Below are 144,179 nucleotides of genomic sequence, written 5' to 3'. Positions count from 1 at the left end.
TAGAGCGCCTATTTGAAACCTTTTCAAAGTAATTGAGCAAGAAAACTCAAATGATGGGGATTTCACAATGAAGTGGTTGATTTTTAACGGCTTAAAGGAAATTGTCCAACAACTAGACTTTCTGTGTGAAGGGTTCGCAACTCCAACTTTACAACTGGTTTTTAAGAGAAAATATTACTGTTTTACACACGAGGATTGCTTAACTGAAAGAAATTGATCATTGCGTCTTTTTCAGGCATTGTGACAATATTTTCTGCGAACAGCATTTCAGGGTCTTTGCTATCTTGATGTACGTAATAAGCACAAGGACTGCCAATTTTGAACAAATTTTGGACCAAAACTTTGTTGAATTTGTATGGTGAAGAAAAATTTGTAAGGAGAGGTGAAAAAATTGTATATCAGGGTAACCATAGCCTGAGTGTGCACTGTATTGGATGAATGCCTGTAAGCAGAAATAGAAGTTGTGAATTCAAATTAAGTTTACAGCAACCTTTTCAAGCTTAAAACTTTACCGCTATAACTTGACAGATAGGAAGACAGACAGGCAGACATTGACATTTATATAAAGGTTAGTAAAAAATAGCCACACACTGGGCTGATGTCATAGCTGACATCAGTCTAGTGTTTTGTTAACTGACTTAAGCACTACTTAAGTATATTCCGGCTCGTTGAGTGTAATGATAATCCTATGTGCATTTCATTAATTCTTTCACTGCCACAAAAATTCTGGCCAAATGTTATTCTGCTCAAATTAATTCATACAGATTTTAAAAAAATCAACGTATTGTTAGTATTTAAGCAATATCTCGAGAATCAAAACAGATATCGTTTTACTGTAAAATGTATCTTATTCAAAATTAACTTTTCTACAAGATAAGTATAAAATGGTTTAGTGTATCTCAATCTCGCACGCTTTCTCGAAATCTCTGACGCTTTCTTTGCGTTGATTCAAAGCGATGTGTTTCTTATTGCTATATGGTTATTGATCTGGTTTTACCATTTTGAAAAAAAAATTGGAATTGGAATTGTTGAGCAAAAAATAACTTTTATTGGCTGCACGTGATTGGCAACAAGGTTGTTTCATTAGAAAAAAAAATTGATTGGTCTAGCTAATGCCTGGGCTTTGTAATGAAAATAAAACTAAAACCCTTTAAAATGAACACAAAGGTTTTAAGCCAGTCAAAAAATTGAAAAAGGTGACAGGGTTGGAGATAGATTGCACTTTTTTTCAAGAGAAACAAACACAAACATGCTCACAAACCAAGCAAACCAACATGATCACAAACATTACCGAAAATCCAATACATCGGCTTACGGTGGCGAAAGAAATAAGGCTCTGTTCATATATTTGTCATAACTTTATCCTGCTGTTGCATAAGGCTTCAGATATAAAGTTGTAATGGGTGCCTCTCCTGGTTTTTCTTCCATCATTGAAGACCCATTTGAATGACTCTCTCTATATTTTTTACTCCTTTTTTATGCCAATAAGATTATTGTTCAGTATCAATGTATATGTTTTGTATATTTGAAGGCACAAAGGTGTTAACTTCTGTGTACTTCAGTTGGGTTTGAATGACATTATCTCATCAGGTAAGTCTAGTATTGGTAAGATTTAGGAGCATGTGCATCGTTGCGTACCGTGGAATGGTTCAGCAGCAATCACAATGTACATATTTCCTTACTGTTTGGCTTCCTTGCTATAATATTACAAATTGCAACTGATATACTTTGGTATGGATATGATAATCTTTTCCAAATGCATAAGAAAAATGTTTAAAGTTAGGCGGTTTAATTCTCAGTTGATTGTCTATTCAGTTGTTGAAAGTGGTTTCTGCTGAATGACGGTTTGATAATTTTTATATTTTTCGTAGCATTGTGGTTATATTTATCATGTGTGTGGTTCACTTGTTATATTGCTTCACGCCTCGTCATGCGGTAAATCCTTGAGCACAGTTTTTCCGTTTGGATGGCTGTGCTTGCATCGCTTTTTCTCTACCTTGTCATTCATTATGACTGTCTTCTCATGTAGGTGCTTCTGCACAAGGCACTACTGATGCTCTAATTATGAAGGACAAAAGATTTGGATCGCTGCACTCATTTCAATATTTGTCTCAGCTATAAAACAAAACTATTGCAGCTGATGATCATCTGCAACTCTGGTCTTCTATATTTCTGGCAGCAATACACGTGCACTACCATACAACATCGCATTGCATTAATTGTTTGCTAGCTGGAGCTGTTCCTCTTCTTTCCATTTGCTGCGGTAAGTTTTGTGTAGTTGTACAGTGCACCCGGAGTTACGATTATCCTGATATACGGCTTATTTGCCTTATGATGTTGAACTTAATGTTTTTTTACCAGAAATACAACTTTTTTGTGCTATACAACATCAACCAAAGTTTCTCTCAAAATTTAATTTTTGCAGTTGTTGTGTTGAATACGTCAAAGTAACAAAAAAGCTGAGATACTTTTTGCCAAAATGTCTCCCACAAAGAAAGAGATAGATGCCTGTCCCCCTATTTTCCTTCTCTCCTCTCATTCCCCTCTCACACCATTTCCTCTTCCCCTTCACTCCCTCCCTTTCCCCTCCCCCTCCTCCTCCTTCCCTTCACACCCTTGCCCTCATCCCCTCCCCTTCCCCCCTCTTCTTCCACCTCCCCCTCATCCTCCCCGTCCCTTTCTTCATCTATCCCTCCTCTCCTCTTCCTCCTTTATCCCCTCTTCCCCTCCTCGCCTTCCTCTCCCTCCTCCCTTTCCTTCCTCTTCCCCCTAATTCCACCTCCTCCCCATCCTACCACCTCCTCTCCTTCTTCTCGTCTGATTGGACTGGTCACCAATACTTAAGCCAAGTACTGACTCAATACTAATTTCTGGCAACCATTTAGAGTTTCACACGTTTTTCCATTTTAAATCTTCATCAGTGTGACTATCAGGGGAAAAACCAGGATTATTCTCATTTAAACCTCAAACGACTGTTCCGTGACATAACTTATGTGTGTTTAAATTTATATCTTTTGCATGAAAATAGCATAATACTACAGAACGCAGTATACTACCACATGACCTACTTGCGAGGTAGAAATCTTCACCTCTGTTGTCATCTGCTGTGCAACAGTTAGCTCAACGTTTGTCTTTGGCTTCATTGGCTTGCCGCCATACTTATGACATCTGGGCAAACTAAAGAGCAGTGAGTAGATGGTAGACTTTCAGTAGCTGATTGCTATTCAATGCAACATCATTCATATTATTCTTTGATCACTTGTCAGAAATTCACTCACGTCAAAGCAATCAATAGATTGTGTAGCTACGATTGTGCTTGTCTTCATTTGCTACGGTTTTTACAACATCTGAAGAAATGGGCAACCTACATCAACATGTGTGTGTTCCTACCAAACATAGTTGCAAGGAATATCACTGGACTGCTAGTAATGTTCCTTGCAATTATGTTTGGCATGGCTCAAGAGTTGTACGTACATATACCAGAAAGCATCTCTGTACAAAGGTAGACTTACACAGACCTTGAGAAAGTTTTTACAGTTGCGTTTGAATTCAGTAGGGTGTAGAGGGAAGTAATAGTAAGATGTTGCACCATTATTAAGCTCAACATTTCTAGAGTATTTGCTACATTTTGGCAACAATGTGTGTAACTTTCCTAAAATTGATCCTATCAGAAAATGGCTAGCTTAGTAGTTATAGATTTTATAGTGGCAAGGTATTGAAAATTTTTCTCACCATTTCTCATAATCTCATACATTATATTCTCTCTAAGCATAGTCACTCAACGCAATATTGGACACTGTGTTAACAACATTTTAAGGAATGAGTCCTTGCTCAGGCAGTGCAGTGACTACTCTCAGTTTTAAATTTTTTGTGATGAAATCCAGGTGTACCAAAAACAGCACAAGTCTTAAATCATTGCTTAGAAAATTTCCATCAACATGTAGGCTATTTATGTATGTGGAGGTCTGGTAAAGCTCTTTTTTTCAGCAAAATATAGAAAAGCGGATGAATGCGCAACCGCTAAAGCTACCACATATAACGGATCATATGTGTTACAATTCAAATGATCCTTTGATAAAATAGACACAGCTGCTAAGAATATAATGGTCTTTACTGGGCTGAGGCCAATTTTCATTGGTCAATATATTTGTCAAAATAATACATTAGTTAACGTTCAACAGATGCCAATAACTGAAGGTCATTTGCACGCAATTTACGAATTTTTTAAAGCTGGCCATCAACCATGCTACTTCAAACTTCAAGTAGTACCACTGGTGCAAATGGTATGAGTGGTGTGCGTTGTACTTGTGTGTGACTGTGTGCTTGTTTGTTTTGATTTGCCCATCTGTTGTTCAGTGGCTATGTTTGTTTTAGTGATGACTAATGTTTGTTGAATTATGCTTTCGGTGCATTGCTTGGCTTAACACATCATCTACTTGAAAAGGTGCCACATTTCGTGTTACCCGACTAGTTTATGATGGTATTAAGAGATAGTTTAGATATCATTAGTTGCATGTCTTGTCCAGATGTATTTTGGAATTAAACTTTTGAAAAAAAGGATTTTCTTTTCGAAAAAAAAAATTGTTAGGATGATTTTTTTAAATAGCAAATAACAGTTAGTTTTTTTGTTGTTGTAAAATTCAGATGCTAGTTACTATTTGACAACTATGGAAAACTTGAGGTGGGATATTTTAAATGGATATGCTGTGATTTTTACTGATTAACTCCAAAATGTTTTCTTGTTTTGAGCCAAAACACTATTTTTGTGCTAGTTTATTGATAAAAGTTTGCACATATACACAACAATTTGCATGCGGTTTCCGTGTGCTCTGCTTTGTTTGGCTTTAATGGCATCAATATATATGGGAAAACTGCCCGTTCTCCCTGTGTCCGGTTGCTCTTTTTAGAGCTGCTAATGCTAGGCCGGTTGTTTTTTTGGCTGGGCCAGTTTTATTTTCCCTTTCCTAAGTTCAGCCTAGCAATTTCCTTTCAACTCGTTATTGCTGAGCTGGCCCTTTGCCAAACGATTAGGGCAGAAATAAGCTAGGCTGGCAGGCGTTCGGCTGAGCAGGGGACCAAAATGGGTGCAAAAGTGAAGTTCTTCACAATATCATGAAAATTTAGGAGACATCAGTTGCATGGATGCTCTTAAAATTATCTATGTGCAGTGTTGTTGGAGGCCGACTCTGACTTTTTGGTTTTTGCTCCTTGGCTGACTGGCTCTGGCTCGCTGTCATTCTGTATTGAGAAGAGAGGTGATCACCAATTAGTGTATTAGCGGTTTTTGTAGTCTTTGAGATAAGACAGAGTATCGTGTGATGCAAGTAGAGCTTCGAGGAGACTTCGACTTTGTAAGAAAAAAGTTTATTTGGAAATGGTGGAATTGAGTTTACTGTTGCTATCATTCTTTATGGTTATAGATGAAGGCTCTTTATGGGTGGATTTTAGCTATAAGGTATGGTCAAAGTGCATTCTAGGCATTAAAAATGTGTAGCAATTTGCCCTAACTGACTCGTTTGAGGCGGTAGCTGTTAGTTGAGTTATTTTTGTGAATTATGTGAATTGAATGTTTTGTGCGAAAATATTTAGGAATGGACCTCTAGTTTATTTTAGTAGCTGCGCTCTTTTGCAAGAAGATGAAGGTAATAGAAGGGTAGAGAGACTAGATGATACCGATGTACTGTAGATAAAATGGTAATGATAGTGGTAAAGTTGAAGTAAATAGCTTCTAATGACAACATAATTGTTACTGCAACAGTTGAAACCAAATTAAAAGCTGCTTGGCATGCTGTTTTGCCTTTTAGATATGTATACGCTAACCATTTAGCCGACCAGTTTATTTTTAGTTTCCTCTTGTGTGTGCAAAATAATTTTAATTAAATGGTTATGTTTTGTGCTGGCTATTTTACTCCTAACTTATAAATTGTTGGTTTGATCTTTATCAGCAATTTATATAAAAGAATTTAGCTTGATAAACTATTATGTTGGCCAAAATTTTGGGACTTTTTTGGCTGCATAGGAAATTATGCAGACTTATGCATGTGTAGTTAAAATGTTTTTTTTTGCAAATGGCAATTATAGACAAGATTATTGCTGAAAAATACAACCGTATTCTTTCTTAAAATATATCATTTATTAGACTGCTTTACCTAGACATACACACAAAAGTTGTGCAAATACATTCACATTTGCAACTACATACAATAACAAAAAAGTTAATAGTTTAGTTATAAAACTTAGGTACCACGTCAGAATGAAACATGAACCAATTAACAATATATTTTTCTTCAGTCAAGCGCAAGAAATTTGACCAAATTTGTCATAGGAAAAAAGTTCTGAAAATATTAAGTTTTGCTCCATACAACTCATAAAATATTGTGAGCTCAACTTACTGATTTCAGCTGTGGTAGAAACAAGTTGTGTATACACTATGCGAAAGTATTTCTTTTGACACAAAGGGTAGCAGTGAACTTATTTTCAATGCAGCTCTTTTGCAGTAGTGTTACCATAGCTGAATTGTTTCCAAACTTAGCAACCTGCTTGCAGTGGCAGTATTAAATTCATACCATTGAATACTGAACACCCCCACTAACAATACTCAAACAGTGAGATACATGGCATTGGCAGATAAATGATTTCGTGAACAAAACACTAAATTTTCACTTAGATTTAAAAATTTCCTTTTTTAACTGCGAATTTGTGAACAAAATCTCAATTTTTTATTGAAGAACTGCATTTGCTTTGTGATTGATGGTTCATTCAATTCACCATTGAACCATGGAGTAAGTGAGCTTAATATTTTCTCACCTTAGTTTCTTTCCATGATATGCTATTTCTTGCAGCTTGAGAATCACTTGATTGATGTGTTGGCTCACTATTTGTATGAATCAACAATAAGAGTTGTTGTGATGACTTCAATTACCAAATATCCTTGCATATAAGCTGATTTTGCAAACTTTAAAAAAAGAAGTACGAACTCAGGGAATTTATAGAAATTCACATGTAAGCCAACCCTCTAAATCGTAACGTGTCGTACGTACCTACTAATGCAAAAATTTGGGTAGAAGAAGCAACATTTGCAGGCTTAGTTTTAAAAGTTTCATATTGATGAGTAGTTTTATAGTTTGCCTATTGTGCATCGATTTAATCTAAAAGAAACAATGGTCTGTTTGCTTTGAGCCAATAGAGAACATGTTGGCTTATCCTACAGAGCTTAGTTTTGTTTTATAAAAGCTACTTTTCCTGCGCCATGATTACACACTTTACCTTTATTTAGATTTTACAAATACTAGATCAATGAACATCTGATGAGTATCTATTGGGCATTAGTAGTAGTGACCATGAGTATTCATTTTTAAACCATTAAAACCTTGGCCGTCCTTGTCATGGTGTGATAGTATCCCTCGGCGATTTGACCAACGGTGAGAAGTTTGGAAATTTTTTAATTAACATATCTAAATATGCTCATAATGGTAATTAGTAAAGCGCAAGTAAGATGTTGAGCAACTCATAACTAATGCGAAAAAATTGAAAAAAAGTGTTTCTTAGTTCTACAGGCTCAAACTGTAATAATTTTTACGGGTTTAGAAAAAACTAAAAATGTTAACAATAGTATTGTACTCACCAAGCATATGTTCATCTTTGTTTTATGACACAAAACTATCTAAAAAATTATATTTAGTATCATATAATTTTTCATCATCATCACAATTATCGTTGACATATCAACAATCGTGTCACATCGAATTTGTTAGCGATATCATCCTTCTTAAAATGTTGCTATGATAAAGGAAATACATGAAAATCTTCGAAAAGTGTTAAAAATAGAAGGAGAATGTCTGGTCTAACACCCTGTGCAAAAATTAATTTGATCAATTACTTGGAAAAAGAAGTTATAAATAGAGTCATGCGAATGGCGTGTTGTGGCCGTAAAAGTTTCTGACACACTTTAAGTGATGGCGTAATGCTGGATGTTAGGGTTCAAATGTCATCACAGTAATGTTATTGCCAACGGCTACTAAACAGTTGCAATAATATCGGTAACTCATGTTAGTCGACACACTCAACTTTTTGACCATGTTAGCAAATTTTCAAGTGGACAAAAAATGCTAACTCATTCTGCAACATACATTTTTTTTTTGGCCTTTTTATTGCATCAGATGACATAAAATTTCATGTGAACTAATTTGTTCAAATGTTATGACAATATTTGCTCCAGTGTCAAGTATTAATCTTTATCAAACACTTAATTAGCTCAGTAAACAAAATTACTGTTAGCAAACTAGTGTGTTGGTTCCTGCGACCAACACGTAGAGGCGACTAGGTCGGCTTACTCTACCGGTCAGCAATCACCCTTACAGGGGCTGTGTGCTGGTTTGCGTGACCAACACGCAGAGGCGACTAGGTCGGCTTACTCCACCGGTCAACATTAACCACCTCTTACAAGGGATTCCACCAAAGAAGTTTTATACTAGGTCGACAAGGTCGACCGGAGGTCGACGAGGTCGACAGGGTCGACAGGGGTCGACAGTGTTTTTATGAGTCTATCCCCACAGCACAGTCCATAGACCAGGTCTTTGGAGATAGCTATATGCCGGGGTGGTTCTGGTATCGCTTAAGGTAGCAGAAAGAGTATGATTCAATTGCACTGCATGTATTGAACAACTACAAAGGGCCGAGACCCTGCCTTATGTACATGAAATTATGCAAATTAGATGATAAGACCAGCCTCTCTTAGGGGCGTGGCTAACAAAAGAAAGAAAGGGAACATAACTTCGGATAGAAACTGTACAAGAGGGGATGGAAATCTTGTGTTCCACCACACACGCCGCCCCTATAGACGGCAATCGGCTATAACAACAACAAAAAAAAACAAACAAAAAGATAAAATAAAATAATAAAAAAAAGAACACAAACTAGCTAGAATATACTACAAGATAAAATATGTGTAAATAATGGTTTCTAGGAATAGTCAATGTTTCACCGGAATCTGTATCGTAAGCTTTCACTTAGTCGACATCTGGTTAGCCAGCTCTTCCAGGCGGCGAGCCGTTCGTCTGAGGCTGGAAAGCCTCCTCTCGGAGGGCGTCTACCGTGGCACGGGGTCGACTTTGGATGCTTCCCACCGTCGTTAGCGACTTCCTGGGAGCAGGTATGGGCTTCCCTTTCTTGAGCAAACTCCACTTCCGATCTACCCGCTTTTCCTTCGGGGGAGAGGAAAAAGGTGCCTGTGGTCCTCTCCTCACAGGGGGCTTTATCTTAACCGGACCATGAGGCATAGGCTTCTCGAAGGCCGGTGGATTGATTAATTCGACCCTCCTTATCCATGCAGGGTAACTGGCACGGTCGACCTCGTAGATCCTGATACCCCCTCCGCCGTGATTTTTCCGGTTCTCCAGACCCTTCATTCTCGATTGGTGTTTGGCTATCGTATCTCTTGAAGTAGAATTTCTTCCACATTTGCAGAAGAACCTCGTGAAGTGTTGTGAGATATGAATCTGACGCCTTCGGGGGGTGGAAAAAGACTGATGGCATAAAGGGCAGTGGGCACCGTCTTCCTCACACAGCTTCATTATTTTTCCTGTCGTCTCCTCCGAGACCCACTTGGTCGGTATTCGAGAACTCGGAGAAAAATCTTCCTTTGTCGAGTCGGAGTCTATACCGTCCAACGTCTCATTGGGAGCAGGGTGCAGCTCTAACGGAATTACCAGCTCTGACAGCAAGGGTAGAGCTCCGGTAATTGAGGAAGCTTCCTTGATGGTGTCTCTAATCACTTCCATGGCTGGAGGGTGTAAGTGTGCGTGTGCGTGCGTGTCGAGCTGGTAACAAACAGTGAGAGGGCTTTCTTTACTTTCCAAAATGGTTGCCCTTCGGCCTTGACCCCTTCTGGCCTCTCCTGATTGAACAGTACTTGTGTCGTAATCTGCTAGATACGCAGGGGGCTTTCTTATTCGTTGGGGCAGCGTGGTGTTTCCGGTCCCAGTGGTACTAGCCTGGACTCCTTCATTCCCCGTAGCTCTTGCTTCTTCGGTCGCCAATTCGCAGCCAGTGTCGAGGCCAGCCCTCGAGTCAGAGCCGTGTTCACTTGGAGAGACCAAAAAGTCTTCGCTGGGGAGCCGAGGTAGTTCCAATCTTCCTGGGGATTGTGGTATTGGTAAATCTATTAATCGACTAGGCAGAAGTGATTCGGAAATAACAGCATCTGGATTACCGTTTTTCTGTGATACTCGTCTCCGGGGATAGCCTCTCATGTTGGGACGTCGGGCAGGTTCGACTTCAGTTGGGGCTCGACCTTGTTGCACAGGGCTAGGGCGACAGAGCCTTAATCTTTCTTCGGCCTGAGTGGATTGCTGCCCATATCTTTCTACTTCGTACGTATGATTTTCGTGACTCCTTAGTACGCGATAGGGCCCCACATACTTGGCCGCTAATTTCGGATTTTCCCCTTTTCTTCGCCGCTTGCTTAGCAACCATACGAGGTCACCCTCATTGAACAGCAGAGGCTCTCTCACATCGGTTGATACAATTTCCTTCTGTCTATCTCGGAGGAGAGTATGAGCTTGTATCAACCGGTCGTGAACAGTCTGGACATACTCGTGTGTGCTCGTAAATGACTCCAACCTATTTCCATGCAGCAATTGGTCAGGAAGACGAAGCTCTCGACCCAACATCAAATAATTGGGTGTTTCCTTAGTGGCGGAGTGCGGTAGCCCTCGCAGCGTCTGCATGATCTGTGGCAATAGTTGATCCCAGTCCTCTTGTCCTCAGCAGTAAAAGTGCTCGTAGGGAGTCACCCAATACTCGATTGTTTCTTTCAACCACACCATTTCCTTTGGGGTGGTACGGAGTGGTCCTAGATTTTTCGACTCCCCACAAGTCACATAGCTCTTGAAGCAAAGAGGACTCGAATTGGCTCCCCTGGTCGGTGTGGATAATTTCGGGCAGACCGAAGTAACTGAATACTCTTTCATCCAAGACTTGGGCCACCGTTGGAGCTGTAGCGTCAGGGATAGCTAAGGCATCCGACCACCGAGTGAAATGGTCAGTGAGTACCAATACCCAGCTATTTCCTCGAGGTGTCTGAGGTAGGGGTCCCACTAAATCTACTGCTAGACGTTGCCATGGCCTCCCAGCGTACAACCGTTGTCGATTCCCGGAGGTCCGGGCCTTTCCCGTCTTAGCCCGCTGGCAAACTTCACAGGAGAGAACTGCCCTCCTAATATCTCCAGTCATGCCCGGCCAGTACCAATCCAACTGGACGCGCTTCAGGGTCCTTTCCACACGGCAGTGAGTTTGTTCGTGGGCCTTCCACAGGATCTCCTGTCGCAGAGTCTGGGGGCACACCACCACCACCCTTTCTCGCCCATTCTGAATGAGATGAAGGGTCAATACACCTGATTCGTCAATCTGGAGCTGATGGAACATCCGGGCAAACCGCTGCAACTCGGAGCTGCCTACTTGCAATACTACCTCTTCGACTCTTTTCCGGTTCCTGATGGCCTGGTAAATTATCCCTAGGTCGGTAGCGGGTCTCTGTTGCAATGCTCGTACTTCATCTAGTGAGGTTTGTACTACTGTCAACAATTCTGGGACCTTTGGGGCAGCTGGCGGTGAGAGATCTAAACTTGTGGCTCTAGCGTCTGATCGTACTGTAACTCGGTCAGTCTCCACAACGAGTCCTGGCTCACCTGCCACCTTGATGGCACGTAACCGAGGGTTTTGAGACTTTCTGAGGGGGTTGTCCAACACTCTGGGTAACCCAGCACCGCATGGCAGCCGTACTGGAACTAGGCTGGCTGGTGTGGGAGTCGGGAGGCTGGGCCCTGATGTATGTCTGCTGCTGGGTAGTCGAGGCCATTCGTCTTCGTCCAACTGGTGGGCGCTAGGACTGGGTCCTCCTGTACCTCTTGGTGGCTGTACTGGAGCTTGGTCCACTGGTACGGTAGTTTCCCAATTAGTCCCTGGGGGTACTAGAGAGTCACACACTTGTGACCTAGTTGGCCCCCAATCCCGCTTCTCAATGGCAGCACACTGCCGGCAGTCAATGCACCGTTGTCGACTCAACCCATCGGCGTTACCGTGCTTAACGCCTTTTCGATGGATGATTCGATACTTGTGCTCGGCTAGGCTCTCCAGCCACCGGGCCACCTGGCAATAGGGTTCCTTTCTCCGGTGCAGCCAAACCAAGGAGGCATGATCTGTCCGGATGGTAAACTCTCTGCCATATAAGTATGGCCGGAAATGTCGGACAGCTAGCACGACTGCCAGCAGCTCTCTTCTCGTCACGCAGTAGTTGCATTCGGCGTGGGAGAGGGTCTTGCTATAGTAGGCTATAGGTCGCTCCTTGCCTTGCTGGACCTGGGATAACACAGCTCCGGTCCCTACGCTACTAGCATCAGTATCGAGTACGTAGGGTAAAGAGGGATCAGGATATGCCAGTACTGGAGCGTGCGTCAGTGGCCACTTGAGCTTAAGGAAAGCTTTCTGTTCATCTTCTCCCCACTTCCAGGGGACCCCCTCGCTTGTCAACAGGGTGAGAGGTTTGGCGATCGAGGCGTAGTCAGGTACGTATCGGTGGTTGTACCCAGTGGTACCCAAGTATGATCTTAATTGAGTCACATCCTGTGGTGCTGCCCATTCACTGATGGCCTGAATCTTCTCAGGGTCGGTAGCCACTCCAGTGTCGCTGACTATGTGGCCCAGGTACTTGACTTGGGTCTGGAACAGACTGCATTTAGAGGGCTTCAATTTTAATCCTGCTTGCCTCAATCGTTCCAACACCTCTGCCAGCCTAGCTACATGACTAGAGAAGTCTGCCGACATGACGATGATGTCGTCTAGGTATAGCAGCAAAGTTTTCCAGTGTAGCCCTTGGAGGACGCGTTCCATTAGCCGCTGGAAGGTAGCCAGAGCGGAGGTCAGCCCAAAGGGGAGCACCTTCCATCTCCATAATCCACTGCGTGTGGTGAATGCTGACCGTTCCTGGGCCTCAGCAGAGAGAGGTACCTGCCAATACCGGCTCATCATATCCAGGGTACTGAAAAACTTGCTGCCGGACAAGGAATCTAAACTCTCGTCGATCCGGGGAAGGGGGTAGGCGTCCTGGCGAGTGACACTATTGAGCTTTCTATAGTCCACACATAGTCGCCACGCCCCGTCCTTCTTCCTCACCAAGACCACCGGAGAGCTCCAGGCCCCGTGAGCGGGCTCAATCATGCCTTGTTTCTCAAGAGCCGAAACCTGTCGCTCGATTTCGGCTTCTTTCTCATGTCCTACTCAATATGGGGGTTGACGGGTCGGTTGTGCCTCTGGGAGAAGGGGGATTTCATGTTGTACCAGGGTGGTACGCCCCACGTCTTCGGTTCCTTGGCTGAACACATCCGCATAACGAACCAAAAAGTCTTCCATCCTTCTGTGCTCGGTAGGGGACGAGCAATGCAGCGCCGCTTGTTGGAGCAAGTCCTTCATGTGGGGAGGGGGGCACGCCTGAAAGAGAAGGGGGATGTTCCTTAGGAGTCTCGACATCCTCCTTTGCTGTCCAGGGAACCCCTATTTCGTCCGGCCCTACTCCAGTGTATTGTCCCACAATCGTTCCTGCCGTCTCGCGGACTGGATGGTCAGTAGGATTCATTCAGCGGATGGCCACTCTCCCCTTTTTACCGGGTTGATGTAGGCTGGCGGCCACCATATAACTGCTTCTTACTCCTTCGATTAGTCCTACTGGCTGATAGGATGAGGACGTGAGACGCCCAGCAACTAGGACCTTGGCTCGAGGGGAAGCGTTGTGGCTCGCATTATCTGAACTCCACTTGTCAGGGGTCGACCCTCTCTGTCAGTGCAAGTCAATTTCTGCCCATTTAACACCAACGTGGGTTGCTGAAAATTAATTTCACAGTGGTGGTCGACCAAGATCGGCATGCCAAGGATGGCATCCTCCTTCAGGGCACACACCACTAGAGATACAGTGACTTGGACACTCCTGACTCTGACTGGGAGAGTGATGAGTCCGTGAAATTGCAGCTGTGTACCATCTGCCATCCGCCCATAGTCTTCTCGAACCTCTAATCGGCTCTTGACATCCTTGGGTAAACGCTCAAAAACATGCTGTCCCAACAGATTAGACGTGCATCCGGTGTCCACGAGAAACTGGATGGGCTGCCCTCCGATGCGACCTGGCAAGAAATAGCTGCTATTATGTGGCTTCCACAATTCATCTCCATGAGTTCGTCCAGCTTCGCTCATTCTCTGGGGGCCTTTTTTGGAAGGCCGAGACGGCTTTGGCCAGACGTATGTTTCTTCCTTTGTTTCTGAGGGTGGGAGACCTGCACACTCAGGTAAGGGCTGATACTGGTTATGCAAGGGGACCGGTGGCGACCAAGGGGGGAGCCTGTGTCGCCCAGTCCGTCGCGGCCGTTGCCACTGGTCTTGCATTGGTATAGTAGATCCACAGTCAGCACTTCCTCCTACTGCTGTGGATGGGAACCGTTTCCTGACCTCGTGGCTTGAGGTGGTTGTCTTTGGATAGCTTGAGGGCACCGGCGCTGTACATGCCCTGTCTGGCCGCAGCCCCAACAGTTAGGTTCCTTTTTCTCTGCTCCTCGTCGCCCCAATCGGTTTCCTTCTTTTAGTCCATCTGTTAGCCCTTTTATAGCCAGTAGGACATCATTCAGGGTGACTGATGGGGGATACGCGTGGATGGGGGCGACTGTAGCAGGGGTAGTCTTCTCCTTCTCCACTGTCATTACTAGGGGTCGAGCACCAGGCCGAGGAAGAGTGGGCTGAATTTGCAGGAACTCATTCCCTGCCTGCACCGCTTCCTCTAAGCTCTGGGCTCTTACTGCCAAAATATGGCGTTGGAGGTGCGTGTTTCCTAGAGTCAGGGAAAACGCATCCATGACCATGTTAGCTTAGTAGGAGTCCGGAAGGTCAGCGTATGCTATCTTCACTAGACGCTCCATCTCCGTCGCGTGTTCTTGGAGGCTAGTCTTTGGCTCCCTCTTGAGGTGGAGCCTACTCTTAGCCTCTCTCGGGGAGAGCCCGTACTTTGTGCGTAAGGCCGAGAAGATGGAGGCGGGTGAATCTTCTCGACTGCAACCTCTGGCACCCTCTTTCAATGTCTCAGGCAGGTGGAGGAGAGTGGCCTTCTCATTCCACTCATTAGCTTCTGCAACCTCTTCGAACTGGGAGATGAATAGTTCCACATCTTCACTCCCATCGAATTTCGGTGGCTTGAAGCTAGCCTCCCTCCTAGGCATTTGTAAGGCTCTAGTAATAGCCTCTGTCATCTGACCAATCTGGTCGACCTGTTGTAGCTCTGCCTCAGCCAGATGTCTGGTAGCATTCCGTCGGCTGCTTGGCATGGTTACAAAGGTTGTCTTAGAAGTCTGTTTTACAGCAGTCTAATCCCACTGCTGCCACCAGTGTGTTGGTTCCTGCGACCAACACGTAGAGGCGACTAGGTCGGCTTACTCTACCGGTCAGCATTCACCCTTCACAGGGGCTGTGTGCTGGTTTCCCGTGACCAACACGCAGAGGCGACTAGGTCGGCTTACTCCACCGGTCAACATTAACCACCTCACACAAGGGATTGCACCAAAGAGGTTTTATACTAGGTCGACAAGGTCGACCGAAGGTCGACGAGGTCGACAGGGTTGACAGGGGTCGACAGTGTTTTTATGAGTCTATCCCCACAGCACAGTCCATAGACCAGGTCTTTGGAGATAGCTATATGCCGGGGTGGTTCTGGTATCGCTTAAGGTAGCAGAAAGAGTATGATTCAATTGCACTGCATGTATTGAACAACTACAAAGGGCCGAGACCCTGCCTTATGTACATGAAATTATGCAAATTAGATGATAAGACCAGCCTCTTTTAGGGGCGAGGCTAACAAAAGAAAGAAAGGGAACATAACTCCGGATAAAAACTGTACAAGAGGGGATGGAAATCTTGTGTTCCACCACACTAGATGGTGTTAGAGTCGACCATTATTAAAGAACAGTGTAAAACATTAGCTCTATGTAATGGATGAATCAAACATTTCTGTGGTAAAATCTTTCTAACGGCATGTGACATACATAAAATGCTAGCGATCATGCAATTGACCAACCGTGACTGTGATTGCAGTCATAGTTAAGCTGGACAAAAAAGGCTAGATGCACCAGTTCTGTAGCATCCCCTATTAATGACTCTTCACATGTGACTTTTCTTCATGTATAGGCCATCACTACCGTACAAAACAAACTGTTAGTAAAAAGCCACTACATGCATGCTGAGCGTTGTTTGAGTGGTACTTACTAAAAATAAGATTGCTTATTGTCATTTTCTTTGCTTTTAATCAGAGTTATGCTAGTATAGGCCACACCCTTACATTTGTTAAAAAATTGCATTCAAGATACTGGTTATGTTCTAAGAGGTTTGATAGTTTGCTATTGACCTCACAGGCACTCTATAAATAGTGCTCTATAACTCATGGAAACAGTTTTTTTTTTCATTTGTGAGGGCTATAAGATGTAAAGCTCAGTAGTGATAAATTATGTAATGCGTGATAAAAAACAGTGTTAGATGGAAGAATCAATTTAAGTGAAGACATGAAGTGTTCACTGCTACTACTAGTGTTCAAGACAGGTCCTTTCTGATTGATGCTAGAAACAGACTAAAGGTACAGCCACGCGTGCCAATTTTTTGTTGGTTCTAACGAGAATCACGAAATGAATGAAAAACAGAATTTTTTGGCCAAAGTTCACAGAATTATTAGAGCTGTGCATGTACACCAAAATGGTCAACAAAAAGCTTTTAATTGACTAAGCAAACTATTAGCGAGCACGATTCTAGAAGATTTTGCAATTTATATAGTCTGAGGCGCTTAACGCGACTCGCAAGAAAAGTGCTAACGCATTTTGCCATGGTAAATACAATGAAACTGACTTGATTGCGTTTACGATAGCAACTATTTCTACAACTGAACTTTTGCTGCAAAACGAATGTTATTATTAAAAAAGAAATGATTTTAGCCATAGTGTTCAAACAATAAATAACCACCAATAGCGCAATCTAAGCAGTCGCATCTTAAGCACTATGTTGAACTGTACTAGTATTTTTGTTGTGTGTCATAATACGTGTCTTAGACTATACCGATTGTGAAAGCTGCTAAAATCATGTGCACTGTTAATTTGTTTAACCAATTAAAAGCGTTTCACCGAGGATTTTGATTTGCATAAACAGCTCTGACATTTCTGTGATTTTCGGCTGACTAATTTTGTGTTTTCCATTCATTTTGCGATTTCGGTCAGAACCAATGAAAAAATCAGCACCTAAAGGAATTGACAGGTTCTGATGCAAGCAAATAACTTTGTATTAAAATGTTCAAGATTTACATCTACAAATATGATTAGCTGAATCAGCAAATTGCTCATAACTTGAGTAAAATTTGGTGTATTTCTACTCATGTTTACTTTGCTATTTACTCATTATCTGCTAAAAGGCGATAGGCCACTGTAATAGAAATTACTGTGAAATAGAAACTACCTTTTTTTGGGCCTTCCCAGATAAAAACTACTTGTGAAGGAATTTTGTTTTGTTCAAAGACTGAAAAGTAATTTTATTATTATTGGTTTGTATTGACAAGGTTTTACTTTTCTCGATTCTGACTCAGTTTATGGTTCATAATAACGGTAATTTCACAAAATGTCATAGGAACGCACAATTCACTAGCAATTTTCATCAGTTCTTTTCATTTTTCTAGACAGGTCTATTTTGCAGAAAAAAAGCATCATGTAAAATGTTTGACATGTCTTAAAGTGAAACAAAAATATGGCTTTACTATAAATAGTGGAAATGGTGTTTCTCTTACAGTCCTCCACGAGGGTTTGACGTTACGGTAAAATAGCTTTTGATGAAACTAAAACTTGTGACAGTAAACTCGGTATATCCAGACTCAGAAACCTGCACAAATAGATCAATTTTAAGTGCTTTTAAATGATTGCATTGCTATTTATTTCCTGTGCCTTGCCAACTCACCTGATGATCTCTGATTACTAACTCGATTACCAGGGTACAATAGCGCCCTATGGGTATGCCAATTGATTTTTCTAGTGCAGCGAAAGATATCGATATTCTTAGGGTTAACTACGAGATGTCTGTTGCTCTGATCAAATTTGAGAATTTGCACCGACTAAACCCTTTACGCTATATAGAGTTCTTTATGTTGCACAAAGCAAAAACTTTACATAAATTTGTTATGTGCTATCTACGTAATTGGAGGTATATGTTATAGAGGTGCCTGATTACTGTTACAATTTTAGTTATCAAATAATATTTGGAGATTGTGCACAGCATTGCTCCATCCACAAAGCATAGTAGTTAGTAATATTACCTCAATACTGAAGTCAGCGAACTTACATATTCACCATGCCCCATTGTGTGATTCTCAAAAAAATATACGAAGAGCTCAGATCAGGAAAAACTTGCTTAAAAGTGGCTACTCATAAAGATCCATTTGCGATGTCAACTATTGCATCTCATATAACTGCAACAATATCACTGAGCACTTAAGTTACTTTGTTACCAACCTATCTATTATTATGCAACTTTTTAAATGAAGTGTTTTACGTGTTTGGGGTGTATATCATATGTTTTAATCTGTGGTAGCTTTTTTAGAACAAGGTTCTATGATTTAAGGTAAACTTGGATGTCGTTTATGTCACTGTTTCTATTCTTTCATGTTGCTCTAACACAAGGTCTATGTTTGTGCTGGTAGCAGGCTCCTTTATACTTTAGGTAAAATTGTCCTGAATGGTTGATTATAAATAATATTTCTGCAAGTTGATCTAGAGTAGTGGTAGTAAAAAATTTCTAAAGGTGAGCTGAGTTAATTTACCTAAAACTCTTGTGTATAACCCACACTTATTAGCTCGATTTTTTTGGATTTTAATGGTTTGATATGCAACTTATACATGCAGTTGTAAAATGCTAGCTCTAAACCTCTCACTACATTCAACGTTAATGTACTGTTGCACGGGAAGTCTAGGGTTACATACAATACGACAGCATTAATATAACTATAAAAAATAAGCAAATCATTAAAAATTTAAACAAGTCTTTAATAAAATAAATGTACACAATTTAACTTAACTACGCAAATTTAATAAAGCTAAAATAGTTCATTCAACAAAAAAAATTGCTAAAACATGTCCAGTACTTGTACTGATTTAATGAGTTGGCTAACAATGGCTATTGTCAGGTGACATTATCAGCAATGGATGTCATTAGTTAGGTGGCTTTTCAGTAATATGAAAACTGTGGTCACATTTCGGTTGATAGTTTCCAAAGCCAGTTTTTTTAAAATCAATTTAAAAGCAGCGACAAATTTCACATTTCTCAATGACATACATTACACAATGTGCTTGCTTATTTGGAACAGTGCCCTTTCAGTATCCTATTAAACACAATTTGATATGTCTAAAAGTTGCTAAAAACATTTTCAAACTACCTGAAAGAAACACAATGATCGATCTTTTTAGTTCAGAAATTCTCAAGTGAAAAAAAGTAATCTTTTTCCTTTATACCAGTAGCAAAGTTAGAGATGTGACTCATTTAAACAGGAGGTCATTGATGAGGCATCTTCTCTTAAGCTGCTAACAAAAACCCACTTATTAAGAAGTAACCAGAGTATTTTTTAAAACCACATCTTGTGGAATTAGCATAAAAATAGTTTTCATCAGGTTGGTTAAAGCGGCTAGTAAAAACGGAGATATAAACTAACTGATACAAAAACTAGTCGATAAAAGTTCCGTTATAAAAAGTTGAAATTCTAAAATTGTTACAAATACATACTAAAACTTAGCTTTAAGTGTGTGAGTTTAGTAAGCTAAACTTACTTGAAGTGAATTCAAAGTTTATGTTATGCTTACGTCTGTCTTGAAGGTAACCACTCTATACAGTGCGTTGTACTGCACATAACACATTGTAGCAATACATTTTAATGCAGATCGTAACCGATAAACACACTGAATATACTAAAGCTCCTGTGGGTAAGTGTGAATACTAAGGTTAACATACTGCTTTGCTACTCATCTTTAAAATGTACATCACTTGTACAGAATTCAAATGAGTTTCACCGAGGGATTTACACATTATATAATTACTATAGTTTTTATAGCAACAGCATACAATTTTTTCCATATGATGCCAACCCTGGAGAGGATTAAAATCGTGTCTTGAGAGTGCCTTGTACTGGTTTATTGGGGAGTAATATGCTTAAGAAAGATCATATTCCTCTAAAAACAACCTTTAAAATTTGAGATGCAGTTTATAAAGAGTGGCAACATATAAATTATGACTTAAAGTTAATAATTATTGACACCATTATTGTACCTGATAAATGTGTTAAGCCTTTTCATAGCTGAATAAATTGGCACACTTGAGTCAAGTTATAGCTGATCGTATTTGTATGACTGTAATGTCAGTCTCATATCTGTCGAGTTCTTAACGCACAAACCACACCCTTGTCACTGATTAATAGGCTATGACAGCTCATGTCTATACAGCTCAACCAGTCACCTATTAAATATTTAATTTGATATTTAAATTCACATTTGAGAACATCTGTAATTATGAGAATTGTGAGTGTGCTTTTTACTGGAGCTTTAGACTAATGTAGCTACATTATTTATAATATTTTGTTTTCATCATAGCTGCCCTCTTACTATAGTTAAACAAGACCTAATAAACACTATTTCTCAAAATGTTGACAGAGTTCATTTAGTTTTATCTAGTTATTATAGTTATAATGAACTAAGTTTAGCACCACACAGTGCACTGTAGCATGGGACTCAATCTTGATTCTGTGGTCTGTTACTGTACTCAATAAAAATATATGTTGCATCATATTGAAAGAACTTTTTAAAACATGCGTAAAAACCACCAAGGCTAAACTGTGAACTTAATCAACTTTACTAAATACAATATTCCCTGCTTCCCAAAATCCTCGAAGTTTCATTATACATATCCCAATTAACCAGCTGCGCTATTACAGTGTTTATTATTCCGGAATCTTCTTCATCATTATTCAAGTTAAACTTACCAGCTGGTTGCAGCTCACCACTTTTGCCTACTTTCTTGGAAGTACTAAAAATAGAGCTTGGTTATCCCTTAGGCCACACATTCACAATCCATCAGCTTACTGTGCCATAAATTTTAAGTTTCTGTGCTTAACTTATTGTGCCATAACTTGTGCCATAACACCTGCTGCATGTAGTTTAAACTGAGCCTTATACGCATGTCGCTTTACCAATGCTTTAGTTGTTTTTAGAAACATAAAGAACAATTAGCAGCCCACCTCTGCTGCACAGTTAACAAGAGTTTTCCGGTTCTAGCAATCGTTTTCGCTTATCAAATGTTGGTAAAATAGTGCAATGTTTATCAACCATTTCTTTGTAAATATTTGCTCATATTACAAATAACTTATCATGAGCAGTTGGAGAGAGCCCTTCAGAGATGATCACCTTGCTTGTGGCAATTGATACAAATTTTAATTCCTGCCAAACCAATTAATACCGTAAATGTGATATGTTAGCTCTTTAGCTAAAGTTTAACATAACCTTTCACCTTATTCTAAATAGTTCTCCAAACAGAGAAACATAAAAGTATTTCTTTTATGATTTGTTTAAGTAATCGTAAATTTAGAAACTCTATCAATATTTTAAACCTAAAAACAACTTTTCAATTTTTATCACTCCTTTAGAGTTAGAGCTTTGTATATTGTTGTTCTCTTATCAAATTGGTGTGCCTAAAGGCCTGCATACACACTAGTGTTGGGCCGGTATTTGATTATCTGCTCTTACCGATACCGAGAGATTCTCGGTATCCGAGGAAACCAATCATTTTTGGTGACAGCTAGTTATTCGCAGCCGGTTTGATATGATTGGTATTTATCCATAAAAGCCTATTGGTAAATGGTTATCCAGATGGATTTTTAAAACGCCTCTTTGATGAACATGCTAATCTCAGCACACATTGGCGAACAAATTCAACGAAAATTTCTACGCTTACCGTATCTACTATTATATTATGTTACATTGATAATGCCACCAGCCTCAAAGGTTTGGGAGTTCTCCACAGATCGGAAGATGTATAAAGACTCTAACGGGACTGGACTCTAATTGGACTGGGTATAATTATGTGATTACATTACCTGATTACAATATGTGATAGTAAGATTTCTGTAAACTGTTTCAGTATATTTAACAAAGAGAGCCCCTTGCAATTATTTATCTGTTCTTTATTATACATAACGTTTGTATCAATAACTATATTTTTTAATAGAATAAACAATAAAAACATCTATCACGAAAATTATATTTCCATCTTTCTTTTCTTTTTTGGCTTTTTAAAACAAGGAGTCTCTTTGCCGTAACAATATTCTGCTGACTAAAGAATGTTTTTTGCACAGGCTACTTTTCGCACAACGACAAAGTTGTTCGAGACAGTTATGGTTTAAAGTTTAAACCATTAAACTTTAAACTATTTAAAGCTTAAACACACACTGAAGACCATATACCGAATGATAATACCGAACTTTCTTAGTTGGCAAAGGATACTGAAGATGGTAAATATCGAGGATACCGATAGCGGGAAATCAATGAAAAAGCACAAGGATATTCAATCTGGCACTAAATTAGATACCGGCCCAACACTAACACACACACACAGTACACCCATGTTTTTATGCTAGCACGATTAGTAGTTTCTCATACCCATAAATAACCATTAGCAGCCCAACTCTGCTCATAGTTAACAAGGGGTTTCTGGTTTCAGCAATCATTTTCACTTATTAAGTTAGTTGTCCACAGCAAGCTTTTAAGTTACTGTTAGTAACTATATTTACTAAGATTAACATACTACTTTGTTACTAAGTTTTAATATGTGCAGTATTTATATGAAAGTTAGATTATTTTTACCAGAATATGTTTTCATTATATAATTACTATGGTTTGTATGCGATTTTACCGATTTAATAACCTTTGTAAAATTTTTCACAACATAATGCCAACCTAGGAATGGATTAAACACATATTCTATGGGTGCCCTGTAATCAAGTTTGTTTTATTTAGAAACTAGCTGCATTAACTGTGTTCGGGAACAGATTTACGCAAAGCAATAGTTTTATTGAGAGTTGTCTTTCATACTGTAAAACAACTCCAAATATGCAATCTATTGAAATTTTTGTGCTGATCTGACTGCATACACATATGCAGTTGTATATGTCAATAATGTTGGAGACCAATGGAAATATGCGATGTGTTTTACAGCTAGTCTACAATGCATCAGTATCGAACCACTCAAATCGGAATTGTCCTAATTTTGTACAAATAACTGATAATGAAATTGACATTGCTAGGCAAACTGACATTCTTCAAACTGGCTGTATTGAAAAGTTTTACATATTTTAAGAAATTCTAGAAAATATTTTCCTATTGCACTGCTTAGCTATCACCAGCATTTATTGAATTGAGACTTCTACATGCTTGAAACACTAATCATGACTCACCAGTTCTTCGTCTATAGCCTGTGTTTTGACATGGTATATACAAACTGTGCAGCAGTAATGTGGTCGTGTTGATGAAATTTATTATCAATAAAATCTACTATATAAACTACACATATGGCCTCTCGCCTTTTCAACGTAAGGCATTACATCTGGAGCATTTTTGGACATTCGTTCCATAGAAAAATTCGGCCCTATACTACGTTGCAGGACTGTAGTCAAGTGCAAAGTTCTCTGTTCATACACAGTGCCTGGTAGCAGCTGCTGTAGTTAGTGCATCTCGCTGTTGTCGCCGTTTCATCTGCTCAGAAAATTCAGCTCAGCGAGCAGCTGTTGTAGCTAGTGCATCATGTTCTTGTTGCCGCTGCATCTGCTCGGAGGTTTCTGCACGTCTGAGCGATGTAGTGGCTGCTCTGAGCCGTTTGAGTCGCTGCTGGGTCGGTTCAGTAGTCTCTGCATTTCTAGCGGCTGCAGCATCTATTCTGGCCTGCTCTCGATGTACCTGTGTTTGTTAAGCGATTTCTGCTCTTTTAGCAGCTGTTATTCTGTTTCGTTGTAGTCGTAGCTGTGTTTGCGCTGCAATTTCTGCATTTCTAGTAGATGCAGTAGCAGTTCCGCTTCGTTGCGGGCGTAGCTGCGTTTGCTCTGCTGTTTCTGCTCGTCTAGCTGCTGCTTTGCGAATTCGGTCCCTTTCTCTACGGGAATCAATCTGTTCTTGCGTTTGAGCAGTAGGCTTTTTGAAAGGCATTGCACTGCTTCAAGCATTTCTAAAATTGAATGAGATTGTGTGCTTTTTTTAAATATACACTGCTCGCTTTATTCTCACCGTCGCCTTTCGCAACGCTCGAAGTGCCCGAGCAAGTTCTGTAGTAGCTGTAGATCTGTAGTACTTGTAGCTGGAAAGAAAAGTAAAAGTAACTCAGCTGTGGAAGGAAATGCACATGTTTACTATCACAAACAGTGGCAAATCCAACTTTTTTAACCCTTTCACTGAAGTAGGCTCATTTATGCGTTTTCTATGGTCGACCGCCATAGACGCAATATTTGCGACTTTCCCAGCAATTGCTAACAACTGAATTTTATTATTCGTTGATAACATAACCAACGATCTTTAAGACTTTTTAGTAGTGAAAGTGTTGTCCAAAGAATTCTTTATAAAATTAGCCTAAAATTTAACTTTAAATCTTCGTTTGAGAATTTCCAACTTAAAAACGGAGATTTTATGTGCGAGTTCATTAAATGCGTCCGAGTTGAAAAACAAATAACTACTTATGTTGGTGATACTATAGCCATTTCAGATTTTTGTGATTACACAGATAATTAAAATGCACAAGTATTAATAGATACAATGAATTTTTTGCATAGCAGTGCTTGTTAACATGTTGGCAAAATCTACTATATAACCAAAACAAACGTTATAGATGGAGTTTCAAATTGAAAAATTATCATGAAGCAATATCGGCAAAATAGCTAGCAGTAGGCCAATAGCTAAGTTTGTACATGGACGCAAGTGAAAAAGTTATGCAGTGGAACTATGGCAATTCATAGGCAATACAACATTGAATAAGACGTAGGCCTACTGACCTTTTCGATGTAGAAATTTAGTAGGTAAAACGCAGTAGCAGTACCCGTGCAAGTTCTGTTGTAGCTGTGGTACTCGTAGCTGGAAAAATAAGTAAATACCTTATTATTATTGAAATTATAGCCATATCAAATTTTTGTGATTGCACAGATAATTAAAATGCACAAAGTACAGACACAACAATTTTTTGTATAACAGTGCTTGTTAACATGTTGGCAAAATGAAGTATATAACCAAAACAAACGTTCTAGATCGAGATTGAAATTGAAAAAATAATGTATACATATTAAGCAATATCGGCAAAATGGCTGGCAGTAGGCTGATAGCTAAATTTGTACTCGGACGCGAGTGAAAGGGTTATGTAGTGGAAGTGTGGCAGTTCATATACAATACAACATTGATTATGAAATACTTACCTTTTTTATGTAGAAATTTAGTAGGAGAGAACTGCGTTTTCCAGTGACCGCAAGAAGCCAACGTTTGTGCGACCTTCTCGATACGCGATGGCAGTAAAAATTATTTGCATGTAAATTACTACTCATTAATTTATTTTATTTAATGATTTAAATTAAATAAAATAAAGAGGCACGCTCTAACCGAAGGTGACGTGATTTTGTGTAAAACCGATGAATAGGTAGGTTATGTATAGATGCATGTATTAATCATCGATTCCCGTTAACGCGCCCTAGATACCTAGTAGCGGGTAATAGTCCGAAAAGTACGGTACTATGTAAGGCGGACAATCAATTACACACACTCACACCAACACACAACGATTGCCGTTTATATAGTAGATAATGGCTTTTTGTTTTTAATATTCTCTATAGCAATTTAAATACTGTAACTATGCTAAGTTTGATAAACTATGTATTTTGAGATCACTCCATCTAGCCAACAAAAATCTTACATCAAGCTTACTTTGATGGGCCAAGTCTATCTGTCGAGGTAAGTGTAGTCATATGCACAATAAGTACAAAATTGGTTTGATATACTTTTAGACTGTAAATAAAACTCATGAACAGTGATATTGAATGAACTCTTTTCACAAGGTCATCCAGGCGAGGTAGTTGTTTTTTTGTTATTTTCTCAGTTCGATATTCATATACACGTATACCCTACACTGTTTATGTGCTAACCAATTCCTTGCGCTAATTTGTTAAGGAATGTGACTTGCAAATATTCAAAGTTACACTTGATTGATTAGAGGTGCTATCAGTGCATGACACATAAATACAGAGGTTACCTAAGATACAAAATTGATCATGCATAACTTTTTATCTAGGCTTGTCATGGTCATCTAGACTCATGATAGTAAAAATGGTTTCTTTAAATCTAAGTGGGCTAATATCTTCTTTATTGTACCTAATAATTGTTCTACGTCATCCCATGGCTGAAGAGATTAATTTACTCAAGACAAGTTGAGGCCAATCTTGCCTGTAAGGCTATAGGGACAGCTTGGACCTGTCTCGTTATTATTTATTTTGACTAGGACTTATGTACTGAAATTAAAGCTTGCTTTCTATCTCTAAAATTAGCTTAGGCATTTTTGTGGCAGACTCAAATACAGCATCTGGCTTCTCGGACCACAGTTTTGTTTAGCAAGAATGATGTTCTTGTCGATCAGATGACTGAGGAACGTGACCTCTTTTTGCTAAACAAACAGTTATTCTTGTTAAATATGATTCAAGATTCATCTGGCCATTGATGCACGATTACCACTCTTTTGAAGTTAGAACCCAAACAATCTGTTTCTCAAAATATTAGCAATCATACAAGGTATGCGCAATACCCCTGACAATATATTTTGCACTTCCTTCTCCAAAAACTTTGGTGCAGAACTTACTCCTAAGGAAATACATTTGCAGATCTATTTTTCACCAGGTGTATAAAACTTGCTATCATTTAAGTCTGTGCCCTTAATTCCATTTGACGATATAGTTGATGCTCGCTATATGATTTCAATATTTTTAGCGTTGGCATATTGAATCAAAAATGTTTAAGAGAAATGTATAGAAACCCATAGCGAGTATTTAATTGAAATGCCTCTGGTGAAACACGTCCAATTTCAGTATACATGAGGTACATATTGAAAATAGGTAACAAAACAGAATGTCAACTTTAGTAACTATAGTTACCAAAAGTAACTTCAGGGTATTTAGAGGTTATGATCTACCATAGCAGGTAACAGAACAATATACTATGTGCAGCATGTACCGTAAAAAGTTCTTACCTTTGAGACAGACGTATAACATAGCGTTTAGCTCACAAAACACCTCCTTAAAGCTGAGTTTCAGTGTGGAATTTACTAAACTAAACTTCAACTTTGTCATTGTCTTAATGTCTGCCATCTCTATGTTACTAGTTTCTTTTTTACTCTACTTTGCAACTTCACTCGTCTTTGTTGTTTGTACAAATTCAGCACACCAAGTGTCACTTTTTAGTTTCGACATAAACTTTTATTGATATCGTCTGGTTAAATAATGTCTTATGGTGGGAACAAGGAAATTTCCTATGGTGAGAACCAATAAACCTGGTATTCTACATCACAAGGCGTAAAATTCATCCAATAGAGACATCGCAACCCGAGGGCGTACTGTATCTTCTATTGACATCTAACATAATGTAGTTGGTATAATTGTGAAAACCTGTACGAATTTAAAAACTTAAAAAAATAAATACAGGAGTATTATACCCATCAAGCACACGTTCGTCATCATTTTATGACTCAAAATAGTCTTGAAAGTTATAGCAAGTATCAAAAAGTTCTTCATGCGCCTCATTATTATCCTTGGCCTTCAAAAAACAAGTCATATTGATTTGTTTGTGATGTTCTTCTAATAAAATTTTTTGTTATACCTAAGTAATTAGATAAAGATAATTGAAAACAGTTAAAATGGAGGTGAAAATTTCTGGTTTAAAGCTCTGTGCAAAAATCATTTTCATTGCCTTACACTGTTACTAATTTTACTACGGACAAAACTTGTTTTCTAATGCCAAAGTTTCATGGTCTTTTCTTTAAAACTTTAAAAGGATACCATCAGCATGGTTAACAAGGGTAATTAGCCAATACGCTTTTACTCATAATAGTTCCTTGTATAAACTGTTAGGACACTATGGTGTATAAAGAGTGCCTTTATTTGGCACTCTCCTCCGCCTGAAAAAAGAATGCCGAATAGAGACAAAATTGGGATCACTTAGCCTGTAAAAGGGGTAAATTAGTCTTTACATAATTCTTCTAGTTCATTAAAAAATGCAGAGCAAACCTCTATTGAATGTTGCCTCTAACGAATCACCACTACAGTGAAAGGCTTTAAAATAGAGCGCTATGTTGTTCAAATAAATTTTCAAAATGGTGTGTGATAGCACAATTTTGCATAGTCTAGATTGTAACATCAGTGTATAACATCTGTGTATAACATAGTGTATAACATTGTGTCAGGCCTTTTTATAGACCGAGAATAGATTATGCGAATCATTTTCAGCATAAAGTTTTTGATGAGGTTTTGTTAAGAGGGGTTTGTTTGTATTGAGCGCTTGTGTTCTCAATTATTGATGGCAATAACAGTAAACTTGTGGAACAGGAGCCTGGAAAAGAGTGCTAATAAATATACTGAAATATGAATCTCAACAACAGATAAACTATTTCTATGTACTCTATACTATTGCATCAGAGTTAGCTTATAACGAGTAGTTGCGGCAATTCACTCTATTAATCTACCTTGAAACTGTTCTTTATTGCAGAAATCCAAATTTGTTGAGGTGCAAACACACTGGGTTTCAGTAGTATGATATTGTGCACTGGTCGAGTTGATGCGTAGCAATAATACCAGACTTGCTCAATCAGAGATTTATCCCACACAATGTGTATTTCGATGGGTTGTTTTAACCCATTATTAACTTTTTGGCAGCTGGTCGATGGTCACCAATTTTCAAAAGAAAAATGTTACTAGCTTTTTACGATTAATACATTATCAAATAAGCAATAAACAGTTCATAGAATTAATAAGGGCAAACCTAGTCCTGTACTATAAAGCACACATGAATAAATAAACTATCCTGTTTAAGGACAACAATGTAGCCACTTTGCATGCATTCAAAAAGTTTTAATGCTAGAAGCCACAACTTTTTTATGTATTTTTTCAGTGTGAAATTAGTGAAAGTGATAGTGGCTGAGCAAAACCATGAGATGTTTACATCACTGCATTATAATTTTATTGTTAACTGTGGAGAAGTTTGTTATGCATAATGTTACCGGCTATTTACAAGCTTGCTTGCATTAAAGGTTGCTGGTGAACTGCCTAAGTGTGTTTGGGCACACACCAGAGAATACAGCCATATCTTCGCCCTTCTTATGAGACCTGCAATAAAATCAATTCCTTGTTATTGCTATTCAGTGTCATACTTTATTAGCAGAGTTCTAGGTTGTAGGCCAATGGCGAAATAGCTTTTTGACTTCCTACTCCTTCCAGCTTTTAACATAATATGCTTATAGTGATTGTAGGAAGATCCCACCCTTCACATGCAAATCTGAACTGTTCATCACCTCATTGTGAACCAATGCAGGTGTGATAGTAAACAGATTATTGCTACATTGTGAAATAATAATGTTCATGGAACACAATGAAATATTTACACATTTGCATGTTATAGTACTAACCCTGAAATAATGTAAACTTCCGTGACATTTGAGCATTTTCAATCCGTAGCCAGAGCTAAATAATCCAACCATGAAGATTTTTTTACAATCGAAGCGTCTGTAAACTAAAACCTTTTACTATAAGTAGTTTGCATCCTGCAGTTCAATGAAATGAAAAAAAGGTATGCCAAATTATTTTTGCTGCGAATTTCACATGTAGCCATTGTTTGCATTTGTAATGTTTACCGAAGATAGATTGCTCGAATTGTTTGCATGTAATTTATTTAGCATGAATTATTTGTAAGATTTGTTGTAGCTATGGCAAGCAAAGTACCTGACTCAGACTCATCTGATGATTCTGAGAACACCGAAGAGAATTTGTTCGGTATGACCTGTTCTATAGCATTATTGGTTTTGCTTTAAAACATCTGTGTATCTAACTATATCAACAAAATACTGTGAAACTGAGTTGGTGTCTAGACCAATCTGAGGCAAAAAGAATCCCAATAAAATTAAAAAACCGAAGCCTGTAGCCAAACAAAATTTATAATTCACACTTTGGTTTTTTTTCTGTTTTTAGGGTTTGATAAGTTGGTGAGTTAATAAATTTTAATGTCAACCCTCATTTAAGACTCGGTATAAAATCTAAATTTAAAAGAAAACCATTAAAAGACAATTTTTAAAACAAAAATTTGGCATATCTAAAAGTTCGTTTATTATTTAATTATTTAAATTATGAACATTTTTTTTACTTTTTAATGTCTTACTTTTATCTATAGAGTTGACACGCACTATAGATAAAAGCAAGAATGAGAAACGTGAACCTCCACAGGAGCCTCAGCCTGATGGCAAGTAGCAATGTTTAGCCGCTGTGGCTAGTTTGCATAGGTTTAACGATTAGATTATCTAGCTGACGTATACATTAGGCTATAACATTATTAGGTGGTTACCTCTACCGTGCTTACTGTGAAACCTCTATTTGAACTCTACCTTGATTTGAATGCCCATTGTAATAGAACAGCACTCTTGGATAAGGGTTGAATGATACAATGTCACGCCTGCAATTGAACCCAACCCTAGTTGACAGCCACTTAAAAAAATATTGTTTGATTTTTTGTGAATCAAGAAAAGGAAATTATCATTAAAAAACTATCCACACCAAATTGTGTAATATTGGTAATAGTTGTACGAATGGTAATACTGACTCAGCTGCATCAAAAACAATTTTTGTGTGGTTGCTGTAGTGGTCACAAAATCTTTTGTGGTGGTGGTGTACCTGAAAATGTGGATCATCACAATCAATAGAGCTACTTCTGATTTGAAGTCACTCAGGTCTACATCTAATTTATTGTCTTAAGGTTAAACTATCATATGGTTTACAATCTTACCTGGAAACGCTAAATTGATTTGATGAGCAATTAGAATACGTTTCAGAAACACTGCGCAATTTAATTAAGTTTGTTATAGATTATCGAAGTCCGTCTTTCAACTCAAAAACTTTGTAATTTTCTTGAAAACCATGAAAGCGACACATTTGGAATAGTTAGTAACTGTATCTGGCTAATGTCTCACTTACAACACTTCAATGTAAACGAAAAATGTTTTGGAAAAGCGCTGAGACCGAAGGCATTCATGTCAATTTAGTCGAAAGCAAGTGCAAAATGTAGGCAACATTAGCATTGCTTTGCCTGAAAACTAATAAAACTATCTTTCAAAGATTTTGATGAGCCAGCCAAAAATACAGTGCTACCCACTATTTGGAAATGATTTCTAACAAAATTCAACTATAGAGTGAGGGTTGAAACCCCGGCTCCATGGAACTAATATAATTATTTTAATTTAGAGTTATCAGTAAAGCTTTTTGGATGATTAGAGTAGCCATCTGATTTTGTAGGAGATCATTGAGCAGCTACATATGGCTAGCCAACATACTCTACATTGTAGATAGTCATTTTAAACTAAGTTTTAGCAGTGAAACACTTAATTTACGACTCAAACATTAGCCAATAATCAAAAGGTTGGTATTCAGCACAGCTGTAGTGCTTTTGTTAGGCCGGTAAGAGTGAAGTCATCAATATATCACAGGGTGTAACAGTTATATAGTTTAGTTTATCAATATATTGTGCTTTGGAATACTGTGAATCATCAGAATAACCAAATTAGACTGTACACTGCCTATCGGGAGCAGCTTCAGTACGCTCATTTAATTGTTCCTTCTTTTGCGCGACACAGCTTACAGTTGCAATTCTAAATATACTCCTTCGTACACAACTCTACAAAAATATTGATATCAATTCCATGATTTAAATTGAATGTAATCAACTTTAGGACTAAATATATTTACATGAGTTACAACATTTGAGACAAGCAGAACAAACTATCTGAACCAAATTCACTGTAGTCATTCATGCATCAGTGCGGGTGACAATGTGATCTTTGACTTGCCATCATTACCGATATTATTACTAGGACAAATTAATTGACTTAGATCATGGAGAATGACATGCTTCAATATAAGACAACAACGTTCTAGTTTTTTGCTCTGATTGAGATCATAATAATTGAATTAAAATTTGTGAACAAACGGTGCAAGCCGTGAAGGAACGGCTGGTACGCTCGCTTATGATCAAAAAGCCAGTAGTTGGAATTCCACCGATATTATTGGTGGCTTTAGGAAGGACATGTACATCAATGAATCAACTTTTGCGCGAATGTCATTTTAGCACCAACTATGACCAACATTCTCACGACTTGTGCTTTGCCATCTCACGAGCACTTGGTGCATTTCAATCTATACCAAGGTGAAAGCTTGTATGGGCGATGACCTCTACCATGAAAACTCTAATGAAAATGTGGAGGCTAGTTTAAAATTGTGCTTTTCATTGGCAATGGATATAAAACAAGCAATGTACATACATTGTTAGCATTTTTTTAGTGTGCCATAACATCATTGGATAAAAATGAGTCTCTCATTAATACGCCATGTTAAATTTATGATATTACGTTCATCTATCGACAATTCAAGAAATTTATCAGAATAGTTTCACCATAGTTGAGATGTATGTTCTAATAAGGCTATTGGGTTATTGACCCATTTCTTTAGTAGGAAGCAAATAAGGAAGACAAAATTCATTTTTAAGTTGATAGTTTGGTTTTTATGTGAGTTATAATCCAAAATGTTCTATTGTTAGATCTATAGAGGGTGATTGTATGATGACCCTTTTTAAGTTTCACCAATTTCTTCAATATTATTCAGTGCTCACATTATGTTCAAGCATTTTTTTAAACAAAATTGCTTTAACTTTTTAGTCGCAAAGCTGTACTTTTAGAAAGTTGAAAAATTATTTAGAATGACTTGATTACATTGTTGACAATAATCAAATGTAGGAATAGCTGTGTTTTTTATAACTTCATGCAAATTTGTTAATACATACATTTGTTAATTTGATTATTGATGCACTGTTTAACTATCAACACAATAAGTTATAACTTTGTAAGATTTTCTTGTGTGTTTTGAAATTTGAGATAGAATTTTGCGAAGTAGGAAACTGTTCCTCTTGAAAATTAACTTAAACCCTCTAAAACCATTATAATTAAATATTATTAAGCAATTTTATCAAACGTTTGACCAGGAATTCAACAGTAAGATTGTAAGGTAGAAATAATTTTTGAATCAAAGCCATCAGTAATTTATGTTTCCGCATTATAGTAAAATAATTCACCAAGTTTAAAGTTTCTTCTAGTTACTCAAATGCATATTTGATGATGAATACAAATCTATCTGTTCACTGAAGTAATCCTAGTTTTTCAAATCCTCATTTCTACACGGTACAATTTATAAAACAACAAGTGACGATAGCAAAGTTGGTGGTTTTTATTAAAATTACTACTTGGTTTTTCTTAAAATTCGAGTCTTTATGGGGAACATTATGATAAGTTAGCATTTTCATGCATATAAAATTGCGCAGAATAACGAGAACAGTTAAACACTAGCACATGGATTAGTTGTATGCACAATTCTAACCAACCTGGTTTCATAAAGGCTATAGTAAAGCATTCCAGTCTATGCTATAATCAGCTGTCAATCAATGTAAGCATTATTATATTGCTATTAAATTATTAAAAGTTATATAAAACTGTACTACTTATTATTTCTTGCTTAGGTCTAGTTATTATACTAGCTATACTATTTCTTAATTTTTTGATTAGATCTTACAAACCTAGCAAACGCAGAAGCATCAATTATGTCCCTCAGTAAAACTGATCATTTTGTAAAATGTTTGCAATTCGATAATAAAATGCATAATTTAATATAAACTTAATTTTTAGTTAGCAGCAATTAAACAAATAATTGTATAATAGGAGATCAAAACAGTTTAATCGAAACTCTACTTAGATAGGAATCAATTATGCAAAAAATCAACATTCGCATGAAAAATTCAAACAATAATTACCATATCACATCTGTAATACTTTGGCGTGAAGAAAATAAATGCTTTTACTTGTGTGCGTAGAATTATATTTTTTCTTCATTTTGTTTTATATAAGAGTTCAGTCTTCTCTAAGTTTAATCAAAAACATACCATCAGTGTTTAACTGCTGTCATTTAGTGTGCTGAATCATGTAAACGCAATTTTTTTGTCAGCATGTCAAGCTCTAACACCTTCACAGATCGGCGCAACTCGTGGAGAAGACAACCCTTTGGTAAACATTTCAGTAAGACTTCACGACAGCTTTATTAAAGGTAAAATAGCCCTTGGTCACTAAAGGGCAGCTTGTTTTTGATTTCAAGGTCATCATCCCATTTTGATTATTTTGTGATTCATACTTTCATGAATGCAAATGTACTACAGAGGATCCTCGAGATATGATTACCCTGTTATACAATTTTTTTGCCTTGCGAAGTGAATCAAGAGGATTTTTGCACCTCACCATAACATCTTATTTCACCATAAAAATTCAACTAAATTTTCTTCCGGTTTCAATTTTGGCAGTCGGTGTGCTTATTATATACATGTACGTCAAAATAACAAAGACGCCACAATAATGTTTGCTGAATCTTTTTGCTATCCTGAAAAATACATAATGACCAATTTCTCTCAGCTCAGCATTCCTCGAGGAAAATTTTGCGAAAAGCTCATAAGAGAGCTTATAATAATTTTTAGCTTTATAATCATATCTACTACAAACTTATTTATCATGCATACATGCATACAACTACAGATAATAATATCAAATTTGTTAGCTATAGAATCAGATATTTATAAAATTGTTAGATGAAGTGGGAAAACATAATTTCCTTGACAGCCAAGTTTGGAGATAATAATAGATACAAGGAGAGCGCTCGTATTGTTAATATTGTCTAGGAATATGGCCATAATCATTTAAAAAATGCAAACGCCATTATTAAATAGTCATTCTTGTGCACATTCATCGAAGAAAAACTACAACTTTATCTGAATCCTTTTTACAACCATTAGCTAGCTAGCAATTGTATGCATTGTACAAGCATTTAAATTGCACCAGCAAGCAGCATAATCTTCAATAAGTGATCAAGTAGGCAATCTTCTGCATTGCACCCATTGGATTTGCTTTCTTCAAGCACTTTTGAACCAGCAGTTAAACTGTGTCTTTTTGGCGTTTTGCTTGTTAGGACCCAAAAGTGGTAAAAGTTATCTTTTAAAACCAGTAGCAAAATTGCAGTGTCAATCCCTTCCAACAGAAGGTTTAAACAACTTTATTTTGCCTGCTAATAAAAATCCATTTCATTACGTAATAAACTTATTTCAAGGGTACAGTAGCATAATTAGCATTGATACATTTTTGGCGTCTTCTCTTCTCTACTTGCTACATGTACCAGCTCAAACCACGTCACTTCAAAAGGTACAGCATATTGAAGACGTTTTTGATTTCAATTGCCATTAAATCAAATGGGTAAGAGGCCACTTTTGAGAACCGCATCGCTTGGCCTTTACTGTAAAACATTTGTCAAATTAAATTGACAAATGTTTTAATAAAGTTGGCTAAAAGCTATAGTGAAAACGAAACCATACACTGATAGGTGATACATTTTTGTGATAAAAAGTAGAAGACAGGTAAAATATTTGTATAGTATATGCTGAAAGTTAGCTTTAATTGTATGTGTTTATTAAGCTAAATGGATATAAGGTGATTACAAAGTTTATGTTATACATTCATTTGTCATAAAGGTAAGAACTTCCTATTCTATGTACTGTACAGAGCTACCATAATGCTACATTTTAATGCAGCTCATAACCAATAAATACACTATATACACTAAAGTTGCTGCAGGTAACTATTAAGTTACTAAGGTCAACGTACTATTTTGTTACTAATATTTGATATGCGCTATACTTATATAAATTTTTGATGATTTTTACCAGGGAATGTTTGCAATATATAATTAGTATTGTTTCTATAACCATGAGTACACTATTTTTGCTTTACGACGCGATCGTAGTCCGAGGGTGCCCTGTTTTGTGAAAGGGCACTTGTTTATATTTATATTGAAGATGGCACTGCCTGATTTCTTCTATACAACTGTGCACTTGCACAAATCAATTGATTAATTTTTAACATAAAATGGTCTCCAAATCATGGAGTACACCAATATCATTTTAAATGTATTCGATGTAAATGTCTAACTGAGTCCAGTACCAACTCCCTTCTCTACAATTGGAGTTTGCATTTGTATCATAAAAATGGCAGATGCTGGCTGACTTGGCTGAATGGCAAAAATTAGAGACGCAAAATATGAGTCATAGAACTTCCTTTCTTTAATTAATCATTTGAACTTCAGCCATTCATGTCAAGGTGGGTCAGTATACCTTAGCAATTTTTTCCAATAATCACAAGTTTTTAAACTACATGTATAATTGAATAGATCTAAATATTGTCATAATACAACGATATTTGATAAAACACTGGCAAAAAGGTCCTGCAACCGACAGCAAAAGCACAAAAAGGAAATCAAGTGCTCAGCGGTTCTTCGAACTAAAACCATAAAAATTCATATGATTTTAAAAACATGTAAATTTTTTTACAGTAGCAATATATCTATGGGGCATACGTTCATCATTGTTCATGAATTGAAATAATCTGGAAAATTGCAATTAATGCCATATAATTTTCCATCTGCATTGCGATCATTCATGACCTACCAACAAACGAGTCGTTTCAACTTTTTGTGTGTGATATCGTTCCTATAAAAATTTCTATCATAACAAAGGAAGTAGATTGAAATATTTAAAAATGATTAACAATATAACTGAAATTTCTGGTTTAATGCGCTGTGAAAGAATTGAGTTTATTGTTATTTATATCAAACAGAGCCATATAAATGCAATGATTCTGGCCGATAAGGTTTTTGACACACCTTATCCAAAAACTGGTTGTTAGGTTTCAAAGAGTTAAAAAAAGAAGTCAAATTAAACAGATATGACTAACTAAAATCCTAAATAGTAGTTATACATATTTGTCAGATCAAGCAAGTGTTAGGTACATAAAAATATAAACTAGTCAGACACTATTGCAATATTACTGCATTAAATACATACTTTACAATGACATTATAGCCTTAGTGTTTAGCACTGGCAACTTTAAAAAAATTTAGTTGAATAGTTACCCGGGTCACGACTTGAACTTATATACATAGTAAGATGATAATATTGGTTGCAATCATTTACTGCCAAATTTTACATTTATTTTAAGTAATCTCATGCTTATTAGTTAGCTTTGATGTTACCATATATTCACAGAGCTCTATTCCAGATCTTTAACACTAAAATAGAATATACATGTACTATTTGAAAAACTCAATGTAGTGACTAATCATCACTCTGCATTTTGCAGAATATGATTCAACTAATCTTGTGAGCAATATACAAGAGGAAGAAGATGTTTTCGGACCTTATATTAACAACACATTGGATGAACTTTGTTTGACTGAAGGTGAGAAATAGGTAATTGTATTTATTTGTAGGACCCCTTTTGCAAGGACACTAAATGGCTCCACTTTTTTGTGTTTCTACTGTCAATATAAACTTTTCTCACTATCATCTATTTGTTGTTTATTGGCTAAGCAGCTCATTAATCACTGTGATAAGAGATACAGTGGTGAGTAATGTCACAGTATTAGTCTCAGTACTCTCCCAAACAAAACAGTGTAGAGAATATAGTTATGTCAGTCATACAGAACCGAAGGAGATTAATTCCATCAAAGTAGGCCTACTGATCAATCCTACTGACTGTGATTAGTCAAAGAAAATAAAAAACAAAAAAAAAGAGATTTTGGTCCAGGCTAAAGTTTACCTTTTTTCTTTGCAGATAACATCATACAAACAAGCAAAAAAAATCTTTTTGAAGATCAACTTTGTTTTCAACTCCAAGAGGTCCCTTTACAGTGCTTTGAAGATCTTAAACAGTATGTTTTGCTCAGTGATATTGTTTTAACAGTTTTATCTTGTTATTAGTCTGATTTTAATAGAAGAGAATGTTGAAGAGGTATTAAAACAAAAATGTCTTATTTTTATTGTTTATTTCATAAAATTCTAATCAAGCATGTCTTTTAGTTGAACATTAAGAAATATGGAACTATTTCTAAAATTAGACTACTATGAAAAGCAAAATTTCATGAATGTTTAAAGCAATTGCAAGGTATAAAAATGCATACAATAAATGAAGATGAATTGAAGCTTTGTTTACACTGCTTTTACAAGAAGTAGGGAGACGTTATCACTTCTAAGTGTTATTTATTGCCTAGGGGTTAAAACTCATCATTGAATTTATTTTTATGATAAATTGAAAAAATGTAAAATTTATGTTTTAGAATAAAGGTCCGACATGGTATTCAGCATATGTTTGTTTCTTCCGCCCCTGGTCAAATCGTCTATGTCTGTGGAGAAAATATCGAAAGAGTCTGTTGTGTGATTCAAAATGTCTTTTCAGAATACGGACTTGAAACCACGAAAAAAAACCTTGTATTTCCTCAAGGTATTCCATACATCTCATGGCTAGCTCACCTTCACAAGATTTTTGCAGACTCTTCAAGTGGTGTTGTTCAAAAAGAAGCTGAATGTGAGCTAATCACAACAGCTCAAGAGAAACTATCTGATGGAAGCCAGCTTGATATAAAGAATACCATTGTTCCAGCACACTTTTTGCACAGCGACAAAGATAAAAGCAATCAGCCACTAGCTTCAATAAACCTTGTTGAACCTGCCTCTCAGCAATTCATCGGCAACCTTTTTGAAGAGGAAACTCAACCTTGCACTTTTCAGGCTACTCCAATCGTCAAGTACAGAATCACCGCAGAAATCCAAAGTGATGAACAAGGCCACTCGCGTATGAATTACATTGCAGCTCAGAAGTTTGAGTCAAAACCTATTGTGAAGTCACTGCCTATTCCGAATCAATCATTCATCAACTTCCTCGCTCGTAGGCAATCTGTAGTGATGATTGGAGGTCATGTGGGACAAATCGTTCCTTCGCCCGATGTTATAGGAAATGATTGCTGGGTTTTGGGCCCTCACTTGGCCTTTGTGGTTCTTTCTACCGGAGCCAACCAAACACCAAGGTCGGTAAATGGAGCTGAAATGATATTAGCTTAAAACCAATATCAAGTTAATCATGTAAGTGTCAGACTTGTTAATTTTCACTTTAACATTTGGTACTAAATTTACAGATACTAAAACGTTCCAACTAATTAAACTAAAACAGGGAAAAATTGAAATCGTTTCTGAAATTAGTTCTGAAAGTAGGTAACTAACTGTGAGATTACGCTTACCTTGTAGAAACCACTGGCATGTGATACAATTCTTAGCAATTTAATAATCTTGAATAAAACTCTATTCTTTGTACTCTTAATTTTGCAATCAGCTTTGATTCTTTTCAAACATTTTAGTGGCTAAACTTTAGTTTTCTTACTAAATAACGTACTCGCACAATTTTGCGAGTAGTTTGACAGTTTCAAAAAGTTTGGTTTTTTTAAATTAATAGTTTCCAAACTTTAGAAGTCAGTTGTCTGTGAGCGGATCTGTAAAAAACGGAACCGCTGTTGTGTAACAAAGGTATAACATATTTTGTAAAAGTTAATTTGGTCAGTACTAACTTGCTGTAGAAATTATTCAACTACAGAAGATAGTCTTAATATAACAGAGCATCATATAATCAAACAGCCAATTATATAGCATCATATTTAGATTTACTAGCTGCTATCATTGAATACAATGATGGTCATCAATAACTGACAGCTGAAAATGCATCCGTCAATAACTGAAAGATACTATCTTCAATAGGTCTTAAAATACAACTTGTCAAAAACTGATAAGATGCATTTTCATATCTAAAAAGAAACTTAGTTTAATAGAAAAAATGTAAGTATACTGCGGAGCTCTCATACCAATATAATCTTCACGTGGCTTTCCTCAATGTATACTTTTCTAAAAAGATAATTTTCCTCAAGTTGCTGTTGCAAAACAACTGTTATTAGAAAATTGAGTATACATAATAAGTTTTACTCAGGGAGAACCAAATTGTTACCTGTCACTCAGCAATAGATAATGCAACAATAGGTCTAAAAGATTTTAGAGGCTGTTTCATATTTAATGCAATGATCTTTGCCAAAAACTTTAGTGTTTTACGACATCCATACCTGAGACCTTTTCAGATAAACATACACTTGCTTTCAAATGGAAAAGGAATTGTTTATAAAGATATATAGCTATCAGCATGATAATCACTGTAGTCATGTCTAGGTATTAATTCCAAAAATATTGTTTATATATTTTGGAACTTCTGGTGCTGAAAATACAAGTGACCAAAAAATAATAACAGCTTCAAAAGCTTATTACTGGAAACTTTTGTTTGGTGCACACATGAAGCACTACTTAACTTTTTACTACATCTTCCACTGCACCTCTGCATGACTCCACTTCTCTGCATCACTCATACATGTGCATGCACTCTTTATGGAACTTTGCTCACACTCGCACTTGGGTTTGAAATCATTTTGATACCTGCACTTCCATCTTGCATTCATCCAACGTTGCCAAATGGATATTCATGTGCTAATTAGTGTATCAAATTTCAATTATATTTTAAGGTTTGAAGAGGGTGACTGCGGAAAGATTTTACACATTCAAAACAAAGAGGGCTGTTGGATGCCAATTGCTATGTTGGTAGGGAAATACACAATAGAAATACCAGAATATGTATCAAACATTTATATTGCAATCATTTTGAGTGAAGCGCTGAATGAGATAGAGAGAGACTTTGGAAATGTCATCTCTGATATCCAGCTTCATCCAACATCTTCGCTCTATGCTGGTATGGGGAAAATTCTTATCAAGTTTTTGTAACGTTCAATGGGTCAAATAATGCTATAAATTTTAATTACTGCATTGTGTAGTAAATACCGTCATGTGTGTCAAGTGGTGCTTTGCATATTACAATGTTCTTTGTGGGTATGTTGTTTGTTAAGTACTACCTACCCTCCAATACTGGGTTAGCTATGTAAAGTGCTACATGTCTGCGTCAATTTCTCTTCCTATCAAATAGCAGCTGACTGATATAATGACCATTACATTATAAACTAAAATTTGGGTAACAGTAATTAATAAGCCGGCTTGCTCATTAATTAAACCTGGCCCGGAAACAGGAACATCAATGAAATGATTGATCAAACTACTGTCGACTTACTATATAAGATAAAGGGCTGAAAGTCTCATGTGAGAAACTCGCATTTGGTTTACCTAATTACATGTATGAAAACTGTTTGTTTGTAAAATAAATACTTTCCAAAAATTATGCAGAGCCAAAACAAGATAAGTTTTTAAACTGATATGATCCAAAGACTATTTTAACGTTTCTGTGACATTTGTGGAATAGTTTTGTTAAACTTGCTGAATCTTTTAGTTTTGGGTATTTTATAAGATTTTAAGTTAGCTTATGGTTATAGGCAATCATGTTTCATTACAATCCATGACTATAATTATCCTCACTTTTACAATTAAGCAAAAGTTACTTGTTGCACAGCATCACTGTACGTATATATGATTTACTAGGTTTGGCATAAATACTTATTTCTGTATAGGTAAAGGAACTAAGCAGAATTTTGAGGAAATACTGTGCATATCAAGTGAAGCTGAGTTCAGAGATGTGAAGGAAAGGTAACAACTTACTGTGAAATATTTATTTTAACGCAATGGCCCTCTATCTTTCAACCATTCTCTCATAATGACGTTTTGTTAAAGGTTATGTTCAAATCCAAAGTGGTGTTGTACTTTTCAAGTGGCTCGTCAGCATTTTGGTAAGCTAAATTTATCTCTTCTTTCGTTCAAAGTAAATATTGCCTATATTTTGCAAGCACCTTCAAATGTAGCAACAATAACCCATACGGGTGCAATCAATCTGCAAAAAATACCTCGAAAGTGTTGTAAATTTTTGAAGCGGAGAAGTATCTCTATGAGTTATTTTTACTTTGCATTTAACCTACATAGATGTTACAGTATATCCCATAGATCCCATTTACATAGATGTTACAGTATATCCCGCATTTCAGGCTATGGGAGGTTTAGATACTCTATTCATTTTTGTTATGTTCCTGTATGAATAATAACACAAGATGTGGTTTATTCACTCTCATAGTATATATTGCACTGTTGCCTTCCAGACCTAGTTTATATAAGCCTCAGCTATGGCTATCTAATAAATAGCTAAACAAAAGCATTACTTGTATTAGAATATTTTAGCTATATTAGAATAGATAGCGCAAATTTAGCTTGACTTAAGCTTTATGATGGCAATCTAACACCTCCTCACTAGTCTGGAGATGATATGAACAGACGAAACGTTACGGATAAAATTGTGTTTGCTGTCTCCTTCTAGATGACCTACGTGGATTATGTGGTCCATAATCACTGTGTAGAGGATGTCTAGGATTTGGTCTCTTTGGTTGACGCACTGGTTCTTCGGGAGGTACCGGAATAGGTAGCCTGTCACTATTTTTATCTGATGTTTGAAATATATCTCCAGGGTGTAGGTCTTCTTCTGTGCTAAATCTAGGTTGTAGTTGTTCTACATGTCTCCTCCATGTGGGTCCGCGTGGCCATACTCTAACATTAACACTTCGCTGGCCATAGACTTTAGTCACTAATGCTGGAACCCATCGAGGCTGATTAGATCTTTTAGGGCCACAGTATAACGCATAGCATGGATCTCCAACTTGATAGCTGTGAATCTTGTTTACTGTGTCATTCAGAAGCTGTGTATTTTTAGATTGTTTTCCTTGAGCCGAATGGGCTGGTGATGGAATAATTGTGTCAATTTTGCATCGGATTTGCCTTCCATGTAGCAGTTGGCTTGGTGAATATCCAGTCTCTAAAGGTGTTCTTCTATAATGCATCAAGAATTCTAATAATGCTGCATTAGGTGGTAGAGTAGACTTTTTCAAAGCTTGTTTAAATGATTGCACCATTCTCTCAGCAGCTCCATTTGTTGCAGGATGATAAGGAGCTCCTGATAAATGTGTAATTCCTCTTTCTTTGCACCACTGTTGAAACTCTTCTGATTTAAAGGTAGTAGCATTGTCTGTAACTAATGTGTGTGGATAGCCAAAGTGTGAAAAATCTTGTTCTAAAAGATCAGTAGTTGATTTTGTCGATGTAGAACTGGTCCTGTGTATGCAAGGATATTTAGTGTAAGCATCCGTGAGAACTAGCCAGTTACTTCCCATAAAGTTGACAGCATGATCTAAGTGTAAACGACTCCATGGTTTCTCTGGTAGCATCCACGGATGTACAGGATACTTTGAAGGTAGTCTCTGATTTTCAGCACACGATATACACAACTTGCTTGTCTCTGCAATGTCAGCATCCATTCTAGGCCAGTATACCGCTGTGCGTGCTAGCTGCTTCATCCTTTGTATCCCAAAATGTCCGAGATGCAATATCTTCAGTACTTCTTTTTGTAAGCTGGTAGGAATTACTACTCTGTTTCCATAGAGTAGACAACCATTACACACCGATAGTGAGTTTTCTAACTTTCTAAATTCTTTGATTTCAGAAGTAGCTGGAGTTGCTTCCTCTCGATGTGGCCATCCTTCTGTTGTATATCTCATGACTGTAGAGATAAAAATGTCTTTAGAAGATTCCTTGACTATTACTCCTGGATCTGTAGGGTTAAGTTGAGCTCCAATAGTTTTAATAGTGCAAATAATGTCTACGTCAGCATTGTCTTCCTCTCTGTCAAACTCAACATCTGGTCCAACAGGTAGCCGACTAAGAGCATCTGCATTCCCATGTTTGTTAGTCTTTCTATATTCAATTTCATATTCATATTGACTGAGTAAGAGAGCCCATCTTGCTAATCGGTTAGCAGCAAGTGCAGGAGTTCCTTTGTTAGGTGCAAACATAGATGTCAATGCTCGATGGTCCGTGATGATGGTGAATTTTCTGCCATAGAGAAATTGGTGAAACTTCTTCAACGCAAATATGATAGCTAGTGCCTCTTTTTGAATCTGACCATATTTTCTTTGGGTCGCTGTCAATGTTTTAGAAGCATGCATAATAGGTCTCTCACTATTATCCTCATATCTGTGAAATAAGACAGCTCCAATTCCTTTTTCGGAAGCATCACATGCTATTCCTATAGGCAGCTTTGAGTTGAAATGTGTAAGAACTGTGTCAGCAGTCAGCAGTTGTTTTAGCTGAAGAAAACAGGTTTCCTGTTCTGCACTCCACTTCCACTGCACATTTTTTTCTAGTTAGCTGGTGTAATGGTTCTGTAATCGTTGATAGGTTAGGTAGGAATTTGCTGTAGAACTGTACTGATCCAAGGAATGAACGTAAACTGTTTATGTTAGTTGGGGCAGGCATCTGTTTAACAGCATCTGCTTTTAGTCCTTTAGAAATTCCTTTTGCTGAAAGGTTATGACCAAGATATTCTACCGAGGGTTGAGCAAAATGGCATTTTTCTTTACGACATCGTAAACCTTTCTCATTCAGTCTTGCAAGTAGTTGTCGCAAATTCTGTAAATGACTTGTAGCATCAGTACCACTAACCAGTATATCATCTAAATATACAGCTACCCCTGGTAGATCAGCTGTCAATTGTTCCATTATCTCCTGAAAATATCCAGGTGCTGAACTGATTCCAAACGGAAGTCTCATCTGTAGTAGTACTCCTTTTTGTGTGCTAAGAGCAAGCTTTTTCTGACTGTTTGGTCCCAGGGGGATTTGGTTGTATGCATCAGCTAGATCAATTTTAGTATATCCGTATCCTCCTCCTAACTTGTTCATCAGGTCTTCGGGTAGAGGTATAGGCTGTCGGTGAGTCTCTAATTGTGGATTGACTGTTTGTGAGTAGTCTCCACATACTCTGATCGATCTTTGATGACTGTTGGAAAGTTGCGCTTTCCTGACCGGAACTACAGGCATACCATATTGATTAAACTGTACTGGTTTCCAGATTCCTCTTTGAATTCCAGTTTTGTAGGCTAGATTTAATTCATCTTGAATAGCAAATGGAACAGGTCGAGGTTTGTGAAACACTGGTTTTGCATCTGCCTTGAATTTCATTTCTAGCTCGTAATCCTTTAAACAGCCTAGATCGTTGTTAAATAGATCAGGAAATTCATTGCAGAGTTGCTCGCAAGATTGTTGTAGACTTTTGTCAGCCGTTTCCTGGTCTACTAATTTACAAGTCGTAGTAGTTTGTTGGCTGAGCAGGTTGTCTATTGATATCCCCAATAGTTTGATTGCTCCTCGTCCTATCAGGTTGAGATTTGGAACCCGGCTAACTACAAAGTTCAAAGCAATAGGATTTCCCTTTACGGTTTTAGTATTCAGCTGGCACTGTCCAATTACTTCAATAGGGTGTTTTGAAGCAGATTCGTAGTTTGTCGTTGTTGTAGAGAGTACAGGTTTTCCAAGTTTACACCAGACTTCCTCAGTAATGAAGTTGTCACAGGCTCCTGTATCTAACTCCATCTCGATGATCTGCTCTTCTATCTCAATACTCTTTTGAAGTTGTTCCATATGTATTCTTCGAATAGTTTTAAGCTGTTGTTTTGGTATAGATTTCTGTGCTATAGGCCTTTTATTAGTAGTTGCTTTTCTTTTTCGGCAGGCAACTCTTCGATGTCCTAACTTCTGGCAAAAATTACATGTAGCAGATCTGTGTGGACATTCCTTAGCAGTATGTGTAGTTTTATTGCATCTGTAGCAATTGAAAGTTGTCTGTCTTGCTTCTTTGTAGTCTGAAGTTCCTGGTGGTGTCTTAGTTCTATGATCTGGTTGTACCATGTTAACTTTTTGTTGCTCTCCATATACGGTTTCTTTGGCTATCTTGGCTGCGTCCTCCGTTTCTGTCGCAATTTCAATAGCTCTTTTAAAAGATAGCTCAGTTTCTTTTACTTTGAACAGTGCTTTGAGAACTGCTTCATTATTTACTGAGCAGACAAACCGTGTTCTCATAGCTTCATCTAATGGATCATCAATATTAGAAAAGTCACATGTGGTCGCTTCCTGTCTAATTCTATTCGCTAATTCATGAATAGTTTCTCCAGGTTTCCTTTTCATAGTACTCCAGAATTTATAACGCTCGCGTACTAAAAATCGTGTGGGATCATATTGTTCTTTTAAGAAATTATTTATTTCTTCCATGGTAACTTCCTTTATAAGTTTTGGGGTCTCCAGTTGGCTAGCCATGTTGCTGATCTGTTTGTAAAGAACAGGTGACTGATTAATTAAGAACACGTTAGCTTTCCTCTCCTCAGGTATAGAGTGAGCTGCTACAAAAGTGTCATATCGATTCATGTAATCAGTCAATAGTTCGGTAGCTGGATCATACTCTGAAAACTTGGGTAAGGCTGCCGATGGTGCTAGCTTCGCTGCTGTCTCGGTTTGACCTTTCACCAGTAGTTCCATGAGTTTCCTATTTTCTTCCAGATAAGCTTGTTGTTGTTCTTGATGAGCTTTTTGTTGCTCCTCCATCTTTAGGTTTTGAGCCGTAATGACTTCGATTAACTTATCCACTTCCGAAGACATACTTGTATATACTGAGAATGCTGTATAGGTTCCGGGTTATATTCTTGTAAGAATATCAGTTGTACTGCTCAAGAATATCCCGTCCTTGTCGCCAATAACTTCTGTTATGTTCCTGTATGAATAATAACACAAGATGTGGTTTATTCACTCTCATAGTATGTATTGCATTAACATGTAGAGACAACAAGGAAAGTATAACAGTAATAAATGTTACCTGTATGAATAATAACACAAGATGTGGTTTATTCACTCTCATAGTATATATTGCACTGTTGCCTTCCAGACCTAGTTTATATAAGCCTCAGCTATGGCTATCTAATAAATAGCTAAACAAAAGCATTACTTGTATTAGAATATTTTAGCTATATTAGAATAGATAGCGCAAATTTAGCTTGACTTAAGCTTTATGATGGCAATCTAACAATTTTCAAATATGAAAGCATATTTTCGTTTTGTAACTATGTATAAAAAATGTAGTTTGATGTAGTTGCTACAGTTTGCAGCAAAACTAGCTGTTGGTGTTCAATAGAAAATAGGTGTTGATGCATTGAAAGCCGAATTCAGATAATAGCAGTGATGCTATAAATAATATCTTTTAAAGCTGCGAAATTATAAGTTGTATAATAATAATCCATTAATTGCTACAACTATTAATAGAGTGCAGCCTCAGGATACAATTTCATTTTATTCCACAATTGGCATCATGTGGCGAAAGATTGTATGAAGAGGTATAGAAATCATAGTAATTATTATGCAAAGATCCGCTGGTAAAAATCACCAAAGATTTATACAAGTACTGTACATATTTAAAATTAGTAGCAGAGTAGTATGTTTACCTTAGTTACCATAATTACATACATCGACTTTTTTATACTTTGTGTATTTATTTTTTTTATCTGCATTAAAATTTAATGTTGCAATTTTAAATGTGCAGTAAATACTGTATGGCATTTTTACCTTTAACACAAAAACGTGTATAATATAAACTCTGATAATATAATATGTGCACATATAAATTTTCTTTAACTCATTCTCAACCAACTAACTTTCATGTGATCTATATTAAATACCAGTCATTTCTCAGAAAAATGTTATAATTCAAGTTGCCACTACAATAAACTGACTTGAAATAAGTTATCTAATCAATTTTCAAAATAGCCAGTCAAGCTTCCTTTTTCACATGGTATAAAATTCCGATAGAGACCTTTTATTACTTATATGTAGGCCTATACATTTGTCGCAGAGAAAGTAGTGATAGAAAATTTCTGATTTTTGAAGACCTGAACTTGCTGAAACAAAGTTAGAATTTCCCAATAAAAATGCTAAAAATATAAGTTGTTTGGCTAAAATTATTGTTTTGTTACATAAAAAACGTTATAAATAATATTTTTGTAAATAAAGTTAGTCAAGAACGTAAAAAGCATAAAACTTATTTAAAAAATTGCTCGTGAGTACCAGCCTCCAAATCAAGACATAGCAAACATACCTGCCGATATATCTCAAATACACTGATATGAACATGTTTCAAATAATAAAACTCTTTTTCAATATCTCCGTTCTTGACTTTTCAGACTTTATACACAGCTCTAAGAATCAATATGATCCTATCCAAAATGAACGAAAACTTTAGGGTTACTACGGCTGACTGCCTAAAATTTCACTTTTATTCAAACATAACTATTCAAATTTGCAAAATTAAAAGTTGATAAAAACTTTAAAACGTTAAAAATAATGTCTTAATTTGATTTATGCAGTCTTTCACTGTCTTACTACTTTTTAATGTGTGTAGTTACTTCTCGAGTTTAATGAAATTGATCACAAACGATAAAATTTTAAATCTCCTTGACAATTTTTGATTTAGATAGACGTCGGTATGGGGTTAGGATTTTGGCTATAACTTTTACCAGAGATGCCATTGAAGCACATTTGTAAGTGTTTTTGATTGGCCAGGACTTTTTCTTTAAAACTAATCAAACCATTTTTTCTCTAACTTAATTATAACTGTACATGGAATGAGTAAATTTCTAAGGCGTGATAACGAGCTTTGGTAGCCTAGCTACAATATAAACTTGCAAGTTAACACACGATGGCTAAAAATGGGTTAACACTTTCAAGTCTGGTTGCTTTAGTACAATCCTCCCCTAATGGCTGGCCACTTTTGAGGTTTTCCATTTATATAATATGTTTATCGCAATACTAGTAAACCTGTGTATGATCATACCATTGTGGAGCTGAAAACGTGAGCTCGCGAATTTTACTAAATAAGAGTTTATTCTGCTGTATCTAATCTATGTAACCTCAGGATTAAGAATGCCTTTTCAAACCAAAAATGATATTTTTCGTAAACAGAGTACAAGGAAATGCTTATTGAAGTAAATACTTTGATTGTCTTTTATGTACTTTTATTTATATCTGACATGACATATTATTATTTTGTGTTGGGCCTTTGATAAGGCAAAAAACAGTCAACAAATAATAGTCTATTTTAGAATCGCTCTCGCTCATTTCTGGTTCTTGGTCAACATCATCATTTATAGGCATATCACTATCTGAATTGGATCTACCACCGACTCTCCTCGCTAATAAATTATTGTAATCTAAGGCAATTGTAATGGTTCTTTAGCTATTCTTCATAAATGTATGAATAGCCCACTGCTTGCTTCTGACATCAGTCAGTTGGGCCCTCAATCCCCCTACGCTCCAGCCCTTCAATCCCACCACACCCAACTCTTCCTATCCCCCACACCCTACCCTTCCTTTCCCCAACAGAGAGGAGGAGTGGGAAATATTTGCATGTAGAACATAAACTACCCTACTTTACAACCAAATACTACTTACAAGGAGCTTTAGAACTAGTCTAGTAATCTACTACTATTAGCCAGTAGTCACTTACATATACAATAATAGTTTGGCCAAAGTAACTAATTATAAAATATGTGAGTGAGACCAATGATTGGACTAACAATATAAGTTAAAATCATCAGGAGTCTATCAATGAGTGAGTCCATTCATCAAGTCATTCCTTGACAAACGAAATAAAGTGAAACTGCACTGACATCTTTTACTCACCCATGGTGTGATTTTCATTTACTGTGACTAATTCTGAGAGTAATTCCAATTTTACTCATTTTTTCATCATCAGATTTACTTATATCTACTTCACTATCACTGTCATTTACCAACTCATCAACATTTGCAGTTATTTCTTTGATGTAGACAAATTCCTAGCCAAATTTTCAAAGATTTAATAAAACTTGACAAAGTTACTATTCTGACACAGCCTGAGGTTTTTTCAAATATTTCCAGTTTTTTTTAACATAATAGCAAGATAGTAGCAAGATTTTTTTGTACACAAAGCTTAAACTGAGCGCTAGCAGGATATCAGCAATACTAACAGATCTGAGGTCAATAACTAGTCCATGAACTAACTTGACCGAGGTCGAATTATTTCGATGTCAGCCACTTGGAGAGGGCAACTCGAATCGAAATAATTCAATATCAGTCTTGAAAGTGTTCAATAAGTATTGCTTACTGAGCACACAACTAAAGCAAAAATTTACTACGTATTTTGAATTATATCTCTGAATTGATATTTTTTATCACCAAAATTTTATCCTCTTTAAATTTCAAGCTCCATGTTCACCATAAAATTTAGCAGACCAAAATAAATAAAAAAATCCGAGCAATGCGATTCTTGAAGAGGTTATGTTCAATAGCTCAATAACAAAATTTCTGTTAAATTGTTAAAAAATTGTCTGAACACTGACATTCTGTTTAAAGGGATTGTAGCTTGGACTTAGCTGCTAATTTTAATTGAGAAATATTAATTTTGGAAAAGTTTATTACACACAAGAAATGCTGAACTGAGAAACATCAGTCATTGTGTCCTTTTCAATCATTTCAAAAATGTTTCTGGCTAAGACCGTTTTAGCATGTTTGTTATTTTGATGTAATAAGCACAATAAATGCCAAATTCAAACTTGAGCAAAAATTTTATTAAAATCAGATGGTGAAAAAAGATTCGAATTCCGAGGTTAAAAAATCGTCATTTTCCTGTTCACCAGGTAAAAAAGTTGTATAACAGACTAATCGTGATCTGAATAATTGTGCACTGTGTTCAAGAACAAGTGATATGAACAAACCAAATTTTAAATATTTGCATAAACAAGAGTTAACACCTTTGAAACAAAAATATGTGCATCATTTGCTCAGCAGATTGCAATCTGATTGTTGATTTTGTATGAAATCATAGTATCTTCTTGCTGCTCAATATTTTCAGTGCTCGCTGACCTCAACTGTTTTTTTGCGATGCTGAACTAGTTGAGACTAAGGTTCAAACAATTTTTTAGCAAAACGAAACTTGCACGGGTCGATTTTAAAGCAAATCTGTGCAGAAATAATGATAAACTTTTAGCACAAGTCGCAGTCAAATAGTGGTAAAGTTTCCATTGCCATTTTAAACCGTCTTTTCATACATCAAAATATTAAGACCGCATTAAACAAGAAATTATTGTTAATTTAGGGTGATGATTATTATTTTTATGGTTTTTTTGTCAAGTTCTAAAGAAGAGCTGTAAGCTTTGGAGTCAAAAATAGACTTTAATGCAAACAGAAACCACAAAAGAATCAATTGTTATTGATGTAACTGAGTCATTACTAGTGCTTTGTATTATTGTGAGTTTGTAATTATCAAAGAAAGCCAAAGTGCAGGTCAAGAAAGATGGTGCTTAATTAAAAGGTGGCACTCTATTTTTCTACCCTTTTTCCCATAGTGCTAGTCAAATTAATGGGTCATTCAAATTAATCTGGAGTTTTAATAGAGGTTGTCCGGTATGTAAGATGTTCCTTGAGAATGTTGGTACAAAATAAGAATTGAAGACTACGTGGGAGAGAGTGGTTTCTATGTTAAGCCAATTTATTGTTAATTCCAGGCTAAGTCGCGAAAAACTAGTGTAACTGTAAAAGTTTTCTGCTGTTAACATGTCTCTTATACCCTTGTGCATTTATACACTGTGCATGAGAAACTTAGAAAAGTTTTTATAAATAAAAAGCAGCTTGTTGTAATTTTTTTCTTTCTGAAAACTCAGATGTGCATTAGTATAATTGTGATATTACATGATTCCATGGCCCTGCCCCTAATGTGCACAGGCGATTATAGTGTTGACATTAAAGATCACCATTTATCCGAGTGTCTAATTTGCTGAACAGATCTTGTTCCTTTGCCCTTAGCTTATCAATGCATCACATTCTTTCATTTTAAAAAATCATCACCTCCTAATGAGTCAGAATCTTTATTGGTCAACTAAAGATCAGTGTCATAGCTGAGTTCAAGTAATTTTTATGATGCATGGTTGTTCCTATTAGAATACACAGCATCACCACCTTATTAAAAACTATTGGATCTCATTAGTGAGTTTCCACATCCTTTATGAACATTAGGATAATTGTAAAGTGGGAATACGTTCGTCGCAATACTCGGCATGAACACAAAATTTTGCAATAATAACTTACGCCAAATTTGAGGCTACTTTCGAAAATATTCACTGCTTGGAAATTTTGGTTTAATCCTGCTTGTGTAGAGTTGTTACAACTGAGTCACTATGGTTTGTTACAGATTTGTGTTACTTACCAATCTGAAAGAGTTGAAAGTCAAGGATACCAAATTGGATAACAGTGATGTTAAAGCTTTGGAGAAACTTACATCACTAGAGAGGCTCACACTACAAAAATGTAGTTTTCAAAGAATCAGGTCAGGTTGTGTAAAGGAAAAGATAAGCAGTCAATTGTTTGATAGAAAATTATTTCAAAAAGTTTACTAAAAAGACTGGTTTCACATCTGCCATTGATTAAGGGTTATTTTTCCTCCAAATCATGTTTTTAGTTTTTACTTCAGAAAATTTGCAACTAGTTTTTAGTATTTCAAACTCTTCTTAAAGCGCATAAATTACATAATTTTATATTGTATATTTTAATACATCAGAGTCTTGGCTTTCGAATGAGCTATTGTTTGCCATGGTGAGACAGACATTGGTTGGTATTTATAGGATTTCCCCAGAGCTCTTCTGGAAAAAAGTTTACCGGCATAGTCTCGGAAATTGTGACGTCACAATTCTCATATTCGTTGTTGTGTGCTCTTACCGCTTATTTATCAGCTACGATAATGACTATATTGACGATAATGACGCTAGTGGCAGGCGAAGGTAGGACAACTCCAGAGAACGAATGAAGATGACAAAGGAATCAGTGTCATTAGTTCTCCATTTACATGTTATTTCTATGATGAGTACCTCAGACTCCAAAAATCATACTATATTTTCCCGATGATATTATGCACTAGCTCTTTATCTTAACGTGATGGTGACAACTGAGACTAATTAATTTCAAGCATTGCGGGATCTCGCAAAAATGCGATTGACATTTAGTCCTAGGGCCACGCAACCGCAGGTCATAATTTAATCGATGGGATTTTATAACCTTTATCAACGACATTACATTTATTGAAGCATAATTAGTTAACCCAAAACATGTGTTTGTATTGGTCGGGCGTTAGCACGATTGCGGGAATTGTTGATTATCTAGACTCTTAGTTTATTATTAGCGCTCTCCGGATTTAACAGCACCGATTGCCACAGAAAAACGCAGCCTTAATGGCAGCGAAAGAGATCGACAACCTAAGGCTAAATAAGAATTATGACGTCACATTTTGAGTACCTGAACCAAGTGCTTTTTTTGCAGGATGTACTTTTGACACCCCGTTTTTCATAGTAATATTATTATTTGTGTATTGAATATAGGCTCATTCAAAAGCCAAGACTCTGATGTTTTGAAATATTTAATAAAAAAATTATGTAATTTATGTGCTTTAACAGTTTTATTTTAAAATACTGCTACTTTTAGCTAATGTAGCAGTTGTCTTAACTCCAAAAATAATTTCATCAATAATGTTTGGGAATTATATAGGAGGGATAAACCCATTAACCTTTTCCTATAAGCTTTTCAGCATTGGAAAAACATAAAATAGATTTATTGTACTAACATAAAGAAATAACAAAATATATCACTCTAAAAATTCATGTTAATATAAAATGAAACTAAAACAATACTTCAAGTGTCTAAACCTGCTACTGGAAAGGGTCGTTTATTTATTTTTGTAATGAAAAGGCTAAGAAAATACTGTATCATTCTTAAATTGAACGCCGCTACTATTTACTTATTTGAACCCATAATTGAAAGTGATCAATGGAAAAGTGTTCACAAATTCTTAGTTGAAAAGTGCTACTAAAAAGGAAATAATAACATTATGGTGATTATATTATTATGTTAAACAGTTCCAGTAATATTAACCATGCTTATCATTACCAAAAAACTAATTTGTGTTTGTTGTGGTGGTTGCGATAGTTTTCTTGACTGTGTACCTGGGAAGATCAGTTATAACAATTGCCAAATCTAGATCTTAATTCGAAGTTGGTCTAAATTAAATCCATTAAATTAAGTTTTTCTATGACGAGGATGAGAATCTGACATAATGACTTTAAAACAGTCTGATGAACAATGAGAATAATCTTCAAGATTAATGTACAACATTTGTGTAACAGCAGTGATTGCTATGGCGTATTAAACCCGATTTAATAAATTCTGAGCTTTACATTTATTCTTCAAAATTTTGAAAACAACACCAAGGATATAATTAATAACTGTATCTGACTATTTCTGGTCTAAATTATTTTATGGTATAATACAATTCTTACGCTCAATCAATGGATAGAAATTGTCATATTAGGGTTAAAGTGTAGACACCTTCATCTGTCCTGTCTCAGCTAAACCTAAATATCTTCTAAAAATATTGCACTGTTTTTTTTTTATTTTACACTCCTATTAATAGACTCATGTAGTATTCTTGTTATACCTGTGTTAGATACTAGCATAGATTCGTAGTGAATATATTTTCATTGTTCAATACAGTTTGATACTTTGACATGAATGAGAAACATTTTAGAAAAATTTCTGAGGTCAGTGGCATTAATTTCACAGTGCAAAAAGGAAAAAGCAAAATATAGGCAACATTAGCATTAAAAGATTATCAAGTAAAACGGCTATCTACATTTTCCCAAGTTCTGATGAGCTAATCAAAATATACTGCCCACTCTCGACTTGATCATCGCCTTGAATAAAAATTCTCTCTTGAGAAAGGTTGTAAAAGACCAAAAGAACGTGATTAAATAAAGATTTCATAGTAATTTAAAACACTAACCCACGTGTTTCATCTATCTAACACTGTTTCACGAAAAGCATGAACACAACCAACATTGGCACAATAACTAACATTCAATTTGACTCAGCGGATGCTGGATTTATTTTTAATAGTTTTATGTATTGCACAAACACACGCACACACGCAAACACACACACACACCCATGCACACACGCACACACGCACACACGCACACACGCACACACGCACACATGCAGATGCACACACAGACGCACACGCAGACGCGTGCACAGGCTCACATGCAAAAGCATGCGGAGAAGCACTGACACAGAAATACAAACGGAAACCCACACTGAAGAGCTCGCAGAGACATACGAGGACACGCACGCAGAGATGCATGCGGAGATGCACGCAAAGACGTACGCGGAAACACCCGCGAAGACACATGCATAGAAACCCACAAGCTAGAACGCGCAAGCACACACACCAGCACAAGCACAGTTGCATACACGCATACATACAAACATAAACGTATACTTATGCATGTACACATACCCATACACATACCCATACCCATACCCATACCCATACCCATACCCATACCCATACCCATACCCATACCCATACCCATACCCATACCCATACCCAACCCATACCCATACCCATACCCATACCCATACCCATACCCATACCCATACCCATACCCATACCCATACCCATACCCATACCCATACCCATACCCATACCAATACCCATACCCATACCCATACCCATACCCATACCCATACCCATACCCATACCCATAACCATACCCATACCCATAACATACCCATACACATACACATACACATACACATACACATACACATACACATACACATACACATACAGATACACATACTCATACCCATACCCATACCCATACTCATACCCATCCCCATACCCATACCCATACCCATACCCATACACATACTCATACACATACACATACACACATACACACATACACACATACACACATACACACATACACACATACACACATACACACATACACACATACACACATACACACATACACACATACACACAGACACACATACACACATACACACACATAAAACCACATACACCCATACACACATACGCACATACACACATACGTAAATACACATACACACACACTTACACACACACTTACACACATACACAGATACAGACATACACACAAACATACCCATAGACCCACATATACTCACATAAACACATTTATACACCCACACGGGCAGACACACAGGCAGACACATGGGCAGACACACACCCACACGAACAGACAGACAGACACACGGGCAGATACACACACATAGGCAGACACACACATACTGTTTCGTTACTAAATTTTTAAATGACTTGTATTAACATAAAATTTTGATAATTTTTGGCAAATAGTGTTCCCCAATACATACTTATTATAGGTTTCTTTATCCGTCAACAAGAGGTTTTTGGCTCACGATCTCAACACTGGAATTAAAATGTTATGGTGAAAATCCACTGCTCTATGATTTTTAAACACTAACATCATACTGTATCACCGCTCCTAATTATGTTAAAACTAGCGTTACTAGATTAAAATGCTTGTTAACAATACTTTATTTGTAACAAAAGCTGTTTGTTTTACTTATAAAATATTTTGGATTCCACCCCATTTATAATATTATATAGAGAAAAAAATGATGAAAATAAAACATACTTCCGAACCTAATACCATTGTCAGTTCATTAGCAGAAAAACCTTAATAAACATAACTTAACAACTTTAACTTAATAAAAATCTCACCCATATCCATACATCAATATTTGGAGGTGTAGCCGCAAATAAATTGTACCGAATTCATTTATGACCGACTCACACCTCGTCAATTTTCTATAGTGATTTTCCTAACAGTTACGTGTTATGAGAAGAATAATAAAAAGTCTTTACATGGATTACTCTGCCCTGATTGAATAAAGTTAGTAATATTATAGTTACAAATGACCTTTTGTTACAGATTTGATTCACTGACCAATCTGAAAGAACTGTATATCAGTTCGGATAAACTGGATTCTGATTTACTTATTTGTATGGATAAGCTGATGTCATTAGAAAAGCTGACTTTGCATTCTTGTGGCCTGACAAAACTTCCATTCAGGTCAGTATCTATATGAACTCTGTAGAATGACTTGCTAGGGTTCAAAGTTTGCTTACTTATCGGCGAAGTTTTTTCTTATGAGAAACTTGTATACAATTTGTTGAAGATTTTTTTTCGAAGTCTGTCAATTGTTGTAAATTTATAGTATATACATAGTATAACATCTTATATATCTAAAACATAAAAACCCTAAAATAGGCCATTTGGTTTTTGATGTATGTACAATTTTGCCAAATATCATTGGAATGCAAATTTATGCCGCAAAATGACTACATTATAGCCATAAGAATCTAACAAACACATACAAAAACGCAGCATGATGTGACATATTATGGTTACTGAGTTGAAAGTATATATTACACAGCTTGAAAGTATATATTACACAGCTTTGGCATTTTACATACTTCATAGCTCTCAGTTTGTTTTTTCTCAGTCATATTGTGGTCAGTCATAACTACGAAATCACAGACTGACTCTTTGCATTTTTCTGCTTTTTAACTTTTACCCAAATACAATGACTTATGTTTGGCAATAACATTAAAATTTTAAAAATGGATGATGTTTTTCTTGAATGCCTATTTGAAATAGCATATGCTAGCAGCAGCAGTTGCATATGATGCCTGTTAGCCTACATAGTTATTGTAGTATTTCATACTTATACAACTTTAACTAAAAAAATTTATTGCTCAGTTGATGTGCAGATATCATCACCATAAGTGTCTGGAAGGTAAGAACTCACTACGGTGCATTCTGCATATAGTACATTATAGTGTTGCAAATAATTGCAGATCATGAACACTAATGAAACTAGATACACTACGGTTACTGTAGCAAACCGTAGTTACTAAGGTCAACATAATAGAATGAACAATCTGAATATTCTTTAAGACTAATGCATGACATGTGATAGCAGCTATTGGTAAAAAAGCCACTTTTAACTTGAAAGCTTGATGTATTTTTTTTAATTATAGCGAATTCATCAAAATAATTAATACAGTGCAACCTCAGGATACGAATACTCCGATATACAATTTTTTCACCCTGTGAGGTAGAACACAATGATTTTTTACCTCCCCATTTGATTCTTATTTCACCATACGACTTCAGCAAAAGTTTCAGCAAAGAGTTCAAATTTGGCACTTCATGTACATATTACGTACATAAAAATAGCAAAGACCCTAAAATGCTATTCAGTGAAAACTTTTTCGCAATGCTTGAAAGTGACACAGTGAGCAATGTTTTTCATCTCAACAATTATCATGCGTAAAACCATAGTCTTTTCCTTTTAAAACCATTACCAAAATTAGAGTAGCAATTTCTTCAAACAAATACATGGTCAGACAACTTGCCTTGAGCTGCTAAAGAAAATCCAATTTATTACAAAAACAGCATCCGTCAGAATCTTTGCCAAATTATGTTGAAAAGGTTTTAATAAGATTGAATAAAATCATATTAAAAATAAAGCCAAAACTACTAGGTGATACAATTTTAGTAATTCAAAATTGAAGTTCAGTAAATTTGTTAACAATGTAAAATAAAACTTAGTTTTAAGTGTCTGATTAGTAAGTTAAACTTATTTGAAGGAAACTAAAAGTTTATGTTATACGTACATCACTCTTGAAGGTAAAAATTATCTACGGTACATACTGCCCATAGCACACTGCAACCTTACAGTTTCATGCAAATCATTACCAATAAATACACTAAGTATACTAAAGTTACTTTAGGTAACTATAGTTTCTCAGGTAAACATACTATTTTATTACTTACTTTTAATATACACAGTAATTGTATAAAATTTTGATGATTTTCAGCAGGAGATGCTCGCATTATGTAAATTTGATGGCTTCTATACCCCGCCATCAAATTTTTTTACCATGTGATACCAACCCGGAAATGGATTAAAATCATCCTGAGGGTGTACTGTACACCATATATGTTTATGACAAATAACATCAACACATATCTAATGATGCTTTACTCAAAGTGGTTTCTTGTTTAACTTGATATGATACTTTGACTTAAAATGAAAAACAGTTGAACAGAAGTGCGGAGGTCAAGAATAAAGGCAAGATTAGGATAGCTTATTCACAGCAGGCTTAATTAGTTTGTTCAACAATTCGATGAGGTAGTCTAAATATAAAACAACACCCTCTATTTGAACGTCATCTCTAATAAAGCTTCACTCTAGAGGAGGGGTTGAAAATACTGAATCTACATTAGATGTTCAAATAGTGGTTTTACAGTAATTTGAAGCAAAAATACATGCATTCAATCTACGAGCATTATTTTACTAAGATAGTGATAGAAAGCACGAACATAGCTAAACATAGCCAAATAGTAAACATTAAATTTAACTCAGCTTGTGCATGTTTCATTAGTTTTATATATCACATATCTTACACGTAGTTCAAAAATTTACTTGTTCGATTTGACAAACAGGGTATCACTAGGCAGGTGAGAGAAATAAATCAGCTCACCAAAAATTACGCCACTCACAACTTATAATTTTTGATGTTATATGTAGAACACAAGTAGGTTAACTCTTTCGCTACCACAAGTGATATAATACAGCCGGCAAAAAGGTTGTGTCAGAAAAGTGGCAATGTAGGATTTTAGTAAGCTTCACAGATTAAAATTATTTGTGTATGTTTAGCCAATATAAAATATGCCTACAGCCCACCCTGACTTTTTTATTTCCTTTGTTTAGGTCATTTTATTGCAATATCTTATGAGTAATGACTATGTCAGATGCATTAAAGCTGAAAATGGTTCAACAATGTTAAATCTATAAACTCTGGGTACTTTTTATTGACTATAAGGACCGCTGAAGAGTGATTATTTTGTTTTTATCCGTAATAATTTTGACGAATCATTTGTCCCGGACATGCTCATGATTATAGTGAAAATGACAAAAATGAATTTTCTAAGCTCAATTTTTTCATAACTGGGGTGTCTTCATGGTATCAGCTTTGTAAGTTGCCAAATTATACCTTTGTCAAATGTTAGGTTTTAAAAAATATGTAGCTATGTTCTGCTAAAAAAATTTGGTAGCAAGAAAGTTAGAACAATTGTTAGAAACCTTTATTTCTGACCAGCTTGACATAAATAGTGAGTGATATAAAAAGTGAAGCAATGGAAAATAATCGACTTCAGGCTGAAAACAATGTTTGTTATTTGACTTGTGCAGTTTATTAAAACTTTGAGGTTTCGTCAGTTGAGCTGAAAAGAAACTGAAAAATTACTGTTTAAGCTTTTTCAAATCTTTTTCATAAATATCAAAGCTTGTTTACAGCTGTGAAGCTGTAAAAAAATGCTGCTTGAAAGTCCACCCACTTTTATAATGACTTTGTATTGAACAATGGAAAATCAAGAAAACATAATAATTAAGTTTTGATTACATGTTGTTTTTGTAAAAATGAGTTTTACTTCATCATTTTGTCACAGTTTTTGCACTCTATCAAGTAATCTACGGTACTGTCTCTATTGCTATTTGGCAACATAACTCATTTTTTTTATCTTTTGTTGTTCAAAAATTCAGTTTTCTTCATTCTGGGTATAAATTGATCAATATGATGTGATCCTTGGTTTTTATTGAATAAAAGCTATATATATGCCTGGTTTAATGGTCGACCTGTAGAACCAAAGAACAGAATACATAGTATTCTCAAAAGATTATTCGCTTCGACATGCAACACAAAATTACCTTGAAAGCAGAAGTTGAAGTTATTAGATAATATTGAATCGTTTGTTACAGCCTTGCTTCATTGCCCAGCTTGAAAGAGCTGAACCTATCTTACAGTAGAATAGACTCTGCTGGTCCTGTTGTCATCGAAAATCTGGATTTCTTGGAAAAACTTGACATGCGCAATTGCAACCTCTCCAAATCGCCACTCAGGTAGGTGTGAAATAGTATCACTAAAACATTTGCAAGACTTTGTCGTGTTTATCAACATTACTGTTTTGGTTTCGTTTTGAACCTTTTGGCATGGTCCTGAATGCTTAAATTCAACACTTCTAAATATTAGGTTAGATTGCTGGATGAATAATTAGCCTGTACTGCACTGAAACTGACTTTATTGTAGTAAGAGACAAGTCCCTGCGTAACAAACCTATGTCTGCCTATGCGGTTTCACTTTGTAATAGACATTATTAAAATCAGTTTATCTGTTTGTAAATACGCGTTACAGCAACTCATTGTTGAGGTAATTAAGTGCAATAGACTCCATACTACGGTTTTAGGGTCAAAAATTTGTTTTAGTGGTCATATGCAAGCCGTTCATGTGGCTAAAAACTTCTCTTTGTTTAGGCAAAAATAAAATATGCATTTAGTAAGCATGTGCAAACAGTTTTTTTAGCTGAAAGTTTCTCTTTGTTCACACAAAAAGTATGAATTCTCAATGGCTAAGCGTAAAAGTTTTGCTCAGCTAAAAATTGTTTGAATCTTAATATCAACTAGTTCAGCAGTGCAAACAAAGTTGAGATCACAAGATATGGATTGCATTCAAACAAAAGCGATAGTCAGAATGCAACAAACCGAGCAATCAGTACGACACTTTTCCTCTTTATTTCTTCATTTGTTATAAGTATTGTTCATTTATGTAATATTTTTTTGAATTTATAGTTAGATTACACGGTAGGTTATTACTATTGTTTATAAATTGTACTTATAAACTAACTTATATATAAATCATTTTCTATTGCACCACAAAAACCGTTTCTGGCTCTAAACTCTAGCAAGCAAGAGTTTGGAGCTCGATAACCTTTTGTGCAATTTTATTGAATATAGTTATACATTTAAAGTGAAAACATGACTACAAATTGAAAATAATGAGCCATTTTTCCGTTTCACTTGTTTTTTGCTAAAACAATCATTCCAGATGTGTCCCTGGCCTTTGCAAACCTGACACTAGAGGGGTTATGGTCAGGTCAATCTGTTTGCAACTGCTGGACCCACTTCGTCATTTGCTGCACCAGAGATGCAAGCCAGTTGATGATCTGGTTTTGCCATTTTGCTACCTGTTTGGCAAGCCTGTTTTATGCACTGGACAATAATTTACCGGCATACCCCAGACAGTATCTAGAAAAAACCTGCATTAGCCTGAACTGTGTCGGTCATTGTAGGGGTGGTATGGGCATTAACTATGTAATACAACTTATGTTTAGACGATGGTAATAAGATGTCTGCTCTTGAACAGTTTGACAAAAATACACTGTCCACAATTAATAATGTGGTGTTGATATTATGAACAGAACATCAAAGCATAGTAACTAAGTCGCAACCAGTCAATCATTAAAATAATAATCAATAGAAAAACAATAAAACCAAAATTGTTTATTACTGCTGAGTTTACTTTAAAAAAAGTTTTCAAACCTCTCTTTTTCAAGACTTTTTCCGCTTGCATAAATTATGCTTGCACTTCAATTTATTGTTAATATGTTGAGCATGAAAATACATTAAAATTTATTTTTGCTATTTCTTTAATTAACTATTAGTCATCATATTTTTAGGTAGTGTATAACATGTAACTATGGGTTTCCAATTTGTTTTCCTAAACAACCTAAAGTGTGTATCATTTAAATTTTGACCTATAAAACTAACTTACAGAATACATTTTTTTTCTTTAGAAGTATTTGGATCAGAATGCAAAAATCAAATTTGTGTTAAAATTTTATTGTTTATAACCATATGTCACAGATTTTTGACACTGTCCACCCTTAGGTGTGCCATTGTCAGAAAAAAACTCTGATAGTTGCATTGTCATTAAAATTTGAGTTCAATTTAAAATTTTAACATGCATAGTTGCAAATTATCTAAATAATCACTCAAGCAGGTGTAAAACTTTATTCAAAATTACGTGTTTTGTATTATTTTGCTGTATTTGTGACCTTCTCCGTATGAATCTGGCAATAAAAATTTGAATTCAATCGAAAAAATTGACACGCATAGTTACAACTTCTTCAAATGATCAGTCAGGTAGATGTAAAAATTTGGTCAAAATCCCTTGTTGTAAGATTTGCTTATATTCGTATTCAAATTTATTTGTATGAATTTTTTCATTCTACTCCTTTAGGCTCAGCTGTTATGAAAACTTAGTCACGCAAGCAATGTTTCACCAACGTAATGAGGGAGAGCATAAACACAACTTAACCTAGCAGAATAATTAACATTAACATGAACATAAAGTTAAAATGATTCATCAGTCTTGTGTATCACTTATTTTATAATTCGACCATGTACTTGTTCAATTTGAGAAGCAGGGCAGGTGATAGAAAACATAAACACAACCCACCCAAAATCACGACACTCACAATTCTTAAAAGTTTGATGTGATATATTTAATTTTAGCTGAAAGAACTTTGGTAAATTGTTCATCTTGAACATGATCCCGGTTGCTGCAAAACTGACCAAAAAACTGTCTGAGTTAGACTTATAACACAGTCGTGGCATTTTCATAGCATCTGCTTTATATGACAAATGATACAGTCCCTTTTTCATTATATGATTTTAACATATACATGTATGTAATTGGGTCCCACTAAAAGAATGAATTTGCTATCAAAAGAGTTAAGGCAATCATTAGATAACTCTACTACTGTCCAGCTGGTTCTAACCCGTGATGAACTTCATTGTGAATATGTTACATGAGCAGTTTTTCAAAATGTTGAAGCGTTTTCATTGTACATTAAATAAGCTGTAAAAATGAGCCATAGGAAATCAACAAAGCACAACTATTAAGTATTGATTACTTGTAATCTTTGTGAAATTAAATTTATCGTCAGCTTTTTGTAAAAGTTTTGGCTTTCTGCCAACTCTGCATTTACACTGCCGCATTTCTATGGTAATTTGGCAGCGAAACTCATTTTCTTTGATATCTACTACTTCGATCATTCATTTTTAATAATTCTAGATTTAAAACTCCAAATAGGACATGGTTATTGGTACACCATAGGTGATTAATCAATATACGCATGGTTAGACTGTTGACCTACCAAACCAAATAACAGAATATGTTGTATTTTTGAGAAAGTACATGTATTTGTTCAAATGTAGAACCACTAACTTGGATACTAGAGTTGGAAGTGATTGGATAATTTTAGAACTTTCCATTACAGACTTGCTTCCCTGACCAGCTTGAAAGAGCTGAACCTCTCTCAAAATAAATTTAATTCTGTTACTCCTGTCGTCATGAAGAAATTGGGTTCACTGGAGAAACTCAACATGGAGTTTTGCACGTTTGCTAAATCCCAAGTCAGGTAAGACTGAAATAGTATGCCAAAGAAAAGTTATACAACACTTTGCCTTAGTGATAAAATCTATTGTATTAATTACTTCTTTTGATTTCTGGTTTTGAATGTTTAAATTCAAAACTTGTGAATAGGAAAACAGTTTTTTTTATAAAACTGTAGCCTGTACTGCAATGTAACTGACTCTATTGTAGTAAGAGTCTTGTTCCGGCATTAAAAACCTATGTGAGGCCGTGTGATTTTGCTTTGTGATGCACATTTTAAAAATCACTGGTTCATCGGTTTGTAAATATGTGTTACAACAACTTATTATTGGCATTAGTTAGTTACAATAAACTATCTACTATTTTCTCAAAGATAAAATCTGTCCTAAGCACACATGCGCAAGATGCGTATGTGGCTGAAAGTTTATCTTCATCTATGCGACAATTATGCATTGGCAAAGGGTATGCATAAAGATTTTGCTCGGCTAAAAAAATTGTTTGAATGGTAATATCAACTAGTTCTAATATCAACTAGTTCAAAAGTGTAAAAATAGCTAATGTCAGAAGATATGGGTTGCATTCAAACACAATCAACAATCAGAATGCAACGACCAAGCAATTGATAGAACATTTTGATTCAAAAGTAGGTAATTCTTTTTCTTCATTTCTCATGAGTAGTGTTTTTTATGTTATTTGTTTCCCAATATACATTTGGGTCACAGATTATGTTATTATTATATAGCTTAAAAATTGCATTTAGAAAGTAAATTGGATGTAACTATTTTTCATTGCACAAGAAAAGCCAGCTTTCACTCCAAACTCTAGCAAACATATCAATGGGTGAAATCGGCTTCTACACAATATTATCAAATATATTTATAAAGTGAAAATATGCCTACAAATTTACAATAATGAACAGTTTTTCCTAGTTTGGTTGTTTCTTGCAAAGACAGTTTTTTGGATGTGGCACTGGCCTTCACAAACCTGAACTTTAAAGGGTTAGTGTCATGTCATAATTTTCGCAACTGCTGAACCTGCTTCATCAGCTGTGCAGCAGGGATGCTCGCCAGTTGAGAAGACAATTTTGCAAAATTGCCAATTTTTTGGCAAAACCTTTCTCTACGGCTCGAACACAAATCCGCGGGCATTCCTAAACCATATTTTGAGAAAATCTGTGTCAGCCTGAATTGCGTCGGTCAGTGCGGGCTGCAGTATGGGCAGTAACTATCTAATGTACCTTATATTTAGATTGTTCTAAAAACATCTACTCATTACCAGTTTGACAAAAAGTCGTTTTTCATAATCAATAATGCTAGTGGATATAATCAAAAGAACAGCAAGACATAGTAACTATCAGCATCTCCTTTTCAGGACGTTTTTGTCTTGCATAACCTACGCTTTCACTTCAATGTCTTGTTATTAAATTGAAGGCTAAATATAATTTTTTGATAATTTTAGTTACTTTGTAGATTAATTATTAGTCATTGTATTTTCACATTATTGTCTAACATGCAACTATGGGCTTTGAATTGGTTTGACCGTACAATTTAAAATGTGTATTATTGGAATTTTGACCCATAAAAGTGACTTACATAATACATTTGCTCCTTTAAAAACATTTGGATGTGCATGCTACATTCAAACTTATTTAAAATTATAATTTTGTATAACCATATATGTTAGAATAATGACACTGAACCTCCTCAAGCAGGCCATTGTGGTAAAAAGGACACAAGTACTTGTCATTAATTATATGGGTTCAATGAAAAAACTTGACATGCGTAGTTGCAAATTATTCAAATGATCAACCATGCAGGTAAAAGCATATACATATAAAATATAAATAAATGTATACATATATACATATACAATGCAGGTAGCCATATGTAATGTTTCATTCACATATATTTTTTGGTATTTTATTTTCAGTCAGATTTCTTAGAGAAAAAGTGGTGAAAGTAATGAGACAAGGTACAAGATAATGAGCTTACTTTGTGGTTTTATTGAATAAAAGCTCAACTAAGGTAATAGAAAATAGTTCACTCTAGATTTTAATTAAAAATTTGATAGCTAGCAAAGGTCCAAAAACTTTTGCATTAACACCGCTTCTATGATTTCATTCCTATCTAATGACTGAAAGCAAATAGAAGTCGGGTTAAGTCTGAAAATATTTCTATTATCAAATTTTAGTTAACTTTAAAAGCAAAAGTTGGGTGGTTATATGAAAGCAATAAATCTATTAACCTCTTTTTGATAAGCTTTTTCAGCATTGGAAAAACTAAAATTAGATGAAGTGTACTACATGTAATATAAGTAAATAGCAAACTAAACTCTTATAAATTTTCTTGGTAATTCATAATGAAATAAAAACAATGCTTAACGTGTCTAGATCTACAACTGAACAAGTAATTTTATTCATTTTTGTAATGCAATGGAGTTACTAGCCCGTTGATGGAGAATATTTCACTCTGAATTTTAATTACCTCATAACCTGTGTTTAAATGCGATATTTATCTGATGAACGCCTTTATCTGAATGCCACCTCTAATATGACGCCACAGAGAAGGGTAACAAAATACAGTGCCATCCTTTAAGTGAAGGACATTGCCATTTGACTTCCTTGATCTTTGTGAACCCACAATAAAATTTGGTCTGTGAATTAGAGTCTAAAAATTGGTAATGTTTCACTAGTGTTACATCTCTAAACTTCAGGTAATTTCTAATGATTAAAAAAACCACTAAAGAGCAATTATTTAGTTTTTAGCTGTAATAATTTTGAGGAATCTTTCGTCTCGAACAAGTTCATTGTTGCAGAAAAATTGACCAAAAAACTGCCTTAGCTCATTTGTGTCATAGTTGTGATGTGTACACGGCAACTTTGTAATATGACAAAGTATTCAAATTTATTCAAGAGTTAGATTTTTAAAAATATGGAATTTTGTCCCGCTTAGATTTAATTTGATAGCAAAAAACTGAGGTAATCATTATAAACTTTTATTCCTGACCAGCTTGACCTAAAAAGTAAGCAATTGGAAAATTGGAAATATTGGAAATATTTGACTCCATGTTGAAAGTAAGTTTTAATATGCGACTTATGCAGTTTATTAAAACTTTGATGTTTTGTTAGTTGAGCTCAAAAATTTCTAAAAAATTTTTAAAGTTTTTTTTAAGCTATCAAAGCTGTCTTATGGCTGTGAAGCTGAAAAAAATATTGCTTGAAAAGGCAACCACTCCCGTGTTAATTTTCTATTGAACAATAGAAAATAAACAAAATATAATTATTAAGTTTTGATGATATGTAGTCTTTGTAAAATTAAATTTTATCTCATATTTCTGTCACAGTTGCTGCCCCTGCCAAGTCTGCATTTACGGTACTACCTCTATTGTAATTTGGCAACATAACTAATTTTCCTTTGCTGTCTAATTATTCAGTTTCTTGTTTGTTCTACATGTAGATATACAATTGTCAACATGATGTGATTATTGGTTACTATTGAGTGATAACTCTATATAAGCCTAGTTGAATGATTGACCTGTAGAACAAAAAACATAGCTCATTGTATTGTCATGGAAATATTTGCTTCAACATGCAACAACTAACCTTTAATGGAAAGGTTGAATTCATTGGATAACTTTAACCTTTGGTTACAGACTTGCTTCACTGCCCAGCTTGAAAGAGCTAAACCTCTCTCACAGTACAATGGATTCTGCTCGTCTTGTTTTCCTCAAAACTCTGCATTCCCTAGAGAAACTTGACATGCGCTACTGCAGCTTCTCTAAATCGCCACTCAGGTAGGTGTAAAATAGTATTGCAAAATACTTTCGCAAGATTTTGTTGCGTTTTTGAACATTACTGTGTTAGTTTCTGCTTTAACTTTTTTTAATAATCCTGGATTTTCAAATTCAAAAGCTGTTAATAGGAAGTTAGATTGCTCGAAAAAAACACTTAGTCTGTACTGCACCGTAACCAACCACATTGCGTTACGAGACTTGTCCCAGCGTAACAACATTTTCGGCTTTCTGAAAACTCTACATTTACGCTAGCTGGTGTCTATTGTAAACTGGGAATATAACTCATTTTCTTTGATATTTGTTTATTTGTCTACTTTGTTAATTCATTTCATTCATTCTAGGTTTAAAATGCTCAGTATAACAAGATTATAGATTTACACTGAGAGGTTAGCCTGTTCACCTGTAAAACCAAACAACACAATATGTGGTATGCTTGTGGAATTAGTTGCTTCAACGTAAAACAAGTAACTTTGAAAGCAAAGTTTGAAGTTGTTGGATAAATTTTGAACTTGATGTTACAGACTTGTCTCACTGGCCAGCTTGAAAGAGCTGAATCTCTCCTACAGTAAAATAGATTCTGCTAGCCCTGTGGTCATTGAAAGTATAGATTCGCTAGAGAAAATTAACATGGAGTCTTGCGAGTACGATAAACTCCAACTCAGGTAAGACTAAAATAGTATCCTTAAGAACTCACACAAGACTTTCCCCGTTTATGAAAATTATTGTATGAGTTTCTTCATTTAACCTTCTTGCATGGATCTGAGTTTTTAAATTCAAGACGGGTTAATAAACAACCAGGATGCTTTTTAAACAATTAGCCTGTGTACCACACTGCAACCGACTCTATCATAGTAAAAAACTTGTTCCGACCTAGCAAACCTATGTGAGGCCGAGTGGGTTCACTTTGTGATGAACATTTTAAAAATCATTTTAACAGTTTGTAAATTTGTGTTACATCAACTAATTATTGCCATCAATAACTTTTTGTTTTTAATATATATTTTGGTCACAGGACAGGTTATTATTGTTATATAGCTTACGAATTGCACTTATAAATTAATTTACATATAACTAATTTTTTATTGCACAAAGAAAGCCAGTTTTGGCCTTAACCTCTAGCAAAGATATTAATGGCGGCAATGGGCTTTTATGTAGTCTTATTCAATATAGTTATAACAAAAATTGGACTACAAATTTCAAATGCTGAACCATTTTCCCAGTTTGGTTGTTTCTTGCTAAGACAGCTTTTTTTGGATGTGCCGCTGCCCTTCAAAAACCTGACTCTAAAAAGCTTCAAGGCCATGTGGTTGTTTTTGCAACCGCTGAACCTGCTTCAACAGCTGTACAGCAGGGATGCTAGTCAGTTAAAAAGATCATTTTGCAATATTGCCACTCTTTTGGCAAGATCTTTCTATATTGACCAAACAAAAGTTTGCTGGCTTTTTCTTGGCCACATCTGGGAAAAATCTGTGTCAGCCTAAAGAGCATTGGTCAGGGCAGGGGTTGGTTTGGATAGTAACTATCTAATGTAACTTGTATTTAGGTTCATGTAAAAACGTCTAAGCACAACCAGTTTGACTAAAAGTCATTTTCCATAATAAATAAGGTGATGTTTATATTATCAACAGAACATCAAAACATAGTAACTAAGCCCCAACTAGTCATTCATTAAAAATAATAACATGACTAACAGAAAAGCAATAAAACCAAATTGTAAAATTATTTCTGAGTTTTCTTAGATAATTTACTCAAACAGATTGTTTCACAACATATCTTTGTCAGAAGTTTTTCTATTTGTGCATCTTAAGCTCGCTCCTCAATGATTTGTTTTTAATTTTGAAATTGAAATATAATTCAAACTAACTTTGTTACTTCATTGATTAATTATTAGTCATTGTGTTTTTATGTTACTGTATAATGTGTAACTATGGGCTTCCCATTGGTTTGACCATACAGTGCCAAGTATGTTTGATTACAGAATACTTACAGAATACAAATGTAATTTTAGTAATATTTAGATCAGCATGGAAAAGTCTACTTCGTGTTAACATTTTTTTTGTTTATAACCATATGTTACAGATTTATGACACTGTCTACCCTTAAGTGTTCCGTTGCAGGAGAGAGAACACCGATAGTTGTATTGTCATTAAAAATTTTAGTTCGATTAAAAATGTTGACATGCATATTTGCTAATTATCTGAATTATTACTCAAGCGGATACAAAACTTCATTCAAAATGACTTTTTGTATTATTTGGTTCCATTTGTGACCTTCTCCGTATCATTTTTTCAGGAAAGAAATAAAAAATTTAGGTGTAAAAATAAAGAACTTGGCATCGTAGTTACATTTTATTCATATGATCAAACAGAGAGATTTAAAATTTTATTCAAAATCCTTTGTTGTAATTTTTAAGTATATTCTAAGTTTCTTTGTATGAGTTTTTTCTTTAGACTGCTTTGATCAGCTGATATGAAAATTTATGCACACCCAACTGATGTTTCACCAGTGTAATGAGGGAAAGAATATACACAGCAAAACCTAGCCCAATAGTTAACATTAAACTTAACATTAAGTTAAAATGGTTTATCAGTTTCATGTATGACATACCTTATAATTAGACAATGTACTTGTTCAATTTGACGAGCAGAACTTTGCTAGGCGAGTGATAGAAACATAAACACAACCCACCCAAAATCACGACACTTACATTTCCTAAAATTTTGATGTGAAATATTTATTTTTAGCTGAAACAACTTTTATGAATGGTTAATCTCAGTCATGCTTTTGGTTGTAGCAAAAATGACTAAAAGACTGTCTGAGTTGGACCTGTAGCACAGTCGTGGCATTTTTATGGCATTGGATTTATATGACAACTTATACATACCCTCTATAAACATTTCATTTTAACATATATGTAATTAGGTTTCATTAAAATAATGAATTTGCAATCAAAAGAGTTAAGGCAATCGTTATAAACCTCTACTCCTGTCCAGCTGGCTCTAACCCATGCTGAACCTCACTGGTAATATGCCACATGTGCAACTTTCAAAATGTTGAAGTTTTGTTATGGTACATGAAAGAAACTGTGAAAAGTAGTGATATAAAATCAACAAAACATAATTATCATATTTTGATTATTTGCGGTCATTGTGAAATTAGATTTTATCTCATTTTTAGACAACGTTTTGACCTTTTGCCAACTGTGCGTTTACACTGCCATGTCTCTATTGTAATCTGGCAATAAAACTCATTTTCTTCAATATTTACTGCCTCGCTGATTCGTTTTTCTTAATTCTAGATTTAAAATGCTGAATATAACATGATTATTATTTTACACTGAGTGCTTACTCAATATACACATGGTTAGACTGCTGACTTGTAAAACCAAATAAAAGAATATTTTGTATTCTCGTGAAATAAATTATTTTAATGTGGAACCAGTAACTTGGATTGCAGAGTTTTAAGTCATTAGATAATTTTAGGACCTTCCATTACAGATTCGCTTCACTGGCCAGCTTAAAAGAACTGACTCTCTCTCACAATAAATTCGATCCTGTTAGCCCTGCTGTCATGAGAAATATTGGTTCACTGGAAAAACTCAACATGGAGTTTTGCAAATTTGCTAACTCTAAAGTAAGGTAAGACTGAAATAGTATCCCAAAGAAAACTTATACAAGACTTTGCCTTGTTGATGAAAATCATCGTATGGGTTTCTTCTTTTGATCACATTGTACTGTTTCGAATGTTTAAATTTAATTCGCACAAATAGAAAACTGTTTTTTTAGAATTAATCAGCCTGTCCTGCAGTGTAACCAAATCTATCGAAGCAAGAAACATCTCCGACATGGCAAACCTATGTGAGGCTGTGTGGTTTTGCTTTGTGATGCACCTCTCTAAAATCACTTTTTTGGTTGGTAATTTTATGTTACAACTCATTATTGGTGTTAGTAGTACAATAAACTCTGTACTACTTTTTCTGCAATAAAAACAGTTCTTAGTACGCACATGCAAAATGTTTGTGTGGCCGAAAGTTTCTCTTCATATTCATGAAAATTTTATATAGTTACAATAAACTCTCTACTACTTTTTCTGCGATAAAAACAGTGCTTAGTACGCATGTGCAAAATGTTTATGTGGCCGAAAGTTTCTCTTCATCTACACAACAAGTTTATATTCTTTAAAGCTATGCGTAAAAGTTTTGCTTGACTCAAAAATTGTTTGAATGGTAATATCAGCTAGTTCAGCAGTACAACAATACATGGTGTCAGAATATATGGATTGCATTCAAACAAAATCTCAGAATACTTTACTCAGAATATTTCACAAGAAAGCTTTTGATTTTTCTGCTAATCCGCTATTCAACCTAAATAGAATTTCAACTATTAAAAAGTTATACAAATACAAAGTACTGATAAAAGCACAAAACCTATTTTATGAAATAAACCAAAACAGGACAATAACACATTTAACTACTCGTCAAACACACATATACCTAAAAATACCATTGTTTAAATCAAAAGCTGGTCAATGTTGTTTGAATTATCAAGAGTCATTGCTATGGAATCTACTACCGGTTACACTGCATAAAATTGTAAATGCTAATTCTTTCAAAAATGAACTGAAATGCTACCTCAGACAACCAGACTAGACTAAACTAACTAGACAGACTTCTGCTGACACTACTTTCAGGTTCCGCGTCTTGATTAGCCTTGCTATTGCGCGCAGGGACCTCATCATCACTTTTCCTGGAGTGACTTTTTTTCTATTTATCCTGTCCTTTTAAACTGTAAGAAACACTCTTCATATTATTTTTTGTGATAGTAATATTATAGATGGAAATAAACAAACAAACAAGCAAACAAAACAAACAAAAGCATCAACCAAAATGCAACTGACCAAGCAATTGATGAATTATTGTGATACACAAATAGTTCATTTATTTCCATATGTTTATCATTATTGTTTTTATGTTATTTGTTTATTAATATATATTTTGGCTCACAGGCTATGTTATTATTATATAGCTAACAAATTGCACTAATGAGTAAAATTGTATATAACATATTTTCTATTGCACAAAAAAGTCGGCTTTGACTTCAAATTCTAGCAAACCTACCAATGGGTGAAATGGGCTTTTACGCAATAGTATTGAAAATAAGTTATTAAGTGAAAAAGGGCCTACAAATTTAGAATAACGAACCATTTTCTCAGTTTGGTTGTTTCTTGCAAAGTCAGGATTTTTCTGATTGTGGCACTAGCCTTCACAAACCAGACACTGAAAGAGGGCTATATGGTTTTTTTGCAACTGGTGAACTTGCTTCATCAGCTGTGCAGCAGGGATGCTAGCCATTGGAAAAGATGATTTCGCATTATTGCCAATACTTTGGCAAAATCTTTATCTACGGCTTGAAAAAAGACTTGCTGGTGTTCTCCAAACCATATCTTGAGAAGATTTGTGTCAAACTAAACCGCATCGGCCAGGGACGGGGTCGGTATGGGCAGTAACTGTTTAATGTAACATAGATTTAGACTCTTGTACAAACATCTACTCAGGACCAATTTGACAAAAACATTTTTCGTAAAAAATAAGGTGATGTTGATTTCATGAACAAAACAGCAAAACATATTAACTAAATTGCAAAAAGTCATTTATTAAAATTAATTATATGAAAAATAGAAAAACAAAAACAGAAAAAGCTAACATACTGCTTAGTTTATTATGAAGAAAATATACCAAGTTTTACAACATCTCTGTGTGAGGTCTTTTCATTCTGCATAACCTATGTTTCCGCTTCAAAGTCCTTTTATTAAATTGAATTTTTAAATGAACGCTAATTCTCTCAGTCACTTCTTTGATTTTTTATTAGTCATTGTATTTTTACATTGTTGTATGCAACTATGAGCTTCAAATTGGTTTGGCCATTCAACTTAAACTGTGCATCATTGGAATTTTGACCCATAAAACTGACTTACATTTTTCTTTTAGAAACATGTGAATCCGCATGATACAATCAACTTTGTACTAAAATAAATAAGTTTATAACAATTTGTAGCGGATTTACGACACTTTCCCCCTTATGCGCCATTGTGGTAAAAGACCTTCACTAGTTGTGTTGTGATTAAACATTTGGGTTCAATGAAAAAATTTGACCTGGGTAGTTACGAGTTATTCAAATGATCAATCAGGCAAATACATAAGCATACAAATCAAAACAGGTGATCAGATGGAAAATCTCTTTAAAAAAATATTTCTTAGTATGTTATTTTCAGTCATATTTCTTAGAGTATAAGTGGTGTTTATAAGATAATAAGCACACTTGGTGATTTTAATGATACTTGTATATTATTTCAAAGCTTTACTGAGGTCATAGAAAATAGTTCACTCTGGATCTTGATTAAATTTTTGATAAGTAGCAAAGGTATATGTAGGCTGCAAAACAGTATTAATGCTGCTTTTATGATTTCATCCCTATCTAGTGCCTGTAGCAAATAGTAGTCGGATTAGCTCTGAAAATTCTTTCGGTATTAAATTTTGGTAACATTTCATAGCAAATTTTGGGTGGTTATATAAGATCAAATAACCTATTAATCTTTTTTTGATAAGCTTTTTCAGCATTGGAAAAACTGAAATTAGATGAACTGTACTAATATAAGTTAATGGCAAACGAATGTTTTTTTTAATTTCCTGATATTTTACAATAAAATCAAAAAATTCTCTAAATGTCTATATCTACTACTGAAAAAGTACTTTATTCATTTTTGTAATGCATTCAGTTACTTGCCTGTTCATGGAGAATATTTAACTCTGAATGTTAATTGCTGTATAACCTCTATTTAAAAGTGATCTTTATCTGATGATGACCTTTATTTGAATGCCATCTTTAAAAGTATGCCACAAAGAAGGGTAACAAAATACAGTGCTATCATTGAATTAAATGACACAGCTAATTGACTTCGCTGATTTTTATGAACCTACAAAAGAAAATGGTCAATGGAAAAGAGTCCACAAGCCAGTAAGAGAAATTACAAATGGCGCTATAGTAAATACATTGTTATTTTCGACAATTGCAGTAATACTAATAACTGTAATCAATAAAAATTAATTATTGGGCGCTTTTTGTGCGGCTGCCATAGATTTTGTGGCTGCTTTTCTGAGAATATTCAATGTCACGATAGTCAAAACTAGACCCTGGTTAGAAGTCGCCAAGGCCTAAATCTGATCCATTGTCTCAGTTTGTCCTTTTTGTGAATTAAATTCTGATTAATAAACTTTAAAACATCTGATGAACGATGATAAAACTCTTTAAAATCAATGTACAACATTTAATGGCATCCATTGCTATGAGGTAAAGAACTTTTAACTTGAAAAGTTGAGGTATTCTCTTTGAATCTTTGAAAGTGACACTATTGAGACATTTAGTAAGTGTATCTTAACATTTTTTACTCAAAACAGTTACTTGTTTAACTCAGTCCAATACTTTGATTTAAATACCAAAAACTGTAGAGCACAAATGCTGAGGTTGATGGTATTATTGTTTCTTTGCATGAAAGGAAATACAAATTATAGGCGACATTAGCATTGATTTTACAAATGAGCCAAAATTTATTTTCTCAAAGTTCTGGTGAGTTAGTCAATATACATATACAGCACTAGCCACTATTTGATTGTCAGCTCTAATCCAACTTCACTCTAAAGAAGGGGGTAAAAAAAACAGTTTTTGAATTTTCAAATTACTGTTTTAAGGGAATTTGAAGAGGTAATACATGTGTTTAACCCAACAAGCAACATTTCACTAAGGTAGTGATAAACAGTATAAACACAGCTACACCTAACCCAATAGTAAACATTAAATTTAACTCAAATGATGGATGTTTCATTAGTTTTATGTATTACATACCTCATAACTCGCCAATGAACTTGTCTAGTTTTTGAACTTGTCCAGATTTTCACAAGGCAGGTGATAGAAAAAATAAACTCAGCTCACCCAAAATTACACTATTTATAAAAATTACACTTTTTTAAAAATCACTATTTATAAAGTTTGATGTTATGAATAGAAAACAAGTAAGTTAGCTCTTTTGCTACCAAAAGCCATGCTAAGCCATATATAAAAGCAATGTATGCTTCATCCAATTACGATAATCAGTGTACATTTTGCCAATATAAAGTATGTCTACAGCCTATCCAAGTATTTGTATTTTATTTGTTCAGGTCATTTTACTGCAGTCTTATGAGCAACAACCAGTCATGTCAGATGCATTACAGCTGCAAATGTTCAAATGTTTCACTAATGTTACATCAAAGAACTTTGAGTAATTTCTAACAATTAAAACAACAATTGAGGAGTGACTGTTTGGTTCTTAGCTGTAATGATGCCTTTTATCTCGGACGAGCTCATGGTTGCAGTAAAAGTGACCTAAACACTGTCTTAGCTCAACTTGTGTCATAGTTGTGACCTCCACATAGCTTCAGTTTTGTTATACGGCAAATTATTAATACTTTTTTCAAATATTAGATTTACAAAAATATGCAATCAAGTCCCTCTATAAGATTTAATTTTATGGTGAAAAATGAAGTTAATCGTTAGAAACTTTTAGTCCTGACCAGCTTGACCTAACTAGTGAGGAATATATGAAATAAAGCTGTTAGACATATTTGACTCCATATTAAAGGTAAGTTTTGTAAAGCGATTTGTGCAGTTTATTAAAACTTTTAAGCTTTGTTAGTTGAGCTGAAAAAAGTGACCTGTAGAGCCAAAAAACAGAAAAAATTGTATTCTCATAGAAATATTTGCTTCAACATGAAACAAAGAACTTGGAATGCAAAGTTTGAATTCATTGGGTAGTTTTTAGCATTTTGTTACAGACTTATTTCACTGCCCAGAATAAAAGAGCTGAACCTTTCTTACAGTAATATGAATTCTGTTCGTCCTATTCTTCTCAAAAATCTGGATTCTTTAGAAAAACTTGGCATGCACCATTGCAACCTCTCCAAATCACCACTCAGGTAAGTTTGAACTAGTATTGCAAAATACTTTTGCAAGGATTTGTCACATTTATGATAATTACTGTCTGAGTTTCTGTTTTAATCTCTTTCACAATCCTGAATGTTCAAAATCAATAACTACTAATAAGAAGTTAGATTTTTGGACAAATACTTTGCCATTGATGCACCGTAACCATATACATTGTGGTAAGAGATTTTTCTCATTGTAACTAACCCATATCAACCCATGTGGTTTCATGTTGTCCTAGAAGATATTAAATTTAGTTTACCGGTTTGTAAATGTGTTACAGAAACTATTTTTGACCCAATTAGTCACAATAGACTCCATTTTGCGGTTCCAAGGTAAAATATATTCTTAACACACATGTGCAAGCTGTACATGCAGCTAATATAATTTGTTATCTACATGAAAAGTAAAATATGCACTTAGCACGCAGGTGTAAGCTGTGCATTTGGCTGAAAATTTCACTTTATTTATGCAAAAAGTTTGTATTCTCAATGGCTACACATACAAGTTTTGTGCAGCTAAAAAAATTGTTTGGATCCTAATACAAACTATTTCAGTGGTGCAAAAATGAGTTGCTGCCAGAAGGCAAGGATTGCATTTAAAAAAGCAACAGTCAGATTGCAACTAGCCAATCGATCGGCAAAATATTTTTGTCCAAAATTGTACTTATTTTTCTTCATTGGTTTAAGTGTTGTTTTTTATGTGATTTATTTCTAAATATATATTTGATCTATGTGTTAGCTTATTCTTACATAATTTATAAATTCTATTTATAAATTAACTTATATATAAATAATTTTGTATTGAACCAAGAAATACACTTCAAGAAATATGACTTCAAACCCTGCCACAAAAACAATGAGTTCAATGACCTTTTTTGCAATATTTTTGAGCATAGTTTTAAAGTGAAAATATGTTTGCAATTTTAGAATGATGAACAGCTTTATCAGTGTAGACGTTTTTTGCTAAAACAGTCTTTTTAGATTTGCCACAGACTTTTGTAAACCTGATACTAGAAGGGTAAAGGGGATGTCCTTCTTTTTTCCAACTGCTGAACCTGTTTCATCAGCTGTTGCACCAGTGAGGCGAAGCCGTCGACGATGTGTTTTTGCAACATCGCCATTTTTTGTGGCGAGCCTTTTATTTACTGAGTGAGCAGCAAATTGCTGGCATTCTCCAGACCGTATGTTGAAAAAGCCTGAGTCAGCCTAAACTTCATCAGCCGGTGTGGGTGTCAGTAAAGACAGTGACTATCTAATGTAACTTATATTTAGATTCTTGTGATTTTCATTGATTCATTTTCTTGATTAGTCATTTTTCCTAATAAAAAGTTGTTGTTGATTTTATTAACACACCAGCAAAACATAGTAACTAAGTCGTAACCGAGCATTCATTAACAGCAATAATCTGGCCAATAGAAATTAATAAAACAATAATAACTGTGTTTCTTTAATGCAAATGATTTGTCAGAAATTTTGCGATAGTGGTAGTCACTAAACATTTTGTTACTTATCATTTTAGAGTATTTTGTCCTGAATAAGATGCATTTGACAGGGAAATTATATATGCATTCTTGAATGGATTACATATATACATATGATTCCTGAGATATTGCATAGAATCTAGTGGTATATCAAATTTTCCAAAATTCGTTTGAAATAATATGGTAAAAATAGCGAATTTAGCTCAGTAACGAAAAAGTTAATATGCGATATGTGCAATTTTTTAAAATGTTAAAGCTTTGTAATTGTACAGCAAAGCGGCTGTAAAAATAAACCATAGAAAAATAGCAGATCATAATTATTAAATTCTGGTTATACGCAGTAATGGTAAAATTAAATGTTACCCCATGTTTTTGTCACAGTTTTAGCCTTCTGCAAACTCTACACTTACAGTGGCTTATATCTATAGTAATTTGGCAATACAACAAATTTTCTTTGAAATTTATCACTTTTTTTATTGTTTCCAGTCATTCTAGATTTAAAATGCTCAACATGACAAGATTATCGATTTACCCTGAGTGGTTAGACTGTTGACCTGTAGAACCAAATAACAACTATAGTGGTGTGCAAAATTATGGCAACCCCTTTGCAAAGTGTTATCCAATAGCATCTCTGGCCTCATATCTCATTTCAAACTAGTCTAATTCTTTACATCTATAAATCATTCTAAGCTAAATGTATGACCTTTTCATTTAATTTGGTGAAAGTGTTTGTTTCATCGTTTACAAAAAGCTAAAGAGCTTACTTTACTTCTAATCTCTAAACTCATTGTAAACTTGTCACTCGCTTAACCACCCCAAACAGAGTATTTGAAGTATTCTAATCTGCTAAGCATTGCACAGAATGTTGAAGACGTGTAAGAAACTTATCAACAATGCAAAACTATCTCAAGACTCTCAAATCTATCTCAATAATGACCAGTGGGCTATAACAGTCGACTCACAATGACCAGCGATTTCCTTTTTAAAATTACATCTCAACATTAGGTTGACTGATAAGAACAGAGCTGTAATCATTCAAGTTCACCAGCAGGGAAAATCAAACAAGCGGATTGCTAAGGAGGTTCAATGTTTCATGAAAGGTGTTGTTGGCAAATTCAACAGATGGAATTCAACAGGCATGACAAATAATGATAAAGGCATAGGAAGAAAACGCAAAATCTCTACCAGAGATGACTGCAGTTCGGTGCGACTTTCATTTTCTAACAGAAAGAAAACCGGCACTGACCGGCGAAGAGAATGGAAAAATTCTAATAGAGTAGAAGCCTCATCTTCATTAGTGAAGAGAAGACTAATTGAAAATGAATTGAGAGGATGTGAAGCAACACAAACTCACTACTGTTCAAAAAAGCAGAGGGAGAAACTTGCCGATACCCAAAAAGTTGAGTTTCTAAACTGGCCCGCACAATCTTTCAACTTCAATTCGATAGAAAATTTATGGCAACAAGTGGGCATAGATTTTAGCAAGCACAAACCTACTAGCAAAAGAGAACTGATTGAGAATATTATTGAGGCCTGGCATTACGAAGTGACACCTATACAAACTTGAAAGCTTGTTGACAGCATGCCAAGGTGGTGTCGCGGTGTAATCAGAAATAAAGGCTGGCCAACAAAGTACTAGACGTCAATTTTAAACTCAACAGCTCTTTTTAGGCCACCATAACTTGTACAAAAAGTTTAGCTTGTAAGTTTCCCTCAAATAAGCAATGTTTGATGCCAAACCACTTCGAACACTTTCACTATAGCGACAAAATCTCCACCGTTAAAAATATATATTTTCCAGTTAAACAAAAAGCAGTTAGAGTGTGACAGAATTCAAATGCATCTTTGAGTTGCTCACAAATCTTTGAGCTAAATGATGTATAAAATTGCTTACTTTTTTTTATTTCACGCACAAAACTTTGCAATGCAACGTGGTGCTTGTCATATTGCGCAGGGGGTTGCCATAATTTTGCACTGCACTAACTTTGAAAGCATAGTTTGATTCATTGAATACTTTTATGAACTTACATTACAGAATTGAATCAATGGCCAGCTTGAAAGAGCTGAATCTCTCATACAGTAAGATGGATTCTGCAAGTCCTGTTGTTATTGAAAGCATGAATTCGCTGGAGGAAATTAACATGACGTCTTGCAAGTTTGATAAATTCCATCTTAGGTAAAACTTAATTAATATTCTAGAGAAAACTTATGCAAGACTTTGCCTTGTTTATGAACATTATTGTATGAGTTTCTTCTTTCAAACTTCTTGTACCATTTAACTACCGTAAAACCTCCATATTCAAATACCATCTTTATTAGAGCGTCCCTTTTATGGGAACGCCAACTCTAATGGAACACCAAGAAAAAAAGTAAAATATACGGTGCCATATTTTAATGGGATGACACTACTATTTGACCTTTTTGATCTTTATGAAGAACCATAGAAAGTGGTCAATAGAAAAGTATTCACAAACCGGTACTAATATGACAAATAGTTTTACAGAAATTCCATTGTCTTTTTCATCATTATTTTTAATGTTATTCAAAAAAAATTAATTGTCCAGCACCAGCTGTGGGGCTGCCATACATTTTGTGACCGCATTTCTGAGAATATTTGTTGTAGCAATCATCACAACTAGACCTTTGTTCGAAATCGGTACAGTTTAAAACCGATTCATTGTTTTCAGTTTGGTTTATAATGTAGATTAGAACCTGACTAAAAAACTTTAAAGTGTTTTATGAACAATGAGAAAACTTTTCAATAACAGAATATGACATGTAAAAACAGTCATTGTTCTTGTGCAAGAAAGGCCATTCTCTAACTGTGTAACTTTGTGTATTTTTTTTTTAAACTCGGAGAGCAACACCGCTATAACAGTTAATAACTTTATCTTACTATGTTTTACTCAAAGCAGTTTCTTGTTAAACCCAGTCTGAAACTTTAACTTGGATAAAAAAGCTAAACAAAAAGGCTGAGGTTAACGGCATTAAAGTCTCTTGCATAAAGGAAAGTACAAAATATAGGCAAGAATAACAATGAAAGTTATTTTCCCAAAATTCTGACGAACTAGTCGATATATGGAGCAACACCCGCTATTTGAATGTCAATTTTTATAAACCTTCACTCTATGGAGAAGGAAAAATTGCAGAACCTACTTGTACCCACTCGAATTAATGTTTTATGGTAATTTAAAGTGACAATCTAACGAACAATATTTTACTTTGATAGTGATAGAGAGTATAAACGCAGCTAGCCTTGCCCAATAGTGAACATTAAATTAAACTCAGATGATGGATGTTTCATTAGTTTTACATATCAAATGTTATATAATTTGGACAGTGTACTTGGTAAATTTAACAAGCAAACATTCACTAGACAGGTGATAGAAAACATAAACTCAACTTTTCCAAATTTATGCCACTCAAAGTTTCTAAGTAAAATAATTCTAATTTATATTTATTATATAGAAAACATATATGTTAGCTTTTTTGCTACCACAAACCATATGGTACGGCTTGGCGAAGTGTTTGTTCTTTACAATCAGCAATGTGTGACTTTATTAGGCTTCATGCAATTACAATTACATGTATTTGTTTACTTTTCGCCAATATGAAATATTTCTACAGCACATCCTTCTATTTTTATTTAAAATTTTTCAAATCGTTTTATCACAATACCGTATTTGCAATGACCAGTCATGTCAGATGCATCCACAGCTGCAAATATGTCATTCTTGCTAAAACTTTCAACTTTGGGTAATGTCTATCGATTGTTGAGACCACGAAAGAGCAATTAATTTGCTTTTAGCTGTAATGATTTTGTTGGATCGTTTATCTCAAACACGCTCACGGTTGTAGCAAAAGTGACAAAATCTGTCTACACTTAATCTGTGTTAAACATGTGGGGTGTACAGATCATCACATTTTTGATATAAAAATTATTAGATACATGTTTCCATTATTAGATTTTATTTAACATGCAATTTATTCCCCATAAAATAATTAATTTGATAGCAAAAAAGTTAGGGATATAGTTAGAAACCTTTATTCCTTAATAGTTTACCATAGCAAGTATGCAACTTATTAAGAAAAGCTATAGGACATTTTTGACTCTATGCTGAAATCAATTCTTATAGTATGCACCTTGCGCAGTTTACAAAAAACTTTCAAGTTTTGGTAGGTGAGCTGGATAAGCTGAAAAATTACTAAAGTTTTTCCAGATTTTTTCATAGCTACAGTATTAAAGCTTTTTTTACGACTGTGAAGCTGTCGGAAAATATTGGTTGAAAAGTTCACAACTTTTGATTTGATTTTCTATTGAGCACTACAAAGTCGACAAAATAGAAATATCAGGATGTGATAATATATAATCTTTGTAAAACTAATTTTCACTTCATCTTTTTTCAAAGTTTCTGCATCTTGCCAAATCTGTGTTTACGGTAGCTTGTCTCTATTGTAATTTGGCAACAAAACTCATTTTTTTTAATTTTTTGCTTTTCAATTATTAAGTTTTTTATTCTGGATATACAATGATCAATATGATGTGATTCTTGATTTCAGTTAGGTGATTACTCCATTTATGCCTGGTTAAAAGGTTGGCCTGTTGAAACAATCAACATAAAATGGTGTATTCTCGTAGAAATATTTGCTTCAGCATTGAATGATAACTCTGATTCAGACGTTGAGGTCATTGGATAGTTTTAAACCTTTTGTTACAGACTTGCTTCACTGCCCAGCTTGAAAGATCTGAGCTTCTCTCACAGTAAAATGGGTTTTGCTAGTCCTGTTGTCTTGGAAAGTCTAGATTCCTTAGAGAAACTTAACATGGAGTCTTGCAAGTTCGATCACTCCCAACTCAGGTAAAACTGAAATATTATCCTAAAGAAAACTTATGCAAGACCCTGCCTTGTTTATGAACATTACTGTATGAGTTTCTTGTTTCAACCTCCTTGTACATTTCTGAATGTTTAAATTCAATACCTTAAAATAGGAAATTAGGTTGCTGGATAAATATTCAGCCTGTGCAGAACTTTAACAGACTCTATCATAGTAAAAGACTTGTTCCAACATAACAAGCATTTGTGAGACGGTGTGGTTTCACATTGTGATGCACCTTTTTAAAAGATGTTTATTGGTTTTTACATTTGTGTTACAACAACTAACTATTGGCATTAGAAGTTACAATAAACTCTTCAGTTCCTTTGAGGGCTAAAACCTGTCCTAAGAAAGCATGTGCAAAATGTGCACATGGTTAAAGTTTCTATTCACCTTTGCGAAAAGTATATACTTTCAATGGCTACATGAAAAAGTTTTGTCTGACCAAAAAAATTGTTTGATTGCTAATATAAACTTGTTAAGAACAGCAACGAATAGTTGATGTTAGCAGGTATGGATTACAGATTATTTTAAAACAAAAGCAACAATCAGAATTTCACTGGTCCAGCAATTGATAAAATATTTTGATTAAAAATTTGTTAAATTTTTTTTCTGGTGTCATGAATATTGTATTTTATGCTCTTTGTTTTTGATATACTATATCGAAAACAAGGAATATATCCAAAATATATTATATTTCGGACACATAATATGTTATTATTAGTATTATTATATAGCTTATAAACTACACTACTTAAACTTACTTACATATAACTCAATTACTCTTGCAAAAAGAAAGAGATTCTGGCTATAAACTCTAGCAAACTAATCGAAGATGTCATTCTTCACAATAATATTGAATATAGTTGTTATAAAGCAAAAATGTCTCTACAAATTTAAAATGCTTAACGTTTTCTCAGTTGATTTATTTCTTGTTAAGCCAGCTTTTTTAGATGTGCCACTAACTTTCACTTACCTGATTCTAAAGAGCTTAAAAGCAATGTGGTTGTTTTTGAACCGATGAACCTGTTTCAACCGCTGCGCAGCAGGGATGCTAGTCAGTTAAAAATATAATTTTGCTATATTGTCCCTCTTTTGGCAAGATCTTTCTATACAGACCAAACAAAGATCTGCTGGATTTCTCTTGACTGCATCTTGTGAAAATCCGTGTCAGCCTAAACCACGTTGGTCAGTACAGGTGTCGGTTTGGGCAGTAACTATCTAATTTAACTTGTATTTAGGTTCTTGTAAAAACAACTACTCATGACCAGTTTGACAAAAAGTAATTTTCCAAAATGAATAAGGCGGTGTTGATTTTATCAAACGGACAGCAAAACGTAATAACTAAGTTCTAATTAGTCATTCATTAAAAATAATGGCGTGACCAAATTATACAAACTATAAAACAAAATTGCAAAATTACTGCCGAGTTTACTCTAATAAAAAAGATTCCTTCAAGACATCTTTTTGTCCGGATTTTTCCTATTGCATAATCTATGCTTGCACATGTTGATAAGTGTTAATAAGTTAGAAATTGAAATATAATTTAAATTAACTTCCTTACTTCATTGATTAATCATTAGTCATTGTGTCTTTATGTTACTGTATAATTTTCAACTGCGGGCTTCCAATTGGTTTGCCCATTCAGCGTAAAGAATATATGATTACAGAATACTAACCAAATACATTAGCTCTGTTAGAAATATTCAAATATGTGTGCTAAAAACTACTTGAAATTAAAACATAATTGTTCATAACCATCTGTGGCCGAATTACAACACTTTCCACTCCATCAACGTGCCATTGTGTTAAAAACGATTTCGCTAGTTGTGTTGTCATTAAATATGTGGGTTTAATTATAAACCTTGTCATGCATAGTTACAATTTATTTAAAAGATTAATCATGTGAACAAATATACATATAAATTAAAACAAGTAGTCAGATGTAAAATTTCATTCAAATACATTTCTGGCTAATTTATTTTGAGTCAGCTTCTCTAAAAAAGGTGGTGTGTCTAAGAGAATAAACTTACTTGGGGATTTCAACGATCCTTAAAAATTATTTCAATGCTCAACAAAATTCATAGATAATAGCTCACTTTGGTTTTTAATTAAAAGCTTGTTGCCTAGCAAAGGTTCAAAAACTTTTGCGATGAAGTCGCTTTCATGATTTTATCCGTCGGATAAGAGTTAAAAATAAAGATTTGACAGAGACAAAGATAAGTAAAAAGAGTAAAGATAAGAAAAATAATCGGATTAGCTTTGGAAATATATTTTCATCGATTACTTTTTGGTTAGATTTCATAAAAAAATTTAGGAAGTTATATAGACGTAATGAAACCATTACCTTTTTCTTTAAGCTTTCTCTGCTTTGAAAAAACCGAAATTAGATGAATTTTACTAACATAGGTAAATAAACAACTTTATTTTTTTAAATGTTTGTTCATTTATAACTAAATCAAAACAACATTCCAACTGTCAATAAAATAAAATAATAGCAGTATCTGACCATGTTTTACTCCAAGCAGTTTCTCATTTAACTCAGTCTGAAACTTCAACTCGGATGAAAAACAGTTATACAAAAAAGCTAGGGTCGATGGCATTGATGTCTCTCTGCATAAAGGAATTTACAAAACATAGCTAACAGTAGCATGGCTTTTCCAATAAGGCTAAATTTATTTTTCCAAAATTTTGATGAAGCAGTTGATATATGCAACACCACCCGCTATTGGAACTTTATCTCTAATATAAATGCACTCTAGGGAAAAATGGAAAAAAATGAAACCTACATGTATACAACACTGTACGTGTTTGATTTACCGTTTTACGGTAATTCAAAGAGACATTATTTGCGTTCAGTCCAACAAGTAATATCTTAGTAAGATACTAATAGAGAGTATGAGTGCACCTAAACCTACCTCGATAATAATCAGTAATTTTAACTCAGATGACGAATTTTTCATTAGTTTCATATATCACATACCATATCCATGTGATTTCGACAATTTATCTGCTCAGCTTGACAAGCAAAGTTTAACTAGGCAGGTGATAGAAAACATGAACCAAGCTCTTCCTAACTTGTGCCACTCGCAACTTATGAATATAATAAATATAATTTACATTTTCTCTATAGAAAACAAGTGAGTTAGCTCTTTCGCTACCACAAGCCAAATGGTATAACTCGGCAAAGCGTTTGTGCATCAAAAACAGTTTTAGTAGGCTTCATACAAAAAAAATATCTGTTTACTTTTGGTCAATATGAAATATGTCTACAGCACATCCTGATGTTTCTATTTTATTTGTCTAGGTAATTTTATCGATATACTTTATTAGCAATGGCCAGTCATGTCAGAAGTATCAACAGCTGCAAAAGTTTTACTCTTGTTAGATTTGTGAGGTTCGGAAAATTTCTATTGATAATTAGGACCACTAAAAAGTGATTATTTTATTTGCAGCAGTAATAGTTTTCATGAATGCTTTGACTCAAACATGCTCACGGTTGTAGCGAAAGAGAACCAGAAAACTGTCTACGCTCAATCTGTCTCATACTTGTGGCCTTTAGATGGCATCAGTTTTCTGAGATGACAAATTATACATCTCTGTTTTAAATATTAGGTTTTGAATAATATGTAATTTTGTCTACTTAAAATAATTAATTTGATGGCGAAAAATTACAAAAATCATTGGATTCCTTTATTACTGACCAGCTTGACATAAATATTGAGCAACATATAAAGAAAAGCTATAGCAAATATTTGACTCTGAACTGTAAATAATTTTTAGTATGCGCCTTGTGTAGTTTAAAAAAAGTTTGAATTTTTCACAACTATCAAAGCTTTTTCATGGCTGTGGAGCTATGGGAAAATATCGGTTGAAAAGTCCACCAAACCTATGTTGATTTTTATTGAAAATTAGAATATTGACAAAACAGAAATATGAGATTGTGATAATACATAGCTTTGGTAAAATTAAATTTCATCCCATTTTTATCACAGTTTCCGCCCCCTGCCAAATCTGCATTTAGGTATAATTGGGTCTCCATAGTAATTTGACAACGAAACCCATTTTGCTTTAATTTTTGCTTTTCAATCATTCAGATTTCTTTTATTCTGTATAGACAATGTTCAATATGTTGCAATTATCTATTCCAATTGAATGATTACTCTATATATGCCTGGTTAAATAGATGGCCTGTAAAAACAAAAAAATATACTTTGTATTCACAAAGAAGTGTTAGCTTCAACATAGAACAGATAACTATGAAATCAGAAGTTAAAATCAATGGATAATTTGGACCTTTTGTTACAGACTTGCTTCACTGCCCAGCTTAAAAGAGCTGAACCTCTCTCACAGTAAAATGGCTTTTGCTAGTCCTGTTGTCGTTGAAAATCTGGATTCCCTGAAGAAACTTAGCATGGAGTCTTGCAAGTTTGATCACTCCCAACTCAGGTAGGACTGAAATAATATCTCAAATAAAACTTATGCAAGACCTTGCATTGTTTATGAACATTACTGTATGAGTTTCTTTTTTCAACCTCTTTATAAGGTTCTGTATAATTAAATTCAAGACCTGTAAAAAGGATCTTAGGTTGATGGATAAATAATTAATCTGTACCACACTTTACCAACTCTATCATGGTAAGAGACTTGTTCCAGCATAAGAAACTTCTGTGAGGCCATGTGGTTTTATTTTGTGATGCACCTTTTTAAAACCAGTTTACCAGTTGGTAAATTTGTGTTACAACAACTAACAATTAGAATTAGTAGTTACGATAAACTCTCTACTAATTGTTCAGGGCTAAAATATTTGCTTAGCAAAGAGCAGAAAGTTGTGGCATGTGGCAAAAAGTTTCTCTTCATCTACGGAAAAAGTATGTATGCTTATTGGCTGGGCGTGAATGCTTTGCTCGACTAAAAAGTTGTTTGAATGGTAGTACCAATTAGTTCAGCAATGCAAAAAATAATTGTTCTGAGAAGATATAGATTGTGTTCAACCAAAAGCAACAATCAAAATGCAACTGGCTAAATAATTGATAGAATATTTTGATTTACGATCATTAGTTGTTTTTTTCATGTGTTCGAATTTTTTTTTTTGATCTTCATTTTTTTAATATATATATGATTCACAGGCAAGGTAATTTTTTTGTATTGCTTATAAATTGCACTCGTGAATTAACTTACATATAACTCCATTTCTATTGCATAGAGAAAGCAGTTTTGGCTCCAAACTCTAACCAACATATCAATGGTGGCAAAGGGAGTCTACGCAATAATGTTGAATATAGATAAGAAGCAAAAATGTGTCTACAAGTTTAAAATGCTGAACCGCTTTCCCAGATTTTTTTTGCTAACCCAGTTTTTTTGGATGTGCCACTGTCCTTCACATATCTGACATTAGAGGGCTTAATGACCATGTCGTTGTTTTTGCAACTGCTGAACCTGCTTAATCAGCTGTGCAGTAGGGATGCTCGCCAGTTGAAAACTTGATTTTGAAATATTGTCATTCTTTCGGCAAATTCTGCCTTTACTTACCAGATTAACATTTGCTGGCATTGTCCAGACTGTATCTTGTAAAAGTCTTTGTCAGCCTAAACCATGTCAGTTAATGCAAGAAGTGGTATAGGCAGTAACTATCTAATGTGGCTTGTATTTAGGTTTTTGTAGCAACATCTATTCACAACCGGTTTGACACAAAGTCATTTTAAATAAATAATATAAATAAATATGGACTTGTTGATATTATCAACAGAACAGCAAAACATAATAACTAAGTCGCAACTAGTCATTCATTAAAAATGATAGAATGACCACTAGAAAAGCAATAAAAGAAAAAATTCAAGTTGCTGCTGAGTTTACATTTAAAGAAAATAGAATGTTTCACAAAATTTCATTGTCTGGACCTTTTCCTTTGGCATAATCTATGCTTGCACTTTAATGTTTTGTTATTAAATTGAAAAATAAAAGGGTAAATCATACTATTTTCAATAGCTCATTGATTAGTTAATAGTCATTGTATTTTTAAATTACTGCGTAACGTGTAACTATGGGCTTCCAATTGGTTTGAACTTACAGCGTAAAGTGTGTATGACTACATAATATTTACGGAATACAATTGTTCTTTTAGAAATATTTGGATCAGCATGCTATAATCAAATTAATACTAAAAATATAACAGTTTATAACTATTTGTAGCAGAATAAGTACACTATCCACCTTTTAAGCGTGCCATTGGGGTAATGAGGACTCCGCTAGTTGTGTTGTCATTAAATATTTTGATTCAATTAACCCACTCAGGACTGTTCCCGAATACCTCGGGAAGAGTTGTGCTCTCCAGGGCCCATTCCCGAAGTACTCGGGTTAAACTTTGATTTGCTCTATTGCTTAGCTGTTTAGGTACATAGGTTTTATTCATTCACCAAACGAAGTTTAAGAGTCTGGGCATCATTTTGATACCAAATATGTGATTGGACCAGAAAGTTTTAACTAACAAATTATGTGATAGATATCAACTGTTTTGGAAATTTGATGATCGCCATTTTAGAAAAGGTTTATCCGAACGATGGCAAAATTTTTAAGTGAATTAGAGGCGGTAATCAGCTCAGGGGAAGAAAATAGCAACAAAAGTAATGTTCAAGAAGAAAATGAGAATTTTCTGATAGAAGAAGGTAAGTTTTATGTGGCTATTTATAGAATTTTACCGAAAAAAAACGATAAAAAGCCGAAATTTTTCTTGTGAATTTCTAACAAACTTTATTCTAACAGTGTAAGATATGGATTTTTTTCATGATACACATGATTATAACATTTTAAATCCAATAAAATTTAGATCTTTTTGCAGCATGAACTCATCACTCTATTACCCCATAATAAACAATAGTTTTATGATTTCCTTGTAGAACTACAAGATAATAAAAATTTCTTATTTCATTTATATCCAATTGTTCAACCCACAATTAGTCAAGCATATAGTTCTCAACCTCAACATCTACTATAAACTAGCCCCAACCACTAGGCTCTAATATTGGTCGATAGGGGACACTTACCACAGTAATCATCTTCATGACTTTTTGTGTTTATAATTATTTACAGTATCAAAAAATATTTGCAATTTGTATTACCAATTGTTAGCTGCAGTAGACTACTTATTTTCAATTTGTTATCAGGTATTTACCCTGAAAAGCTACTAAAGCACAATTTTTTTAGGCTGTATCATATTTGCTACATGAAGGTGAAGACAGTCAAGGGCTTGTGAGTGATGATGCCGTTGATGATGAGCCTAGGGCTTCAACACCAATATCTGATGAATACTGCATCAACTAACTTATAGTGGCAGCAAATATGCATGTGTAGTTGGCATCAAATAACTCTCACCGTGTCATAATTTTTTAATGAACACACCCTTATTATACATGTATATATTGTTTCGTTTTCATGCATATTCATTTTTACTGTATTTTTTACAATATATTTTACTGTATTTTTACACCTATTTTTTTTGCTGGTAATTGATTGTCTGTTAGCTGGTAACTTGAGTATCTTTTGTGCATAATATATTCATAATAACCTCTGCAATGCATTTCAATATAAATTAACAAATTGTTTGATTATATAATTGATAAAACTGTCAGTGACGTAGTGTTGGTTAGAAGCTAGTAACACCTGTTCTATTGCTCGGAATTGAGAAATCTTTTTTTTATTTGCTGCTGATAAAGTTTGCTATCAATCTAACATAGGTCCAACAATGTCAGTATCAAAAAACTGCTTGTGAGCTGCTACGAAACATGAAAAACAATTTTGATAAAAAAAAAGTTCACAGAATTATTAGAAATTGTGGTCAGTAGAAATTGTAAAGGTGCACAAAAATTTATATCACATTGTAGCCTGGAATGTCTTTGTTAAGCTGCAAAAAACAAATCAAGATTATTTTGAAAAGAACTCTAGTTATACTCAATTTTGTGTAGCTCTATTTTAATTGTAAGGCTAGTGAAAAATTAATTAGGCTGGGGGAGCAGTCAACCAATAACTAATTAGTCCTGAATGGGTTTTAAAAACCTTGAACTGCATATTTTCAACTTATTTAAATGATCAATCAAGTAAACACAAATGCATATAAATTAATACAGGTATTCAGATGTAAAATATCATTCGAACACATTTCTGGATATATTATTTTCAGTCGGTTTCTTTAGAGTACACGTGGTGAATTTAAGAGAATAAGCTTACTTGGTGATCTTAATGATACTTGTAACTTATTACAAAGCTCAACTGAGGTCATATAGGATAGTTCACTTCGGTTTTTAAATAAAGTTTAGTGGCTAGCAAAGATCCAAAAACGTTTTGCATTGAAACCGCTTGTATGATTTCGTCACTATCTAGTGACTGTCAGCGCACAGAAGTCGGAATTGCTTTAAAATATTTTCATTATTAAATTTTCGTTAGATTTCATCACAAAACTTAGGAGGTTATACAGAAATGATAAAATCATTAACTTTTGTTATAAGTTTTCCATCATTGGAAAAATTAAACTAGATGGGTTGTACTAATATAAGTAAATAACCAATTATATTTAAAAAAAAATTATGATATGTTGCAAGGAAATCCAATCAATGCTTTAACTGTCTAAATCTACCGCTGGAAAATTTATGCATAATAATGTAATGCAATTGAGTTACTGGCTAGGTGATGGAGGATATTTCAACTTAAACTGTAACTACCGTAACACCTCTATATTTAATGCCATCTTAATTTGTGCGCCACCAATTTTCAGCTTGGATTTTACCTATTGTAAAACCTCTATACATGAATGCTGTCGTTATACGAACTGCAACTCTAATAAAACAGCAGGAAGAAAGGTAAAATATACAGTGCAATCCTTTAATTGAATGACATCATTATTTGAAATTCCTGATCTTTATGAACCACAATAGAATATGATCAATGGAAAAGTTTTCACAAATCGGTACTAAAAATGACAAATAGCGTTGTAGTGATTACATTGTTAATTTTTATTGAACAATAGAAAATTGACAAAACAGAATTATGGGGTTGTGATAATACATAGCCTTGGTAAAATTAAGTTTCACTCCATTTTTTATTACAGTTTCCGTCCCCCTACTAAATTTGCATTTATGTATTGTGTCTCTATAGTAATTTGACAACGAAACTCATATTTCCTTAGTTTTTGCTTTTCAATCATTCATCAGTTTTAAATTCTGGATAGACAGTTTTCAAAATGATGCAATTATCTATTCCAATTAAATGATTACTCTATATATGCTTGGTAGAATAGATGGCCAGTAAAAAGCTAAAAAAATACTTTGTATTCTCAAAGAAGTGTTAGCTTCAACATAGAACAGACAACTATGAAATCAGAAGTTAAAGTCAATGGATAATTTGGACCTCCTGTTACAGACTTGCTTCACTGCCCAGCTTGAAAGAGCTGAACCTCTCTCACAGTAAAATGGCTTTTGCTAGTCCTGTTGTCTTGGAAAGTTTAAATTCCCTGAAGAAACTTAACATGGAGTCTTGCAAGTTTGATCACTCCCAACTCAGGTAGGACTGAAATAGTACAACAAAACTTATGCAATACCTTGCTTTGTTTCTGAACATTACTGTATAAGTTTCTTATTTCAACTTCTTGGTACGGTTATGAATAATTAAATTCAAAACCTGTAAATAGGATCTTAGGTTGTTGGATAAATAATTAACCTGGACCATACTTTACCAACTCTATAATGGTAAGAGACTTGTTCCAACATAACAAACTTATGTGAGGCCATATGATTTCATTTTGTGATGCACCTTTTTAAAAATCAGTTTACCAGTTTGTAAATTTGTGTTACAACAACAAACAATTGGAATTAGTAGTTATGATTAACTCTCTACTGATTGATCAGGGCTAAAATCTGTGGTTAGCAAAAAGCAGAAAATTGTGGTATGTAGCAGATAGTTTCTCTTCATCTACGGAAAAAGTATGTATGCTTATTGGCTGGGCGTGAATGCTTTGCTCGACTAAAAAGTTGTTTGAATGGTAGTACCAATTAGTTCAGCAATGCAAAAAATAATTGTTCTGAGAAGATATAGATTGTGTTCAACCAAAAGCAACAATCAAAATGCAACTGGCTAAATAATTGATAGAATACTTTGATTTAAGATCGTTAGTTGTTTTTTTCATGTGTTATGAATATTGTTTTTTTGATCTTCATTTTTTTAATATATATATGATTCACAGGCAAGGTAATTTTTTTGTATTGCTTATAAATTGCACTCATAAATTAACTTACATATAACTCCATTTCTATTGCATACAGAAAGCAGTTTTGGCACCAATCTCTAACCAACATATCAATGGTGGAAATGGGAGTCTACGCATTAATGTTGAATATAGATATAAAGCAAAAATGTGTCTACAAGTTTAGAACGCTGAACCGCTCCGCCAGAAATCTTTTTGCTAACCCAGTTTTTTTGGATGTGCCACTGGCCTTCACATACCTGACACTAGAGGACTTAATGACCATGTCGTTGTTTTTGCAACTATTGAACCTGCTTCATCAGCTGTGCAGTTGGGACGCTCACCAGTTGAAAACATGATTTTGAAATATTGCCATTCTTTCGGCTAATTCTGTCTCTACTTACCAGATTAACATATACTAGCGTTGTCCAGAACGTAGTTTGTAAAAGTCTGTGTCAGCCTAAACCATGTCAGTTAATGCAGAAATTGGTATAGGCAGTAACTATCTAATGTGACTTGTATTTAGGTTTTTGTAGCAACATCTACTCACAACCGGTTTGACACAAAATCATTTTAAATAAATAATATAAATAAATATGGCGTTGTTGGTAAAACAACGCCATTTTAATTAACAACAATATTAATAAAACAGCAAAACATAGTAACAAAGTCGCAACTAGTCATTCATTAAAACTGATAAAATGACCAATATAAAAACAATAAAAGAAAAAATTCAAGTTGCTGCTGAGTTTACATTAAAAGAAAATAGAATGTTTCACAACATTTCATTGTCCAGACCTCTTCATTTTGCATAATCTATGCTTGCACTTTAATGTTTTGTTATTAAATTGAAAAATAAAAACGTAGTTCATACCATTTTCGATAGCTCATTGATTAGTTAATAGTCATTGTATTTTTAAATTACTGCGTAACGTGTAACTATGGGCTTCCAATTAGTTTGAACTTACATCGTAAAGTGTGTATGATTACATAATATTTACGGAATACAGTTGTTCTTTTAGAAATATTTGGATTGGCATGCTATAACCAAACTAATACTAAAATATAACAGTTTATAACTATCTGTAGCAGAATAAGTACACTGTCCACCTTTTAATCGTGCCATTGGGGTAATGAGGACTCCGCTAGTTGTGTTGTCATTAAATATTTAGGTTCAATTAAAGCCTTGACATGCATAGTTCCAACTTATTTAAATGATCAATCAAGTAAACACAAATGCATATAAATTAATACAGGTATTCAGATGTAAAATATCATTCGAACACATTTCTGGGTATTTTATTTTCAATCGGTTTCTTTAAGTGGTGAATACAAGTTTATAGAGTGAATAAGTGGTGAGTATAAGATAATAAGCTTACTTGGTGATCTTAATGATACTTGTAACTTATTACAAAGCTCAACCGAGGTCATAGAGGATAGTTCATTTTGGTTTTTAAATAAATTTTAGTGGCTAGCAAAGATCCAAAAATGTTTTGCATTGAAGCCGCTTGTATGATTTCATCACTATCTAGTGACTGTCAGCGCACAGAAGTCGGAATTGCTTTAAAATATTTTCATTATTAAATTTTCGTTAGATTTCATCACAAAACTTAGGAGGTTATACAGGAATCATAAAATCATTAACTTTTGTTATAAGTTTTCCATCATTGGAAAAAGTAAACTAGATGTGTTGTACTAATATAACTAAATAACCAACTATATTTTTAAAAAAATGTATGATATGTTGCAAAGAAATCAAATCGATGCTTTAACTGTCTAAATCTACCGCTGGAAAACTTCTGTATGATAATATAATGCAATTAAGTTACTGGCTAGGTGATACAGGATATTCACCTTAAACTGTAACTACCGTAACACCTTTATATTTAATGCCATCTTTATTTGTGCGCCACCGATTTTCAGCTTGGATTTTAGCTATTGTAAAACCTCTATATATGAATGCTGTCGTTATACGAACCGCAACTCTAATAAAACATCAGGAAGAAAGGTAAAATATACAGTGCAGTCCTTTACTTGAATGAAATCATTATTTGAAATTCCTGATCTTTATGAACCACAATAGAAAATGATCAATGGAAAAGTTTTCACAAATCGGTACTAAAAATGACCAATAGCGTTGTAGTGATTACATTGTTATATTCATTAATTGTAATCATATTACTTATGTTCATCATTAAAAATTAATTGTTTGGCGCCTGCTGTGAGGCTGCCATATAATTTGTGACCGTGTATCTGAGAATAATCATTGTGGCAATCGTCACAACAAGACTCTGGAATGAATTCGCCAAAGTATAAATCCGATCCATTGCCTTCAGTTTTGTCAATGATGTAGATTAAAAACTGACTGACAAACTTTGAAGCATCTGATGAACAATGAGGAAACTCTTCAAGACCAGAGTATGACATGTAGTAGCAGCCATTTTTATTGTGTAACAGAAGCCGTATTCTAACTTCGAAGATTTACATATTTCTTTGAAACTTTGAAACTGACACCATCAAGACAACTAATAATTGTATCTTACATTTTTTACTCCAAGCAGTTCCTTGCGTAGCTCAGTCTGGTAGTTCAACTTGGAAAAAAAACAGTTAATCAAAAATTCGTAGGTTGATAGCATTAATGTCTCTCCGTATAAAGAAAAGTACAAACTATAAGAACAATAGCATTGCTTTGCCAAAAAAGATAAATTAACTTTTTTCCCTGACCAGCTTGACATAGAAATTGAGCAACATATGAAGTAAAGCTATAGGACATATGTGATTCCATGCTGAAATTAATCTCCATTATGCGCCTAGTGCAGTATACAAAAACTTTGAAATTTTGGTAGTTCAGCTGAAAAACTGAAAAATAACGAAAGTTTTTTTTAGATATTTTTCATACCTATCAAAGCTTTTTCTCGGCTGTGAAGCTGTGGAAAAACATTGGTTAAACAGCCCCTCACTTCCATATTGGCTTTTTATTAAACAATAGAAAATCGACCAAACAGAATTGTCAGGTTGTGATAATACGGAGTTTTTGTAAAATTGAGTTTCACCTCTTCTTTTTATCATAGTTTTGAATACTTGCCGAATCTGCATTTACAGTGCAGTGTCTCTATTGTAGTTTGGTAACAAAACTCATTTTCCTTTGATTTTTGCTGTTCATTTGTTCAGTATATTCATTCCACATATACAATGTTCATTATGATGTAATTATTGGTTTCCATGGAGTGATTACTCTATATATGCCTGGGTAAATGCTTGCACTGTAGAAAACAAGAACAGATACATTGTATTCTTGAAGAAATGTTAGCTTCAACATCAAACAGATAACTCTGAATTCAGACGTTGAAGTCATTGGATAATTTCAACCTTTTGTTACAGACTTGCCTCACTGCCCAGCTTGAAAGAGCTGTACCTCTCTCACAGTAAAATGGCTTTTGCTAGTCCTGTTGTAATTGAAAATATGGATTCATTGAAGAACCTTAACATGGAGTCTTGCAAGTTTGATCACTCCCAACTCAGGTAAGACTAAAATAGTACAAAAAAACTTAGGCGATACTTCGCTTTGTTTATGAACTTTACTGTATGAGATTCTTCTCTCAACTTCTTGGTACAGTTCTGAATGTTTAAACTCATGACCTTCCAAGAAGAAATAAGGTTTCTGGTTAAATAATTAGCCTGTACAGAGTTTTAACTGACTCTATCATAGTAAGAGACTTGCTCCTGCAAAACAAACTTCTTTGAGGACATTTGTGATGTACTTTTTAAAAAAACTATTTATCAGTTTGTAAATTTGTGTTGCAACAACTATTTTACTATTGAAATTAGTAGTTACGATAAACTCTCCACTAATGGTTCTTGGCTAAAATCTGTTCTTAGTACGCATGTGCAAAATTGGTATGTTGCTGAAAGTTTCTCTTCATCTATGCAAAAAGTACATATCTTCAATGGCTACGCAAGAAAGCTTTCTTCGACCAGAAATATTATTTGAATGCTAATGTCAATTAGTTTAGCAGTGCAAAAAACAATGTCAGAAGATATAGACTTTGTTCAAACAAAAGCAGCAACCAGAATGCAATTGGCCAAGTGGTTGATATAAAATTTTAATTCAAAAAATGATAATTTTTTTCTTCATGTGTCATGAATATTGTTTTTCATATTATTTGTTTTTTTTAATATATTTTTGGGTAACAGGTTAGGTTATTCTTTAGTTATAGCTCATAAGTTCTACTCCTAAATAAACTTATATATATAGCTCATTTCCTATTGCACAAATAAATCAGTTTTGGCTTCATACTGTAGCGAATATATCAATGGCGGCAATGATATTTTACATAATGGTATTGAATAAAGGTATAAACCAATAATTGGTCTACAAGTTTAGAATGATGAACCATTTTTCCAGTTTGTTTGTTTGTTGCTAAGACAGTTTATTTAGAATTACCACTGGCTTTCACAAACCTGACACTAGAAGATTTAAGGCCATGTCGGTGTTTTTGCAACCATTAAACCTGCTTCATCTGCTGTGAATCAGGAACGCTAGCAAGTTGACAAGAAGATTTTGCAATAATGCCACTATTTTCGCAAATAGTTTTTTCACGGACCGAACAAAGACTTGCTGGCATTTTCCAGACCGTAACTGGATGAAGTGTGTGTCAGCCTAAACCGCGTCGGTCAGCACTGGGGTCAGCTTTAGTAGTAACTATGTAATCTAACTTATATTTAGACTAGCTATTACACTACCTCGCGATGCTCAAGTAATAAACAAATCTATGCACAGAAAATTGATTGGTATTTAAAATATAACGATCTTTGCCATTCTAACTTTAAAATCCATATCATGAGAAAATTGTTTTGTGTAGTTTAAATACTTTAAGAGCAAAAAAACCACTGTAAAGGTTTTCCAACTTTGTCAAGCAGCTGCATTTTTTAATCTTCATATCACAAGGAAAATGTTTTTTGCAGGTCAAATAAATTAAAATAATAAGAATACTCTAAAAGGGTTTAGATGTAAATGTGCAATAATTAGCAATTAATAGCAAAATTAAGTCTGTTTTGCCACGATTACTAAAAAGAAAATTCGGTAATTACATGTATACAATTAATACAAACTGATAAAAACTAAATAAAAATCCTGTATATGTTGAATTAATAATAAAAACTCTTGTATAGAAGTGTGTGTGTATAAAAAGGTTACTGTTCTACCAGAAGCTATTTATCAAAACTTTGAATACAATGATACTGGTACCTCTCGATACCCGTACAAATGTAACCATGATATTTCGTACTGTCTTTGTCTGACCGAATGGAAAGAGAATGTCGAGGCTCTTCTTATAGAGATAATATAATCGTAATGTAATTGCCGTTGTGAGACAAATTAATTTTAACCACAGATATAGTAAGTGAACCTTATCACAAACATTACTTAGTAAAGGCGTTGTAACGTGTGGGCGCAAGGCTAACATAACTAGTGTGTGCATATGGTATACGATAACGTCATTGATCAATATGCCATTGCAGTTCATTAGTAGAGCTACTGGATAAAAAACTTGTGGATGCATTCATCGTTAGTTCAAATTCATCAAAAGTCGAAATTTTAATTTTAAGATTTTGATACATTGAGTTAAAGTAGAAGTTAAAATCATAAGATAATTTTGAACATTTTTACAGACTTGCTTCACTGCCAAGCTTAAAAGAGCTGAACCTCTCTCACAGCATTTTGGATTGTGCTGGTGCTGTTGTCTTCAAAGATCTGGGTTCACTGGTGAAACTTGACATGGGCTATTGCCACCTCTCCAAATCGCCACTCAGGTAAGTGTAAAAGAGTTTCCCAAAGAAACACTGGCAAGAATTATTGTGTTTATGAACATTAATTACTGTGTGACTATGATATGTGATATGGATTAAGTTCAAACAAAATCAACCAAAAAATGGTTGGTTCCAAAATAGTTAATTTCTGTTCCTTAATGCGTTATAAGTATTGTTTTATGCCATTTCTATTTCATTATATATTTTGATTACCTGTTAGGTTATTGTTATTTTATAGCTTATGAAATGCGCTCATAAATTAACTCACAGAAAACCTCTAATTGAACGCCATGACTTTATTTTTTTCAATCCTTTCTTTATAGTGTTAAAATGTTAGGGGTTATTTAGGTGCTATGAGCCCATTAACACTTTTTATAAGCCTTTTCAGGATAGGAAGAACTAAAATTAGATAGATGGTACTAATAAAAGTTAATAAGAAACTACATGTTATCTAAAAGCTCATATATAGTTAATATGAGATGGAATCAACACAATGCCCTACCCATCTAGATCTACCATTGAAAAAAAATGTTTGTTTTTGTAATGAAATGGAGTTACTTGCCGGTTGATTGAGAATATTCCTCTCCAGATGTTGAAATACCATAAAACCTTTATTTAAATGCCATATTTATCTGAACGCCGCCTTTATTTTACTGCCACCTCTAATAGAAAGCTACTGAGAAAAGCAAAAATTATGGTTTCATTCTTAAATCAAATGACACTACCAATTTATTTCTTTGATCTTCATGAACAATAATAGAGAGTGGTCATTTGAAAAGATACCCAAAGAGTACTAGAAATGACAACTAGTGGTAAAATGATTACAATGTCATTTTCAATAGAAATGATGGTATTATAATTTAATGTTTACCAATCCCAATTATTTCTTTTGTGGCTGATGTGGTGGCTACTACAGTTTTTATGACCGCATACCTGATTATACTCAGTATCACAATAGTCAAAACTTGAACCTTGTTTGATCTCACCAATGTCTAAGTTCTATCTATTTTTGAAAATTTGTTCATTATGTAGAATCAGACTAAAAAACTTTAAAGCGTTTGATGATCAGAGTATGACATTTAATAGCAGTCTTTAGTACTGTGTGCAGAAGGCCATTTTCCAACTTGAAAGCGTTACGCCTTTTCTTTGAAACTTTGAAAGCGACCCAATCAAGACAATTGTCAACAGTATCTTACCAGTTTTACTCAAAGCAAGTCCTTGTTAAACTCAGTGTAATACTTCAACTTGGTTAAAAATATTGAATAAAAACACAGTAGTAGAGGACATTAATGTCTCTCCGCATGAATGAAACTACAAAATATAGGCAAAAATAGCATTGCTTTGCTCAAAGAGGCTAGAAATTTTCCTCAAACTTCGATGAGCCAGTCAATATATGCAGCGTGACCCCCTATTTGAAAGTCATCTCTAATAAAACTTCACTTTAGGGAAAGGTTAAAAATACAGAACCTAGGTGTTCAAGTTACTGTTTTACGGTAATTTCAAACAGTAATACTTACGTTTATTCGACAAGCAATATTTCATTAAGTTAACGATAGAGACTATAAACACAGCTAAATTTGGCCCAATAGCTCACATTAATTTTAACTCAGACGATGGATGTTACATTAGTTTTATGTATTGTGGAGGATTTTACCGTGCCACTTTCACGGGTATCCACAAGCCGAGTAAGTTACGAACACCGACTTGTTATCTGAGCATTCAACATATATTTATCTGATAAACACATCTGCATTAGTCTAACAATAGTGCAGTTTGCATACATAAATAATAAACAGTATTTGGATACATTGTCTATCGTGTGCAGGGAACTGCGCTGCTCTGCCTGCCTTTTCTACGCGTTCTTCCTTTTATGTTCTTCTCCTCCCGTTGGCTCCACCCACTTGCGGTTTCTATTCTGGCAATAACGTTTACTGCTACGTGACCTGCCTCACCTCTGTCCTTTATTGCCAGCCGAGCCTCCGAGTGAAAGAGGGAGGCTTGGGTGGCCTGCCAATCAATCTTACGCTGGCACCGGCTCTGTTCTCGATGCTCTACCCTCACACTCTCCCCCAATACTGGCAACGGGGCCATCCGACTGACACCGGAAGAAGAGAACATCTGTGCCCAGAACCAGTGCTGCCAAGCCACTTCTTCCCACTGTGAGGTAGTGTCCTGCAGGAACAGGGCATCCTGGTCTCGAAGTTGGGCACCCCAAAGAAGCCTTCAAGCTAGGAGGCCCATCTGATGCCACCAGTGACCATCCTGTACTAACTGGTCGCAGTGGGCCGCCCAAAGCGGCCTGAGCTCTTCTTCCTCAAATTGCTCTCCAGATAGGCTCTAGAGTTGGTGTGACCTAGTGGGTAAGGTAGGCACAGGCTGAGAGGTCTCATTTTCCTTATAGTGACGGGGAGGCCGTCGGCCTGTGGTTCCAACCATCTCTTCTCTAGCTGCGGCCCGCTTTGCCGCGGCTTCTCCCGTCGTGGCCCCTCCAGGGGTGGTCGTTTTCTGCCTTAACGGCCGAGGCCCTGGCTGGCCTCTCGGTTAGTGTGAGGGTGGGCCAACACTCTCGCATGGGCATGTCAGCCGGCCATCCCTGAAGGCGCAATAAGGACCACCACCATGGTCTGTCCACCAGGTAGATGATACCCTTGCATTCACCGCCTCCGCAGTTCCTCCTGTGCGACATAAACTGGTAGCGTGACACATGCTGATGTAGACAGGGGCACACGTAAACAGCGAAATGCTGCATGACATGCTGACAGATCATTCGTTTGCTTGTCTTGACCTGGCAGAGGTCGCAAGTCCAAGTGTCGAGATGGCTCCTCGTATCCTCTCCCAAGTGGTCCCGTCCACGAAGCGCTCGGTCCTTATGATCGGCTTTCTGCTGGGCTTGGGAAATTTTAGGGACTGATTGGACTCGGTCTCTAAAATGTAAGAGACCCAAGCCGTCTCAGCGGTCTCAGCCATCTTGGCCACCTCAATCTCGGCCTCCCAATTCAGGCTCTCGCGTATTTCGAGTACTTCCTTGGCAGTCGATGCTGTCAAGTCGGCTGGAGCCGAGTTGCCGGTGTCCTCTCTGCTGTCGGAGATAGAAATTTAGCCAACTATTCCTGCTGGTCGACACTAGCCGATGACCGACAGAGTGTCCACCAGGTTTGCTGACTCCACCATAATTTCTGAGCTCATTCCGCAACACAGTTGCAGCAATTTAATGGCATCAGTTTCATGATATGACAATTTGTACACACTCTTTTCCAGCGTTAGATTTTACAAAATGAGTAATCCTGTGCTGTAAAAGAATTAATTTGGTAGCGAAAAAGTTTGGGAAATCATTAGAAGCCTCTACTTTTGAGCAAATTCTTACACTCTATGCTAAAAATCACTGTTAATATTCAACACGTGCAATTTTTAACGGGCTGAAGTTTTTCAGTGTAGATGGAAAAAGCTGCAAAAAATGAACAACAAAAAACCAACGAAACATAATTATTCAGCTCCAATTATACATAGTTTTTTGTGAAATTAAGTCTCACCTCATGTTTTTGTCGCAAGTTCTGACTCCTGCTAAATTTTCATTAACACAATTATGTTTATGATGTAATTTGTAATGGAAACTCATTTTTCTTTGGTTTTTCTGCTTCGTTTATTCAGTTTTGTCAACCCTGATTTGAAAACCATCAATATGATGTGATTATTGGTTTTCAATGAATGATTATTTATGGTGTGCATGGTTAGACTGTTGAACAGTAGACCCAAAAAAGAAAAAGGTAATCTTGCAGAAATATCCTTCTTTTAGAAACTTTTGCTTCAATGTGCGACAAGAAGTCTGAAGGCTAGACTTGAAACCGTCGTAATAATTTTTAACTTTTTTTACAGCCTTGCTTCACTTCCCAGCTTGAAAGAGCTGAACCTCTCATGCAGTAAAATAGATTCTGCTGGTCCTGTTGTCATCAACAATCTGGATTCACTAGTGAAATTTGACATGAGCTCCTGCAACCTTTCCAAATCGCCACTCAGGTATATGTAGGTGTAAAACAATATCACAATAAAACTTTTTGCAAAAGATTGTCTTGTTTAAAAACATTGCTGACTGAGTTTCTGAGTTTAAGATCGTTGCACGATACTGAAAGTTTAAATTCAAAAACTGTAAATAGGAAATTAAGCTGCAGTATAAATAATTAGCCTGTCCTGAACTGTAACGCACTATATCATAGTAAAAAACTTGTCACAGCATTACAAACCTATCTCAGCCTGTGCCGATTCACTCTGTGATAGATATTTTTAAAAATAATTTTATTGGTGTGTAAAGTAAAAAAAACAAACAAATTACCAACGTCAGTAATTAAAATAGATTATATACTAGTGTTTTAAGGTAAAAAATTGGCCATCAGCACGCATCTGCAAGCTGTAAATGTTGCTAAAAGTTACTCTTTATTTACACGAAAATTATGTATTCCCAATGACAATGCATCAAAGTTTTGCTAGCCTTAAAAACTGTTTGGATACTAAAATCAACTAGTTCAGCAGAATATACAAATATACATGTAAATTGAAATCAGAAGATATCAATTGAGTTCAAACAAAATCAACAATTGTAATGCATATATCTAAGCAATTGGCAAAATATTTTTGATCAAAAAAAGTTAATCGCGGTTTCTTCCTGTGTTATAAGTATTGTTTTTATGCAATATTTTTTTCATTATATATTTAGACAACATGTTAGGTTATTATTATTTTATAAGTTACAAAATGCACTTATAATTTGTCTTGCCTCAAAACCTCCAAGTGAACGCCATGGCGTTCTCTTGTTCATCTCTTTCTCCATGGTGTTAAAAGTTTGAGAGTTATATAAGAGCGAAGAATCCATTGACTACTTTTTATAGGCTTTTTAAGCATACGAAAAACTGAAATTAGATGGCTTGTTTTAATAAAAGTAAATAAGAAACTATAATATTCTAAAAGTGCATGTTAATATAAGATGGAATCAAAACAATGTTCTACCTGTCTAGATCTACAACTGAAGAAAGTTGTTTGTTTATGTAATAATATGGAGTAACTGGCAGATTGATGGAGAATATTTCACACCAGTTTTTTAATTACCGTAAAACCTCTATTTGAATGCCATTTTTATCTGAACGCCGCCTTTATCTTAATACTACCTCTAATAAAACACCACGGAAAAGGGTGGAATCAGCTGTTCCATCCTTGAATCGAATGACACTACTATTTGACTTCTCTGATCTTTATGAACCACAATAGAAAGTGGTCAATAAAAAAGAGTCCAGAGGTTAGTAATAGATATGAAAAATTGTGTTATATTGGTTACATTGTTATTTTCAATAATAAAAATAGTACTATAAATGTTTATCGATACCGATTAATTATTTTCTGTTGGATTTGGTTGCTATTATAGCTTTCATGGCCGGTTATTTAAGAATTTTTATTGTCACAAGATTCAAAACTTGACCCTGGTTCAAAGTCGCTAAAGTCTAAATCTGATCAATTTTCTTCAGTTCGGTTCATATTGTATATTTCAATCAAAATAAAAAACTGTAAAGCGTCAGATGAACAATGTATGTTATGTGATGACTGCCATTAGTATAGTGTAAGAAAGGCGGCTTTGTACCTTAAAAGCATTAAGTCTTTTCTTTGAAACTTTAAAAGCAACAACATCAACATAATTAATAACTATATCCTGCAGTGTTTTACTCAAAGCAGTTCCTTGTATAACTCAATCTGATACTTTGACTTGAATGAAAATAAAAGAGAGAAAACACTTAGGTAGACAGCATTAATGTTGCTCCGCATGAAAAAAGGTACAAAATATACGCAAGAATAAAATTGCTTTGCCTACAAAGGGTAATTTTTTTGTTCTCAAATTTCTGACGAGCTATTTGATATATACATGTAAAATGCGACCCACTATTTGAATGTCACTTCTATTAAAACTTTACTTTTGGGAAGGGTTGAAAAATATAGAACACATATTATATGTGTTAAAGTTATGGTTGTATGGTAACTTGAAGCAGTAATACATTCATTTATCCAACAAGCAATATTTCACTAAGTTAGTGATAGCGACTATATACACAGCTAAACCTAGCCCTACAGCTAACCTTAAATTTAACTCAGGTGATGTATGTTCTTTTAGTTTCTCACATCACATATCTCCGAATTTGACAGTGTACTTGTTCAATTTGACAAGCAGAGTTTTACTAAGAAGGTAATAAAAAACATGAATTCAGCTATCTCAAAAATACATCACTCAAAGCTTATTAAGTTTTATGCTTTATGTGGAAAATGAATAAGTTAGCTCTTTTGCTACCACAAGCCGTATAGCATGGGTTGGCAAAGTGTTTGTGCGTAAAAAGCGGCAAAGTGTGATTCTAGTAGGCTTCGCAATTGTAGGCTTCCTACAATTAAAATAATCTGTTAACGTTTAGCAATACAAAAAATGTCTACAGCCAACTTTGATTTTTTTATTTAGTTTACGTCATTTTATCACATTATCTTATTAGCAATGACTAATCATGCCACATGCATTAAAAGCTGAGGATGTTTCACTATCGCTAGATCGGTGAAGTTTGAGTAATTTCTATTGATTTTTTTTACCATTAGAGAGTGATTATTTTGTTTTTAGCTGTAATAGTTTTGATAAATCATTTGTTTCGGACTCGCTCACAGTTGTAGCAAAATTACCAAAGAACTCTCAAAGCTCACTTTGTGTCATAGTTGTGGCATCTCCATGGCATTATCTGGCTTTGTGATTTGGCAAACTATACATTGTTTTTTAAATATAAGATTTTAAAAAGTATGCAAATTATGTCCTGCCAAAAAATTATTTGATTGCGAAAAAGTTGGGGTAATTGTTAAAAACCTGTTTAGACCAGCTTGACATAATTAAGTGAGCAACATATAAAACATCAATAGAAAGTTGAATTGAAATTTGAGTTGATTTGAAATGCCAACTTGACATTGAAAGTCGGCAACATATTAAGTGAAGCGATAGGACATACTTGACACCCTGCTGAAATTAATTTTCAATATGGAATGAAGTTCACTAAAACTTTGTAGTTTTTTATGTGGGGTAGAGGGAAAAAAACAGAAAAAAATAATAAAGTTTTCCAGATATATTTCATAGCTATAAAAACCTTTTCATGGCGGTGAAACTGTGAAAAGCCAACCACCTTTGCATTGATTCTTTATTTAACAATAAATATTTAACAAAATATAATTAATAAGTTTCGATAATACGTAGTCTTTGTAAAGTTAATTTTTACCTCATCTTCTTGACAGTTTGTTCCCCCTGCCAAGTAGCACTCACGGTACAGTATCTCTAATGTAATTTAGCAACAAAACTCATTTTTCGCTAATCTTTGTTGTTCAACTAATCAGTTTTTCAACTCTGGGTGCACAATGCTCAACATGATGTGATTGTTGGTTTCCATTGAGTGACTACACCATATACGCCTGGTTGATTGGTTGACTTGCAGAACCAAAGAACAGAGCACAGTGTATTTTCATAAAGGTTTTTGCTTCAACCTGGAACAAATAACTCTGAATGCACAAGTTGAAATCATTGGATAATCTTGAACCTCTTGTTACAGACTTGCTTCACTGCCCAGCTTGACAGAGCTGAACCTATCTGACAGTAAAATGGATTTTGCTAGTCCTGTTGTCATCGAAAATCTGGATTCTCTAGAGAAACTTGACATGCGCAATTTCAACTTTTTCAAATCGCCACTCAGGTAGGTGTGAAATAATATCAAACAAAAAACCTTTACAATACTTTTGTGTGTTTATGAACATTACCGTCTGAGTTACTGCTTTTAACCTCTCTGTACGGTTTTGAATGTTTAAATTCAATAATTGTAAATAGGAATTTAGGTTGCTTTATTGATAAATTACCTGGTACCACACATTCTAACTGAGTTTATCATAGGAAAAGATTCGTTATAGCATAACAAATCTGAGCTGCGACTTGTTTATTCTCATTCCAATGTGATTGTGTGTGGTTTCACTCCGTGATAGAAATTTTTTTAAATCAGTTTATTGGTTTGGAATTTTGTGTTACACCAACTAATTATTGGCATTAGTAGTTACAATAAACTCGTCAATTATTTTTTAGGCTAAAATCTGTGCCTAGCGTGAATGTGGCCAAAAGTTTCTCTTCATCTACGCAAAGAATATATATTCTCAATGACTACACATAAAAGCTTTGCTCGACTAAAAAAATTGTTTGAATGCTAACATCAACAAGTTTAGCAGTGCGAAAATTTTTTGGTGCCGGAAAATATGGATTTTTTTCAAACAAAACCAACAATCTGAGTGCACCTGGCCAAGTAAACGATGGAATATGTTGATTCAAAAATCATTAATTTTTTGTTCATGTGTTATGAGTATTGTTTTTATGTTATTTGTTGTTTAATATATGTTTGGGTCAAAGGTTGAGCTATTTTTATTGTACAACTTATAAATTGAAATTATAAGTTAATTTACATAGAAACCTTTGTATTTCACAAAAAACCAGTTTTGGCTACAACATGTTGCAAACAATAGGTGCAATCAATAGGTGCAATGAGATTTTACGCAATAATATTAAATATAGTTATAAAGTACAATTACACCTATCGATTTGGAATGATGAACCATTTTTGCAGTTTGGTTGATTCCCCCAGTAAAAATTTTCTTGATGTGCCACTGGCTTTTAATAACTTGACACAAAATTCTATAAGGCCATGACGTTCTTTTTGCAACCACTGAACGGGCTCAATCAGCACTGCAGCAGGAATGCTAGCTAGTTTATGATATGATTTTGCAACATTGCCACATTTTTAGCATAATTTTTTTTTGAACCGGACAGAGATTTGCTGGCGTTCTCCAGACCATATCTGGAAAATTTTGTGTCAGCCTGAATTGCGGCGGTCAGTGGAGGGGTTGTATGGGCAGTAAATATATATTATAGTTTGTTTTGGACGATAGTACAAAGCCATCTGCTCTTGACCAGTTTGCCAAAAATGTATTGTCCAAAATGAATAAGTTAGTGCTAATAGTACCAGCAAAACAGCAAAGTGTAGCAGGTGAATTGTTACAAGTTATTTATTGCAAAACAATGAGAGCAAATTCAATAAAAAACAGTAAAACAAAAAAGCTAAATTATTGCTTGTTTTGCTTTAACAAAATTAGATTAGGTTTCACAACATCTGCCTGGCCAGGCATTTTCTTCCAGCATAGCTAACCTTTACACTTCAGGGTAATGCTTATAAATTTACAGTTAAAATATATATTAATTTACTTTTGTTACTTTAATAATTAACATTTTGTCTTTGAATGATTATCGGAATTTTGTGATTTTTTGTGTGAGTTTTTTCATAAACCCTTTTCATGAGCTTCAAACCTCAAATTCTTAGATCTTTGATTATGAAACTAGACTGTTGAATCATTCGCAAAAAATAAATATACTGCCATTAGGTTGAAAAAGTCATCATTTGCATCGGTCTCATGTGATTTATGCTAAATCTAAGGTTATTTTGAAATTATACTTTTATTATATTTTAGACTCTGTTTAACAGATGCTTGGCATATACTAGTTTTATCTGTGTTTAAAAACCAACATATACTTGTAGTAAATAGAACTGGAACAAAACTGGTTTACTAAACAATAGTTCTGGTCCTAAAGAAATACATTTCTGGCAACTTTTTTCTGTCAATTTCTTTGGAGATTAAGTGGTATATGATAGATAGTAAGCTTTACTGGTGATTTTTAAAAATATCAGTAAATCACTTCAAAGCTCTACGGAGGTGATAGAAAATAGTTCACTGTGATTTTTAATCAAGTTTCTGACTGCTGCTCAAAGTTCAAAAACTGTGGCATTGAACCCGCGTTTCCGATTTCATTCATATTATGTATCATATATCTAATAGGTTGATAATTTAATTGTCCAATTTGACAAGCAAAGTTTCACTAGGCAAGTCAAAAAAAACATAAACTCAGCTCTCCCAAACTTACGCCACTCACAGTCTATGAAGCTTGATGTTCTATACGTGAAGAAAACATATAAGTCAGCTCTTCAAACGATTCGACAAAGTTTAAGGGTTTGACGTGTACACAGGGGCAACATGGTGTGACCAACTTGGCGTGTTGATCGGTCTTATGCATATAATGTTACACACGTGCATGTGTAAGACCAACCAAAAGGGTTGGTCTATAAACTTGGGGTTCATATACAAATGTACACTTTAATAAAAGTTGTTAGTTGCTAATTTATCAAAATCCACTTACAAAGCCAATTTTTCATCAGTGCGCCATCCACAATAACTCTACTGTTTTTGAAAAAAATATTAATTTTCATTGGTGAACTAATGACTGTGGTGGAATTAGAGCTGCTTTTGGCCAGAAATAGTCTTTTAAACATATTTTTGATTTGTATCGCCAGAAGGTTTTGCTTTGTTATGCATAATAAAATGATCAGGTCAATTTTGGGAATCTTATTCGTTTATGTTTTTTACCTGTTTTCTTGTAGACCATATTGTTTTAAAAATTGATGTTTGTGTGGTTTGTAAAACTTTTGAGTTTATTGTACATAGTCATCAGAGGTTATTATTTATGTTGCAAAATAATTCTCAATTTACAAGGTAAACTTTGCATATGCCACAGTCACTAGTCCGTGTTTAATAGCTGTGAACTACTCACTGCTATGTGATCAAAAAAATTTAAGGTAGCCAATGCTTTGCTGAAATTGTTTTGAATTTTAAAACAAGCATGTTTATTTTGGTTACGTGAACTGAGCTAAATTTGTACATGGATGGCAGTGAAAGGGCCAAACACAGAAAACACAAAAATATTACACGAGTCTATCGAATACAATCCGACATGACTAAACTGAAAAGCTGGTTGATCATTCTTAAGTTGCAGGCATATTTTAACTTAATAGTTATACCTAATAATAGTGTGTGAAAGTTCATGGCTCCCATGGATATGTTTGCAAAAGTTTTGAGCCATAACCGACTTTTCTGTGCAATTGAACATGATTTATATATATATATATAAAATTGTTTCCTCACCTCGGATACCCCGTATGGGTGGTAAATTCTGCTCTAATTTGGGTCTCCTACCAGAGACTTGGGAGTTTGAGCACTCGCCTCAAGATCTTAGCTGTTCCCAATAGCGCACTTTTCTGCAACTCACCTGAGTTGATTGTTGTTGGTATTTGGGCAAGCCACATTTTATGCGCCGGTGTTATTGCGCCCAGTGCCACAATGACTACTGGGATTACAGTTGTTCTTACATTCCAGCATTTTTCAATCTCTTCTCCAAGAGGGATATATTTCTCTACATTTTCTTTTTCTTTGCTGGCTATATTGTAGTCATTGGGTACTGCTATATCTATTATAGTAGCCCTCTTGTTCTCCTTGTCTACCACCACTATATCTGGTTGGTTTGATAGGACATGCTTGTCAGTTTGGATGTAGAAGTCCCAGAGGATCTTAGCGCAGTCATTTTCATTGACCTTACCAGGAGCTTCCCACCAGTGTTGTAGTTTATTAAGGCCATACTCATCACATAGACTTCTATACACAACACCTGCAACATGATTATGCCGCTCAGTGTATGCGTTTCCTGCTAGCTGCTTGCATCCACTGATGATGTGTTGGATGGTCTCAGGTGCATCTTTGCACAGTCGGCATCTATATATATATATATATATATATATATATATATATATATATATATATATATATATATATATATATAAATATGTATATATATATATGTATATATGTATATATATATTTTGTTTTATCTTGCACTACAATTTTATTTTTTTCTTAATAGTAAAATATGAATGAAAACTTGTCAGAATATTTAGATCCGCTGAACTTAGTTTGAAAACAACACAACATAATATTTCATTATTTCCTACATTGTTGAAGTACAATAACATAATATAACGACAATTGATGGATATGCTTACATCATTATTGACTCATAGAAGTCAATCAACTCAGCAACTTTTCTTTGCATTGCTAAAATGTAAAATAATTTATATTTTTCTAAAAACTACATTTCTGTTAGACTTCTGTATCATGAACTAAACTGCAAAATAAGTTTACCAGACATTGTACAATTTTTCATAAAATTAGGCTTATTATTAGGTTAGTGAAGCCAGTTTTACTCATTGTCTGAGCTGCAATTTAGCGGTAATTACAAACAAGTATTTTTCTTGAACTTGATTGTCCCATATCTATTCAGCAAAAACAAACACCTGTGCATAATGTGTGCTTATGATTTTTTAACTAAAATTGGTACAAATAACTTTTCAGTTTTTCTTTCACTTGGTCTCGTTTTTAATTGCACTGTATGCCATTGAGAAAAAAAGATGTATTTCAGTTTACATTACAGAATCCGTAATGTAAACTGAAATAAAGATTCTGTAATAAGTACTTACATACATGTATCTATTACAAAATCTGTAATAAATATGTAAGTATTAGGAACCATGAACAGTTGCACATGTCTCCATAATCTTAATTTCTTCTAATAATTTATCTGATAGGCTAATCTTTCATTTTTAATTATCAATAAATCCATCAAATTTTTTTGGACTTTCCAATTTCCTAACACCAAACACTCAACTTCCTTTATGTCTAATAATAAAAAAGTTCTAATTTTTAATACTGTTATTGTTTGCATGAAGTGTTGGTCACGGTATTGACATATATGGTACATGTACTATGATGATATCTTGTGACAGGGACATTCATTTATTGAGCAGCGCATATTTCACATATTACAAAACAAGATTCAGGAGAAAGCCGGATGCGTCATAAAAAATATCTGAGTTTGTCATTTTTTAGTAAATAGTTTTTGATGTAAATTTTTCTGATTTTATTGTATAGCAATATTGTGGAAACTTAGGGCTGTTTGTTAATTACTTCCATCATGCGGTACAGCTTTGCAATTATTAAATAATAAAATTGAAGCTTTCATGTTTCATTCATAGCTAGGTGAAGAACATTTATTAATAATGCTCTGCAGCTTTATATTTGCCAAATAATTATGTAAAAACTAAAGTCTTTCAATCTTGTTTAGGTTTGATGATGCATACAACTCATTTTGGATGAAATATCATTTTTAAAGATTTGCTAAAATTTGGCACTATTAAACTTTGGACATTAAAATTGTCAATGCAATCCTTTAACTTTAATAAATGAGTATCATCAGGTTTCAAAACTTCATTGTGTCTTTTGTAAACTCTGGTTTCCTACTACATGATATTTCATCAGTATTTGTTTGTGAGGACACAGTTCCTAATGAAATAGCACAGAAGTCCAATAAACGAATGGCTGTTAATGTTTTCAAGTTAAGGTATTTTTTGAGTTTTGGGTCAAATTATACTTGTAAATGGGATGAAATGTAATGCCTTGGTAATGAGAAGTAAGAAAAGATTTTTTTATAGCAGCTGTATTAATAAACAGCTTGTGACTGTGAAATCCTTTTTTAATCAGATGTTTTGCCGGTTCTTTGATCTATAAAATTTAATATTTAAAAATATGTTTGGAGCCTGAACCATAAGTTATTATTTGTTTGAAACAAATTGTATGTTGTTCAGTAAAACCTGCTGTTTGATGTCTCAAATCACAAGCATTATATATTAATATTAAAAAATAATTAATTGGCTCGTGTAAACTTAACTGAAACAGCTGCAGACATTCCTACCATTTAGCACAAAACATAAAGGACATTTCACATAATGATTTCTCTTTAAAGTAAGTAGTGTTATTGTTACAACTAATGAAAAAATTCACGATTTAACCATGGATTAAATTTTTATAATTATTTACAATATTTACTAACTTTTGATGCATCATTGAGATAGTAAAACAGTTTTGTTTCAGCTTTCATTAGCAGTTTCTATGTTTTTTATGAATCAACAGACTTCATATCCTGTTGAGAAACATTAAAGTGCTTCTTCTAGTTGGTGAAATTGAGTAATTGTGTAATTCTCTGCTTAAGCTCAGCTCATATTTCATTTTAATTGAAATGACAAAATAGCAGTAGAATTTTTATTTTATTTTAACTGATGCTTAAATTACCTCATTTTAGAAAGGTTTAAAATGAATATAAACTTATCAGACAGCTCACAGCTGCTGCCATGCAGTGTGAGAAAAACATAACAACATGATATTTCATGTTTTAACCAAGATAAGCATGACTTACTGACAATATTATAAATTTCTAAAAGGTCAGTATCTAATTCAGCAGATTCACTTTTATTATTTGTGAACCAAAGGTAAATGGTAGATATAACCATATTCGGTAATTACTTCTTATTATGTTACAGATTAGATTCAGTGACCAATAGATGAGAGTTGAACATCACTTGCAATAAACTATATTCTTTCCCATTTCACACACTGACAAATTGATGTTGCCTTAAGTTATAAACAAACATAGAATACTGTCTTTTTATTTAATAATGCCAGCAATACTGTGGTTATTTATGACTGTTGGTTACGGATTTGATTATTACAGATAATATGGTTCCCTATGCCTGTTTGTTTCAGCTTTGATTTACTGACCAATCTAAAAGAACTGGATATCAGCTCGAATAAACTAGATTCTGATTCGCTTGTTGGTATGGAAAAGTTGGTGTTGTTAGAGAAGCTCAACCTGTGTTTTTGTGACTTGAATAATCTTCCGTTTAGGTCAGTATCTATATACACTCAATCGAACCAACTGGCAAGGTTCCGCTTTAATTTTTCGATACAAAGTTTAATGGAAATAGAATGCACATAGTAGACAACAGAAGCTAACTCTGTGTGCTATTTTCTTGTTACCCTAACAATAGTAGTAAAAATACAGGTCATTATATTGTTGTCTCTAATTATAATTTCTGATTCTCTGGTATCATAATTAATGTTTATAGTAAATAAAGGTGAGTTTTTAGTGTTGATAATTGGTATTCCTGGGAAATTAAGCAAAAAACTAAATGAGTAACCATTTGAAACATTATTCTTAAAATCAGTAGCCAATTAAATTTACCAGTAACTTAACACTTATTATTAACTTTTTAACAAGTAACAGCTCTCTAAAACTCAACATTTTTTATTTTAAATAATTAAATGAACTTTACATAACTTGATTATAATCAGGAATGCTTTGAAAGTCAACATAAACAATTAGTAAATGTTCAATGTTTTTCTAAACTTTGTTACACAAATATATTTATTGCTCACAAGTTTTTTATCTTCTTCAAACAACCTTTTAAAACAAACTAGTTAATTTGAAAACATTTAAACTTTTTGTGTCAGCACATGTCAGCGCGTGCCTTTAATGTGCATCCAGGTAAGCAAGCTTAATTAATTAAAGTTAACTATTTCAATAACAATTATTTTGAAGTTTTTAATAATAATTTTGCAACTTAGTTTTTTACCTTCATTTAAATGTGATTAAGCAAGCAACTCAAATTTACTGATAATCCTTTATTAAAAGTTTTACTGATGTTATATGATATAATAATGGCATGCTTCTGTCATGTAGTGACAATGCTTGGTAGTGTTCTCTAGTAGAGAAACACACTGCCAGGACTAGGTTTTTATAAGCTACCTTGGGTGGTCCCAAAACTTATCAAGGGCTTCTTCTGAAACTGTCAGATTAACCTGAAGGGATACATTTTTGCAACACGTCCAGTCTGACAGAGCCAGGTAGCCATTTCACTTGTCCAATCTGCGAAGGACAGAGGCGGATCTTTAACGTGCCCACATTGTCAGTGGGACCTCCAAGTTAAGGTCTAGATCCAAAAGACTCAACAATTTTAGGGTTGAAACCTTGCTGAGAGCTTTTTGACCGATTGGAATTAAGCAGGGCTCAAACCACCATCCCCATGGTTGAAAGTCAAAGATGATACCACTAAGCCACCCTGACACCATAAATAAGATTGACAGCAAGATTATTCATAGATGCCTAACAACAACCTTAGCAAACGAGTGTTATCGAGGTTAAAGACTTGTTTTCTTCGATCTAAACATTTATTTTAGGCTACGTAGCTATTTTATCAGTCACTGATTTTTAAAGTAGATTTTTAGAATAAAGGAATGACATATAATTTTTTTTTTAAATGCTTTGCTAATGAATACAGATAAAACATGATATAAAAATTAAATTCAATACGGCCAGCAACCAAATTGTGTCACTGATTAGCATCACTTCTATCATACTGTTCTTAGATGTACAGTCTCGCATAAATTGTTATTTAGGCTTTTTTATTTATGGTAAAATTAAGTTGCTGTAGCTTTCTGTTGCAGACTCTCATCATTGGCCAAGCTGAGAGATTTAAACCTATCGCAGAATCCTTTAGATCCTGACACTTTTGATGAAATAGTCAAGCTTGAGTCAATAGAGTATCTTGACTTGTCTCGCTGCCAGCTGACTAAACTACCAAGCAAGTCAGTCTAAAAACCTTTTTCCTTGATATGGATATTTAGTGAAAAGCTTTCGGTTGCCCATTTATTGAAATCCACATTTACGGCCAAATATTTATCAGTTTTCCAACCACAATGATTCTTGTTTTTTATGAAAAAAACTATTTTTCATTGATGAACTAACAACTGTAGTAGACATTGGGCTGCTGTTGACCAGAAATAGTTTTTCAAACAAATTTTTGCTTGGTAGTTTCAGATGATTTTGTATTTTAATGAATGCCAATCACTTTAGAAATTTAAGTTTAAATCTAAGGTGGTCAAAGCTTTGTTGATGTAAAGTTCTTTTGATTTTGAAACAAGAATGTCTATGCTGGTAGAATGAGCTGCATTTTACTTTGCTAAGCCTAAATTTAACCGTCAAAGTTTTTGATTGCCAAAAATAATTGTGTTCTTAAGTTATTCAATTCTGTTTATGAAGCCGAATCTTTATCAAGTTGTTGTCTACAACAATATGTCTGTTACTCAAAAAACTCATTTTAATGAGAAACTGCTTTGTTGAATGGGTGACTGTTTGTGGCAAGAAACAGGTATGAACTTTTAAAAACTAATATCTGTGCCGTGTTTTTAGGGAGCTTTGTTTTAAATACAAATAACTTGATCATAATAGTAAAATTTTAGCATAAAATAATACAATAATATTTTGTCTGGTGTAATTAACACTTGTGCTTATTCACAGTATATCAAAAAATTGCCTTCTGTAACAGTAGGTAAATTGTGTTTTTAGACTGTATCGTATTGCCTTGTCTATTCAAGTACCAGTATATAAAATACATTTGAATAAAAAAATAAAATTATTAATGCTTTTAGTTGTTAACAAACAGGTTTTAAAATAAACTTTTTTTAAACAGTCAATGTTTTAAAAACCTTTATTTAACCTGTATTTAAATCCTAATTTTATTTAAACACCACACCTAATGGAAAGCAACTATGGGAGAAGGGTGAAAAAAATTATATAAGTGCTGTACATATTCAAAATTAGCAAAAAAATGGTTTGTTAACTTTAGCAGTTATAATTACCCATAGTAACTTTATTATACGTAGTATATTTATTGGTTATGACCTGCATTAAAATGCAACGTTGCAAGGTGCAGTGTAGTGTGTACCGTAGAGAGTTCATACTTTCAAGACAGATGTACAGTATACAAATAACATAAAAGTTGAGCTCACTATAAATAAATAAAAGTTTAGCGTACTAAACACTTAAATATAAGTTTTAGTAGGTGTTTTGATTTTTTTTATAGAATTTCCATATTTTCATTAAATTTTTTTTAACCTAATTAGGCTAAAGAGCCAAAAAATGCTGTATTTGTATTGAAAGGAATTTTTGTCAGCAAGTTAAAATTAGTTGGCTGACCATCGAGTTTTTCTGTTTGAAGGATCATAATTCCAATTTTGCCACTTGTCGTAAAAGGAAAATATTACCGCCCACGAGAATTGCTGAACTGAGAACAATCGGTCATCGCGTCTTTTCCGAGTGTTGTGAAAATATTTTCGGCAAGCTGCATTGCGGTGTCTTTCCTATATTGTCATAAGTTATAAGCAAAACGACAGCCAAATATGAACTCAGGAAGAAATTTGTTGAATCATATGGTGAAATAAGAATCGTATGGTGAGGTAAAAAAATCATTCATGTTCCACTTCATGAGGTCAAAAAATTATATATCAGGGTAATCATATCCTAAAGGTGCACTGTAGTTGCTTTTCCAACTCAGTCTAATATTTCCGCACATACGAAAAACTATTTATCGCAAATGCTGAAGTCAAGTGCATTGAGGTCGCTCCAACAAATGGCTAGAACAAAATATAGGTAAAACAAGCATCTCTTCACCCATAAAATAGCTAAATTTACCCTTTAAAAAATCTGACAAGCTAGTCAAAAATAAAGCAGCTGCTATATTTTGAGCGTCACCATTAATACCACGCCACAAAAAGGGAAGGTTGTAAAATATAGCGATATGGTTCAAATAAATGTTTCACGGTATACACACTATTAATAGTCTGAGAATTCAAATCTAACACCACAGAATATTCTATGAAAATCTTCATTAAAGTTTTCTTATAATATTTTTGTCACAATTTCTCACAGGCTTCATGTAAGCCGGGAATAATTAAAAATGGTAGACTGAGAATGTAGTGCTTTGAAATCCAATACTTTTATTCCAAAAAAGTGATGTCTTTGAATACTCTAAATGTTATAACATGCATGAATAAGTGTACCTTTTGTTACAACAATTTATTCGTAAATTAAATCTAAACAGCTAAAGCAAAAATTGTTAAAAGGCAGTCTGACAGTAAACAGACAGCATTAAAATTCAGCATAAATAACATATTTTACTCAAACACTTCATTTAACAAACCACTTTGACACACTTAGTATTTGTTTTTTGAACCGATTATCAAAAAGGATCAGCAAAAAATTGTCGACAAACTGGTACTATCAATAGTTTAGTTGCATCAAGAACGGTTAATTTTTTGTTCTTAACTTAAATGTAACTCTGAAGTTTTTCTTTTATTAGCTGCAGCCTTCAGCTTATAAAAAAATGTGCCTTTAGTTTGCATAAAAAGTGGATCATTTTAAATGATTTAAAAAGTAATGTTTGATCAAATTATGCAAAAAAGATTTTTAAAAGGTTTAGCTGCAGGCCATTTACACTAATCAGCCAAAGTTAAAATTACTAAAAAATAACAAACAACTTTCATAGGATCAAAAAGTTTTAATTGACCAATGCAATTAACTCAAAGTAATTTAACTCAAAGCGATTCTTTTGAAATCCAGTTTTAATTGACAAACCAGCTCTTTGAACTTGCTAAAATGGATAGTCTAAGTAAACTAGTGAAGTTATGAATACCAGAACTAAAGTAAATGGGAATGAAACATTTGTTTGTAGTTTTGAAAAGCTGAAGAAATTGAAAAATCTTCGTTTGAGAGAAAACGACTTTGAAGAGTATTCCTCAGTGCTCTGGAGTTTGCCAAAACATACCTACATTGACATCAGTGATTTGGATTTTTCAAAGCAGTGCATAACCAGAGGTATTACTCAGCTTTCTTACCAACCAGCTCTAGCTACTCTATCAAACAAAGTTATTGCATATTGTAAATGCACCACATCATTACTGTGCAGTATGTAGTAAGTTGGAAGTTCATTACATTTTTCTCATGTATGGTAGGCATGCACTGATTATGCAAGCTTGCTCCTAAAGCAACGTTTTACCGTTATCTACCGCACACTTAATTCCATTGTACCTGAAACCCAATGATTCATGTATATGGTGAACTTGCAATGATCAACCATAGAAGCTACAGGTTTACTGCAGCTGTACATCTTTTGACAACGTGGACTAACAAACACTGCTGGCTTTTCAAACCTCTTTACTGTAATTTCACTGTGGCTGCACATTGCTCCAAGTTTTCACCCCGATAAATGTTGTTTGAAAATTAAACAAAAACTTTATTACGTATACAGCTTCAGTTTTTACTACATATTATATTTGCCATCAACTAATCTAATCTCAAATGTCTGGTCTAAACAGATTGAAAGTGTTCAAAATGTTCCATATCCGAGGAATTGGCTGCCTTCCTGGTCTGTTTGAGACATTTTGGTGACTGGAAAATGTTAAACACCTTCACTACCTTTACTCCCTTAAGTCTCCCATACTGCTGGACACCCTTTATAACGGAATTGCCTTAGCACCTGTGCAAAAACATGGATAAACACATCACGGATATAGCAAATCATCTCTAAAACATGTCAAAATAGCTTTAGGCTGTTAGTTCATCACTTTACTAAAAAGTGTACTAGTTAGCTTTTATTTTTTCAGAGTTCGTAGTGTGATACCATAGTTTTTTAGAGTTTTTAGATATTGAATGACAAGATTGAGAACCCAAATATTTTTTTCATGTGACAGTAATTCCAACTAGGGCTCCGAAACTTATGATTACTATATGTTATCTTACTCAATGTTATCTTGAGAATAGAGGTAAGCAGTTCAGTCAAACCACAGGAATAATAGTACTTCTCTGTTGGATCTGGTTTTATTAAACAACAAATAATATTAACCAAAACATCAATGCAGTCTTTCAAATAAATTGAATTTTTGCATTGCCTGTCAAATAAATAAACTTTGTTAACGCTTCATAACAAAACATTAAGCTTTTGCAGCAAAGTACTGAGGGTAGGATGAAATAAAATATTTTTGGCATTATTTTTGCCATAAAAAATTTTGTAAAACGTTAATTATGTGTGTGGTAGGTTATTAGAGCTAATTCTATGCATACATGTAGTTGAGACTTGGATATCAGTCTTTGTTTGAGATCTGCAGTTAGTCATGGATTCCACTTCTAATAGTTCTACTGCGATACCTAACAAGTGGAATCAGTTTTCCGCACTAGAATTTTATTTCAAATATTTTTAAACCCCAATCAACTCAAATGCCCGTAAATTCTTATGAAAGTATGAGAGGGATTTATCTGCCAATGCCAGAGCCAAGTTTTTCAACATTATGTTGTTGTCTACTAATATTTAACTTTGAGCAGCATTTAGATCTTGAAATTGTGTTGGTGTTGGGTGGAACTTAAATCAATCCTTGATTTTATGATGAGTTTTCATGAAAATTGTTGTGATTCCATGTACAGAGTAATGCGAAATGATCACGAGCAACACTCCCACTGCACCGATACTGCTTACTATGCAATGAAAAGTTATTAGTGCACTGCATGTACATTACATAATTGTGCAGTGGGAACAAATTGCAATGCAGATAGAATGCATATGATTTTAAGTGACATTTTAATTTTAAACAGCATCCTCATTTGTATGTGGTTGTATGATTATACTTTTGATTTATGGAGTTTTAAATAAAAGTTCAATGTAGTTTGTTGTAGTCTTCAGTAGCTTGAGTTTGTTTGACTCCGTAGCTGCTGACGATGAGGTGTCTTTTGGTCTGGTAGATTCAATCACAAATAGAGAAGTAGTTGATAAAGTCTGGTGGTTTGGTACACAATCAGATGAAGCGTTTCACAGCTATAAATAGATGTTACGTGCTTTCTGCTGTCTCTGTTTCAGTAATACAACTATATAGATGTAGATACCAGGCTAAAACTTAATTGCAAATAAAATTTGTTTTACATCTTGACATCAGTGAGTACTTATAAAGGTACCGCTCTGATTTGTTATTTTAACAGTTTTACCCTAAAAAAGTAATGAATGTCTAATAGAGCACTGTAAAAGAAGCGAGTTTTACGTAAAAGTTTTCAAATTTCTAGTCCGTGTAGGTTATATGTAGCTTAAGATACTTTAGGCTAGTTGAGCGGTTGAAGGAGAGGTAGCATCTTTGTTAGCCATCCCTCCACATTCAGTTGTTAAGTCAATTCAGCGGTTCACAAGCTTACAATAGAAACATGTTCGAAAATGTTTAACAATGTGATAATTTTGTCATCAACTTAATTATTTATCATCTGTTACCATTTGACACTTTTTGATTTATTTTCATCAGAATGTTTCACTGACCATTTTCAAACTAATGTGACAACAAGACCAAGCAATGATATTCACAAAAACAGCTGTTCACATACTTGGCTATTTAAAGGCGATGGAAAACCATGAGTACGTGTGCATGCTTGTGTGCGTGCGTGCGTGTGTGTTTGAGTGGGTCTGCGTAGATCTGTGCCCATGTGCGTCTGTATGCTGTGCGTGTGCGTGTGTGTGCCTACGTGCGTGAGTACGTGTTGGTGTGAGTGTATGTGTCTCTGACTGTTTTGTGTGTGTGTCTGTGTGTGTCTGTGAGTGTCTGCCAGAGTGTGTCTGTCTGAATAGGGTATGGTGTGTGTGGTGGGTGCGGTTTGTGGTGTGTGTGTGTCTGCGTGTGGAGTAGAGGGTGCCTGTGTGCATGTGGGTGTGTGTGCGGTGTGTGCGGTGTGTGCGTGTGCGCGTGTGTGCGTGTGTGTGCGTGTATGGTGTGTAGGGAGCATAGGGGTGTGTGTGTTCTGAAACAAGTACCAAATTATCTCAAATTGCAAATGCTTCTGTTGTATGCCAAGTTGGGTTGCGACCAAACAAGTTCGATTTCCACCACTCCGTTTTTGACCATGAACTGCTGTACCTAAGTTTTATGTCATAACTGATAAAAAAGCAATGCAGTTTCTTTGCAAATATTTTTTATTCTAACCAAACTTTGCAAAGATAAGTGACATACTACTTCCTTAATTTTTTGTGACTGCGAACTTAGCCTTGGCTGTCTATGGCTACTTTAATTTTTCTGTTAAAAACTCCTATAATAAAATATACAGGGTATCTGCAGTAAAGGCCCGATGTGCCTTGAAAAACCTATCACCAAGCCAGTTCTTGAGATATGTTAGCCAGATTTGTTTTATTTTCCTCAGCAATTAGTAAAGGATTTTTTACATGATTTATCACACTTCTACATGGGCTGCCTTAATTACACAAAGCACACCTAGGCGATAATCCAGTTATTTCTATGTTCGCTGTAGGACATCCTCATAAATAGTGAAGAGGGCATTTGAAATCCTTGTTTTAAAGTCAGTAAGGTCATGAACCTTTGTTTTATAATCAATATCCTACACATAACTCCACGGAAAGAGTCGGACGGTGAGATTTTTGGCGAACGTGGTGGCCCATCTTTTCCAATCCATCAGTCAAAAAACTCTTCTTTGAGAAACTGACAAACATGCAGTCTCCAATGTGGTGATGCGCCATCAAGCTGAAACATGATATCTGGTTACAGGTCAACTAGTTGTGGTGCCACATATTTAATTAAAAGATCTAGGTATACATTGGCAGTTATTGTTGCTTCATATAAAGGACCACTTATTTGACTGCACATGATACCACACAACAAATTTAATTTCAAACAGTCTTTGAAGCTCTCTACTCTCATGGGACTTCTTTGAGTAATAGACTCCCAGATTGTGTCTGTTTAATTTACATAAAACGTGAAATTTGCCTCATCACTAAAGCATAATTGTTTGATGAATCTTTCATCCTCAGATATTCGTCCCAGCATGTTAACTGCAAACTCTGTGCATTTAGGCTTGTCGTTTAGCTGAAGTCCCTGTAACAGTTGCACTTTGTAAGCCTACTGTTATAAGTTTTTATGTAGGACCTTGTGAACTGTTGAATGTAGCATTTCCAAATTGCTGGCAACAGATCGGATAGACTTCGTAAGAGAACGATGAAAGGTATGCCTTACACAAATGATGTTGCCATTTGATATTCTTGGTTAGCCACTTCTCTGTTTACTCAACACCAGCCCGGTCCCCATAGTTTTTGTGCCATTTAAAAATTGAAGAGCGTGATGGTTGCTCTCTCATAATCAAATCCATAGTTTTGCTGAGACTGTACATCTGACTTTGTCCCAATGAAACAGGATACGCATTGAGTGTTCTGTTGAAGAGTATTCATCGTCAGCTATCCACCGTGCCCTCTTTCACTGAAAAGACTGTCATTTCTGGGGGAAAAAGGGGAAAAAGAATTGTCCTTTAGCCATTCAGTAAAAAAATCTGTATGGATCCTTGATAGAAATAAAACAAATCTGGTTAACATATCTCAAAAACTGTCGTAGTAATAAGTTTTTTTCCAGTTGAATCAGGACTTTACGAACACACTGTACTGGTACATAATGTTTTATTTGGATTTTTGATAGTATGTAAATATTTTATTAAATTAAAAAAACACAGTCTTTTTTACGTTAATTTGCTGTAATAATACTATTAATAGGGCCTTTATTTATGATAAACAGATTATAATGATTTACATGAGTCAGTATTAGAAAAATATATTTCCAATTAAAACAAAATAGTTTTGAAAAATTTTGAAATGTTGATTAGGATTAAGAACTAGAGTATAGCTGACTGTAATCAACAAAATTGGAAAGTAGATGTGGCACTCATTGTTTTTCTAGTGGTTTAACAAACTTAATTTAAACTAGCCAGATGAAACATTCGCTGAGTTAACGTCCTCATGAGTCTTTACACACGCATTGACATCCGAGGTTGCATTTGACCAATTGTTCTTTTGTTTGATGATGCTGCATTATGCCTTCGGCAAATTAGTATTTATTAAAGAAGTATCACCAAGATAATTGTGTAATCATCAAGAGGAAACAAATGACAATCCCAGCTTAAATTTGTTGTTTTGAATGTAGCTTTCAAAATTAGCATGCGAAATGCTGCCTTCGTTTTTGCATCAAGGAAAATCAGCTCAAGGAAAGAAATCAGATGTTGGAGTAGTTACAAAACATTGACCATGAATAATGACCCTGTTATTACAATACAATTACTAGTATTTTCTTGCATGTTATGATTAAAAATCACTTTCAGCATTTAAGGATTTCAAATGGTATATTTTCACTGAACTCATTGATTAGTTCACATATATAATTTTAACCTGTATATAAATCACAATTCAAATTTTAAACCAAAAAATTCACAGGAAAGGCTTGTATATTAGGTTTTATGATAATCAGCAGAACTGGAATATTTCACAGTCACTCTAGATTATACATTACCAAATATGGTGAGTTTAACTAAACAAATATCTTTTTCTGTCTATTTTGCTACTAATACTCAAGTGAAAATACCCCCTTTATAAAACACCAATGCTAGTCTCTTACTTTGCACATTTTCTGTGTTAAGAGACTAATGATTAACAGTTTAACTAAAAGATCTGAGTTCTTATATAATCTCAAATATGTCTTCAGCTACATTGTGAGCAAAACATGTTTTATAAACATAACAGGGTGAACATTGATTTCATGCCTCTTTATTTCTAGAGGATCCTTCTGGCAAATCTGTAACTATTTCATCTGAACTCCAAATCGGAAAAGGAGAGCTGGCAAATAAGCCTACTTCTACAAAAGGTAGCTGGATCATATGCAAAAAATATATGGACTAAATCTTATATTTATTATATATATATGCATTTATATACGTTTGATTTTAATATATGACAATGCACATAAATAAAAACATATGTTTATATATCAGCTTAAATGTGTATAATTTTCCATTTATATACATATTCAAGTTTTCAGATTGTTTTTGTGCAAAATTCTAAACACTTATATACTAACAAAGTTCTGTACTATTTATTATCGATGAAGGTTATAGACTTTATAACCATAAAGTTCTAAATACCATTATTTTTGTGGCTGTGACAATTATTGTTATAAACTGCTATTTGTTAATAGATGGGATTTGCTGACTTCTTCATTGTAAGTTGGCTTGTTTGTGACATTTATAGCTGATTTATATTTTACCATCAGGTCTTTAGAATTCATCCAAAGTTGAAAATAAGTAGCAGTATATAGATATATATGTATTTATTATTTTCGAGTTTATAATTACCTTCGCTCTGTAAGATTCATCTAAAATCAGTTTATTAGTCAACTTTGATAGTTTTTTCAATTTTGCTATTTGCATTCTTGCATCATTACCTTCAATTACCTGCAAAAAAAAAATTGGATTTTTTCTACTTCAGAACAAATGTCTGAAGAAGAAGTACCCGCTAGTCCACTGGATAAAGAAGAAAAACGTTAAATAACTGCCTCTCCTGAAGTTACAGAACTTATTCACACTGCCCACTCATATCATCTCATGATAACAACCAAGCATATGAAGCTTGTAGTAATCTGGTAGTCGTGTAACATCTTTAGTATTGTTTTTCCAAGATAAAATATGGTGACTTCTAAAACTCTCCTATGCTATTCAATTACTCATATGTCATTGTTGTTTAGAAATACTGTTATTCAAACACGCTTTTTGTGGTTTGCTTCTAGCCTGCTGCTTATACATGTTAGTGATGATCTTGAGTGATATAATCTTTTGAGCATTTTACATACATTTTTAAAAATCATACACATTAATCATAATTCATCAATTTTCTTACAGTCTGTGTTCACCTTAAAAAACGTTTTGCTCTGTGATGAAACAGACAATGCACTTTAAATAATTTAAAGGGGTTCTCAACGTATAAAATAGAAATACATGAAATTTTACAAACTGGTACATACATTTAGTTAAGCTATAGAAGCTACATGAATCTCCTAGAGTAATGAAGGTTGGAATTATTCTACTAGGTTGGATGATGCTAGTGAAAGGTTGTAGTAGTTTTGCTAAGTAAAATAATGAAACTACAATAAAACTTGTTGATACATATCATGTCTTTGCATAAGAACACAAACCCATTTCTAAAAGCTTTTTAAAATGAAACAATAAATTTAGTGTTATGTGTAAAAAATTTTATGTTGTTGAACTAAACAAACTAGCAAAGAGATAAAAATTGGAAACAGAAATTAAAGTTGCAAAAATTGATAAAAAATGCAATTTACAATAGAAGAAACCCTATTTGAATTAAGTATTTTTACTAAGTAGAAATCTTAGATATAAATACAGTCAAACATGGATAACTCGAACTTCACGGGACCGAGCAAAAGTGTTCGAATTATCAGAGCGTTCAAGTTATCAGAGCACTGTCACAAGTCCATGTATTTACTTATTTATTAGTAGATACATGTACATATGCAAACTGTAATATAAATCAAAAGCACAAATGGCTTGTTTCAAATTAAATGCTTCTAATGTAAAGTTTAAAACGTTTTTATCAAAAAGTATAGAGATTTTTCTATCACTTGAGATTGGTTTGTTGTTTGAGGTGATGTTATTGCCAGGACGTTTTTTTAGATTGACATTGGCAAAACTTGATCGTTGTTGAAATGCTCAAAAGAAAATACATCTTTTTCTTTTTAGCGTTTTACCCACGATCAATTTTGCCGATTTTTCTTGAAGTTTATGCAATTTCAAGAAAAAGTTACAAAAAAAAATCCTTTACTTTACCTGGGATTCGTTACAAGCAACACTCTGAGGAAGTTCAATTAAACGTTTTACGAGGTTTATCGGTACATTGTATATCACTCACGCTTTTAGAATGGATACTTATTGAATGTACACACGTATTCTGTGTTTAGGTCAAACGATGAATAGTTTTTTTAGCTAAGACAACGTATACGTTTAATAAAAACAATTTTTAAGACGCTTTACACATTCAACATTCCGACGTTGATTCAACACGGAATCAACGTCGGAAAACTATTCGTCACGGGATAGCCGGGTCACGCACTCAAGGCTTTTTGCTACGCACATACAAAACAACATGCTGTTTTTGTTTTGTATGTGCGTGGCGAAAATCCTTGCGCGCGTGACCCGGCAAGCCCGTGCTATTAATTGTATAGCAGTATAAATCAAATTTGACCAAACCTTTAGAAAAGTCGTTGACAAAATTATTTTGCCGATGGTGGTAATAACAACGCTTATGAATTACGAAAAGATGAGGTTTACCTCTATGGCTTTGAATAAAGTGATTTTCTAAAGCGATAACAACCGTTTTGGTAGCCATTGGGCAAAAAAACAGTTCGAATTAACAGTGTTGAGTTCGAGTTATCTATAGCAATTTATCATTACGTGGGAACAGACCAAAGAAAACGTTCAAATTAACGATGTGTTCGAGCTATCCGTGGACGAGTTATCCATGTTTGACTGTAGATATAAATATAAATACTTGCGGACATCCTTTTTTGCATCTACAATTAATACCAAGTACCAACTGACAGACCATTGCTAACAAAAATCATAGGCTGGTTTTCTTGTCAAGCAATGGCATTACTAAATTATGAAAATACGGTACACTGTAATACTGTAATACTGTACTCTCGGATATAAGCCAACCCTGAAAAAGCAGCACTAAAATGGAGAGCTTAATGGTAAAATTTGCATACATGCTGACCAAGAAAGCTATGACTGACTGTACCAACCATCACGACACAATTTTGCGTAAGAGAATAACTTTTTGCGTATCACCAGCTGCTGTGTCGTTCAGATTGACTCGGTGTATGAGTATATCCAAGAGCTGCTTGGTATTGTCTCTGGAAGCTTTGCACAATATGTTTATGACTAATGAGTAGTTGCTTAATTAGTCTATCACAACAGCTGTTTTAAACAAAATGAAACCATCATTTATTTGTGTTGGGTCAATGAGAAACATTTTTACAGTCCAAACTGAGCTTCATCTTATTTTGAAGAAACTTCATCTTTTGTTGCAATTCATCTCGTCTGAATATCAGCCGTGACAAACCCGTTTTAGTTAGTGAGGTTTTACCAAATACGAATGAATGATCTTCTGAAATGGTTTATTGAGCAATGGTACTATTGACGTAATTCATTATTTTTAGTGGTAACAGTAATTCTGAAAACAATAATAATATTGCCATCTCATCTGCCTCAGAACAGTCTCAACTTGGTACTAATGGCTGCAGCAAAAAGGTCAAAATACTAATTATAACAAGCAATCTACCATGACCAGCTTGCTTTCTGTTGTGGTTGTTGAGGTTAGGTTAGCGTAATTTCATTAAATTTTAGTGCAATTATAATTATGCACACATCTTTGACGCACATTAGGCATAAGCTGGAGGTTTTTGCTTAGTATGTTATTTGCATTCTAAACTTGGCATATGTCCTAGAATCTACACTACTTTCATTTTACCTGAAGATTTGTTTTGGGGTGTTTGTTTTATTTTATCGAAGAAAAAAACACAACAGTGAGAAATGAGGAAAAGTAGGTGAAATGAGGAGTCACCTATGCAGTAGCGTAGCTAGTCACGGAGCTGGGCCTTGCAAATGAATTAGTTAAAATACTTTGATAAAAGAACAGCGCCCGCTCAAGTTAATCAAAGAGCTGTTGTTTGAGACTTGACAGGAAATTATTAAAATTGCACTTTGATTGAACTTGACAAAACTTTCAAACATATATAACGTTCCATTCAAGACCCTATGCTGAGAAGACAGATGAAAATGATGGAGCCATCAAGGAAGGTTCTGCATTATATGCAGTAATTGGAGTAGGATTTTTTAAAGCATGAAATTCTTAGGAAAAAGTACAAACATTTAAATTATTTTACTGGGTAGAAAGCTAAATTTTTTAAATTATGAAACCAACGGAAATTTTGCAATTTTTCATACATCATTTTATACTTGATTTTCATTGGCCCAAATGAATCAAGGAAGTGTTGCTTGGGACTTGACATAAAATGATTAAAATTACTTGTTTGCCGTAGGTTAGTGGACAAAGAGTTTCAAACACCTAAAATATGTTCAGCCTTTGACTTGATGCTGAGAAAGATAGTGAAAATGGTAGAGACATCAATGAAGAGTTTGTGTTACATGTAGGCGATGAATTAGTGTTTATTAAAAAATTTAAAAGCTTAGGAAAAAATGCAGCATCTGTAAAGCAGATAAATAGTGAAATTGTTTAATTTGAAATAATGAAACTGTTGGAAATGTTTTTTTTAATATACTAGAAATTCCACTGTCATACAGCCCCAGGCCAAAGTGATATTGGAAAAAAGAAAGGGTACAGATGGTTGAGAAATGCAATATTAGCAGTCAAATGACACTGCAGTGCAATAGGATAACTGCAATGGCAGCTGTAATGTACTGGGTGTGGGTGTTTTCATATACAACAAACGGCAATAATGAAAGAAAAGATTATATGTTTATATCTCTCCCCCTGCAATAGGAGAAATGCAATATTGGCCAATATTAGAAGTAGAATGCACTGATATTATTAGAATCACCAATATTTTTAATATAGTAATAATATACATACAACCAATGCACAATTTTGTTTACATTTCAAAACGTCGTAGCTAACAATATCAAGAAGCGATATTTATTATATAGATTTTTAGAAAATATACTTAAAAAAGTGTTTGGTCATGACAAACAGCAATAACGAAAAGAAAAGATTATATGTTTATATCTCTCTCCTTGCAATAGGAGAAATGCAATTTTAGAAGTAAAATGCACTATTATTATTAGAATAAACAATATTAATAATATAGTAATACTGTAATAATAGAAAACCAACAAACAATTTTGTTTACATTTAAAAACTTTGTAGCTAGCAATATTAAGAAGTATCAAAAAGAATATCCAAACTTAGTAATAGTAATACAGTAATAATAGAAAACCAATGCGCAATTTTGTTAACATTTTAAAACGTCATAGCTAAAAATATCAAGAAGAATATCCAAACTTATAATTAAATATCGTAATCTCATAAAAATCGTTAGAAAAACATATCATCGTCATATCCTTTACTTACACTGCGTAGGACATCAGTTAGAATACCAAAGTACTCAAATGTGTCTGAAATGTCAGTTAATTTGAAATTTGCAAAAATGAAATGATTTCAGTACTCCTACGTTAATCACTGAAACTTTGACAATGCTATGAACTGGTGAAAAGTAAATGTTAATTTTTCGTGAAATGCGCACGATTTAATCATTGTATTCTTTGTCGCTCGGCGCTTCAAATTTAAGTATTTCATAAAAGTGAGGCTTGACAAGTTTTAGTAACAATTTTCGTCCAAATAGATCTGTTTATTTGTGTATACAGTAATACTTCAACTTACGAGTGCTCCAAAGTACGAGAAACTTGAGATTCGAGCAAGCTTTTAAACAAGTTTTAGCACTAACATGCGAGCCATGTTTGAGATACGAGCACGTGAGTCAGTTGCCAAATATGTCGGAGGAGTTTTATGAGAACAGCATCACTCTGTATTTCTTAACTGCTCAGGTTATATTTTTGTGCTGTGTTTTTTGTGTGCGACTTTCAGTGCAGAATTATGTGAATTAAAAGTACTCTGCGTAGACCGAAAGTTTGCCAGTAAAATGAAAGATAATGAAAAGAAAAAGCGAATGATAACAGTTAATAGTAAACGGAAAATTATTAAAAACATGCAAAATGTGTATGCGTGATTGAGCTAGCTCAGCAATATGACAGAAATACATCCACAATTATCAAGCCGAAGGATTATATTCAGGGCATTTAGTTCGCAAAAGGACTGGCAATAGTTTCTAAACGGCGCAGCGATCTTTACAACCGCTGGTGGAGAGACTGCTCAGGCATTAGATAAACAATTGGCCGGTGACAGCGTAACTGAAACGATGCTATATGAAAAGGCCGGTGCTATCTAGAAAAAACTATAAAATTAGACATTCGGCCAAGTTGGCTAGTGGTCGTGCATTAACCTTTTGTGACGACACCTGCCTTTGTCTTAATCGCAACATGTCTAAAGGGCGACAAAGGCAAACATCTTTAGATAGGATTATCTTAAAACGGCCGGCTAGTCGTGAAAACAAAACAAAGGAAAAATTAGTTAACCAGCGAGAAACTTCAAACTACGAACGCCGAAGAAATTTTAATTACGTTAAGTTAAAAATGAAAGTTTGCTTTTAGGTTTGCTTCTACGTTTGTCAGACATTGATAAAATCCAAATTTATCAAAGTCAGCTGTTGTAATAAAGGATAACTTATATCTCCCTCTCTGGCAAATGCTAGCGTTAGCTGCTATTGTATGTATTTAATTTCACATTTTAATTAACTACATTTCCTTGCATTATTTTTTAATTGTTGCTTTTTGAAAGCATTTGGTAAATTAAGACAATAGCCAACATGTTCTTTTTGTTGCAATATATTGTTTTGAGTGTTTTGATTCCATTTGCATTTTTTCAAGTTTGGAAACCAATCAATATATATTTAATAGTTCTATATATAAATAAATTGCACTAACATGTGAGTAAATTAACATATGAGCTCAGTCTCGGAACGCATTAAGCTCGTAAGTCGAAGTATGACTGTAATCCGATCAGATGGGTAAGTTTTAAGATAATAACGATGGTTTACAAAGACTCAGTAACATATTTAAATAGGTTTGTATGTGTTTTGTATCGTTATTATTCTTAAGGACTCTACAAAACGATGGTTAAATTTGTTGATGAAATTATGATGCAATGGTTTGTCTCATTATTGATGAACAATTTTTGGGAGTTGTGTGCACATGTGCATTTATCATAAGTCTCCCAACCAATGGCTTCGCTCTGTTTGGTCGGGGGATGAACCAAAGTAAACACTATGGTACTGCAGACAATTTGTTTAGATTTTTTTTGGTTGCCCTACCCCGAGTTTCTGAACAGTTACCTAACTTACTGTCAATTGATTTACCATAAAGCAGCAAATTGAAAATTATGACAAGAAACAAATATGTCACATTGTCATCTAATAGTTAGATTATTTCAAACTAAGATTAATCAAGATGGTAAACAATTTGATTGAGTGAGTTTGATAATCAACACGTGATGATCTATAGCAGGGTTGGGTAAAGTGTGGCTCTAAAGTGCTGGCTCTTTGCAAATTTTGTTGCGGCTCTTTCAACTCTGTGAAAATTCGATTTTGTTTACGTGTATAAAAATATCATTATAATATACTGTACAAAACTACATGCATCGTGACATATTAGGCTTATTTAAATGTGCGATATTACCAAATTATATATAGCCTGCACATGCATCATGAGTCATAGTTCATGGCATCATGCACGTGTAGCTTTTCCGATACAACAACGTCTGTTGCTGACCTAATGGGGACAAAATTAGAATTTTCTAGAATGTTCATCAGGAAGTCATTTCATCATGATTTTATAATGTTGGCTTATAGGAATATAAGTTGCTGTCTCTCAGTTGAACATGTCATTTGTAATTAAGCCAATTAATGCAGTGGGAGGAGCAATGACATCTTTAACAAAACGAACCATTTCCAGAGTTACAATGGGAACTTCAGATGGTAAATAAAATAGAAACAAATCTACAAGATAGTTCCAAAATGATTGGACTCTGGAATATGCGTTCATCTTTAGGCGTGGCAAACTGCAATGTCTATTGTGCCAGGAAACGGTCTCCGCTAACAAGAAGACTAACATCAAACGACGTAATGAGACGAAACACAGATAGTTTAGTACTACATTTCTACTGGGATCTGTAGCTAGACATCAACAGTTAGATTAACTTCAGAAATCACTAAATCTTTTAGAAATTATACTATCTTCTTTCATAGCTGCTGATAAACATATGCTACAGAAGCTCTTCTACGAGTGTCAAAGATTCCAGCAAAAGCAATGCTTCCCTATTCTCATGCTGAGATTGTAAATAATGCATGGTTGAAGATATGGAACTACTTTTTCCAGATAAGCGTGATGTGATTGGTAAAGTCAAGGCAATACCACTTTCTAAGAAAACTGCCACTGGTAGAATTAGAAGCATTTATGATTATCTCAGTATGACTTTTCTAAACCATATATGTAGACCAGGCAGATTACTTTCCAATCGCTATTGATGAATCTACTGATATAGTGGGTTTAGTTCAATTAGCAGTTTCTGTAAGGTATGTAGGCGTCTGTGTGTACACTAACAACTAGTAATGTCATTTTAACATGCAGTTGCAAGGTGAAATCATACAAGTGCATTTTAAGACAGTAAAGAGAGAACATAACTCCAAGTTGAAAAATATGGACCTGTTTTGTGATATTTGTTCCAAAATACTAGCCCACATGTTTATACTACATGCTTCTTTATGAAGCATAGTATCCTTCTTTAGTCTTATACCCTAAAGACACTTATGGTAAAGAAAGGAAGGAGGGGCTTCTGAATTTGGTTGAATTAGAAGGAGAAACCAATGGCCAGGCTATCTATTATGCCCTGGTTAAAGGAGTTGATAATATGAAAATAATTTTCCACAAATGCATATCTGTAACAACAGATGGCGCTCCAACCATGGTTGGAAAAGAGCAAAGTGTCATAGCTAGATTGAAGAAGGATATGCCATCAATGCTAGCATTCCAATGCATCATCCACAAAACTGTTTTGTGCGAAAAACTAAATGATCACTTTCAACAACTAATGTGTAAGAGTATGAAGATGATCAATTTTCTCAGAAGTTGATCATCTCTCAGACACAGAAACTTACGAAAGTTTCTCAAAGAAGTAGATGCTACCAGTGAAGATTTGCTAACATAAAATAACATTAGATGGCTAAGTAAGGGAAATGTTCTGTCAAGGCTGTAGAGTATTCATCAGGAGCTAACCTATTTTTTAAATACATGCACAAGCCTGATTGCAAGACAGTTTCATGAGAAGATGAGCTCTTTTAAAGATATGAGTGACCTCGCCTTCCTTGTTGAAATCTGTGGCCATTTGAATGATCTGAACTTCAAGCTTCAAGGAAAGAACAAGACTATCATTGATACACTACCAGCTGTTCAAGAATTCTCCCATAAATCCTTTTATTAAACTATTACATTGCAGCTGTTTCTAGGCAATAAAATACACAGAAATGTATATTTTAAGCTTTAAGAAATTGAAAAAACTTTATACTTAGTCTACACCATTCATACATCAACTTGCAATGTTGACTGATGCTGTTAGTATAATTGAGCTTTGCTCTATCAATTAATCTTTACAATAAAAGCCATACATTTTCAAAAAAACCAGGTGGTTTTCTCACTAGACATGGGAGCATGAAAATATCAGATCTGAATAAAATTATTTTAGTTGTCATTCCTTCAGAGCATTATTTTTAATATTTGAAAATGAGGTGGATTTTTTTACAATCGACATTTTAAACCTAATAAGTCTGCTTGAGTTGCTAACTATGCAAACAGCCTTTGGTAGGGCTCAGCCTTGAAAACAACTTACTAGTAGTTTCTTCCTTTTAAAGTAATACATGGAAATCTTGAACAAATACTTTCACTATGATATGCTTATGCTGAACAGGCTCTGAAAATATTAGAGCACTAAACTCGAAGAATGATATTGCCTTTTCATTTTTTTCTACAATTACACATTGATGCGGTTCATTGTACCGAGCTGCCCAAAATATTGAAGGCTCCAAAGATACATCTGCAGAAATTAGCAATAGTTATAAAGTTGATGCAGTTTCGCAACATAAAAATACTTTTATCCAATCAATACTGACAATCTACTTTAAGCCATGGTTAGCAAAGTGTCTGACCCAGACTCTTTTCAAGAATCGGAATAAGCTGGAGACAATTTAATATGTGAGATATTTTTGTTACAAATCATGGATCCTATATTATTATTATTATTTATAAACTGAAGAAATGAGGTGTTTCGAATCTACCAGCAAAAAGAAATAAAATGTTTCACTCTAGCTTCACTAATCTAATCTCATAAATAGAAATTTTGAAAACTCAATTTTGTTATATGATAAAATGTTATTTGATTACAAGCTAAGAGAGAAAAATGTTGAAGGGACTATTTGAGAAATGCAAAATGTTGCAACTGTGTGAAAACCCAAAAAGAACTGAAGTATAAAATGAGAATTGAACCTAATAGTAACTTTGCTGATTGCCGAAAGACTGAAGTATTTTGAATATGGATGAACTCTTTGCTACAGAAAAGCTTTATAGTAATTCGAGTATATTGTTCATTCTGTTGGAAAGCCTTTATGATAGCTCGATTTAATACATCTACAAACACATTGATCACAGAGTTAACTGATCTACCTAAAATTTTCCTGAAAATAATCTTTTAACATGTTGGATCATAATTTAGCCAAAATAAGAACTAGGGTGTTTTCTTTTCCTTCAGATATTCTTGTGTCCAAAAGGTTAAAAATCCTACTACTAAAAATGGCTACATTTTTTTAACTCACAAATATAATTAATTTTAGATTTGATTAAGAGCAACTTTCACATCTTTTTTTGCATTATCCATCTAGTAAATTATGTTTTCCTCTTTTTTCAAACTATACTGCTAGCTCCTTTCTAATTTATCAATTATTAAAGCACCAAAAATTCCTTAATGAAGCGCTTACATTTTTTGTGAAGTTACATAACACGCAAAATCTTTCATTTAAATTTGCCGTGTGCTGACTACACAAAGGTTATAGTAATCTACTAAAAATTAAACACCGGTCATACTTAAACGTAGGAGTGTCTTAACATATAAAAGCAAGAAAAAAAGTAAATTTTGACCAAGTTTCTGGCTAGAGAAAGTAGAAACTTAAAGATACGAGCCATTTCACAATAGCCACTAAATGATCAAGCATATGATAGGCTGCTTTTGAGAACAGAATTGCTCAGTCCTTTTTAGAGGAACAGTTTGAAAAGTTGTAATAAGGCTGGCTAAAAGTTATAGTGACAGAAGGCCAAAACTAGAAATAACTTTAATAAAAGATTAAAATATTTTTTTCTGTGTGTTTAGTAAGCTAAATTCATCTAGCTTAAATTAAAATTTTGTGTTTTATAACACACAAAAGTATATTGTACTACAAGCGTTGCTGTTATGTCTCTCTTGCACAACTGCTAGCAACTGAATTTGCCTCGACAGTAGATATTCTATACACTACTGTACATATTAGTGTCACACTTTATTGCCGATCATAACCACTAATTGGCATGTGGTTACTTTGTAAGCATAGATAGTACCTTAAAACCAGTAAAAACAAATTCTCCTATCATAATATCCTTTCAAGTGGCCTTTTCATAATATGGTAAAGAATTAATTTTTATTTATTTATTTCATATTAAAAATAGTGCTTTGAGATACTTAAAATTGACATTTGCCTTCAGTCCTGGAAAGCGTTAAGCTGGAATGCCATTGTATGACTGTACAGTACTTAAAATTTGTCAACCTTTTATGGCTAATTCAATCATAAAAGTTGAATTGACAAGGTATTCTACTTAATACAATACAGAAACTTGAGGTGGTCTAATTTAATTACAGCCAGAATATGGAAATACCTCCTGAAGTAATTCAGTTTGAATGGTTGATTGAAGACAAGTAGCAATGCTTAGAGAATAGTATAGTCTGAGACAACCTACAACCTTTCATTGTCTTTACTATATCTTTGTAAAGAAGTTTTTGAGTACTGTGCTTTGTTTGGCTAAATAATGTTTTTATCACCTGCTTCTTATAAGTAGCAAACAATGCTTTGAAAAAGATCAATAATTTTTATGGTGAAATTAGCTAAAAATCATTAGGATGCAATAGACAAGTGTTTGTATATACAAGTACTGAGTTTAAATTTATTTTTAAGCTTGTTAGTAATACGTTCAATAAACTTTCAAAATAGACATTGTAGACAAAATAGGAGAGGTGTGTTTAATTATTGCTAAAATTAATCTGTCCAAAGAAAGCAAAAACTAAAAAAGCCACACATTTGGTTATTGAGATATCAATAGTTAGCTTGATTGTTCAGGCAATCCTCTTTATTGCATTAAATATTTTTTCACAAAATAGAGGCGTGATAACGACAAAGTATTTGCTTTTTTTTCAAGAGAGATGATAATAGTGACAACTTCATGGTTATCAAAATAATTTACACTAAAAGTGAATTATAAAAGTTTGGAATGCTTTTGCGGAAGTTTTGTTCGCGTCTACAACAACCAATAGTTTTAGCGGTGAGTTTTAGTTCTGAACAGTTTGTATTTATGAATAACTTTTTGCATATTATATTTATTATCTTCTCAGGTGGAATATTTATTATCTTCTGAATAGTATTATAATTTTAGCTCCTTCAGTAGCAGCCTTTCCACAATAAAATGTTACTAGCGGACAAGAAATTTGCTTGCTAAACATACCGCAAGAACACCAAAAAAATATTCAAAAAAACATGGTGCAGCGATTCATAAAGTCATGTGATGAGATTGTTGGTTTTGATTATTTGTTTTTGCTTTCCAAAGTATTGTGACAACCAAAAATGTACTCTGATTAAAGCTGCATTTACTAGAATTGTGAAACTAGAATATTTCTAGCAAATTTTCTATGAACCTTTTGTTTAAAAAAATTAAAGTATTTCTTTTTATGCAACTTTCAAATATTTTAAAAACTGCAGTATTTTGTGAGTGTTGACTGCTTCTATAATACTTTATGTAAAAGTAATCATTAAGATTGTTAATGCGTTTTGTTGTGAACAGCACATTTTTCAATGCTACATATATATTATATTGAAAATAGTAACACAATAAAAATTAATATTTACTATAATAACTGCCATAACTTTCCATTTGTCTGTCAAATTAAACGCTAAAAAAATATCAAAAAAGGAGTTTATTGCACGGAAATCGAACTGAAATATACCAACAAGACAGGCTGCCAACTGAGAGGAATAATTGAGGAATAATGGTGCAAACAACTACCATGTGCGATGATATCTCATGGCAAACTAGTGTAAATGAAAATGTTAAAAAAACAAGAATCTCAGTAGCCTATAGAGTTTCATGACAACCTACTGACACCTGACTTTATTAGGGTACTCCAGAGCTGTTTTATAATGCCAACGCCATGAAACCTGTTTTATTTAACCCAAAAAACCGTTCGCTCCCGGGAGGTTACAGTAAAATTTTCAGCAGCTATGACTGATTGAATTTAATCTGTGGATATAATTTACTTCAGAAAACTATGCAACAAAACTAGTTCAAGCTTTATAAAAGTTATTCTCTTTGAACTCGCCTGCTAATAGTTGATCAACAGCTAACCATACTAGCAAAATTATAAAGAAAGCAGTCTGAAAAATTTGACTGAAAAAAATTGGAGTGACCAAATAACTAGCATGCTGAGCACATTTCAACATAGAAAATTAATTGAAAGAAGATTACATAAAATAGTTTACCATTTAGTTTAATAATATGCTTGGTGTATTGCTTATTGGGATTGTTGACTTGGGTATCACTGGTGAGCTTAGGATTAACTAAAGAAGTAATATTACTATGAGAAGAGTTTCAAAATGTTATTCGTATGAAGAAAAAGCAATTACAACATTTACAATTTGAAAATAACGAAACAATCAAGTTAATTTTGTTAAATAAATTAATTATCAGCAAACCGAAACTCTATCAAAAACATGGATTTTTGCATTTAAAATTAAAAAGCCTACATTTATAAATGCTGGTAATGACTCTGATTATATATTAATTAGTGGAAGCTTTTTTTTAGAAAAAAATTGAAGGAACCTTTAAATTTAAATCAATATTTCTGCATAATTAGAGTTATACATAAATTTGCAACACTACTATGATTATTACTAACATGAGAAGTACTAATCTTCTAATCAAATTAGTGGTTATTGATTTTAGCTATTTGAAGAGACATTATCATTTATATGTATAAATTGGTAAACATAATATCATGACACTCCAAAATATGATTAAATATATCTCAAACAATTTTATTAAACGTTTATGTTTTGTTAGTAGATTAATATTTAGAAAATCATATACCTGTATGTAACATAGTCTTTATATATGACTTGTTTGGTTATGAATATAATAATATATTTTTAGAACTGACCAGTAGTGTAAGATGACATACATTTGTAAATATTTGATGTCAGCCAGTCTTGTTGAGTTTGTTTGCAGAAAACTACAAATAGGTTTTATTTGAAAATTTTTTGATTATGCTAGTTGCCTTTCTTTTAGACTTAATGTTTGTAGCAGCATTTTGAATGGCATTGAGCCGCGTTCGTAAAAAATTTTGAAACAGATTATGCTAGTTTTGTCCCATTTTAACAACAAAGAAAAGATATGGGATGAAACTGATTTAATGTGTTCTTTACAATGATAAAATAGACTCGCAATATTTTGTTGTAACACAAGCATGTAATCAAATGTTCTTGCTGACTAGAAACATTTTCTAGGCCGTTACATTGACATTTAAGATGTGGTTTGCAAAACTTGTATCTATCTTTGAGGTTACAATGTATTTGCAGTGTATTTGCAATGTATCTTTACTAGATCACAAACACTTTAACGTAAAAGGAAAATTAAAGCGATGAATGCAATTACTAAACGTTATGTATTTTTCAGGATAGGATGCAACTAATTTTCTGAGCAATATACAAGAGGTAGAAGTTTTTGCAACTTGCATTAACAACAAAGATAAAGATGCTTTTTTGGCTGAAAGTGAGAAATAGGTAATTTAATCTGTTCGTTGGAACATTTTTGCAAGCATATTTTGTAGCTCATCCAACTTATGACTCTACCGCTTATCAAATCTATTGTCATCATGATTTATTTGCTGTTCATTGGCTGAGCAGCTCATCAACTATTGTGGTCACAAAATCAGTAACAAGTATGTCATAATAGTTGCCTTGATGCTGTCAAACAAAATTATTGTGGTTTTCATAGAAATATTAGTGCTAATTATTCACAAGTTAAACCATGTGATAGTTTGATATATATCATTAAAATGACAAAAATTGAAAAACAATAAACTAAGTTAGGAAGAACCGAAATGAAGAAATATGTTCCAGGCTTTGAATTTCCTTTTGATTTTTACAGATAACAACATTTGAGTGAACTACGAAGTTTTATTTGATGATCAACTTTGCTGTCAATTCCAGGAGGTGCCTTTTTGTGCTTTCAAAACCTAAAACATTCTGTTTTGCTTTGGATGTCATGTTGTTTTGATCATTTGTTTGTACAAAGATTTGGCGCTTTTATATGTTGCAATTTCCTCAATATATTTTCATTGCTTTTAAAGGTTGTTTCATAAAGAAAGCATTAGGAAAGTTATTTCAATTAATTTTTATAAATCATACCTGTTGGTTTAACATCAAAAAAACATGACCATATTTTTTAAAATGAAATCCAATGAAATCTGAAGGTTTCATCAAAAATGTTCAAGGAAATTACAATGTAAACCAAATGAAAGAAATAGGAAGTAAAGATGAGTTGATGCTTTAGATGTGGTAAATTTATAAAATGTCGTGAGACGCCATCTCCTGTAAATTTGATTCATTACTTCAAGTTCAAATGCTAGTATTAAATTTGTCAATATGATACACTAAATGAATGTAATAATTACGTGGTATGTTTTTAGACTAATGATCTAACATGGGATTCAATATATGTCTGTTTCTTCTAAACCTGGACAAAATGTGAGGGTTTATGTAGAAGATATTGAAAGAGTTGCTTTGAGATTGCATAAGTTTTCTCAGGGTCCGGATTTGAAATCAAAATACAAAAACAAGCATCTTTAGAGAAAGTTCAATACATTATGTTTCTGGCTCGTTTCAAAATTTTTTTGTTGGCTCTGCAATTTGTGCCGCTCAAAAAAAGCCGAATGTAAACTAATTGCAACAGCTCAAGAGAAACTACATGATGGCAGCCAGCCGTAACTGATGTTTACTATGGTCCCGGTACACCTGCTAGACATCAGTGATACTGATGAAAGCAATTAACCACCAGCTTCAATAAACCACATTGAATCTGCTTCTCAGCCATTTATCTTCGCCTTTGTTGATTAGGAAAATCAAATTTGCAAGCTCCAGGCTTCTGCAATTTTGAGTACAGAATAGTAACAGTAAGTGAAAGCGATGAACAATGCCATGCACATACGAACAATTTTGCAATTTTGAAGATAGAGAAAAAATAGAAATGAGCTTATAATTTTGTCATGAGGCCACTTCTTATTCCGAAGCAGTTGTATATAAATCCTTGCTCGAAAACAGTCGGTAGTGATTGTTGGAGGTCATGTGGGACAAATAACTCCTTACCCTTATCTTATTAGAAAAATTGTTTGTCTTTTAGGCTATAGCCTGCTTTCATCATTCTTTAAATAGGATCCAGTCAGACACAGCGGTATGTAGCTTCAGCATTCTAAACAGAAGTATTTTGGTCTAATAACTTTATGTAGTATTTTTATATGAGTCATTTTGGTATTTGTTTTTATTATGTGTATTATTCTTCCTTTGTTATTCTGACTTGCTGTTTGATTACATTACCTACAGAACGTTGTCCTAATCATTTTATCCTTGGCTGTCTTTGTCAATGTTTGTCAGTTTGTCAACCCTGGACAATTCAGTCAATGATCTGAAGTTTCAAGTAATAATAATACCATAATATTTGGTGAAACATCAATAAAAAATATATAGGTATATATATAGGTATATATATGTAAATATATATATATATATTTATATATATAGATATATATATATATAAATATATAAATAGCAACGGTAGCAAACCTACAGAAAGTTATATTGGCCTCACAGAAAATTCCTTTAAGACACGATTCAGCGGCCACATATCATCTTTCAGGCACCAGGACAAGCAATCTGCCACAAAGCTTAGTAACTACATCTGGCAGCTAAAAGGCCTGAACACACCGTATACGATTAAATGGAAAATCATTCAACACGCAAGGCCATACGACCCAGCCACCAAGCGTTGTAACCTGTGCATATCAGAAAAGTATATCATCCTCACAAAGCCAGAAATGAGCTCACTCAACAAGCGTAATGAGCTAGCTTCCACATGCTGACATACTGCTAAATACACACTACGAAATGCAATTACATAGCTATCAGTCGTTATAGTAATCACACTTTTCTTATATATAACTCAGTTGGACCAAAACAATTTTATCTGATGATCGTCTGCGTAACAGACATGAAACTAATAGTAATGAAGTTGTTTTTTATCTAAGGTTTTACATGAATAAATTTTATATTTAAGCTCTGATTACTCATTGAGCACTATTTGGCAGCTTTAACACACTACTGTGGAATATATACGCTCCTCATAAACAGTAGAGCACTCTCCGCTTAAAGACGCCAACATGGATTGTATAAACCTTGGATACTCAGCCAAGAACATCCGCATACCATCACAACAAGAGTATACCAAACGACTTGTAGAAAAAGTGGAACACCTTATAAAGAGAATGCGATGGAAACCATTTTTCCACCCGAACCCGCACATCACATCTGAAAGCAAAGAAACATTCGGATTTAACTCACGCAAATCACCACCGCAAATACACGAACTAAAGAAATTCGAACGAGAAATGGCTAATATGATATGCAACGTAAGATTCAGGCAACAGCAGTCGTGCACTTTCCAACAGAAACTATCCAAAGACATGGCGAACATCACTAACAACCCACAATCAATAGTAGTCCCAGCTGACAAGACGTCAAACTTCTACAAAATAGGCACCGCTGATTACAACCGACTACTCCAAAACAGCATAACCAACTCATACAAAAAGATCGATGCTGACGTAACAGACAGTATTAACAGAGAAGCCAAAAAGATCGCTACAACTCTTGACCTAGATGACCTTGACGACAGGATTAATGGCATGACCCAACGAGACACATTTATCACATTGAAAGACCACAAAACCAACTTCAAAGAGAACCCTGCGTGTAGATTAACAAACCCTGCTGAATCAAACATCGGATGCATAAGCAAAGCAATTCTCGACCGCATAAACTGTAACATCAACAAGAGTCTAAACATCAACCAGTGGAAAAACACCGCAGAAGTCATTACCTGGTTCAAGAATATCCAGAACAGAGATAGAGCTATCTTTATAGAGTTTGACGTAGTCAATTTCTACCCCTCTATCTCAGCCGAACTCCTCCAATCAGCATTGAAATTTGCATCGAACTACGATAACATTACACCTGAGGACACAGACATCATCATGCACACCAAACAATCAGTGTTATTCAACGGAAATACAACGTTGGGCAAAAAGGGAGAAAACTCCCATTTTTACGTGACAATGGGGAGTTACGACGGAGCAGAAACGTGCGAATTAATTGGCTCATTCTTACTACACGAGATCAGTAAAAAGCACACCATCAACCTAGGACTGTATAGAGATGACGGTTTAGCAGTAACAAGATCTACACCCCGCCAAGCCGAAAAACTAAAAAAAGACCTCTGCCTTATATTCAAGAAGCACGGACTACACATCACAGCCGAAACCAACAAAAAAATGACACACTTCCTAGACGTCACATTCGACCTAACAACTGAGAAATACTCACCGTACAACAAACCCAATAACATCCGGTCATACATCCACACTCAATCCAACCACCCACCCTGCATTATAAAGCAGTTACCTCAAGCAATCAACCACCGACTATCAGCAATCTCATCCGATGCTAGTGAGTTCAACCGAGCAGCACCACCGTACCAGCAGGCATTAGCAACAAGCGGATATACACACCAGCTGAAATTCACACCCCATCAAACCACTACACCAACTAAACAACACAGGCGACGAAGAAAAATCACATGGTTCAACCCACCATATAGCAGAAACGTGGCAAATAACATCGGTCAGACATTCATCAAAATATTAAATAAATC

The 144,179-nt window shown here is 34.3% G+C and overlaps 2 protein-coding genes across 2 annotated transcripts; both read left to right on the top strand.

The window, feature by feature from the left end:
- The first annotated feature begins 48,699 nt into the window (after positions 1 to 48,699).
- Positions 48,700 to 100,757, top strand: LOC137398055 (leucine-rich repeat and death domain-containing protein 1-like). Its single transcript, XM_068084156.1, has 16 exons — positions 48,700 to 48,704; positions 52,441 to 52,575; positions 57,086 to 57,226; positions 60,984 to 61,124; positions 64,343 to 64,483; positions 68,110 to 68,250; positions 68,772 to 68,912; positions 71,748 to 71,888; positions 77,117 to 77,257; positions 80,783 to 80,923; positions 83,466 to 83,606; positions 87,931 to 88,071; positions 93,034 to 93,174; positions 97,235 to 97,375; positions 99,524 to 99,664; positions 100,694 to 100,757. The coding sequence occupies exons 1-16, from the start codon at positions 48,700 to 48,702 to the stop codon at positions 100,755 to 100,757; spliced, it is 2,037 nt and encodes a 678-aa protein (XP_067940257.1).
- Positions 100,758 to 103,340: 2,583 nt separating this feature from the next.
- Positions 103,341 to 121,174, top strand: LOC137398054 (uncharacterized). Its single transcript, XM_068084155.1, has 6 exons — positions 103,341 to 103,345; positions 103,535 to 103,675; positions 107,266 to 107,406; positions 115,967 to 116,107; positions 119,032 to 119,174; positions 121,059 to 121,174. Exons 1-6 carry the CDS (start codon positions 103,341 to 103,343, stop codon positions 121,172 to 121,174), a joined length of 687 nt encoding a protein of 228 aa, XP_067940256.1.
- Positions 121,175 to 144,179: the final 23,005 nt, after the last annotated feature.

The sequence above is a fragment of the Watersipora subatra genome, chromosome 6, assembly GCF_963576615.1.
Source record: "Watersipora subatra chromosome 6, tzWatSuba1.1, whole genome shotgun sequence".
NCBI classification, from domain to species: domain Eukaryota; kingdom Metazoa; phylum Bryozoa; class Gymnolaemata; order Cheilostomatida; family Watersiporidae; genus Watersipora; species Watersipora subatra.
The sequence above is the reverse complement of the archived record's forward strand: the minus strand, read 5'-3'. Positions and strand labels throughout refer to the sequence as shown.

Excerpts from the sequence above, each read along its gene's own strand:
- LOC137398054 (XM_068084155.1), top strand. Across the intron at positions 103,676-107,265 it reads CTTTCCAAATCGCCACTCAG|ACTTGCTTCACTGCCCAGCT; the intron begins GTATATGTAGGT and ends CTCTTGTTACAG. Across the intron at positions 116,108-119,031 it reads CTGACTAAACTACCAAGCAA|TTTTGAAAAGCTGAAGAAAT; the intron begins GTCAGTCTAAAA and ends ATTTGTTTGTAG.
- LOC137398055 (XM_068084156.1), top strand. Across the intron at positions 61,125-64,342 it reads CTCTCCAAATCGCCACTCAG|ACTTGCTTCCCTGACCAGCT; the intron begins GTAGGTGTGAAA and ends TTTCCATTACAG. Across the intron at positions 68,251-68,771 it reads TTCTCTAAATCGCCACTCAG|ACTTGTCTCACTGGCCAGCT; the intron begins GTAGGTGTAAAA and ends TTGATGTTACAG.